Source organism: Vanellus vanellus, assembly GCF_965231255.1.
Source record: "Vanellus vanellus genome assembly, chromosome: 19".
NCBI lineage: Eukaryota > Metazoa > Chordata > Aves > Charadriiformes > Charadriidae > Vanellus > Vanellus vanellus.
In genome coordinates, this window is record NC_138924.1 from 12,176,926 (window position 1) to 12,289,364 (window position 112,439).

Consider the following 112,439-nt stretch of genomic DNA (forward strand, 5'->3'; position numbering starts at 1 on the left):
AGATGCGCCAGCTGGCTCGTGCTCAAGACGAAATACACTGCTCTGAACAGTAGGAGAGACGGCAGTAAAGCAACTGCCCCAGCGACAGCGCAGTACGGTGCGGAGCCACTCTCAGGTGGTACCGACCTGCTTCGGAACACAGTTCTCCACAGAGAGACACATTTCAAGTCAACGTATGCTGTTGTGGGTGATGCTGAGGGACGCTACATTGTGGAGCATAAAGCTCTAAAGACTCGTTCTTACAGTTTAAGCTCAAGGACTCTCATAACGAATGAATATTATGATACCGAATGTCTGAGACTCGCAGCGCTGTGCTGCCTGTTCCTTTGCACCTCATCGCAGCTTGACGTGAAGGCGCAGTTTGTATCACTAGGCTAAAAGGTATTTACAAATAAGAAACCGTTTCCCTTAAGAAAAGATCACAGTGAATGTTATTTATATCTCTCGAAATAGTGTGCATACTTGTTCTTTATAGCATCGCACTAAAGATCACTTCCTTATGGCATTTGAAAATGAGCCAAACACCATAGAAGAGATGTTTCTGTTCAGCATCAAATTTTTAAGCTCACGTGTCTCTAAACAAAAAGCAACGCCTGTGACATAATGAACCGAGTGAAAAAGAGTTTACAAAGTGCTAAAGCTAAAGAATGATTTAAAGAATATTCAGTTATTGACAGATGGTGCTGAGCAAAGCCTGGCTTGGCATGGAAGCGTTCTATTCAGTACCCACAGGGCTCAAATGACTTTCAGTGGAAAGACTGAATTGAAATCAGTAACACCTCTGACATAAGAATGTGATCAGAAATATATACATCTCTCTAACCATGCGAAGTGCAGAATACTATCCTATATTTTAGATAAACTACAAATTAACAATCGTTTCCATACCAAAACCTGATATCAACAAATTTTTTAAAAAAAGGAAAGCTTGTCATTACACACAAAGCTTCTACACGAGGCTCCGAGGCTGGTCGGAGCAGAAGCACACCCTTTAGCATTTGTCTGTGGGCTTAAGAGCAAGAACCTGTACACTGAGCCAACCACAGCAACTAACCCACCAGTAAATTGCCATTGTTCCAGTCCTGCCATTGTTCCCTCCTTCTATGTCACTTCCATACTTGTAATATACAGATTGTTTCCACACCATTTCAGCTTCCTAATGTCAGACGTATAGAAAAGAAGGCATAGCACCAAATTGGGTTCTGTCCTCAGACTGAACGTTGACAAGTCCGTAACCTGGAGCTAATGACTAAGAACTCTTCTCATTTTCCTTAGCTAAAAGGTGATCTAAATAAGCTGTTTCTCCATACTGGAAGAATGAAAAGCATGACACCAACCTATTAAACAGAAGTCTCCCAACTGTCTTTTCCTTGTTCTAATGCTCGCTTTGCATAACAAGCCTCCTGTGAAAACCTCTCTCTAGCTTAACTGGAAGTTGACTGTACGCAACCTTTGAACAGTTAATTCCACTCGACTCCTCTAACTGTAGAGGAGCACTTATGAGAAGACATTGACCCACGGTTTTACAGTAAACAGCTGCAAAACTGTCGTTTCCAGAACGTAGTTATTACATTTGCGTGATCACAATGAAAACCCTTGGGCTGACGAATGCCCAGGTAACACTATCCCACATTGAAAGTGATGCTGCTGAGTGCTTCCTATAGGAGTGCCTATCAGTGGGCTGACAAAAACCGGGGCTTTGACGTGACCTTCTGATGGGCCCTTAATCATTCAGTTATTGCATGTACCTATCAACAGTCCATTCCTTACCAGAACTGGCATGATATACGAGTACAGAAAGGGGTTCCTCATTTCAGTAAAAAGAAACTAAACCCTATGAGTAGAATGACTTGTCCCTTTTTACAGACGTTATCCCTTGTTGTGTCAACAGTTTAATGACCTCTGTGAGCTTTTTCCTTTTAAACTTTGCAATAGCAACTACAGTATAAAACACAGCCTCTTTTATCCCCTCCCCATTACTTAATTTGCACCCAACATCTTTATTTTCAGAGATTCTGGATGACCGGATATGGAAACACAGACGCACCAGTCTATTTGATGTTGCTGTTTTCTTTGCAGCTGCCATCAGAGCGCTGTGGGGGAGACTGACCAATGAAGTGCTCCTCTGTGAGCAGCAGCATTAAAGTTATGCCTGCAACTGTGTAGGTCTTGCCCACAGTGGGCCCTGTTAGGGCCACTGGCAGCTAATCATTACCACAGGGGCATTACCACCACATGGAGACAGTGGCAGAACAGAGAACAGTTCTTCAGTCTCAGGAGGCGATTGGTAGCAGCCAACATGGCTTCACCAAAGGCAAGTCATGCCTGACAAATCTGGTGGCCTTCTACAAGGGGCTTACGGCGGTAGTGGACAAGGTAAGAGCAACTGATGTCATCTACCTAGACTTGTGCAAAGCGTTTGACACTGTCCCGCACGAGATATCATGAGAGATACGGATTCGACACATGGACCACTCAGTGGATAAAGAACTGGCTGGATGGTCACACTCAAAGAGTTGCCGTCACCAGCTCGATGTCCAAGTGGAGATCAGTTACAAATGGTGTTCCTCAGTGGTCAGTACTGGGACTGGTGCTATTCAACATCTTTGTTGGTGACATGGACAGTGGGATGGAGCGCACCCTCAGCAAGTTTGCCAATGACACCAAGCTGTTTGGCGAGGTAGACACGCTGGAGGGGAGGGATGCCATCCAGAGGGACTGTGACAGGCTGGAGCAGTGGGCCCAGGCCAAGCTCATGAAGTTCAACAAGGCCAAGTGCAAGGTCCTACATCTGGGTCGGGGCAATCCCAAGCACAAATACAGGCTCGGCAGGGTATGGATCGACAACAGCCCTGAGGAGAAGGTCCTGGGGGTGCTGACTGATGAGAAGCTCAACATGAGCCGGCAATATGCGATTGCAGCCCAGAAGGCCAACCGTATCCTGGGCTGCATCAGAAGAAGTGGGGCCAGCAGGGTGAGGGAGGGGATTCTCCCCCTCTAGTCTGCTCTGGTGAGACCCCACCTGGAGTACTGCATCCAGCTCTGGAGCCCCCAACATAGAAAAGACATGACCCTGTTGGAGGGGGTCCAGAGGAGGGTCATGAAGACAATCAGAGGGCTGGAGCACCTCTCCTATGAGGACAGGCTGAGAGAGTTGGGATTGTTCAGCCTGGAGAAGGAAAGGCTCTGGGGAGACCTTATAGCAGTCTTCCAGAACTTAAAGGGGGCCTACAGGAAAGCTGGGGAGGAACTTTTTACAAGGGCATGTAGTTATAGGCCAACGGGGAATGGCTTCAAATTGGAAGAGGGGAGATTTACATTAGATATTAGGAAGAAAATGTTCACTCTGAGGGTGGTGAGGCACTGGCCCAGGTTGCTCAGAGAAGTTGTGGAACACCTCCATGGTGGTTCAAGGCCAGGTTGGACGGGGCTTGGAGCAACCTGGTTTAGTGGGAGATGTACCTGCCCAGGGCAGGGGGTTGGAACGAGATGATCTTCAAGGTCCATTCCAACCTAAACCATTCTATGATTCTCAGCAAGGCTGGGCGGCAGCAAGGCAGAGGGTTGCTCAAACAAAAGGTGACCCTGGATACTAATGAAGAGAACTCAATTTACGGTATACACTGCCAGATCAAACAGGGTAACGAGTGGTAAATTAGGGCAACTCCAGGATTAAATGAATTCTGAGTAGAAGTTTTCTGGATAATAATTTTTGTCAAAAGTATTGAAGCTCTGCCTAAATCCCTTTTCAGAGTTCAGGTTCTCATCTACATCTAGGCTAATACAACATCTTTGGTCTCAAATGATGCTGCTGAAGAGCAGAATTTGTGTAATATCTTGGAAACATAAAAGCCTTAGCTATGCAGTTGAATGACTCTTCAGCCCAGTCATTACAGAAACATGCCTGTCAGACACTGGGGATACTTTCACTATTACAAGGAAGTAAATAGTTGTTTGCATTGTGTCTCCCTACAACCAAGAAAACTATTTGTTCCATAAAAGAGTAAATAAATAAAGTTATCTTCACATTATATTTCCATTCTATTAAAAGGTTTGTTATTTTGAAAATCAGATTATATTTGCATGAAAAAAAAATATGATTCTGACACCTCATCATGCCCTACTATTGCCAAAATATTTAGTCATGATGTCTCGTGCCTCAGCAACCATGTTCCCCCTCTGCACTCTACTAAGACCTGCGTGCTCTACCAGTTTCCAAAGACTAAAATTGACATATCCTAGTCCTACCACACCAGTTACATCTACCATACCTTTGGTCTGACGTTCCCATATGTCAGCTGGCACCTCAGACATTTGGAGCTGCAGACGTGCCACGGTTGCACCTTCCAGCTCCTTGGTGCTTCTCCTCTTGAACTATCCATAAATTAAATAACAGGCATGTAAATGATTTAGACACATGCAAGTCTCCTATTTAGTAATTGCACAAAACATAATGTCTCACACTACATCAAGCGAGACAATTAAAGCAATAAAGGGTTGTTGAGCACACTACACTTAAAGTTCAGGAAACTAGTATGTTTCCATACGCTATTAATCCTACTGAGTCTTATAGTTTTCACTATTGCACTGATACAAAGCTCAGCACATCTCCATACTACAGACCAAATATATATAAAAAAGAATTGGAGTACAGCATGGGTCATCTGTTTGCTGTTCTTGATTAAAAATAGCACATTCAGATATCTTCTATCAAATCCACTTGAGCTTTTTTATTAGTGTGTTCAGTTTCATACTGAATATTCTTTGTCAACTACCAAGGTTGAAGTTTTCTGTGTGCTGCCTTGCATCAAATTATTCTGAAAGTTTAAACCAGAATGGCTGCACTTTCAAAACAATGTATTTAAGTAGAAAGACAAGTGGTTTTCCTCACACAAAGAAGAAAAACTTACACCTACATTGTAGAGAAACTATTACCTTCATGCTTTATTAGCTGAAATTAAGCAGAAGGATGGCGCCAGTGTAATACCCGAGTATCTCTCTGAGGCACCTGTCAGAAAAGGATTTGAGGAAGAGCAAGAAGCGGAGTAGAGAGATATGATGAGAGAGAACAGAATTAAGGAATATGTAGAACAGGAACAAAAGCTGAGGGTGTATAAGGTGATGTGAACGATGTAGGACTAGAGAGAGGAATAATAGTGGCAGTGGCAGAGGGCAGGAGTTCTTGAAGAGGAGGGCTTAGGGTTAGCAGAGACAACAGATTTTTTTTCATGCAGTATTTTATCGTATAAACAGAGCCCTTTTATAGCACTTGTCAAATTCTTCTCGACTACTTTGAGCTAGGATTTTCCCTTTGTTTCTTTCATGGCTGAAATAAAAAAGGAAAATCTGGAGCCTAAAATAGATCTGCTTTAGCACTTGACGTCTATTTTGGCAGGCGAGGAAGCTCAACAGTTTGGAAACAGAAAAAACAAACCCAACCCCGAATACTGAGCACTTCGGCTCCCATCGCAGCATGCGCTGCCACCTGGGGGCAGAAAGCTCCAACTACAGCTAAAACCAAAGGTCACGTTTCAACAGGAAACTCTTTTACCCCTAAATTAACTTTATATAATATAACTAGTATTTCTATTGAGTTTTTCCTGATGAGAATCTATTAGCGCAGTGAAAAGACGGTCTTTTTACAAAGGACATGGACTCCCATTTTTACAGGACGTTTATTACATGTTGCAAAAATTTGTGAAGGCCTTTATATCTGTACAACATTGTGCGTTTCAGTGACTATACCACTCAGGAAGTTTTCCTGAGAAGAAATCTGTGTTATTCAAATCTTAGACAAGTTTGGGCTTTAAGCTAAAGTTTGCGATTATACAAGCCAGTACTTTGAACCTAGACTGTGCCTTTTAATCTACTGACTCAAATAGCTTCAGAAATATTAATTTAGCTTCATGACATCCCAATGAGATATAAATTACTGTATTTGTATTATTTAAGAGAAAACTCTAGGCAATAACTATAATATACTACTGGATTGAGTGCAAGTCCTCTAAGGATGTTTACCAATGACATTCTTGTCTTCATCATTCCTCTTCTACTTCTGTTTTTTATACTAAAAAAAAAAAAAAGAAAGGAACAGTTATTTATGGGAAAGAGGACATAACTAAAATAGTTCATGCTGACTAGGATTTACAACTTTCTTCATGATCTACATGAAATTATCCTTTTCCTTTAAGTTAGATTGAAATTTGATAGGCTTTCCCTCTACGATATAAAATAATGCTTCTTGGCAGGCACAATCCTCCTCACACAGTTCAATTACCAGTTTTCCAAAGAAGCAGACTACAATCTCTGTAGCAGAATCAGAATGAGGCTTTTCGTAATTGTAGGGAGAATAAAATCAGATTCAGGCACAGACAGTTATTTACTAGGCTGTAACTGCTGGGATTTGGCTACTGCTATAAATTTATAATCTATGACTAATCTGTGCTTGCTCCTGTAACAATTCTCATTTGGATTTCATGAGCTGCCAGAGAGAAGGACTTAACAGTCATTTAGTAAATTAAATCACAGATATTTAGAGCAAGCTGAACTTTTGACTTGTTTCGCTATACTCTGAGAAATCCATGTTAAGGTATGATGCTCCCCAACCAGATTCAAACCCAAGGAAGTCCAGGTGACTCTCAGCCGTCTAACAGTAAACAATCTTCAGTCTTTTATCTAAGACACCAGTTGGAGTGGTGTCTTTCAGTGCTGCGATAGTAAAGAGGCACAGCCACTGGGTGACAGCTATGGCACAAGTTAAGCAATGACCACAATTTTGCCACTGTGTTGTCTAACCCTGATCAGCACAGCCACAGGCAAGAGCTGAGAAAAAAAGTAAATTGTTCTGGGAGTTTATGTAAACTATGAGAGGACAGATTCCTGTTAGGGAAGCAGCTGATGCATATCAACAAACCGTGGCTTGCAAAATTTGGTAGGTTTTTTCTCTACAATAGAGTTATCCTAGCCACCACTGCTGAAATTTAATATAATTTTTCACGGAAACAAAGATTTATCCAGAGACCAATTTGAAGCATCATTGGTTCTAAAAAATATGCTTAAGTATATATCAACAAAGAAGACTTTTTAAACACGAACTATCACAATCCTAAATCCCTGGCAGCTAAGCATTTCCTTTCACCCAGGCGTCCCGGGCAATGGAACGAGTTGCTGTTCCTAAATAGCTTTCTGACGTTTATCCTTGATCCGAATTGAGAGAGAGCAAAACTTAAACAATCTGATGCACTTACTTTATTCATGACCCAGTCAGCATCTTCAATGGCTCTCTTAATAATCTGCTGGATTCTCTCAGGATCGTCTTCATCTGCATGAACTTTGAAACTCTGCAACGTTCAACCAAAGCGTTACACTGACTGCCCGACTTAACGCAACGGTTGTCACAACAAGGATCACTCTAAACCTCAAAGAAAATATTTGATGCAAACAAACTGTTGATCTGAAAAGGTAAAAATATACATTGTAGCACCTGGCTGTGCTATTTCCATAACAAGTCTTGTCAAATGTGATTTCATATTAAATACTTTACTCCTTTCATGCATCATCAGCCAAAAAAAACCCAGAGAACTTCGATTCAGGACAACAATAGAAATTGTCTGGTACGTTAAAACCGGCAAGACGCACAACAAGTATGATCAAAGGCACGAAATTGGTTCCATATGAACAATTAGATAAAATTTACCCACCTGGGGGAGCTGGGGGTGTTGGGGGTGTGTGCGTGCGGGTGTATATATGTAAAAATGACCAACAAGGAACCAGTAAGCGTCACCGTAAAAGATGTGTTTAGGCAAGTAAGGAATCATTGTCCACTCTTGACTAACACAAGAATTAGAGATGAAAGCCAGGGAAAGCAGAAGGATTCAGATTCAAAGCAAACAAAAAGAAATGCTCCTTCACATACTCCCACTATAACCCTTCAAACCCATTAACGTTTCAAGATCAGAGAGGAACAATTTTTTAAGTGCCAGGAGTCACAAAAAGTTGTTCCAAACTGTAGGAGAAAAACAAAACCAAAAAAACCCACAACACTGGATTTCACCAACAGAACAGGAATCTGTTTCTCACCTGCCTGACTGCATGTCTGTAGTGCTGACGAATACTCTCTTCAGGAAGTTGCTTACAGCATCGAAGCAGGTAACGATATAACTGCAAAGAGTTCCGAACCAACTCGGCATTCGGTAGTGGGGCCATTATCAACCGTTATAGCTGTTGAAAATAAAAACCCAGTCAAAATACCTAACAATTTTATTAAAAACACAGAAATAAAAGTGCAAAGTAATTTCACAACAGTGAAACCAGGGCCAGCAAATTAAGGTTTAGCAGCATAATTTGAAGAAACTTTAGAAGAAAACACAATACAAAATGAATCAGAACTCGCTTAGTTTATGGATAGATGGGGGTGAGTTGTCATTGATCAAGGTATTAAAATACAACAGTGTGCAGTTCATGCAAGATCACTTTACCATGGTAACATTAAGGTATATTGCAATATCAAATATTAAATTTGTCTAGTTTAAAAAAAGACCCACAGTGTAAGCTGCTGCTAGCAGTATACCAAGCAGTATCGCAGCCCCCAGGGAGTTTTCTACTTGATAAACCATAATTCTTAGATTCGTTCCAGCTTCCAGTGCTCTCCTTGAGCATCCATAAGAGTCCTTCCACATGGTGACACCGTGGAATGAGGACGCTCGTAACTGCTACAAGTGGTGGTGGAATTTAACAGTATTTGTCAGTATTGCCATTCTCTCAAGAACACCTTGTGAGCTGGCCCACGAATGTCAGGCTTTAACCTGAAATAACACGTATAACTGTAGAAGATGACAGGCAAAAATCTTGATAGGTTTGAAATTTTCCATTTTTTTTGGTAACAGCAACAGAAAAAGAACAAATCTAACAAGTTTCACCTCCATAACTCTACTTACACATTGTAACAGTAAGTCCATCCAAGCTATATAAAGTGCTAATCGAATACTGTAAATGACTTGTCACTTAACAGATGGATACCATCTGCAGAGAACTAAATTAACATTTGGGAAAAAGCACTTTTACATCATTACTCTTAAGAATAAAGATAATAAATAAGTAACTGAATAATGAAGTAGGTGTATGGCATTATTTTAGCACCCGTTATGATACTTACTCATCATTTGGAATATTTTTTTCATTTTCTTAAGTAATTTAAGTCCTTCAGGCTGCATATTTGTACAGACTAGCTCTTCTCAAAGTGGGGAAAATCTCCTCACTATGTACCCATAAAATGCCCATCACAATGGGATATGTACTATTGTAACCTGTATTTTCAGTAAAACAAAATCCCATCTCAGTCTGCAACTAAGAAGACATAAATTAGCATACCTCTGTAGCAGTAACAAAAGCCGTGCTGATTTAAGTAGGAGAGGTCACTGAAAATCTTTAATATTTTAGGCACAAAAAGTATGACTCTTCTATGTGAAGAAAATTAACGAATTTTATGACAGAAACGCAGAATGTGCTGTATTCTTGAGGAATGAGCCTCTACAACATTGCTTTACTCATGGCACAAAACCACAGTACAAAATCACATCTGAGCACCTCATGGTATTGTTTTTTTCCTGTTCATTACCGAAAGATTGGGTGAAATCTATGCTACACTGATTTTTTGAATCTATCTTTTTTCAAAAGTAACATCTTGTAAAACGAGAGGGAACTGTTCCTGTGGCAGAGCCGCTTGTCTACAGGAAACGCGTGAGAAAGAGCCTTGCAATATTAGCGTTATTATCCGTACTGGAATTGTGCCCATACTCGTCAGCCAAGGATGAGGCTCTACCAGGGTACGCACTATATATACGTACAGACCGCACGAAAAAGTTTCTGCCACCCAGAATTTACAAGGCAGACTAATGACAAGTCATAAGATGAGGCAGAACGAGGCAGATGAGCCAAACAGGTGGGATGGGAATGGGGAGGAGGTGACAGTAATATGAGCCTGTTTTTGTGTAGACTAATAGAGCACACAATATAGCTCACCACCTGCTTAGCTGCTATCAACAGGCGAGTTTTATAACAGTATTTTTTTTAAGGACCTGCAGAAACATAGTGAGTCACGGCTGATGGGTGCTATGGAGGCCCCTCAGAAAGGCTCTGATGACACTTCAGAAAAAGGTTTTCCAGCCTCCAAGGGAAAAAGGTGACGGTCTTAAGGAAGTACCTAACAGGGTTACTACCTCATAAGCTGATGATGTAAATCATTAAAACTAACTCTAAGATATACAATAGGCTTAAACCTTTGAAGAACACGTCAGGATCGCTTTCCTGCCTATTTACACTGACATCTTTCCTTGCATCTGAAGTGGGTTCTGTGTAGGTCATTTGTGACTCTACTTAAAATCACTGCAGCAACCCTTTCAACAAGCAAAGCCCTTTCCCAGAAGCATTAGAGCATACAGACTTACGACAAATGGTACACCGAAACAAATGCTGATCACAGTGACTAACTCCCGAGTGAAAAATACCCATAAAAATTACAAAAATCCCAATTTGATGTTCATTGCCAATATGCCACACTTTGTGTGACTGCAATGAGCTGCAGGATCCACGTATGGTGCTGTTTACCCCCACTCTGTTATTAATGGTATAAAAAACCCAACCAACCAAGAGAAGGCTGTTGTGCCCCGAGGTCGGTAAAGACCACTGTAATGGCTGTGATGAGTTTCCTTTGGAGCTAATACAACACAGCTTTGCCAACTACCTGCACAAGATTCAGCTTGGTCACGTCCTTCCTTAATCACAGGGTAATAACTACCTATTCAGGGGATCTTGGAAAGAAAAGTAGATAAGGGCCATTCCCAGGGTGGATAAATGGGTGATGCCAAAGTCAAGAATGGCGATCGCAAATCCTGTTGGTTTGCGCTGTGCTGGTAGTGCCCCACCCAGTGCAAGGAGGACTATTTACACATCACGGGAAGACAAAAGGTGGATCAAATTTAACATTTAAGATAATAATTTTAATTTGGTTGTTATTACTAAAGCCTGGAATAAAGCTCTTAAGGACTGAACTGGTATAACATTTAGGAAGGATTCCACAGACAAAATGCAAAAAGTGGCATTTCCAATTTTTAGTTACCGGTAACTCAGAAGTAGGTGATGTTGACTAGAGCGTCCTCAAACACCCCCTTCCCTCAGCACACTTGAGTGTGACATCACGATATCTTGTGGGCAACAAAATCTTAATTAGTTGGCTCCCGGATTCTGTCATCATAACCTTTACTGCTCCTCCCACAACTGACATACCGTAACGAAGGTAAATCTGGACCAGCCTCTGACAGGTCAGTGATGCGCCAGGAAAGCTCACTCTCCCCTGAAGAGTCCCATCTTCCTCCAGTATCTAAAACCGACCAGTGGTTTCCTGCACTTCGAGCTTCACAGGGTGTGTCTGGTTTTGAATACTTGATATGCTCTATCAGTAAAGTCCGAGAGATGAGGTAAGGCTTCACAATGATCCCTCCTGAGAATTATTCACAGCCAAAGTATGGTTTCCATTAGCTTTCACAAACAATTAGAAAACCATTCTTCCATCCTGAGGGCAATACGTTGGCTCTATACTGCTGCTGCAATCTTTTCATTCTGCTTGTTTGATTCCAGTTCTGTTTTTTCTTATTTGTTTAAAAAAAGCCATCTCCAACTCTGAAATTCAAGCTTTAATACAGCTAGATTTTGGCCTAGAACCCAAGTGGCCACACATTGAGCTGGGCCATTTACATCCAAGACTATCCGAAGCCATCTGACTTCTTTGCTGTGCCCCACAGCCCGTGGCCGGAGACCGGGAGCAATGCTAACACGGTCAGCAGCGGAGGAAGGCTTTCCCCGCGTGACAGAAAGAGTCCTCAGGGAAACGACTGTGCCTTGAAGGTGAACGCTTGAGACATGGTGCCGCCCCGGCCTCACGCGAAGGCCGGGCACGCATCATTACTATACACTTACACTAAATGCTACAGCGAATACATGGCACTTTTGTTCTTAAAATAGTCTAGTTTCCTCCGAGTACAATGTCTGAAAATACTAAAGCAGTCAAATAACCACAGGAAAAGTGGATATTTGAAAATAAAGGATGAACTCTATAAAAACCCCAGCTTAAATTGCTCTTGCCATTATCATTTTTGCATTCTCTCTGCAGAAGAGAGGGTCTTTTTATCTTTCACGTAACATGCACAAATGTAGGTTAGTAACAATAAGACAAAAATGGACCCATTCCATTACCCTGAGCGTACACAAAGTTGGGATCTGGATAATATATCCTAAATCAAGCTTTCCTTAAAAAAAAAAAAAAAAAAAAAAAAAGTATCTGTGAAACATCAAAATTCCCTTATTTAATGAAAAGCATTTATGAAAGGAAAAGATTGCTACAGTAATAAGTCCTACTTCTTGAAACTATAAGCCCACATACATGTTAAAGACATGAGATGAAGAGCTTCATTTATGCAAGCGACAGGGCACTGCAGTCACTGCCTGACTTACCAACACATAGGTGGTGCTACAAGTGAGCAGAATACCCAGACCGTCTGTGCACCCAGGGGTAAGCTAACCCCTCGCCCCACTACGTGGCACATTAAAATATGTCCGGGGTCCGTACTCAACTCTGAACTCGCTGCAAATTAGAACTGGGCACAGGAGTCAACTTGTTACTTACACAGAACCTACGCGAGGTGTCCCTGCCCGTGGCAGCGGACTGGAAGTACATGATCTTTAAGGTCCCTTCCAACCTGAACCATTCTATGAATATGTTTTTTATGATCCAGTACAGAAATCTGGAATACGCAGTTGGATTCAAATTGATCTGAACCTAAATTAAACTTTACACACAGTTTTTCTGGGCTAGATCGTTAGCTGGTAGGAATTGGTATAGTGCCACCGACACTGACCCTGTATTTCACATATTCCCACTAAATACAGTGAAACATCCCAATTCAATACAGATCCCAAAATATACTTTGGGACTACAGCCAATTTGTGGAGTCGTTTCTAGGCTTTGATGTGTAAACTCACCGTATGCCATTGCGCTCTAATTAAACCTAAGTGATGCAATAGATTTCCTGACACAAAAGCAACGATCCCTCATGTGTTGGGAGTGTATAGGACAGCTCGTTTCAGCATAGAGAAAATAAGCTATGGGAGAGAGAGCAAGAAACCAAAGTCACACAAACACATGAGTATGGAAGGATTAAACTGATCAATGGAATTGAAAATGTTGTTTCACTATAGATAATTAGGAATTTTCCACTGCGGTAATTTTTCATAGGAAAATGATGAGCTGCTGAATCCAAATCGTGTGACAAATACACCGATAAATTCGGGAAAAAAAAATTCCTTCACCTTCCCACATATACCAGACTGTCTGATAGATTTGAAGATTGAAGTTTTGGTCGGGTCTCGTTATCAAACATATACTGTCCAAGGCTCCCATGCTGAAAGAACGAAAAAAAATATGCGGAGTTCTGACAGATTCAGAGCTGCGAAACCGTTTCAAGTTTTGTGACATGGATAAGCTTCACAGGGACATTTATCACCAAAGTTCTGTGGTTTTCTGAGCATGTAACTTCAGCGTTTGCAATACCATTCCCAGTGACGTTTCTACTGGAAATCTACCACAGCATGTGGTTATTTTAGTAAAATGGCTGTTTAATGAGAAATAATCTTAGGACCTGACCCACTATTAAGTTCGAAGACAATGGGGCACTGGGCGAATACAGCTCAACGCAGAGTAGATCCTGAAAACCGGTAAGGCTAAACGCCGCACTCCTACGCCGCACACCACTGGGGAATTTGCACAGTTACTACTGCAATTTGCCCCTTACTTGGCACAAAAAGGACAATGAAGCATAGTAAGAATCTGCACTAGTGCCTTTTGTTCTAAAAACATCCCCCCTCAAATCCCACAAATGTTACCATTTTTATCTGCCAAGAAGAAAACCTCGACCTCACAAAATCTGGCTATAATCCTGACTAATAATGTAAATCTTCTGATAACTTAAATATCACGCATAGCACAACAAACAAACTATCTCAACCAAGAACTGTTGAGTCAGAAATAAAATAATCCGCTAATTGTGCTTTTCTGGAATGGATGACTGTATAATGTCCTAATCAGAAGGCTGAAATCACATTTGCATTTAGATAAAGCCCTGTTTAAAAAGAGACAAGTATAAAACGGAGACACTGAGACTATTGTGGCATTTCTCTGCATTGCATAATCATTTACATTCCTGATAATGACATTCAGATAGCGAAGCAAAGGCTGACCGAAGCCAATTAATCTTGCGCTCTGCTTTAGCGAGCTCGTCAATTGACCCAGTGCACGGCCGAACCCACGGTGCCGCCGATACGCACTGTGCCCCTGCGCTCGGAGGGGGCTTTCGGCTGTTGTGACTGTTTTTCGAGCAAATCCCTACGGTTCAACAGCTGGGATCTCAGTCCCTCCGGACTAGTTAAAGGGCCACCAAAGCTGGGCTTCAGAGACTGGAAGTGTTAATTAGCGGACTGGAAGAGTTACCCGAGCTGTTGCTGTTTACAGGTGGGCTCCCCCTTCCCTCTCTTCCCCCCAGTGCACAGGACGGAGACGTCTTCTCTTATTACTCAAAGTATTACAATTCTAGAAGTCTAACTCCGGGATTTACGATTCCCTGTCCTAGTCAAACCTCACGATCTTTAAAGCACCGATTTGACAGTATCCCAGTAAAGTAGCACAGTGGTATTACGTCCATTTTTAACACCGAGGAGCCGAGACAGGCCTGGATTTCACTCGCTTAATTTGGCCACTCAGCTGATCCAGAGCCAGCCTGCAGTCGGGCGAGACACACGCTCACTTCCACGGGGCAACGAGGATCCTCGGGCGTTGAACACCACCCGAAGCAGCATTCGGCAGAATGGAGCCGGGCTGTCCCCGACGGCCCCGGCATCCCGACCACCGAACCACCACCTTTACAAGCAGGTTCTCTGCTGGGGAAGGCACTGCCATCGACTACTGCCATCCACACGGAACAGGAGTTGGAGGGGAAAAGAAACTAGAAATGGAGAGATAGAACTGTTCAATACTGTTTTTTACTGTTCGCTCTGCGACACTGAAGGTACCAGTGGGACCCCAAGGCTGGTACCGGCGTTTGCAGCTGGCTCCAGGCTCCTGCTCCAGATTGTCTGAGGTGTGAGTTGATCACACTGCATGTGCAAGAATAAATTCCTCAAAAAAAAAAAACCAACCCAAAAAAAACACCAAACCAAAACCCATACTATCTCCCTGGATGTTACCAGGCTGTGTTTGGACTCAGTCATAAAAATCACTGGGAAGTACAGAGTGAGCTTTGCAAATTAGGATTAAGCAAGCAAACTCTGTAAGAAAAAAAATTAATCAAACAAAAACAAATGCAAAGAATCTATTAAGTAGTATTAGTTTAACTTTAATTAGGAAGATGCTTCAGAATATTCCCAGCAGTATTAGTACTCATAAAACAGCAGAGAGATGGACTATTTTTTCAAACCTATGTTAGATTTTAGGTATCTTGGCAATTCGGCGTTGAACTTGGAACATCTTACACAGTTATCTTATCTAAGGTGCCAAAATTATTTGTCCTCCTCGAAGTGTCCAATAACAGACTCCGCAAGAAAAAAAATCACTAGCGAACTTACTATTAAAAATTCATAGCCAGGTTCTGTAACCTGACTCATGCCTTCACTGGACCTGCTTTTATTAGTATGAGTACAGACTCCAAAAGTGGTATTTGTGCAAGATGAGATGGTAACATTTTCTGCAGAGGAAAGTAATAATCAAACTGCCAAATTAAGAACGAAATTGGAAGCCTCTTGAAACCTCTCAAACCACAAAACATCTAGGTTCATGTTTTGACATCAGTCCAGGAAGACACCCAAGTGGACTGCTGCTACTCGGAAGGATTTCTTACTCTTTCGTCTTAGTATTCAGCTACATCAGTGCTCCCTTCCCGGTTTCCCGGGGCCCAGCTGGTAAATACAGGAAAGGCCGATGACTCTGGGCTCTAACTTCTTAAACACACTTACAACTTATAGCAGCAGACCGGCAGACCTTACCAGCGCCTGGGAACTATCTGCCTTCTCTGGTTATTACCCTGTAATGTGTTTTATTCCCTAGTAGGTCACAGGAGAGGGACTCGTGCGCTGTGTTCGAGGCCAGCTCGCTGGGTTCCGCTGCCCCAGGCCAACCAGCAAATGTCCCTCCCTCCCCAGTCACATTCACTCACGGAGCCAGGGAACACTCTGCAGCCCTGGGCAATGGCCTGCCCTGCAGCCATACCCCTCTGCGTACGGCTGAGCACGTACAATGCTGAAGCCACTTTCTAATAAACACATCTCTCCGGCATGCTGGGCTTTTATTAAGATCTGCTGTTTTGATGTGATCGCTTCTGACGAGCTGCGGCCTGTCATTGTTGTGGATTCTGTCCTTTCTAAATATGATCTGTATATCTGCATGAATGACGATAGCCAGTCTTGTTCTGTTCCCTTCCATTTCTGTTCTTCTCTGCTTTGCGCTTTGCTTGACGCACGAGGCAGAGAAGCAGCGTCAAATGACGGTGCAACAGCAGCACATTTTGGGGCACAGCCCCGCAGTGTAAAATTCGCTTTACGCTATATTAGTCGAGCATACGGGGGATTAAGAACTGGCTAAACGACAGATCTCAAAGATCTGTCTGTCGACAAGGACTCACCATGGGTTGGACATCCTTCAGGCAGTTCTACAGCAGCAGTGTCAGGCCTAACGCTATTCAACACTGTCAGCAGTTGCCTCCCTGCAAATACGAAATTATAACTGGTAAAACTTGAGGATGACAGATTGCTAGAGCGGTACATAATGACAACAGGGCAATCAGAGGGAACGTGGTAGATTTCTGGATAAGCTAGGTCCGAAATTGTGCTTTAACACACCTGAGCACCATACGAACAACTTGGAGTGCAGGTTATAGCCACACAATAGGTGCAGGTATAACCTACCCTAGAAGCAATAGTTCTGAAAAAAGAACTAGATAATCAAACTGAACATCAGCTCGCAGGGAGCTGCTGTGCAAAAAAAGATTTTGAGAGAGTGATCCCTAAATGCATAAACAAGGAAACCATGAATTAAAGGAAAATAGTAACTTTACTTCTGAAAGTGGAATAGAGCTTCATTTTATTTTGTACATCCACCTTAAAAAAAAAAAGATACAGGCTGCCACTATCATAGCAATTCATCCAGCGCTCAACCTGCTACTGGAAGTCCATTGTAAAGGACAAGAAGGAAGAGCTTCAGAGAGTGGCAGTGTCCCGGCCAGCAGCACGCAGCCCGGCGCTTGGGAGGCACCGGTGTGCTGGTGCAACACGAGATGTCTGACTCAATGCACAGTTTCCTGGGTCAAGTTTTAACACCACGTTACACAGAGTCAAACTGTATAATCTATGTGTCCTTCTGGGCTCAAACCCTGAAGGCAGAGGAAGGTGCTGGACGGAGACCCGCGCACACGCGGCAGCCCAGCACGCCCAGCGCACAGGCAGTCCCTGCTGCCAGCCTCTGAGAAGAACCGTTTCCTTACAGATCAAGTGTAGATTATATTTCGTATCCGCACTCACTCTCTGACCCCTTTACTGCTGATATGGTGTAAAGCAACTTTGGGGCAACTGGAAGTCAGACCTATAATGCGTTTTTCTTCGGGTCTGAGCAAAAACTTAAAAGACCTGTATGGTAAAGGAAAACTGCATATAAACGTAAATCAACAGGATTAGGAAAAATAAAAACAGCACAAAAGCCCTGGAGTTTGGCCGTAAAAAGACATTAAAATCTTGTCAAGCTGAAGACCACTTATATAAATTAACTAAAGCCACAGGGCAAATGTTTTACCTTACACTCTTGTTTGGTATCATGAAGCAGAGACACGCAATACATCAAACAGCAATTAAAACATTAAGACTTTTGCAATCTAACACCAGTGAGGAAAGATGCTGCCTAAACTGAGGCCAAATTTCCCTGCTCTGGATAATTAATAAGCATGCTCAGACTAATTAGAGTAATACTCTCTGGAGCATGCTCACTAAATGTCAAGTTCAGGCAGCAACAGGAGGATAGGAATCTCCCTGGTTTAGGTGAATTTCAAACTACTTACTCTCTTCTCCTGACAACGACTTCTCCTGTCTTAAAGAAAATTCTGAAAGGCACAGTCTCAGAAGAACTTTGTCTTCCCAACTGTAAACTCCTCAGTTCAACTGCCGTCAACATGAATTTTGTTCTCAGTGGCTAAATCTGCAAGTATTTTCCTTTGAGATTCACGCCTGAATATGAACTGAGTTATATCTTGGTGCCATCCGCTTTAAAACATTACTGCCTTTTCATTCCTTCATTTCTTGTAAATATTGTATTTTGAAGTGTTACAGTGCTTAGTTCCAGTTTAGCAATCGTGGGTCTCCCTACTACTCTGTGACAGTATAACAACTTTCTGGCTGGGCTTACATCACCTTCTAATACTTTTGGAATCTTCAGATTTTTTAAAAACTTCCAATTGGGCACAACACAAGCGACCACAAATTTTGTTACAGGATGGATGCACAGTTGGCAGCATAAGGTAGGAAAATTATTTTGAAGGGTGCAAACATGCTGTCTTTGACTAATGAAAACATTAATTCTATGATCTATGGATCATATAAGCATGGGAATAATAGTCTTATGTAAGGTTTTGTCATGGTTCTTAATTCAGGAAGGACTGACTGTGGTTAAAGTTTATTTTACTTTTATGATTTAAGATAGGCTCATTTTGCTCATCCAATCCAACTTGATTTTTATTTTTTTTTTTAAGGCAAGAGGGTAGAAGCACATAATGCAAACAAGCAGCCGGCACTTAGTGCAGAAAGGGCTCTACTTAGGAAAGTAAAAGTACAAAAGTTCAATAGGAGGACAAAGACACAGGAAGGTAAAGAGTCAGAATTTAAAAAAGCGAGAGAAGTCACTGTGACCCACACTGTTGACTAAGGATTAATAAAAAACTGTTGGGTTTTGGTTTGTTTGGTTTTGTTTGTTTGTTTTCAAACCAAGAACGCCTAACATGTACCTCTTGACATTCCTTTAGCGCAAACATCATACCCAGCCTCCAAGGAAATAAAACCTGCAGTACAGCAGGGCTTTCCATTACGACCCCTCATTTTACCAATCTACCACAGCACCTCCTTTCCAGTCCTAACTGTACACACGTAATCCCTTGACTAATGACGACGGTACTTGTACAGTGCCCCGGTATCTACAGCTCACCCTGTAATCGTCCTCCCCGATTCACATTATCCTTTACAGCAGCATCAAGAGCAACTCGCTGTCTCAGTATTTCAAATCCACACCTGCTGAAATTTGGCATCTTCCAATCCTTTGCTCTCAATCCAAGTAACAATCCGAGCCAAAACCTTCCCTGGCACTAACCCTGTCTGTGGTGGAATTATACCATGGATGAATTTGGCCCACCGCATCTTTAGCGAAATACAAGTCTGTTCATGGGAGAAATGTTTATAAGGAGGAGTATTACAGAACGTTTAAGTCTGGGAGTCTTTAGCCTCTTAAGGGGGATTTTAACTTGTACCGTTCACTAATCAGGGATTGTTACCATACCGACAGCTAATCATGTGGGCAGACACCCGCCATATCTTAGGAACACTTCTGAGGTCTTAAAGCCGTATCTCAAGCTTTCCCAAAAACTTCACTGTCACTCTCCACGGCCTAGCCGAGCCCAAAGGGAATCCGTTTCATAAGAAAAACAAAGGGAGCTTCTGGCTAGCAGAAGCTTATTGCAGAAAGAGTTCCGGTCCAGCAACCGGGTTTTGAGAAAGGACCCTCATCCCTGAAAAACCTCTGCTGGCTGCAGTGGGATGCCGCAAGAGAGAGCTCCTCACAAGCCAGCTGCGGTAGGAGACTTGCGCGTTCGCCATGCTTTGGGTGGTGAAAGAGCGATACGCCTTCGGGAAGGCCTATCTCCCCGTGTCTTACGAGATACTACTATTTTAGAGAGTCAGAAGAGATTAAAAGAAAATGTCGAAGGAACTCCATCATCCAGGAAATCGGTACCTGGCTCCAGAAAGGGCTACTTAACAATTGATTCCAGCGCTTCATGATGTGATCCCATTAAAAGAGGGAAATAATTAAAACTCCAGCTGACATAGTGATGGCAGATGTTACCTTGTGTAACGTATTTAAATTGCAGGCCCACACGTTGCTTGAGCACAGGACTAACTGTGTTGTCACACATTTTAGCTCAGTCCTTGTTGTTTCTCTCCTATTCCAATTTAATACGGACTTCCAAAGGGAAAACTGAAGCTGTATGCAGGAAGAGGACAGTTTTGTAAATCCCAAACAGTCTTCTGCAGTCTGTCCCAGAAAAGTCATCCACTGTTAAACAATTCTTACCAAATACAGAACTCACAGAACTCAAATCAAGTATAAATGCAAACCAAGTATCTTTAGCCCTACTTTCCCAAAAAGACACAAGGAAAGAAATTAAATAATTTTCCACGTAACACATCAAGAGCAGAACCAAAAATAGATCCTGGACATCCTATTGGCCAGGTAAAAAAAAAAATAAATAGAAATCTTACAACTGGGATATGATTTCTTCGAATTTTCATTCCCGCACTGCCTTTTGGATATTTTTGTCATTGAGCCAGAATGATATACAAGAAAAACACTCTCTAGAACTCTGCAGGACATTTGTTTTCTGAGGTACAGAGCTGCCTTTTAATCAATTACACACAACGCACCAACTATACTGAGTAACTAATTTATAGCTCTGGCTGAGATGAAAGTAGGGGGGAAAAGTATACGTTTTATTGTCTATAGAGTTAAGTTCAAGCCAAAACTCTTGATCTGTGTGTCCAGCTCAGAGCTCTTGCTACAATAGATCAAAACAAACATGCTGCACTTTGCAGAAAGCGGGAGTTGGATCTCAGTTTTAGCCCTTGGCACTAAAGATAAAAGCTCGCTTTTAGCCTTGGCAGAGGCAGCGTTCTTGGTGTCCCAGCGCAGAGATTCATTGCGACACACCGAGACACCAGTGATTCAAATATCCCATTGCCCTATGCCCAGACCACGGGTGCCCAAGCAGAAAGAGACAACTCTAGCTTCTCCGGTCTCTAAGATGGAAAATATCTGAGAAAAGAAACTGTGCTCCAGAAAATTAAGTGGCTTGTGCAAAGTCACACAATGAGTCAATAGCAGCGCTGGGAACAGAAACCAGATCTTCCGATTCTCAAACTACCACCCTGTACAAGGAATCATGCGATTGATTATACCTCACACAGCAATTCACAACAGCATCCCTAATTCAAAAAGCTATCCTCCAAATCTTTGGAACCTATGCCTAAATTCTTTTTTTATGTATGTCAGCTCTATACATCTGAGGTTTCATTAACGATTATTCTAGCTTTCGGGTTTTGACTGAATGGCTCTGGGGTGATTAAAATATTTCCTTTTTTCTAAAGCACTTGAATGTTGACACAGAATGCCACATTATTCTTTTCCCTTTGCAGCAGACAGCACATTTATCAACACCAGTCTGAGCGAATGAACGTGGCAGGAGAGTTCTTCTGACTGGCAAAAGCACTTGATGGAAATGGAGCTGCCTCAGGTTTCAACCGTGATTCAGATTTGTTTACATTTTGTGAAACCTCAGGAAAAGGGGGATAAAAGCTTTGGTTCAATTGAAGACATGTTGTTAACCTCCAGTGCTAATAATTAACTCAATTATGCTGAATTAATTTGATGTAATTATTGGTGATGGTGCAAAGACAGTGGCCCAGAGAAAGTTTGAGAGACAGGAGGAACAGAAGTCTTAACAATACAAAATACCCCATACACAGCATCTCTTTTTTTTTGCCAGAATGAGTCAAAGACACAAAATGAGTTCATTACAGTCATCTGGCTTCACTCAACCCTCCAAATTACCCCAATACCCAGACAAATAGCTGCGAAATCCAGCAAGTGAGCTAGAATTAAAACACGCTCTGACGAATTTGACACAGCACTCAGCACAAGTGTCTTCCCCCGTCCTATTATCTAAACAATACAGATTTAATAATATATTTAAGGGATCCACAATGCTTTTCCTTTAACTGAAGACATTAATTAAGAAAATTTTCTTGTTGTAGTGTTGTCAGTTGGGTGGTTTTTTGATGAAGAATCTGGAGAATGCTTACGGAGTCTTTTCATTTGATCTGCAGTTTTTATCTAGTATTTTCAGACTTATTCAGTTCAAAACAAACCAACCCCAACTATAAAACCAAAGTCTATCTTTCTCCTTCCCCATTTAATATTTCCGTGATTTGCTTTGAAAAAGTACAACAGAAATGCATTCTAAACTATGAAAACACACACGTTTTACTGACGCACTTTAATTCTCCTGTACTAAAAAAAGTCCTTGGAGGAAAAGATCAGATGTGATTGTCTTAAGTCTTGGGAAGTGGATTACGCTGAAAATGAAAAATAAGAAATTCGGTGCAAATTAATGCTTTAAGTATCACCAGAATCTCTACGGGACCCTCCCACCTCCTCCCTCCGCTCCTGGAGGGAGCGCACCCGGACTGCTACGCTTCCATTTACGGTCTAGTCGGATGCCACAGACAGGGGATGCATTTACCAAACAGAAGTCACGGAAGACGGACTATCAAATACTGCAGCCAAGCCAGACACAAGCCCCGCACTCCTCGGGTTGGAAGCTGCCAGTAGGATGCCTCTTCCCATCCGTGGGCTGCGCCTCGAGTGCCGCTCGCTGCAGCCTGGTGTATAAAGCCTGCGGTAAATCTTTCATTGCGTATATGGATTTAGCACCAGGGGTTGTTATTTTCGTGATGTAAAGAATTTAAGAGTTGAGATTACAGCATCACTATATTTAATATTTCACAGTCCTGAAGGACTGTTCATATCTAAGCGTGATGAGCTGGGTGCCTTCGCCTGTCTAGCTTCCGTCTGGAATACTACTTGACTTACACCTGTCATAATGCTGTAAATATACCGGCTTCTACTGCATTTTTATTAGCCTTGGCGACAAGAATAAAAAAATATTACTTCTATCATCACCAATTACTTCTGAGGAGAGCATCCAAGTGCTTAGCGGTAAGAAATGAATAGTATTTTTCTAATTTGATAAGCAGGTGCTGCTAGCACGCCTACAGATCACATCCGCACGGAGAGTTGTGATGATTCTCAAACACAGCTGATCTTTCAGAACTCAGTTTAATTGCCATCAGGCTCTGATCAGACTCATCTTTTCAAAGCGAGCTGTATTACATGCATAATTTATGCATTTGATTTCAATAGATCATTTTCTGCCCAGTTCTGGGCAAAAAGTGCTTTCCATGGGGAAGCTGCTAACGTTTTCCAAAGAACCAAACTGACTTTCCTGAAGAACAATTTTATTAAATATTATTTGGGAGGAGACTCTACATTTTAAAGTAAATTCAGCGTGATGGATTATTTGAAGTCTCCTACATTTCTTTGGACATCTACTACAAATTTTCTCTATGCCTATTTGCCACAATCTATCTAGTTCAGTTTAGTGAGCTGAGAGTTATTGCTGCAAGTAGTTAAAAGAAGTAAACTGAAAGAGTGTATGTTGCCATAAATGAATTTAACGTAAGAATCTGGAACACTGCTATTGCATCTGTCCTGGAACTCGATTTGGAGGACTTCATTTTTTACCACAGTTCCTCTGGGCAAATGCCACTGAAGGCGACATTAAAGTCACCAGTCCAAATTCTTGGCTGGTGTAAATCTGCACATTTCTACTGAACCACAAAAACTTATGTTTGCTGGCAACCTGAAGGACTGCGCTTCCGTTTTATGACTGTAGCAGAGTTTCTCCAAAGTTGCGCAGGAGCAACTGTTCAAGGCAACTCTTTTGTTATAGAGGAACCCCACCACTCCCGCAAGGCAAGAGCCCTTTAAGGGTTAATTCATGTTTAAAGATATTTTGAGTATGGAAGTACTGTATGTTAGCACTCTGAAGACCTGCTAAGCTACGAGAATTTATTACACTACACAAAGTATAATATATTTTTTTATATATGTATTTCCACTGTGGTTTAAGTAAACTCACAAATTTCATATGCCTCCTACCGTTTTTTTCCCTTCAATTTCTTCCTGGTAAATTTGTTTGGTTACCTCACTAGAAAAAAAAAAAAAACAACAACAAACCAAACAAACCCAAAATCTCATCTAGTAAGGTACAACCCTACAAAACACATGCAAAACCAACAGAGAGCAAACCAGCTGATTTCTGCTTACGGAACTTACTCAGAAAACACTTAGAATTGCGCAGGTTGACGCAGGAGCCAGAAGAAACGCTTCCAACATTAGCAAATTCAACCATCATGTAAACAGGCACAAAGAATGGAATAAAGCTGAGCCATTTTGCACCATACTGATTTGCGGCTTAGGAATTTGATAATGTTTTGAGAAGAAAAAACAAAATGATCAATCCTTCTATCAAGGCAGCACACGGTAACAGAGAGGTCAATGAGAATAAAGCAGTATGGTATTTAGGACAGCTCCTGCAAGCGACTGGGTTAAGCTGAGGCATCCAAGTTAGCAAAGATCAGTCATTAAAATTTTTTTCAATCAAAATAAGTCCAGTTGGGAAGCAAAGAGGTCAGCTTTGAGACCTGAGGGGGAGATGATCACAAAGGAAAGGGCAGGCGGCGTGCCCTGCAACAAGCTGGAGGGATGGGTGGCTAGTAACTTGTTTGGCCAGCACAGAAGGAGCAGGAGGAGACGTATGTGGTCTAACGTATTCTAAACCACTTCGCACCAATCTGACAATGCAAAGGGCGTCTGCGTAAATGAGAAGTTCATCAGCTTTTCCCTGGCACCAGCCCACGCCTCCACCTAGAACTCCCTCCTCGCACACCCCCAGCCCTGCTTTTCATTTTTGTCGTCACAGACTTGATTTTCCCTTTCATGGAATTTTGCTTGAAAAAGCATCACTGCCTCAATTGTCTATTTTCAGCCTATATTTAAGAAAACCCTTTGGTTCCATTTGTAGCCACATCCTGTCTCCGCCTCCCCCTCTTTTTGTTCCTAAATATAAGGCTGATGCAATTTGATGTGACATGACAAAATAGCACATTTGCATCGGCAGAAACTTTCTCTCAACAGCAGTAATTAAAGGGAGTAGATGAGACATTGCTGAAATTGGTGTTTATTTAGCCTGGAAATAAAAGGCTTAAAAAGGACTTGAGAGGGATGTTCGAGTGTGTCACGAACATGAAATTCATCGATGAGTGCCTTCTCTTCCATGCTTCCTTACTGCAAAAGCAAATGGTCATTCAAACAATGTAATAGATTTAAAGAGATTAAAAAAATAATCAGAGATTTCTGTAGACCATATTCCTAACCAGTGAAAATTATTTAATGTGTTTCTTTGAATTATAAATAGTACCAAGACACTTGTGGTTACACATAAGATGAGGTTGTTGAATCTCTAACTTCAGAGCACAGGCTCTCTCAAATTGAGTGGAAGAAAATTGAGATCTCATTGACTACGGTGAAAATTAGGTGCTTAAACATCTTAATTTTTGAGCCGAGATGCACCAGCAGCACATAGGTACTCACCTTCACCTCCAACATCGATTTTTGTTAATTGTCAAAGACAGGAATTCAGAAATGGCAGCCCAGGGCTCTAAACGCTATGACTTCAATAGGATTCATACGGCAGATTAAAAACACATATGTACAAAATGTAGCAAATATTTTACTGTGGTTGGTTTTGCTGAATGGATGCACTGCGAATACTTGACAGGCTCAGATACTGTTGGCTTCCTGCACTGTATTCCATTATGGATGGCAGCAATAGAAGGCAGTGGTTGGAGGGAGAACAGCGTTTGGAAGTTGAGGGTTTTTTCTTGATTTTTAGAAAGTAAGTTTCGTTTGCTTAATCCGTGTGAAGAATTCACAGAAAGGTCTGCTGGATGTTCCACAGGCTACAGGATTTAACAGACATAATATGCTTTCCAGCGAAACTTCCTGCTCTCAGGAGAAGCTTCCTTCCCTTCTTGTTCACATGAGGCTATTCTTTTAAATCCATCTGCAATTGGCACTACCACTCTGCTTAAAACTGGCAGACCACATTTTGAGCAGGCTCATTTCCATCCTAACACAGATGGCATCGAGAACAGGGCAGGCCAGAAAAAAAAAAATCAGTTTGCATATTATGCTTCAGTTTTTATGGGTCAGATTACCATTCAAAGCCATCAAAATGGCAACCCATATGTGATGTGTCTGCCGTTGGAACTAAAGTGATACACCATCATAATCTTAACATGGTTGGTTAGAAAAGGTTTGATTAACCATTAATTAACCTCTGGTATTTAAAAGTAAAAGGATGCTTTCCTTCCCAACTAAATTTGACTTCGACAAATCAAGAAAATAGCTCTGGTGAACCAAAAAGGAAAAGACGTTATCACATCTTCATCCCTGAACAACTGTATCAGCAAGGCTCTCTTGGCAGAAGGTGGTTTAGCATCTACGCCAAATATTCGCTTAATAAGTGAGCCAGGTGCAGATGTTGGCTATGTAATCTGTTCTAACTTCTTTGTTCTACAAGCCACAAAATTGTTCCCAAAGCTTAGGGGAAAAATTGGGGGTATGAAGAGCTCTTCGCATGTTTTCATTGGTGCAAGAATATAAACTGTTTTAAAGACACTCTCGTAGAAATAAGAAATGTGTCATTAGCAACACACATAACTATTAATTATAGACTCAGAGAGCTGTGTCCTAAGGATACTAAAGGGATGCTGAAACAAGGGGAAAACCATGGCATCCTGTTTCCAGCCTCCTACCCACATTCTGCCTCCCTGCAGCAGCCTACCAGGTACAACCGCTGGATTCCACATGCCATGGGGGGAATTACCCCAGATGCTCCAGAAGCCACGCTTCTACATTCACAGGGTTTAAAGCAGGTAAGTCTGCTCCTGTGAGAAGTTTATTAAACAGCAAAGATGTGTTTTAAGTCTCCTGCTATGCTGTCATGGCACCTGAAATTCAAACAACTGTTATGCTAAACAACATCCAGGGCCACCACTCTGTGTCATTGCCAATGGGAAAAATCTTTCATTCACAAGTTTCATCACTCCTCTGACTTCTCTACATGATATTCTGGTTAAGATACTATACTGATACTTCAGGTGTTTATTCTCAACCAAATCCAATACACACAGCAACAGCAGATTCCCTCCACCATGCTGAGGTTACTGATCTACCTTTAAGTCCTGAGAGAAGTATGAAAATATTCTTTCCTTTGGTATCTTTACTGGCAATTTGCAATTAGGGTTCTGCTACCGCATTTATCAGCACGGCTGAAATGGAGCCGGGGTGTTCCTGTTTAAATGCTGTTTAGAAATATCTCCTACAAACATGTATGGTCATATAACAAACCTGCACTGACTTCATTTTGACCATTTGTTTGTGATTTGGCATTTTCACCTTTTTCCCCTACATGAGGCAAATAGGCTCCTAACGATTTCCATAAAACAAACAAACAAAAAAATCACTTACCGCATTCAGAGCAAAGGAACTTTAATTATCTTCACAGATTAGGTCTGTCGAAGTCCAACAGTAAGCAAGAGAGACCTGCAGAGAAGAATCAATTTTCATTATCTGTTTCTCCTTAAACTTGCTACTTAAAGTACCATCAATAAAGAATGCAGAGAAGGCCATGTATAGCACAATTTATCAGCATGTAAGCTTTCACTTTTGTCTAACTAGTTACATTAAACATGAATTCGTGGCCTTGATATGAATAGGTTATTGCTTTCAGTGATCTACTCAAAAAACACTTTTTAATAAATATAGACTACAAAAGGATAGAAGTAGAGAGAAATTCCAAAGCACTCGCTGATTCCGAAACTTCAATCTTTCCTGCTAAGAGTTTCTGAAGGTAAGAAAGCATTTAACCAAAAAGCTGCAGTTTCTAGTATTCAGACCTCTGTACAATGACATAATAATTTCAGAGATGTATATATTTGCCAGAGAGCAGAACGTTGCTTTGGAAAAAGCATTTATCAACATTAGGACCGCCCAGCAGCTCCTCAGTAAAATTTAAGAAGTATTAGGCCTGGATGGTTATTTGGCTTTCCATTCCCACTGCCACAGTGGTGCAATCTCATCTCCAAATGCTCAAGTACACTTCTGCGGGAAGAAGGAAAGGGAGTAACTCCTTGAACAATACCCTACTTGCAGTACCGACCTTCACTGTCAAAGGTCATCTCCAAGAAGGCTGCAGAAAATGAGGAATTACTTCCCTGAGAGTAACTATTTTAACTGAAAACAAACAATGCACAACCGAAGTAGAATATTTTGGCAGCTCTAGCAGCCAAACAACATCTGAGAATCTTCCCTTTTACAGTATTCTTGTTAACACATTTTAACAGCGTGTCACATGTTGCTTCAGAGTTACACAGAATCACAGAATTATCAGAGTTGGAAGGGACCTCTAGAGATCATCTAGTCCAACTCCCCTGCTAAAGCAGCATTGCCCAGAGCACATTACTCAGGACTGCATCCAGGCGGGTCTTGAAAATCTCCAGAGAAGGGGACTTCACAACCTCCCTGGGCAGCCTGTACCAGTGCTCTGTCACCCTCACCGTAAAGAAGTGTTTCCGTGTATTTGAACAGAACTTCCTGTGTTCTAACTTGTGCCCATTGCCCCTCATCCGGTTACTTGGAACCATTGAAAAGAGCCTGGCTCCATCCTCCTTCAACCCACCCTTTAGATACTTGTACGCCATAATAAGGTCTCCCCTCAGCCTTCTCCTCTCCAGGCTAAAGAGTCCCAGCGCTCTCAGCCTTTCCTCATAAGGCAGATGCTCCAAGCCCTTAATCATCTTAGTTGCCCTACAACACCTTGGTGTAGTTTCCAGATGACTCGCGTTTGGCCCCTAACAGGAGAATGAATCCAGGCTTCTGTTTTCCACCCGTCTGTCTAATCTTTTGCTGATCTGCGTGAGCTTACTCCCCTTCCATTGTGTTTTGCCCCGACAAAAAACTGCTTTTGACTCGTGAGAGAATTGACTGCATACAAGAAACTCCTGCTGTATCAAATACCTGATGCTACAGTGAGTAAAGAAATCAACTAATTCTCTAAAGTCAACACTTTAAATAAACTTTTTCTAAATAAAAGTTCCTTTATTTAGAACTTGATCGTGTTTGTTGAGTCAAGAGAACGGATTGCTCTGACTATCCGAAGACATCTGCATCAGGTCTTAGATCATCTGGTACTTCACAGAGACTTTCAAAACCCACTTGAAACAAAAGTCCTGGAAGATGACAATGACAGAAGGATCTGAACTGATCTATTATGCCTCCCTTTGAAAGACACAAGGCTTTGAAAAAATCTAAGGCGAAATTCTGAACTACATTTACAAACACACAGATCAAAGATAACTGTTGTCATGGGTGAATTTTTTTTTCAAGTATTAATAGTATCATCACTTGGTGACACACGATGGTTGAAAACAGCTTGGGATGTTCAATTTTTTTGTATCTAATTTAGGCACTCATAATTGCCCTCTGAAGGCACATAATTACATTGGGAACACGGGTTCCAAGAATTAAGCATTCAAAAATAACATAGGAGATGCTTTGGCTGCAGCTACGGCCTATGCAGCCTTTCTTGCAAGACATGTGAGGCAAAGCCTTTGCCATCCATTCACACAATTAACACTGCCATCCAGACTCTCATCAGTCTGCATCTTGAGCATCCAGCGCCCTTGCCTTTGGATTCGGTGTTCTACCATCGTTCACCTGTGCTATAAAATGTTTTCCTAATCCACTGCTTCACCTATGTTAGTCTTCTCCTTCCACTCCCTTCCTGCTTCTCCCTTTTATCACATTAACAGAAGTTACTTTCATTTCCAAGTTCCTGATAGTGTATTCTCTCCTTACTCATCTCCAACACCGAGATGTGGAATTTTGCCTCCAATCAGCCTATAATACTGACTTCCACCATTTACTTGTAAAGTTTTTAATGCTCTCTTCCGTGCTGTTCCCGTGCTAGGGAGGAATACTCTGCAAACATCCACTAACCCACTTCCACGTTCCACTTCGAACACTTCCTTGAGCTTATTCCTTGTCCTGATGCCTCAAGAATTTTCAGAGTTGAAAAGACTAAATGTTTCCCTTTTGCTGGAATAATCATCTGAAACACAGATTATGCTACGCTAAAAAGCACCCGGTAAGATGGCATGAAGCTTGGTCTTCTCACACCGAGATGCACACAGGTAAACATCCCACAGGAGGTGATGGAAAACAAGGACCTGGAAGAACAGATTCCACTTTAACTAAAAGCCAATCCTGAGTCCACTGAAGCTTTCTAGCTTTGGTACAAGAACTGAACACTGAAAGCTGCCTTGTAACATTACTTTCATCCATCACCTGAATTTTCTTTTCTGAATAGCAGATAGGACCTCCGATATCTCCCTTGGACCAGTCCTGAAGAAAACACCTATCATTTAGCATTGTTAATTAACATTTTGTAGATATACCTGCAGTTAGTTATCCCACTAGGACATTTATGATGCCCTTTCAGAAGCAGATTGTCCTTTGCTGTTAGCATGTAGCCAATATAATAGCCAAAGAGCAATGCAATTAACTTCTCCGTAGGCTGAAATTTAAACCAGCAATTACTTCTGTAATTCACTTAGCAGAGCATCCGGCACCTCTGCTCAGAAAGCTTTCCAAACCTACTCCAAGTACACCCAGCTGAGCTTTGAGAACACAATAAAAGAGCATCAGTCGCTATATTTCACTGTTTAGTGACAAACATTGCTTAAGGTCTAACTCAAATTTCTACTTTGGAAACAGAAGAGTCTTTGAAAGCCAAGTTAGTTCATATCAAACTTGAGGTTCCTTTACACCGCCAGACGCGTATAAAGGCGCACTGATGTAAGTGTGAACTACATTCCTAACATGATTACTAGCTGGTATAAGTTAGTTAAAGCCAATAATCTCCAACTTGCTGCGCTATTTATACCAACTAAAAGCCCAGTGTCTTCTCTTGCTCTTAGAATACAAAGCTCATCTGCATTCAATCGCTTTTGTGCACCGTATTGATGATAGTGTTTCTAGATGTCTAAACACCACCAGAAACAGCCGCAACCTGGAACAATGCTTGTGTGGTACTGGTTATCTTTGAACATATCCCTTTGAAAAAAATAAAATAAAAAGAAAAATCAAGTTCTAGTGTGCCCCTAAAACATGTTTGAAAGAATATGGGATTGCTTTCCATTTGTAAGTGCAGACATACTTCCAAGCAAAACTTGGAGCCCATGTTCACTCCTGTCTGAGATTGAACAAAAGTATGGCTGTTCAATTTCGTATTTATTGTGTATCAGACACGCTTGCCATATCCAAAGGGAACAGAAAAACGCTATATGTAAAGTCTTTACCCTTTAATAACCAGTAATTAAGGACAATTTACTAAGTGTAAACAGATATAAATATGCTATTTCTAACACACCAAAAATTATTTATCAGCAAGTTTAAAATAGGAAGTGGTGGGTAGGAGGTAGGAGCAGGATTATCCATGCATCTCTACTGCAGTATAAAAATACGAAGTTCTGATCCAAAGGCCAATGAAAATTGGCAGAGGCAGGAACAGAGTTCAGAAATCTGAAACAAAATGGGATTTCAGTACCTTCATCTTTATACCTTGGGTTTCCTTGAAAATTCCAACATTACAGACCCAGAACAAAACTACTCTCTATATTTTGTTCTTCAATTTTTGTGTTTGTCTTTATGTAAATTCGCTTCAGTGTGCAGACAAAAATCGAAGGCGTATACCCATTACCTGTAACAGGGTTGCCAATGTCTGCTAGCCAAGTGATGAATCCCACTTACGTGCAACGTCCCTCTGTCTCTGTACATCGCAGCTCTACTTCCCACCGTTGTTAGAACAGGATCGGAAGCAGAATCTACTGACATTTCTCTCTTCCACAGTGCGTATTGGTCAGCTTTTCTTGAGAAACATTTCCACAATAATCCAACAAGACTTCTCCCTCATTTGTTTGCAATGAAAGAGTTAATATCTGTGACCCAAATATGGAGACCCATTTTAAACTTGCTGAAAATTGCTTTTTAATCCTAGCTCTCGAGGATTTCCTTTGGAACCATCTGCCATGCACGCTGGGTACTCTTTTCCTGTATCTATGCAGGATTACTATAATATGGATTCTTTTGTGTAACTTAATACATTTCAGCATATTAAAAAATTAGTTGAAATTTCCATTCTTTTCTCATTTTAACTGTATACCATAAAAATTACTGTACAAGTCAAAATCAGTGATAAATTCATAGCAAACCCGACACCCGTATATCTTATTTACTGCAGTATTTACATTGCAATTCTAATATACTTAGTCGGTCTAACACTGGATAGGATTTAAGCAAATATGAGTCATTTAACTAATATAACTTACGCACATGCTTAAAATTAAGCTTAAGCATTTTCTTGGATAGGAATGGATTTAAGCATGTGTTTTCCCAACTAGAGCATAGTTTGAAGACTGGAAGACACAATTAACATCATGATAATTTGAGATCAGAAAAGATTTCTAACTGTTATTTCAAATCTATCGTTCAGGCTTTGTTATGTGTTCTTGCTATGAACCTTTATGCAGTTGCATTTTTATAGTACAAATACTGAGGAGAAGCAATAAAGTCACATTCATAAATAACTTAATCTTAAAATTGGCACATGCAACCATATATATTTTAGCAATCATCCAAAACAGAAAACAAAGAAAATATATTGCTTCCTATCAGAATAATCACAGCCAGAGCTATTGAAATAGGAAACATTCAGCAAGATAGATTTATAATCAACGTACTAGATCAACCTATAAAGTTAAAAAAACCAAAACAGAATCCCAACACAATTATCGATCACTTTCAATGTGGGATACTTGTAAAAACATGGTGATTTGCCTGCAAACATTCTGAGAACAGGAAATAAGGAAAATTATTGGTGTAGTTTTAATCCCATAAGGTGACAGTAACATTTCAGAAGGCAGCCAGGCCACAGCCTGTGAATCTTTGTTTCACATGAACACACTTGAGAGCAACATAGCTGTGCGTGGGCTTCGTGCTAGCAGCCCTCGGAGTCCTCATTCCCGTCATTCTAGTTCACAGCCAGTCCCTTCCTATCTAATACAAGCGAAGGGCAATACAAAATCCCACACCAAAACATTCCCCTCCTGACTGAAGGAAGAATCCCATACCCTTTGATGCATTCTCCCTGGAAAGGAGCAGCGTTAGATATGATTAACGTACAGGACAGATCTACACATGCAGATGTTGGAAGAACGCGGAGAGAAGAAAGAACCAAGCAAATAATTTTGTTTCAGCAATAACAGATGTTGAAGCATCATCCTGCAGACATGTTACTTTTAATTCAAAACTGCTCATAAAGTGAGTGAGGGGGTGAGGACAGATCAATGCCCAATTACCCGGTTATTTCAGTGTTTCCATTTTAATGAGCTTCCTGTATGATTTTGTCCTTTTAATTTGCCTTCTGTAATAATCATATCAAATTAGTTTTGTCTGAAAAACCAGTAAAAAGAAATTCAGCTATTTAAAAAAAAAAAATAAATCCTAAGGTGGCTGGTATCAGGTTCTTAAAAATGACATGTTTTAGTGTCATTTACCTCTGTATAGATCTAGAGCAAATCACAAGATCCTATGGCACTACTTGGGATTAGACCTGAGTGACTGAAAACAGCTTCACGTCCTGGTACATCTGCTGATACGGCAAATGGATCGTAAAAGACTAACAATGCTATGGTATTTGCAGATATATCAGTGCAGAAAAAAAACAACCAAATGCATAATAAATAGATTAAAACCACCTTTCTCTGGCTGAGGGAGGGATTAACTGAAGCCTGGTCTGCATTCCAGCTGTGGAGTAACCTGCTTTCCTGCTAGATTGCATTTGCCGCTCACATTATCAATATAGCACCATAGTTTCTTTCCGCTTTCTCGGTCAGTGATGTTGAGGAGCTGGAGAGACACCAGGGATGTGAGCGGTGCCAGCGCTGTGGCTACAGAGTATAATGCACAACTGATTCATACTTAGCACTCACCAAGTCTGTCTCTTCACATACAGCAAAAAACAACTCCCCCCAAAACCCAGAAATAAATACACGCCCAAAGCTACGCAATGAAACGCGCTGGCAAGGCTTCCAGGCGCAGGCAGTAGGAGCACAGTATGGGAAGGTGAAGCACTTCATCGGCAATGTTCAAGTCCTCTCCTGAACAACAGGAACCTAAGTAATGTCCAACTAATTACGAGAAGCAATTCAGAAAAGCTTACGTGGGATAGACGTGAAACTTTTGATGCTATATAGATCCTCTGGGATCCGCTGAGCAGCGTAGCATCACACTGCAGAAATAAGGCTTAGTGCATATTGGAACAAGAGAGCCATCTCTTCTTCATCATATGCATTGGTATATATAAGGCTGCAACAGTGGCTTCTGAATCGCAACTGTCAGCTCAGATACAGTTTCCCTTCAGACTACACCCCTTCTTTTTAATGCCAGACTGCTGCTATGCCATCCCGGAGCCTCAGACTATTTACATCCCACTTTCCTCTACAGTGCATTAAGTTGAGTATCATGAAGACCATGGGGCAAAAGCAAAGTTACCAGCAGCCCGCAGGATGGCCAGAATTCAGGCTGGCACGCGTGCGCGAGAGTGCCGTCCCAGACACGTGCCCCGACAGACAGACACAAGGGATTTATGCAACGGCTACAACACCGACTGCTGTACTTTGAGAGCCCTGCATCTCTTGGATGACATCCTCCATCAGAAGTATTTTCAGAATAAATTTGCTTAGCTGTGTGTAACACAGCCCCTCATTAGTACTATGTGAAATCTGTAGGCAATTAACACCCCGAAAGGAGCGGTCTAAAGCCACCCCATATCTCTTCATGCACATGTGCAAACCTGCAGGCTTTCAACAGCTGCCATGGAAAAGACATATTTCAAAACACAAATCCTCACCAAAAAAGACAAACCCTGAACAGCCATAACTGTTTACAAATCAGCTTTCTTACAACTGACGGGTCCACCAGTACCACAGAAATTAGTGATGCGTAACTAATTGATACACATCTCCTGAGGGGAGTATTGCTGCTGGTTATCTTGATATGAGGAATTCAGTCCAGACGGATAAATTGGATGGACAGCTGAAAAGCTTTAGCTCTCCTAGTAGGAAAGGAATTGATCTGGTAAAGAAAACCCTTAAAGGGATATTATCATGTCAAAGAGCAGTATTAGAAAAAACATTAATGGTCTTAAAACAACCAAGAGAACTTAGAAAACTTTGTGTTTCTATCAGTAATGCTAATTAGTTCCACCAATTATTTCTACCTTACCACAAAAGGTGAAAAAGTGAAGATGTCAAACGTTTAATACTTCTCCTACTTAAACCTGTGATATGAATTACGAAACTCTTTGCTGGTAAAAGTCCATGTTCTTCAATTAGTGACTTCAGTTTTGCATCTAGTACTTTCACTTCTCAATTCCCCTTCCACCGAGTCCAAGAAAAATAAAAGTATTCAGATATTCACAAACCTGTAGAAGATTCTCTTCATGTTTCTGGCAAAATGTTGTATCAGACTTTTCAACGATTAATTTTACTGCACACTTCTATACAAATTACTCAATTCCATAAGCAAGACAGGTACTCCTTTTTACATTTACATAATAATGTAATGCATAAAAGCAGTTAACAGGTATGCTACATGTAAGGCAAGCATTTTTTGCTCCTAAGTGCACGTAACACAAGATTCATATTCTTCAAAAACATCTGATTACAAATAAAGGATCACGCGAAGCAACAGCATAACTAGCGAATTCTCAAAACGTACCTCACATGGACTATTGTTTAATCTGCACAATTTGTCTAAAACAAGTTAAAGTTTCCTGGACTTCAGAAAGAGCACACGGCAATATATTGAGAGAAAAGACAGCGGATGTTATGGCCAAGAGAACTCAGGCTATACCTGCTGCTGTGCTCCGCTGCTAAGACTGAACCTCGACAGGGGTCTCCAGAGGCTATCAGTAAATCAAACACCCGAAGCCACCTGATCATTTGGGTGGAAGAATATCAGCAAGAGCTGTTCAACTAACAAAATTCTCCATGTACAACATGATTGTTGTCTGTCTAACCAAAGAAACAGACCTTCCCGTTACCTGCACCGGTAATTCCCAGGTTACATGTAAATGAAGATTATTTCCTAAACCCTTGTCTTTCTTAGCTAGTAGGTTTGAATCAAGACAACTGAATTGCATGGCATGCAAACTCAATGCTGAATTAGGCAAATGTGCTTGCCCAACACAAAACTGAGGGGTAAATTACATGATTAGTGTCAGAGATTTGTCCTGACTGATAAACCTCCTGATCTTTACCTCTGCGCCTGACGTTACTCACCATATTTAAGAACATCATAAACAAATAATTGTGCTCATGGTCACACTGCGCAAATTAAATAATCCACTAATATCAGAGGTATGCTGGAGAACACAAGTGAATCAAAAGCACCTAGCAGCAACAGCGGTCCAAAGGATGTACCCAACCCGTGACAGAGTGCCCAGGGCAGAACCACGCAGGTTTCACCATCACACATTAATCGTTTTCCTACACAAAGGATTTTACATTACAGTAGCTGAGAACCTCTGCTACCCATAGGGGCCATGGTTGTCCAGATCCTCAGCTAGCAGCATTTAGAGCAACTCTACTGAACTTCTGGTGTGGTATTATTTTTAGCTAGTTCTTACTCCAGAAACAGTGGATCACATAGAAGAACAAGGTCACTAAAGGTGTGACGTGTTTGAACAAGCAGCAAATGGTGATGCAACTCTTGGAAAAATATATAAATGTACTGTCACACAGAGATTAAAAATCACACAGTGTTTTTTGCCTGGAGAAATCGGTTCGTTATTAACAACACTGTGGAAAAACACACAGTAAAGGTAAAAAGGTTTTGGCTCTGTATTTATTGTCGATTAACTGAGATTAGTTGAAATTCCACTGAACAGATCCTTTAATAACACCATAATGTTTAATGTAATGTCTCTACATATGAAATACTTTCCTGCAACAGATATGAGCTCAAAGCATCAAAAGGTATGTAAACCTATGGCAAAAATAACTACTGTAAGTGAATAACCCGGGCAGGTGGTTTACCAGCTCCGACGCAAAGGCAACCGGCTCGGGCAGGTAGCACTAGTACAAACGCCCATTGAACAACCTGACAGAAGTTAAATAAAGCACATGGTTTAAAGATCAGCTTTCCATTTCCATCATAACACAGTTCAAGAACCTTGCTTCTAAAAAAGACCCAAACCAAAAACCATGACGGAGGTCAGTTTGAAAGAAGCCACACTGGCTTACCTGAGCTAACTGAGGATTTGGCTTCACACAGCCCATTTCGAATAAACATTACCAAAGTCTACTATCAGATAGATGGATATAATTCTTGAGTCAATATGAAATTTGTTTTTCACATCTGCGATGGCCCAATAAAGCACAGGCTTCGAGTTGCACTAATTATAACAAACCTGCTATATAAACTTAAGTTTATTTAGCGTTACATTACCCCAGTTCACCAGGATCACAGGATTGTCACTCAAGACAATGCCGGAGTGAAATATTGTCATGAACCAAGCTGCAAGTTTGTTGTTTCCAATTAGTTTCCAAATATTTTGGTCCTGTGGGTATTCCTACCTTGACTATCTGTGTACGACAAAAAAATACAGTAATATTGGCAAGACCTCAGGAATAATCACTACTCTGCACCTCAGAGAAAAACTGTTTAAGTTGCATTCTCAAAATTGCCCTGCTGTAACGGATAGGTGTGCTGCTGCAAAGACCGTAATTTAAAAATTAGTTTGTTTAAGGGCTTCCATAAGGCATTGTTCCTTTTTTGATACTGAATGCATATGGTCTATTGCAAGACTCGGGGAACTCTGAGAGGGGGAAGGATTTATGAGCTATTATGCTAGACAAAATTAGTCATTACATGAAAAAGCACTAAGAAACCATCCAAACTGGAAATAAAGCAGGGGGAAAGAGGAACCAGAGTCAGGTTGGACTTTGTACTATCATTATAAAGCTAGAGCAAACAAAACTAACTGGTATTTACAGATACATCATCACCTGCAAGAACTCAACAACCTGAACATTTAATCTCCTACCCAGGACTTCACTGAATCATGCCTATAGAATATTGGGTCAAAATACAGCTGATCTGACGGAGCAAGTTGTTGCAAGCACTTTGTTTCAGTGTAACTGAATGCAGGACAAGAAAAAATCATGACCATTAGCCATGATGTTGCAAACAAACTCTTAGAAGAGGCATACAATCAGAGCAGCATACAATCAATTCAGATCAACTCAATTGCTTTGTTCAATTTGTTGTCACTGGCACCAATGACAGAACAAAAAGCTAACGGCAGGACAAGCAGAGCAGGAATTCAGGTCTCTGAAAGACGGTGTTTCAAAAAATACCACCACAGCAAACAGCATTTTCTATTCTGATTAAATCTACAATCCAGAAAATTCAACATATCATAAGTGCTGGTGTTTCAGTCTCCTTCCTCCCTCCCCCATCACTGAATAAAAGATACAGCAGAAACACTAAGTGCTCAGATATTATTGTACCTATGTTAATTTGGAGGAAAAGGAAGTAACCTGCTTCTCTGCCCACTCCAAAAAACATTAGGGATTCTGCTCACACAAAAACAAGTGGCTTCTGGTGGTGTTTTCAATTCTCCACCTTCTAGGGAAGATAACATGCTGTGGAGCTATTTTAAGAACATCTCATTCACAAAGGTCTTCAATTCAGTCTTCAGAGACAGAGATGATTTTCTTGCTGCTTCAACGTCTTTACTGGCATGACATTTGCTTCAGAGGGAGTTCATTTGCTGTTCCAACATCAAAATGGAGCAAGAGCAGCTGCCAGGAGAGGGATAAAAGGAAACACTGGTGACAAAGAGCAGCAGGGTCATTTCTGGTGCAAAGAAATGTAGAACAGAGAGAACTGCAGAACTGTCACTTTCTCCAAAAAGCCGCAGGGGATAAAGACCTCCCCTATGCCTCCTGCAACTAGTGTTTAGCAGCAAGAAGGAAAATGAGACAGAAAGAACTAAACAACCAGGCCAAAGTCTTTAAATGGCAAATTAGTATAAACCAACCTTAAGCACCTGAGCACTCCCAGTTAAAGCCAAGCTCATGCTTAGGCGCTGTAGTGGGTGAAGAATTCAGTAACTATTTCACAAAATTCAAAAGAAAACACTTCTGGCTAGAAAGCACTGCAGGGTATGGAGTTCAGTGTTTTGGAGGTGGTAGGTTTTGGGATGAATTCAAGCCCCCGTGCTAATCACGATCATCATATCTGTATATACAGTATCCTGAACAAACTCAGGGCAAAGCTGTCAACTGCAAAACATGACCACCACAAGAACTACATTGCACGAGCCACAAACAGGGCTGACAGGCCCGTGAAGCAACGTAAGTGCCTGTAGAGTCCTATCTCCAACATCGGAGACATGCACCATCTTAGATGACACCACCTGTCCCCTACCCCGTATCTCAGCCATGTCAGTGCAGCTCTATTGAAGTAAGCACCATTCCATCATCTCAATCAAAGCAGCAGCCAGGTCCCCACACTGCTGCTTTAAAGAAAAAGACGAGGCTCGTTTTGGCCAACATGCCTTTTTGATAGACTCACAAGCTTATTCTAGGCCATCCACTTGGTTTGACTACTTGATCCCTGCCCCCCCCCCCCCCATCTTCTTATTAATACATTGCCCAGAGCAGGACAGGGATTTCTACCTCATTCAACAAGACAAGCAGAACCTTGCCTTCCTCTTAGATGAAGGCATATTGCCATCCTTGCAAACTTTAAGATACAAACCTTTATACATAATCAAGAAAATATTCTTTTCCCCGGCTCCTCACTGGAGTTTATTAATAGATTAATTTCTTCTTTTCCATTTTTGTAGAGAACAGGTTTTAAAGATGAAAACGCTGAAATATTATTCTTTGCAAAGAAGAGGACCAACATACACCAACAGGAATTTTAATTCTATTATACTTGGTGTTTATTCTGTTGCATATTAGGACCATAGTTTATTTACAGCATGATATCTATGTGACTAACCGAATCCCCTCAAATTCACAGGCATTAGCACAGTGTTTATGACGGGCTTCAGCATTAGGATTTATAAATAAGATATTACTAGTTACAGAATACCGAGGACTGTATCTGCGGAGTTGTATATCAAGGCATGCGTGGGCTTGTCAAACACCCGCATGATAAATTATCAATAGTACAGCTCGGAGTACCCCTTTTGTGGGGAGACAAATCCATGCAAGCATTTTATTATGCTTTGTTCCACTTAATGTTACTTTTTCGGCATTAAAAGGTTACAAAAAAAAGCTACATGCGTAAGTGCTGAAGGACATTTATACACTATACTCAGCCATGAAATCAAAAGACTTATTCTAATATTCAGAGTCCTGTTTTCACAGTTAGTTCCTGTGGTACAAGAAAAAACCCACAAAGCCTATGGCTGGAACTAGACCATAACATTTTGTACTGTGCAAAATGATACAGCCTTTTGTGGAGAATTAAGGTTAAAACACTGTTCAGGAGCATCAAAGAAATAGAACTGGCTGATTACAAATTGTCTTCCGCCCCTTGCCCTTATGCAGAGTGCTGTAAAGAAGATTATAGCCCTGCAAAGCAAGTGGCAAGTCCAAGGGGAAAATAAATCTCTCAAGAGTAAGAAAAGACTAAACTTGACACCATAGATTTTCAGAAAGGGACAAGTCTGTGCCCTGTGTTTCTAACGCACAGTATTTACTTTTATATGTAGTTTTAAAATGAGTTTAGCTAAAAGCACCTGACAAATCTAGCTATACTGGCATTCCGTGTTTGATACTCAAACAGCGGACTTGCTACTGCGTTACAGCACTCTTACTGTGAATAAAATAGTAAGAGACAGATGCACGTCCCCATGAATAACTGTCTTCACCAGTAAGAGATTAGAATTGATCTGTCGTGTTTCATCAGCAGTAGTCACCAATCACATATCTCCATGCATCACTGGGGATGACAAATTAGCTGCCATCAAACTGGGCTTTGGCAGGACCTAGAGCAGCGTCTCTACCTGCCCAGTTTAAATTGCTATGGTTAGATTTTGCCAACTCACTCATCAAGCAGCTCACGCTCACTGAACTACTCACAAAACACTCTTGCTCAAAGTTCCATGAGCCAGCTCTGTAACGAGCTCCCCCTCAGCAGCCTTACGCTTCTTATAGAGGCATTAAAAAACAAGGAAGCACTGACTTATAATAGGACACAATTAATTCATTCTGCAGCCCTGTTCTAAGTAGGAGCGATTCATACAATAGGTAACACTTTCAAGTAAAAGACCTGTACTGAGAAAAAAAAGGGTCAATTAGAAGTTGAGCACTTTGTCTGCAAGTTTTGTGTTTCCTTAATATTCTTTTAAAAGTTTTTTCCTTAAACATACCTCTGTATGAATCAACTGGATCTTATCCCCCTTAACTTTCACAGCATGAAGTGCCTAAAAAGCAGCTGAACTGACAGTCTTGAGCCTCACAGCATGACAGAGGCCAGGGACACCAGCTAAAAGCATTTATAAACCTAATGTGGAAGGAAGATATACTTGTTAGGGTGGGTTGTTCAACACTGGCATCTGACATAACTCCATATGGACGCGTAAGATAAGTTTCCCTTCATCTGCCATGAACTGGCTGGACAGGCACACTCAAAAAGCTGCAGTCAACGGCTCGATGTCCAAGTGGAGACCAGTGACAAGTGGTATTCCTCAGGGGTCGGTACTGGGACCAGCACTGTTTAATACCTTTGTCAGCGACACGGACAGTGGGATTGAGAGCACCCTCAGCAAGTTTGCCGATGACACCAAGCTGTGTGGAGCAGTCAACAGGCTGGAGGGAAGGGATGCCACCCAGAAGGACCTTGACAAGCTTGAGAAGTGGGCCTGTGCAAGCTTCATGAAGTTCAACAAAGCCAAGTGCAAGGTCCTGAATGTGGGTTGGGGCAATCCCAAGCACAAATCCAGGCTCGGCAGAGAATGGACTGAGAGCAGCCCTGAGGAGAAGGTCCTGGAGGTGTTGGTGCATGAGAAGCTCAACATGAGCCAGCAATGTGCACTGGCAACCCAGAAAGTCCCTGGCACCTCAGGCTGAGTCCCCAGCAGCGCCCATGGCTAACAGGGTGAGGGAGGTGATTCTGCCCCTCTACTCCACCCTGGCGAGACCCCACCTAGACTACTGCCTCCAGCTCTGGGACCTCAGCACAAGAGAGACATGGACCTATTGGAACAAGTCCAGAGGAGGCCACGGAGATGCTCCAAAGGCTGGAGCCCCTCTGCTGGGAAGACAAGCGGAGAGTTGGGGGGGTTCAGCCTGGAAAAGAGAAGGCTCCAGGAGAACTTATAGCCCCTTCCAGTACTTAAAGGGGCCTATAGGAGAGCTGGGGAGGGACTCGTGATCAAGGAGAAAAGCGATTTTAAACTGAAATGGTTTTAAGCTGAAAGAGGGGTGATTTAGATGAGATATCAGGAAGAAATTCTTTACTCTGAAGGTGGTGAGACCCTGGTGCAGGGTGCCCAGAGAAGCTGTGGCTGCCCCATCCCTGGAGGTGTTCAAGGCCGGGTTGGACAGGGCTGGGAGCAACCTGGGCTGGTGGGAGGTGTCCCTGCCCAGGGCAGGGGGGTTGGGACTCGATGATCTTTAAGGTCCCTTCCAACCTAAACCGTTCTATGACTGATTCACTAAAGCTAATAGAAAGAGGTTGTATGACAAATCAATAGGAAGTCAGTAACTTTAGACTAAGGTGTGGGGGAAGAAACTCTTTATGCTGGATATAGTGTACTGGTTCAGGCGCCTAACTCTGCTCACCAAATCGTGACCCCAAATCACTTAGTGGCAGACTGAAGGCTGGCCAAACTGATGGAACCTGTTACTTTTTTCTTTAAGACTTACTAAAGATAACCTCTATCCAAAAATTTGAGGCTGTTGGTGTTTGATGATAACCGTAAAAAGGGTATCAATAAACAATATAAAACCTTTTCAAAAGTTTGCCTGTGGTATTATTTTCAAACAAGTCTGATTTTCATAAAAATACAGGCAACATTCATGATATTGTAATGCATCATGTGATACTCGCAATGGAAAACTGCACATATGTCACATCCTTAACAACGGCAAAGATGCTGAGTACAATCCCCATTGTGTTGATCCTTCCTTAAAGTAATAAGGATAAAGCAACAGCATGAGCTTCAGCTGGAACTTCCCTCAGGTTAATTGGCAACTGGTTTGCTCATGAGAAAGTGTAAACAGATGCTTTAAATACTAATGAGAAATGGATCCAATTCCTATCTTTTCATGAGCACAATACTTGAAAGAAAGGGTTTCGGGGACACAAGCTGCTCCAGGGAAGATGGCTACACAAAGCTTTAAAATATGCTACCAGAGATCTAGGCCTGAATTATTCCCTATCCACTGCAAAAATGAGTAGGTAAAAACACCCTGCTTAATATTAAACATTGGTCTTCAGAAGCTTCTCTCTAAACACTCCATATAGTCAATGGGGAAAGCAATGTTAAAGTGAAGTAGACTCCTCCAGACAGCAATGCAGTATACCTCTTTACCCTTTAACTCTAAGGAGCCTACAGAGATTTGGCTCGTAAATTAGTCACCAAAATGGCACGTCTATGAACGCTTCTCAATAAGCAGTCATCACAAAACTTTCAGTTTATGTCAGAAAAAGGTTCCATTTTTCCCATATCACTTTATTTACGAACATAAATTCAGCTATAGTCCAGTTGCAAGAACAAGACAGATAATGTCTTCCTTCCCTTTGCTTCCCAACATGCAGTTGAAGATGACTGACTTTCAGCAAATACACCAGTAAAACTTAAACTCTACTGAAAATCAATTGTTTAAAGACATGTGATCCAATTAACTCAGTAATGTACCTAACGGAAAAAAAATATTAAGATGACACTCTATATTTGGACTTGAATAATCGCACTGAGACATTAATCTGCAAATACATTTAGAACCTAAGTTTCCATGCCATGATTTTTAGGCAATTGCTCAATTTTACTACTTGGAAAGATTCTGTAATAACAGAGAAAGAAAAAAGTCCATAATGAAAGTGTGTGGGAGAATTTTAAAAGCCTTCCAGTCCTCACAGCACTTTCCTATGTCCAGACCCATCCAACCAACTTTGTATCCTCTTCCTTCCATTGTCCCACACACCACACCACACCTCTCCAGAGCTTGAGGGGAAGCAGAGACCAAAAGAATCCTTGGTGCATGCCATATTCATATTAGCAATTTGTTATCAACTTCAATAAAAACTTCAAACAGACAGCTAGACATACAAGTTCTGAGTAAGTATTCTGTCTCTTCTTCCAATACATAATATTATAAAATGGCTGTAAACCACAAATCTACTCTTGCTTACTTTTTTTTTTTTTTTAAGGGAAGTCTCTGTTTTTAAAACTGTGACGATTGCAAAACTCTACTTAAATTCCAGACTGGAGTATTAACTAACAACATTTCAAAATGCAACAGAAACAGTTTTAACAAGGAATCCGATCTTAATTCCTGCAAGACTTTTATTGTTTACATTCTCAAAGGGCAGACAACAAGCATCCAAAACTCATTCTTAAAATGACTTTGCACTCAAGTTTTTGGAATTGCAACAGGCTTTCACTTTTATAGCCTCCTCTCCCACACGCTGTATTGAAGCCCAATGAAGTTTTTAGAGAGAATTACAGGAAAGACAGATCACAGTGCTTGATACTGTACCATCAGGTATTTGTTGGTAAAACTTCAGCAATGCAGCAGTACTACTACAGCTCTGTTAGTCTTTTTTCCCCTGTTCAGACAGGAACCAGATGCAGAGAAGGAAAGGCCGTCAGCTCACCCATAACAGGGGCACACACAAATCTACTGTCGGTCATTTATTGCCTTTGGAACTGCTCACCCAATTTAATCATATGAAGGAACCTCTGATCACCATCACAGTTAATTTAACCCTACTACCACCATAGGTAAGGCTCTGATAACTAGGACTTTTTGTGAGTTAAAACTATTAATCAGATATGATTAATATTCACACAAGAAGGTGGAACTGGCAAATTTTTATTAATCTCTATGTTTCAGGGAACACCTTAAAGAATCACACTGCATTCCCAAAGCACGCAGATTAATGGTGTAAGTAAACTAAAACAACGAACCACAGCAAATAATTTTGGTCCTCGGTTAACACGTACTTCACACTTGAAACGTAACCTTGGAGTGTGTTAACGAGCATGCTGCAGCAAGCCTCAGAGAAACAGACTTCGAGGAGAACTGGCGGTAGCGGCTGCCCCTAGCTAGCTGCGGAAGAGATCGAAAACCTCCAATTACTTTTTTCTCCTGAGCTAAGGGCCGGGGGGTCACCCCGCAGCGTGACACTGCGCTCCCCACCGGCTCCGCGCCTCGGGCCCCCCGCACGCTGCCCGGCCTGACCCGCCTCAGGCCTCTACGGTAAAGCCTTCAAACCGAAGGAAAAAAAAAAAAAAAAACCAAAACAAACCAAAGCCCAAACACCCCCCCACCCCCATTTTGAGGCCAACCCCCGTCTTTAAAGCACGTTCGCCTTTGCGTTAGGTGAGCTCGGCAAGCTCCTTTTGTGAGAGACAGCTTTAGTAATCACCTTCCTCTGGAGAGCGGGGCTGAGGCAAAAACATCTACCTCAGGACACCGAGCTCCTCTTCCCTCGCTCGGCCCCGGGCGGGGAGGAGCGCGGGCTCGCCCCGGAGCCAGCACAGCCCTGAGGGACCCACCGCCGCCCCCGGGGCGGACGGCCAGAGGGCCCCGGCAGCGCCGAGCCAGCCGACGGGCACAGGGACCCGCTCCCCCCAGCCCTCCCTGGCGCCCTCTCCACTTCCCGCCGCCGCCCCTCAGCGCCCACAGTGACCTCCGCGCCCCGCCGCGTCCTTATCTCACCCCGCCCCGACAGCGCCATTGGCCCCTCCCGCCGCTCATCAGCCGGCTCCCCGCCTCCCATTGGCCGGCTGCCCACCTGCGGACGGGCGCACCGGCCGCTTCCTCGTCCGTCACCCGGCGCCTCGCGCTGCGATTTGAAGAACGACGGCTACTTTGACGCCCCTCGCCGCTAATCACTCGTGAGGAGAGCTGTCAATCACGGCGCCGCCTCGCCTCCGAGTTCTATTGGCCCAGTAACCCCTTTTCGGGCTTGCGTTTCTCCTCATTGGGTAATTGGATCGGATAGGGGGCTGCGATTGGGCAAAAAGCAGGTCTTGAGGGCGGGATTCGGCTCAGAGGGAGAGACCATTGGCCAGTAGGCTGGAGCGGCACAGCGTGATTGGCAGGAAAGGTGAAGAAGGCGGGGCCACCCGAGGTGAGGGTTGTATGAGGTGAGGGAATCTCGCGGGGTCTCGCTGGCTCTGGGCGCGGAGGCGCGCGGTGATTGGGCGGCGGGGGTCAAGGGGGCGGGACTGAGTCAGGGAGTCTCTGCAGCGGCCGAGTCCTATGGGCCGGCCGAGCTGGGTCCCGCTCGGTGATTGGGTGGGGGCGGCTCTCGCGGAGCCTGGTGGGCCGGGTCCGATTGGCTGCGGGCGGGTGTCGGGCGCGCGCCCCGCATGGGGGCGGGGGGGGCCGGCGGGGGGAGGGCAGGCCGGGTGCGCGTGCCCGCTGTGCGCTCCGCGCTGGGGCTCCGTGAGGAGGTGAGTGGCGGCGGCGGCGGCGGCGGCGGCGGCGGCGGGTCGGGCGGCCGAGGCGGCGGCGGCGGCCGGGGGGCGGAGCGGCGCTGCGCGGCGGGGGCCTGAGAGCCCGCCGCCCCCACCTCTGCCCGCCGCACGCAGGCGGCGGAGACCCCCCCCCCCCCTCCCCCCACCCGGCCCGCTCCCGCCCGCCCGCCCCGCCGGGGGAGCAGCCGCCGGCGCCCCCCGAGAGGCGCTGCCCGCCGCCCGGCCGGCCGGGTCGGGCTGTCAGGGCGCCGCCGCCGCCCCCATCGCCTCCTCCCCGCGCCCCTCTTTATCCCCCGGCCCGCGCTCGCCCCTGTCAGTCATTTGTCACTTTCCCCGCTCCCATCTCTCGTCCCGCGCCCCTTCTCCCCCCCCCGGTCCGCCGCTGTTTTCTTCCCTGCCCCGTCCCTTTCTCTTCCTCCATCTATTTTTATCTCCTCTTCATCCCCTTTTGCCCTCCCCCTCCTGATCCTCGCCCTCCTCCCCTCGCTCCTCCCGTCCTCCTCACTTTTTCTGGGTGCTTGTGTGTGTTTCAGGCCTTCGAGGAAAAGTTGCAAACTCCCGAGTTGTTTTTTTTTTTCGCCGTATTTGAGGGAGCAGGTGCCTGAAAGGAGGGAGCTATGTAGGAGGTGCCTGGGCGCTCAGGGAGGTTTCGAGGGGATAAATGGAGAGGATGTGGGAATGGAAGGGGTAGACTCGTCAGTCCTCTCAGGGTATTCCAGGGGAGAGACTCCAAACCCTCCTTCTGGAGGGAAGGGGGATTGATCGCTGTATTCCTTTTTTATTAAAAAAGAAAAAAGAAAAAAAAAAAAAAGAAGTGAAGAAAAAAACCAAACAAAACCCAACCCCGTTGCCCAAGGATGGAGTTTCAGTAGCCAACCACAGCTGGACTCTTGGGGGAAGAGGGTTCGTGCACTCTGGCTCACGCACACATGAAGAGATTCTCCAAATTGTTTGGCTTCGTGAAGAGATAAGGCCAGTTGAGCTCAATGTTTTTAAAGGTGGGCCGTGTATGATGAAACCCAACTTCTTTTAAAGTGTAGCAGATTTCATTTTTATGGCCAAATGACAGCTTGACCCAGTTGTTATCCAATCAAAGGGCATTTTTTTGAATGTCTCTTTGTGGCACAACAGCCAACGCAAAAATGATGGCGGCTTACAATGGCGGTACGTCTGCAGCAGCAGCAGGTCACCACCACCACCATCACCACCACCTTCCTCACCTCCCTCCTCCTCACCTCCATCACCACCACCACCCTCAACATCACTTGCATCCAGGCTCTGCCGCTGCGGTACATCCCGTACAGCAGCATGCCTCTTCGGCAGCTGCGGCCGCAGCAGCTGCGGCCGCGGCGGCAGCAATGTTAAACCCAGGGCAGCAGCAGCCATATTTCCCATCACCGGCACCGGGTCAGGCCCCTGGACCAGCTGCAGCAGCCCCAGCTCAGGTACAAGCTGCAGCAGCTGCTGCAGTTAAAGCGCACCATCATCAGCACTCACAACATCCACAACAGCAACTGGATATTGAGCCGGACAGACCTATTGGATATGGAGCCTTTGGTGTTGTCTGGTGAGTAAAGCAAAAAAAAATGAACCGAATTTTCCTTTTCATTTTTTTACCAGATCATAATTCATTCTTGGTTTTGTCATTTGAATCAGAATACAAGTAAGCTGCTTACTACAATTTTTTTTTTTAACTGGTTCTTCTCTGTTCTTAGAAAGTTGGCTTCACTTGTTTTTGTTGGCAGAACGAGGTTTAGAGTGGTGAAGAGCAACCTCTGACTGACAGGCCGCACCATCAGTCTCTCTTGAGACAAATGCAACACGTTTATATACCTTACATATATTTTATTAGAATATGTATTCTGTGTAGCTAAGCTGTGCTCCCTAAAATTTCAGGTTAACGAATGAGCATTAGAATATACGTTTTAACCTGACTTAAGAGTTAGAAATCAAAAGCGTATGAAAACGTCTTCCTTCTCCAGTCACCTGTCGAGATCTTTGTCTAGGAGAGTTTGACCTGCGGTAGTACGCTGTGTGCTACCTGAAACAGAATGGCTGAACTTTGCTCTCCTCTCATAAATGTAAATGGGATTTTCTATCTTGCTGTAGTACCGCCTACAGTCCTTTTATTCCCTCAGACGCTATTTCAGAGGATTCTGTCGATGGAGCATAATCTCTTCCCATATATTTTTGTGACCCCTAAATACAATGTGTGTAATTATTGCCCTTCAGGATCGTTGAAGCAAAACCGGCACAAATTTTGATACTGTTTTTGTTTGATAAACGGTTGTCAGTTTACCGTACTCTGAACTGTTCAGTAGAAACATGAAAGATGTCTGGGTGATGATTTGAGAGCGAGCGTGTTGCAGCACACTTCCTGTATCACAAACACGCAGTTTGAAGTGTGCAACTGTCTCGTCTCCCTACAGAACTTTCCACAGTGTTCAGTCGAGAAGACTTCTCTGTGGTGCTTTAGGAGTTTTGCTTTAGGTACTGTCCATATTTCGGTTTTACCAAGAGAAGTATTCCGTGCCCGGGGCTGCGGTCCGTACCAGCGTACGGTGGCACAGCGCTTTGCAGGACGGGCCTCGGAAGAGCAGGACACATTATTCCTTCGTCCCGGTCTGTAAAGTCGGTCACTCATAACCAGACCGGCGTTTGCCATACAATCATGTTTTCTAAGAAGGCTGAACAAGCTGCACGACCTAGGCGTAGGTTAGTGTCACAGCTGATCTTGTGCCCCTTGATTCAGGAGGCCTAGGGAGATAATTTAAATGCTGAGTTTTCAAAGTCGGAGGAGTGCTGTTGTACAGTCAGGACTGTTGTGTTCTCGCTATGGAACAGTATAAAAAAGTTGATACGAAAGAATGAAAACTGACGAGGAATCTGTGGTAAAAAATTATCTAAAGATTATTTCCATCTGTTCATGTATTTTTTTTCATAAAGTGTGGAGTTTTTTAACTTACAGGCTTGCTTAAATTTAGATTGTTATGTAAGATTAGACCTTGTTACCATTTCTATACGCATTTTGTTTACCTGTACATATTTCCTAGATCTTTATTTCCTCGGTTCTTTTTGCCAAAAAATAAGGTGCAGAGAGAGATCTGCTTTCATAATATTCAGGAGAATAAAAGGTCACGCTTGAATATTTAAATATAATAACATAAAAAGTGCTGAGGGGGGAAAAAAGAAGTGTATAGAGCAGAAGGGTCTGCTCCTGACGGCCGTCAGGTACAGAGCGGTGCCGAAAGCGGCCGCCCGTCCCGAGGCCCCTGACCCCCCGGCTGCCTGACACAAGCGGGAATCGCCACTGCTGGGGCTGCGCTTGCAAAGTTGTAACCACAGCTCTTACTGCGAGATAACAGCATCTTAAAAAAAAAAAAAGAAAAAAAAAAGAAGAGGGAGGGTGTTAAATAAAATAAAAGCAGAAGCCTGGGGCGCAGATCTCCTTCGGTAAAGCTGTGAGGCTACACGGACCGAGAATGTCATTGGTCGACATTAGTTCCTCTTTGCTCACATTTGTTTGAATTCTGTGGTCAATGTTAGGCTTTTGGCATTTCATATTAACTTCTGCAAGTGATGCAGACCGAATTTAGGAGTCTGCAAGCAATAATTAAACTGAATTTTGGGTTTCATCAGATCGTGAAAGAATGCCTGTGTGATTTAATTTTAGCCATGTGAGATAATGCAACTGAACATAAACATTGATTTGGATATTTATAGTTTAAGTTGACTTAGCCATGAGAAATGTATATACTTTGGTACAAGTGTAACACAGAATTTTCAGTAACATAAGGCCTAAGCTAATTTTGAATAAGGATTCTGTTGCTTATCTGTGTCTCTTTCTGAGCACGTATTGGCACGAACAGATAACTGGAAGTTCATATCTGTACTTCTGAGGGAAATGGATGCTGTTCTACAGACGGTTTGAGTATTTGAAGAAGTAGTCTTTCATCTTGCTACTCAGATGTGTCATTGCATTGTCTAGAAAGATACAACTTACCCTGCAGTTAACTTCAGCTCGTCAAATAAGTAATCAGCAGAGTGTGGTATTGAGTTTCCCGTTAGCTTGCTGAGAGAGATTTTGACTTGGCAGTTGAATTAGCATTTGTCATTAGTTCATTTGTCTGGTACTTCATGACGTTTTGGTGTAGCTAATGTGCTGCTGGAGTTTTTCACTCATGAAGAGCCAAAGCATCGTGCTTCAGCATTTTCATTATTAACCCGTGCAGGGTTGCGTTGCTGCCGCTGGTGTTTGTACACACAAACCGTATCCTTGCTCATCTATCACCATTACGTTTTAAATCACCTATCCATGGCACGTCGTCTCCTTTGACTACAAGTTGATTTTAAAGTGAACTTAACCCAAACTGGCAAAGTAGAAAAGAACATGATGTACAATCAGCAATTAATTGCTAAATTCATCTGTTTTCATTGTGCTTTAACGTAAAGATGTGCATATTAATGCAATACCAAAGCTCGGTGTTTCTGAAACGTGACAAAAGAGGGGGGAACGGGAAGTTGCTGAAGCAGGAAAAGATGCGTAGGGACCTTCCCCAGGTTCTGCAGATTTGCGTAACTGTGCTCGAGTTTGGCACATTGCCATGAACCAAGTTGTGGACCTAATTTGCTGAAAACAGAGCAATTTGCTTGTAAGTATTCGCTCTTAACACAGTCTTTAAGTGTTGGAAAAAATCCGGATTTTAGTTTCAGCGATAAACTCTGTTTGTGCCGCATGCTTCAAATTGTCTGTCTGATTTTTGGAAGTCTTGTGTGTATTCTGAGAATAAGGAGCTGTCCTCTGCAGAAGTGCTCCCTGGTTTGCTGGGGAGACATGCTACTGCCATCTGGTGGGATTCTGAAAATTATTATTATTAATAATAATAAAATATCCTTTGAACCTGCCGGGGCTCATAGGTTTAGGAGTGAAGGGTAAAGCCTTAATACCTTTGCAAGAGGTGCTCGTGCTGTTTTCATGCAGGGTTCCAAGACCAGTGAGGAGGAACTGCAACTTCTGTAGAGGTAGACAGGGAATAATTACTTTTGTTGCTGGTTCAAGCTGTTAACACTGCTGCTGAAATTTTACGAAAATGTCTTGTTGGTTGGGATATATCCACTCCTGTGGGATAAGAAACTGTGACTCTGTCAGGTGTGTGGGGATTGTGTTTGTCTTATGTGTGTGTCTGATTTTGAAAAGTTACTGTGATTTGCCAAAGATTGTGAAATCAAGCGATTTGTTTTATTATTATCAAAACTATGTTAAATGGCATCTTTGTGGGAAATCTGTTACAAATGACAACAGAAAAAAGTATATATTTTTTTTTAAAGTCCCGATTTACACAATTTTAAATTGCAGTGTGGTTTTTAATGCATTTGTTCTGTTGATTCAGAAACTCAGAGCAGCATAACATTCCAAATAGGTTGGCTGTTGATGTTGAGATAGGACGTTATGTACAGGCTACCATAACTCTTAAAGGTAGAAATCATTTGGCCCGAATCTACGGTTCATTCCTGGCCTTCAAAGGCCTGAAATGACCAAAGTCATTGCTAAATAAAAATCACAAGAATATTGCATACAATCGATTGTTGCCTGGACCCTAGTACTATTTTAAGAGGGTTTTATCACTATACTGATACTAAGCACAGCAGTAGGAAAGACATTTCCAAGATAAACCGATAATCTCCTAACCGTTACTTTAAAGGAACATGTCATGCTGAGCAAGTATGCAATATAGATAATTTGTTTTGGACAAAATTGCTAGAATTTATATTAGGGGGAAAAAAAAAGGTGTAACGCCTTCAAAAAAGTATGAATAACTGCAGGATACGTTCTTCTTCTGATGTCTGATATTGCTGTGAACCACGATGGTGTTTTGCATAGTTAATGCAAATAATAATGCAAAAGTTCAGTCTGGTAAGCACGCAAAGTTTAGAAAAAAGTGAATTATGAAAATTTGTTTTATGAAACCTTTCTTTCAGTGTGAGAGACATTTTTTTTTCCTAAGCTAAAGCTGTTTATATCATGATCTTTTTCCAGTCCCTCAAAACTCAGCTTTTAGCGGAAGACAGTACTTGAGCATTAGGAAAATGTCCTATGCTAATTAGCGTTTAAATGGACAATTGTTTGCTTTGCTTTAAACTATTTCATCTGACATTTTGTATTAGTCTAAAATGACTTTTTTGTGATTGATAAAAAATATACAAAAGGGCTCTAAAGTTCATCCTGCAGCTCTCCCTGTGAATGAGACTGAGCACAAACGGTGAACTGTAAGCAGGGAGCGATATCTCCGGTAGATGGAACAGAATATCCACCAGAATTGGATAAAGAGGCTCTGGAAGGAGTAATCCACGCCAATAATGTTATCCGGAGAGAAGATCCCTACAAAACATTCAAACTAAGCAAATCCAAGACAAATCCAAAGAGCCTTTTAAAGTACTGATATTACAGCCGGCTAAGATGCAACAACAGTACTAATCAGGACTATAACTCACAAAAACCTTCTTAAGGGTGGAAAACATCTCTGTGTGATATGTTAATTTTTGGTGTACTGAAATTTGCTTTTAGTAATGGGCAACAAAAGCATTTAAAATTCATAAATAAAATGGTCAGAAATAGTTTTTAAAAAAATCCTTCCAGGTTATTTGGAGGACTTGCCTGTCTGTATTGACTGTTGTGTTTTGCACTGCTGATGGTGTTCACTCATTTAGGTAAATATGAGGCTTTTCCGTGCAAAGATGCATCTGCTTTGTCTACATAGACTGTAACAGGAAAATGTGAACAGAAATTTCCAGTTAGAAAAGATTAGCGCTGTTTAGTTCTTTCTAGTTCCAGTATGCAAACGCTTCCCCTTAGAAGCTGAGATAGAAAAGTCATTATAATTGCCTGACTTCTCATGGATGACGTTTTTTAAATGATGTCGCCTCTCGTCGTGCCGCTGGGTAGAGTCTCTTTCCTACCAGTAGCCTGTCCCGAATGGGCTGGGGGTACCCGCCAGAACCGTTCCAGGTAGCAGCACTGCCTCGGACACGGGCTTTTTTGGTTTTGCACTTTATGTGTCACACTTCAGTGAGTTCCTCTCGTCCAGCGTGTGATGCAGACAGGCAGTGATTTCCTAAGAAAGAGACTAAGTGGGTTTTATCCAGCTATTTCTTGGAGGAAACCATGAGGATGCCTGAGGCAAGAGAGACAATACTGGCAATGGGCACATTACGGAGCAGAGTGTGTATTGTGTTTCACACTTACCATCACAATTTAAGGATCTGCAGGTGATTACCTGTAATCGCTATGTCAGTATTTTTTAAAGGGTTGCTTTGTCTAAATCGGATTCTGACCCTATTTGTGAAGAAATGTAGTAGAACAATGACCTTATTCAGTTTTTTTATATGGGAAATTTTGCAAAGCTTATATGTTTAATTTGGGGTGGACTTTTTTCAAATTTCATGAGAAGAAAAATTGTGTTAACTTTTAAATGACTATTCCCCAAATGTGCTGAATTAAATGAAACGGATATAATAACTGCTTGCATTCTAGCTAGACGTTGGGAATTAGGTGAAATTCTATCTAAGTAATATACTAGATTGTTCATTATTGCCTTGTAAGATGATGCAAGAAGGAAGGAATGTGGATAACTTCCCCCCCCTCCCCAAAGTTGGGCGAGGACCGTTTTGGATAAATTAGCTCGCTGTAATTTATGCCAGGGTCAGCTTTTCACAGGTCACTTGAAATGCGTGTTGTTCTGCAGCACCTGCAAATCTGGGTCTTGTTTGTATCCACGTACAACTGTAGGCTGGTAATGCAGTTAGGTCATGGTAGCGTTCAGTATTTTCTCTTTCCTCGGAATTCTGCAAATGGTACAGTGGAACAGCTTGTGGCTGGATCTACAATCTAATATTGATTTTTCAGAAGACCTATTTCTGACGTTCTTTTCCCCTCTCCCTCCCCCTCCCCCCCCGCCTTTCACCTCTTTTTTTAAGAGAGCGTTTAAGTTGTCAATTTCAGTAATCTGAAAACACAAATGCCTTTAGTGTTTATAAACGGGTGAAGGCGTAAAATTCATACCGAGTGTATGTGATCAGGGGGAGTAGTAAATAAAGGCACGTAACAAGTGTGTGTGCCGCATGAGGCTGCCTGATGTCGCTAGGCTGCGTGATTTCTTGGGGGAACAGCGGGATTGAGAGTGAAAATAGCTCTGGGCAGGTAAAGTAGAAGGAAGCCTTTGGGATATGTTTGAAGTGTTTTTTGATGGCTTGTAATGGTTGTATCTGGGCCTCATGTATCTTTAATCCTCTGGAAAGTTCTGCCTTCTAGTCTGGAACACGTAACGTTCAGCTTTTCATATGAAAAAGTTAGCTCAAAGTTGTAGAGATCTTACTAAAATGGAATTTGTGTTTATTTAAATGGACAATAATTTGTTAATATAATTGGTAATGTTTTTTTAAAATGGCATATTAAAAAAATCCACAAAGATCTGTAATTTAAGTGCTAGAAAATAAGAGAATTGAGAAGCTGGCTTAGTCTGCAAGACTGAGCATAGGTGAATGAGCTTTATGGTGGAGGGAGATGTTTGGGGGAATAGTACTGTATTTAGGTTAAACTATTTCTGTAGGCTCTTGTATGTAAGTAGACCCATCTGTTCTATATTTGAGGGTTAGCTCTTGAAGTCCTGTTTGTCTGAGTTGTTTGGAAGCAAATACCGAACAGCAGCTTTACTACTAGATTTTGTGTACCAAGATCTAGCTCCCAGGTCTTTTATATGGAAGTTTTGGTTGCTTGAGCACAGCACGCCTTTGGTTTCTTAATAAGAAAAGTTGCAGTGGAGCAGTTGAGTCTTCTTTTTACACAGAATGTGAAAAATTTTCCCCTCTCTATTTCTAAAAGATTGAAAAGGCACATAAGGAATGGTACCATCTTCTTGCATGATCCCGGGATAATTTAGTTGGGTGCAGTGTGCAGCTGGGTTGCACCATCTAATCAGTTTACATCTGTATTCTGCTTGGTCTAACAAAGGTTCTCCGCGCTGACTACGTGGTGGCCACCCCTATAACTGGACCGGTGTTCACAATTGCCTGGTAACAACCTGTGTTCTCCTGCAGTACGTGGTATAAGGTGTGCTGAAGCAATGTTAGTTACTTGTTGGTAGCAAGGATATGTTATAGGGCTGTTCTAACTGGTCCAAACAGAATTAATTTTTTTTTTTTCTGGCTTCGTTGCTTATACCTTTGCTGTGTTTAGATTTCTGTGAGTCTCATTTCTGTGCTTATTTCCTAACTCTGGAGCTTTCCTGAGAAGAGAACTGGCAACTTTGCTGAATTCATTAAAAAACGAAGTCCTTGGAGCTGACAATAAGATGATACAGGGGCGATTGAGATTCTAAAACCCTTCTGGAATATGAGAAGTAAAGTAAAAAGCAGGATCTGTACTCAGAACAGGTTCTGGGGTTTACTGAAAACCCATTTATTTCTGGTCAAAAGAATTCAATAAAAAGAAGCTTGGCTCAGTTACTGCAATTTCCTCTGTAACCTTTAGAATCTAAGAGTAAGCACTCGATTTAAGATTAAGTTATAAATATTATTACAAGAGTAATCTATCTGAAAATGTTTGGATTTTGTTTCTGAAATTCAAGTATGTAGTATGATTGCTACTTAATAGCTGATGTCCATTCTAAATTTCTGTAATAGATTATTTAATGGCTGTGATCAATGACTATGTTCACGGTTGCTTAGTACCAGGTATTTACAATGATAATATCACTTTCTATAAACAAAATATAGTCTCAGTTTCCAAGCTGTAGCTTGGATTTATGACAGTTTGAGTCTGTCCTAACTTACCTGTAAAGTTGGGAAATTCTTAAAGTAATAAATAATGGGTTTAGGTAGTGCAGCCTTAGTGTTGATTACACTAATAAACAGGCTCATTAGCACTGGTATAAAGAGTTGAGTTTGGAGTTGTACAGATCTCCTCCTGTGTTACCACTGATGGAAATACCAGTATAGGGTGATGTGTGTGCTGGAGATGGCTGGGAGTGGAAACCAGTGGAGCTGAAGACTGGGAGCTTCTAGAAGGAGAGACTTGGACGAAGGTGGGTTAACTGGAGATGCAGGGTGGAGGATATAGGAGAATCCCTGCTGCATGTGAAATACCCCACTGGCCTGGGCTAGAACTGGGTCTTGTGTCTGCAACTGGTGGCATCCCTCGAAGATGACCGTTATCTTGTCTGGGTTGGAATAGCACAGATTGGTTTCCAAACACAGGAAGAATCTTTATAGCTCTCAAAGTTGTCTAATGTGGATGTGTTCAGCTGTTCTACAAACAGTTAACTGCAGCCGGAATGGTCAAAGCCCCAGTGTTACAATTTGAAAATACATCACGTAGTAGATGCTCTTAAGTTTTGCTTTATTGTGAGTCAAACTAACTATTACATGCAATTTTGTAAAAGTAGACCCCTGAGTGAGGTAGTAGATGCTTAAATGAAAGTGGCTTGTGACAGGCAGTACAAATATGTATGTAAAGGATAGAGGCTTATGTGGTTAATGCAGTTATTTATTGATAATAGTATTTGACCATAATAAGCAGTAACAAGGAAGGAGTGAGTGCGAGTGGTAGTGGATGGGATGGGGAGTGAATGGGGTGGTAGCTGAAGGTAGTACAAACCATAGCAATTATCTGCTCTCTAAATACAGAGATGTTATAAAAAATAACGCTGCTGTTGTAGCAGTAAGCTGTGCCTTTTAAAAAAATAACATAGGTAACATATTTTCTTTACTTTTTTTTCTCCCCACTGTGTTCTGACTGTCCTTTTCATCACTTCCACGCGTTTTTCTTATTTTCCAGTATTGTCTGTGGTACTTTGTACGAAGTGCAGCTTACCAACAGCATGCTTAAATGAAGACAACAGTGTTTAGATATGAGGGCTAAATTGTAGAAAATAAATACTGCTGCTCTGTGGAAATCACTAGAGCCCCATCCATAGAGCATCGTAGGAGTAACTTGGGAAGGAGCAAAGTCATCTGCTCGACGGAAACATTTGGCATTCCTTTGTATGTCATATGTTCCATATAGATGGGCTAGAGACTGGCCTGTGGGTGTAAAACCTGTGCAAATACTTGTGATCCAAGCGTGTAGGTCACGGAACCCAGTATCTTACAGGGAAATCCCCAGCTGCCCTGTGGGCAGTGTCGTGGCTTTGGCTGGACTGGCCACTGAGACCTCAAACCAGCACAGTCCGAAATGCCCTAACTTGGTCAAAGTGTAATATCTTAAAATTGTGAAGGTGCTGATATTTAAAATATTTGATTACATATTGTAGAGTACACTGAGAGCCTTGATCAATGAAAATGTCAGCACATTTTTTCTAGGTTTCAGAGCCCTGTAATTTTGCTACGAATTGCCTACTAGGGGTTCCAGTAGTCATGGAAAAAATGACAGTTGAGTTCAGCTGAGCTGAGTGCGTGATGCGTGAGCGCGTGCAACGTGGTACAAGTACAGCCTCGGAGCACACGGGTGCGTACAGCTTCCCAGCAGAGGGAAGAGGAGACTGGACACACCGCGTTAGGGGAATACAGCCTTCTACCCAAACGCATTGCTGTTCATAGGCCAAAACACCAGAAGCGTCCGGACTTTGTTTTAATATTTAAAGATGTATCTTCTTTTGTTGTGTGAGTGATGCAGAAATAAAGGTAGACTTATGTCAGCCTTGATATTAAATAACTTCCATGGCTATGGCTGATTTTGGAACACAGCCACGTACAGTGTTTGAAAGTGCTTAGTAAGAATTTGAGCTTTAATCATGAGGGCTGTAGCAGAATCAGTGTGTCCTGGTAGTATCGTTCTTTAATTTCCTGATGTGGTATTTTTCTATAAAGGCTTGGAAGCATATGTGTGTGAGTGGAATTTTTATGCTGTTTATGATGTTGGATATAACATCAGAATGGGTATAGCAGAATCATTTTGTAGAATTTGTACTTCGATAAATTATCTTCTGTCATTTCTTTAATTTTCTTAGAACGTGGTATGATGGTATTTATGTGTAATATGAAAAAAATAAGTTCAGAGCTTTCTGTTCAAGAACTCTTGCAGGAAATTTTGTGGAAAAATAAAATATACTGGGAAATGTAGGAGTCCTTGGACTCTGGAGAAGGATTTTCTTTCCCCCATTCTCTTTCATATGCAAATACATTTTAGTAGGGGCAAAAAAAATTGCTCACCAGAGAAACTGGTGTTTTAGTTGCCTTGTCATATTGGAGTGGTGCTATTGCAAATTTTAATCCTAAATCTAATCCTGTTTTCACGGCAATATTTTTCATCATTATTCTGGCACCACCAGGCGGTGCTCTTATAGTTTTCTTCATTTTGTAAACCAAATGTAGTGTCAGAGTAGAGCCTTTGCTTAATGGGAGCAATAAAGCTGAGGATGGTATTGAACTGATGGTCGAGTAGTTATTCTGGCTTTGATCCACATTATTAGCTCTTTCTGAATAGCTACTGACTTTCCCTTCTCTCTTGAAAGTGCGCATAGGGGTTTTAATTTCAGATAATGCATTTTAATATTTTATTTAATATAAATCCTTGCAACTATTGAAGAATATTTGTCTATCAACAGCAAAACTTATTCCATAAAGGTCGTAGCAATTTTCAGAAAAGAGCGATCTTCTTCCTGGGAAGTAATTGCTAAGAGCTGTGCTGGCACTTGTTGAGCTCTGCAAATGAGACTTGAAAGCCAACCTGGTTGTAGGTTAGGAAGGAGAGAGTCTAGCTTGTGGTCTGGGTCAGTGGACTTTGTTTCACTGAAAACCATTTTATTTTTCTTCTAACTGTTTTGATTCCTAATTAATAGGTTAAGGTTTATTACAGGAAACATGGGGAAAGTTAGATCACAGTCCGTTTTGAACCCTTTTCATTTATGTATGGCACGTCTGTCTGGAGCTCACGGTGCGCTGACTTCTGAATGGAAGTGGATGCCTTTCTGTTTTTAACAGAGTACCTAGCTGGCTTGCTCCTGCCTTTGTTTTTAAAGGCCCTTGACAACCGATATGAAACTATTTGAAAGCCCTAAATAAGAGCTTTTTTCCCCCCAGAGATTACATAGTAATCGGAACAAAAGCATTGTTAAAAAGGCTCTTCTCGTGTAGCAATATAACTTTTCTTCGGACGTTTCTGTAAATTCTTGTTGGCTCATTTACTTCGGATCTCTTATTTGGAGGGAGGATATCTAGCAGGTAAGCTTTACAGAAGAAGGAAGAGAATATATCAGTTATTCCCAGATGGCTTGCAGTCAATCTTTCTTAATTTTACCAATTCCTAGGCTAGCATTTTTAGGTAAAATGAAGAAGAGAATTTTCTGAATCTCTCAGTGCTTTCTGACTCTCCGGTGTTCTCCCTGAGGGCTTTTTAAATCCTGTAGACCAGACCTCCTTGATGTTGATTTGTAGCTTGTGGGTGTGTTGATGAAGCAAAATTATTCTTTTCATTATCGTTCTGACTGACTGAAGGGACACGGATCAAATAGGTCATGGAAAGACATGATATTCATGGAATTAATATGCATAGCGTAAGACTGCACAAGGTTACAGATGGAGAGCGTGTAGAGCACAGCGTCCAAGCGCGCCTCAACTTCAGCAGTTACTGCCTCTGGCTCGGCTGTGGCTGCAGTTCGGAGAGGTGCATCTGCGAGCTAGCTCTGGGCTCTTCCTGTGCGCTAAAACAAAGACAGTCAAAACAATACAAGAAAAATTGAGATGAAAGAAATTACAAGACAGTCAAAACAATACAAGAAAAGTCTTTTAATGAAAGTGAGGAGTCTTCCATTCAATTAGCATTTTTCAAGTCATGATTCCTCTTTCAGTCCCAAGGACGCTTCCGGAACAAACAAGAATAGACACAGGCGGAAAGTGACGTCTGGCAAAATGACGATCTGCCAATAGTTTTGTTAAGGGCACATGTCCTCTCAGTGTCGTTCTGGAAACTGATCTTGTTAACGTGATGTGCAGTTAAAGGACAATGCAGTTTAATAGTTTGTGTTTTCTTGTAGTTCAGCATATGTAAATAAATAAAAAAAACCCAAACACAAGAGCAACTGAGAGTTGTATTAAGAAAAATACCCAGCTCTCAAACTGAAACAAACAAAATGAGCAATAACTAGCACCTACCTTATTTTTATGTCTAAATTCAAATTGTTGGGCAGAGAAGCTCCCACATAAGAATTGCTGTTAATTTAAATAAGGAAAACTCTTCTTTTCCTCATCCCTTGTTTCTTTCGCTGCTTTGAGTTGACCGAAAGAATTCACTCTTACTGTCCATGACGTTTTCATATTTTTTTATATGCCTCATCCTTGCTGACAAGCATATCTGATTTGAAAGACTCAGCTTTAATTTAGGAGCTGTGTTTGGCTAAGGGTGCACTTCCACAGCCGCGTTGGTGGCAGCCCATCCGCTGTGCCTGAGTTCATGTGACAGTGTCCCGAATTGTTAAGTCGGCTGTTGAGTGCTGCTTCACGAGTGAATATTCAGTTCACGAGCTGGAACAAAAGAATATGAAATGAAGACCTGCTCAAATTCTTTCCAGGTTTAAATCTTAAAGCCATTAAAAGTTGTCATTTATGATCTGGCAGAGCAAGAAGATGTTTATCTTCTCCGTTTAGATCCAGACAGCTTCTTGAGAGGGACAGTCTCAGTGCGTGTTCTGGGGAACACTTCTGTGTCGATGGCTAAAGAACAACCAGCGCAGATCCTGCATGCCCTCAGCCTTTATGCATAAGTATTCTAACAGAGAGTATCATAAAGCAATACTGATAGGCAAAAATATTTAAAAAAAATAAATCTGTTTTACCATAGGTCACCTGATTTAATTCAAGCAAATAATAGTTCTACCTAACAGCTTAACTAAAAGCAGTTTTTAATTATGAAGTGGAAAGTAACTTTTATTTGTTATTTAAGTTGTTATGGATAGCTCAAGGTATCAAAGTGCTTCTCTGAGCATATTTGCTCATTGATTGTATTTGAAAAGTCAGGATTAAGGTCTTCCACTGTGCTTTCGACGGCAAAGCACTGACACACTTACCCAAGCCTGTAATCTGAATTGCAGCTCTCCCTTTGCCCCTGCAGAAGGAGAAAAGTATTTGTGTGCTTTAGGTTTGGATTATTTATTGTTTTCTGAGGCAGTTGAAGAAAAGTAGGTGAATGTTGACAGAATCGGGACCAGCCTTGACCTACTTGTGGCTTTTTCTCTGATCTCTGTCTGGGGCACGTCACCTTATCATTTTTATGCTTCTGTTTACTCATCTGAAGCCTCATCTAAAACATTAAGTACTGACAGGTGCTTGGTAATTTGAATATTAAATGTCTACATCATCACTCCCACAGTTGCTCCCAAGAAGATTTTGTTACCTATCATATGACCCAGTAAAGGGAATCCTTTTGTAATAATTTTTATTTTGTACTGAACTATTGTTTAAACTTTGGGCTTAAAGGGTTATAGAGCCATTAATTTCATTCCCCTTTGAAATTATGCATTTTCCAAGAGTCTGTATTTTAAGTTAGAATGTCCCAAGACTGGAATTACACCCATGGTAGTGATTTATGTTATCACAAGGTTTCTGGCTGACTCAGAATAGAGAAACATATGTTAGGATTTTCACGTCAGTTCATGGAGATCATTTAAAACTAAATATAGCTTTGAAACTAATAGGTTAGACAAGAGCCCTGCAGGTCTGACTTTGGCGTTTCTTCGGATAAAGCTGTGAAACCAAAACAGCTGCTGTGTAGGATGTAAGTTAGTTTGGTTTATAACAATTCAGGTTGGTTTTTCAGGGCGGGGGGAGGAGGACACACACTTTCCTTGAAGATCCCTTAATATTTTAAAATTATCTAAGATTACATATTGTGGGTAAGTTTTAAAATGGGGAAAAAAGGCCAAGCATCACTGAAGTGTGCGGTCTCCTCCAACGCCTGCTTCTTGTACCTGTTTACTTGGGCGCTGGCGCCGTGAGATTAACAGGGTTGGTCGGGTTTTTGTGTTCTGCTGACAAGTCATGTAGACATTTACTGATATAAAAAAAATAAAACTTTTCAGCAGTGTGTAGGGGTACCGTCCTGCCGCCATCAGCACTTGGAGAGGAACAGAGGATGAGGCCTTTCAGTAAACCTTTGAACGTTGCTACTCTGTCTTAAGGCACCTTTTGTAACTTTAGCCAGTGACTTTAATTGCTGGCCGGTGAGCATATCGCACCTTCAGGCCCTGATCGAATGTATTCAGTGAAGACACAAAGCTAATGCAGTAAATATTATGGCAGGATGAGATTAAAGGAACAAGACTGTTGGAGTGCTCTCTCCTTATTTGTGAATGCCCGTAAAAGAAATGTGTGACGTGTTCTGTTGAGCAACAGAAGATACACTGCCCATCAGCCAGCAGAGCTGCAGTAGCGTATCTTTCGGTTTATACCTGAAGTACAGTTGTATTTTAATCTCTGAGGGTTTGGTGTGGTTGATGATCTCACTGATTAATGTTTCAGTTATTGATCATTATAATGAATTTATTACTCAATTCTATTTCAACCTGAAAATATTATCCTGGAAAAGGAAAGAAAAATAAAGTCAGCAATGGAGACCAGCAAAAATCAGTCATCAGTATTTTTACATTGATCATTTATTTTCTTCTTGTATTATTATGCAGTTATTAAACGTTCAGATAGACTTGCAGTGGAAACATTTCTCAGTTCTGAAGCTAGAGTTCGTTTCACTGGCTTTAACAAATCATCTGAAAAGGTATGCTTTTCTTCAGGTAAGCATTAGATACAATACTGGCATAGTGATGCTGTCCTGTCTCACAAAAAACCCTAATTATTTGTTTGAGCAATGGTCATACACTTTATCACAGTTCCAAAGGGTCACGTTAAGTCTTGGGACGTGTTACAAAGGCAGAAGGTTGAGGTTACAGGACTTGATCTTTGACAGGAACAGTACTGACTGCCAAATGCTCAATACCAATCAGTTACTTAAAAAAAAAGTATAGACAAGGACTTGCTTTTGCCTGAAAAGTTAGATTTTGCAAATTTTACAGTATTTCAGTCATGGAGTAGTAAGCCAAATGATCTCTCGTGGAATTATCAGCAAGCTGAGAAATTGCATTGGTTACACGTTCTGCCTGTTGCAGACATGAAAGAGTTTTAAAACGTCGCTCTCAGCAGGCTGTTAATTCAAAGGTACTATTTACCTGTCTATTTTAGTCTGTCACTCTAATATCTTAATATTTCTGAAATTGCCTTTTGAATCTAACGAAAAGGAGTGGTTATGGCTCCAACGTAATTGCGACTGTCAAGGAAATAGGTGGAATTTTTACAGCGCTATGAGACTTGATGGTATGTGACAGAGGATCATTCACTTCACTGGTCCGTGGTAATGGGAGACTGATGTCTCTCTAAACTCCCGCTTAATAAATACAAGCCGGTGTTTTTTTTTTCCTTATTCTTCTTTGCAAGGTTGTGGGTCTTTCTTAAATCTTCATTAACGTATCCTAAAATAAAAAGCACTTCTTCTGTGTTCCAAAAATATCCCATAACCTTAAAGCATCTTTTAGACTTCTGGGTTGTACAGGTTATGACTTTATTTCACACTTGTGCTTTGACATGTCCCTTCTGTTCCTACAATAATTCAAAGAAGGAATGACTGTGCAGTGTTGATCGCATAGAAATCTTTACACAGGAAAAAAAAATTAGTAGCAGTTTACAATAATTTCTGTGAGTAAAATGTACAGAGGAAGGATCAAAAGAACTGATGTGCAGTTGCCTTATACACAACGAGGAAGGTGCCATTAATGTAGTTGGGCTCTTTACCACTATTGTCAAAATATATAAAGGACTATCTTCAGTTTGAGTTGCCATTATGAGAAAAAGCAGTATTGTCTCTGACAGAGGTAGCACTAAAAGAACTTTTGCCAAATGCGCTATTTATTTTGTTTCTCAGCTCTTAGTTCTGGTTTCTTCAGTAGAGGAGGAATTGAGACGTCTCTGGTTAGTGTTTATTTTGGCCATTGTTAAATGTTGGTGTTGGGAATTGCAGTACCTTATAAGCTTAATGTATATTTTAAGTAATATTTTAAAGTTCTGTGATTCTAATATCCATTCCCATGCAAGACAGATAAATAAAAATACTGTTGTTTAAAATGATTTCTGGTAAAGGGAATGGAAGAGAGAGTGGCAACTAAGAAGTATTCTGAGTTGCAATACTGCATTCTATATTATTGTTGTTAATATTTGTGTTATAATAAGGAATGGGCAGGATACAAGTCGAAACTTTAAAGGTCAGTAAATAAGATTTGCCTCTTCCAGGTAAAAACTTGGATGAATGTTCATAGATTTATCATTACTGCAGAATTTGGGGAGATGAATGTAAATAGCAGTATTTCATAAAATTAAAAAGTACTGGGAGCCTCATACAACAAACGGATCAAAGTCCTGAGGCGTAGTACTTAACCAACTCATACAACTATTTCCCTTGGTGGTAGCAGAGAGCGCTGGAGTGTAATTACTTTGGAGTGAAGTACTGTGTTTCAAATATTTGTTGCAGACTTTGGTTTGAGTACTCTTCTGATTTTTTTCATATGCTGGCAAACAGCCAAACATGATAGGGTGGAAAAAAAGGAATGGCTGAAATACGATAGTTTTAACCGGGAAGATGAAGTATTGAGATTGATTCTCTGATATTGAGATGAGGTGCGGTGCTGGGTCGCAGTGATTATTGTGTAGCTTCATGGGAGTAATGAGGCAAAAAGGAGTTTAGTCACTGTTTATTGTTTTGTTTTGTTTTGTGGCTGTCCCCCACCCCAGGAGAGGTGGGAGGGAGGACAAGGGGTGCAAGGCAAAGCCGATAGTGAAACTGAAGGTGTTGGGGATGATTATTATGGGAAGCTGGGTGTCTGTTTAGAGGATATGACCAGAGACTTTATTAACCTACTTTGCTACAGAGGCGCAGAAATATTCTAGGAATTGTGCCAGAGCCTGGAGGCTTGTTGGACACAGAGAAGAAGGTTTCTCATTTGGGTTTCCCTTGGTTGGCTAGTGGGAATGGGAATAGAGGTCAGTGAATTGGGCCAGGAATGTAGTAGTTCGTGTAACTGTGGCACGCTTTAAAAATAAAAAGAAAGAAGTACAAAAATACAACAATACATGGAGATTTATGTGTTTGTTGGGCATGTTATTCTTTTGTGAACAACTCAACCCTTACGGAGCCATGCCATTGACTGAAAAAAAAAAAAAGAATTGCTGTTATGGAATTAAAAAATATATCTGAATAAATGTCCTATATAGTGTAATAACTTATTCTAGCTGTGGTTCGTATAGGCGGTTGAGAAGTAAATAAAAAGGTCTCAAGCATAGCCAGAAAATTTTGTGTAAATGGGGAAATAAATTTGATTTGGAAAGCAGTTTCAATTTTAAGCTTCCATGAAGGAAGACAAATTAAACATTTTTAAAGATATTAACCATAACAGTATCCCTTTAATTTTCTATCCTTTCTTTTAAGTAAGATACTCTGAATCAATTTTTGTTCAAGGAGACAGATTTCTTGCAGTAATCAGTTTTGCTTTTAGCTCTGATTTTTAAAGAATAAGTGATAATGGCGCACATGCTTGAGGGTGTGATTAGAACGCAACATTAAAAGGCTTTTTAGGACATCTAGGGTTGAAAAAGGAGCTCTGGAGAGGTCTGCATTTGGCAGCTGAGCAAGATGTGAATAAAGCATACCTTTGAAGTGTGGTATGAAGAAAAAGTCGCTTAACCCTTTCACATAAAATGCCTTTTAGTGAAAGTTAAATCTAGGTGTTTTCTTCAGGCTCATCTGAAAGTTATGCATTAAATCTGTTAGCTTGTATTCAGTCTTTTCTTTCCCCGAATGAATCCTGTACCTCTCAAAAGACCACCTGTCACAAATATGTGTTAGAAAGACTTGGCTATTTGCAGTAACTCACAGTACAGGGTTTCTGGAGTGCCTTTGAGTATTTTTTGATTACCTTACAGTATTCTGTCGAGTATGTTGAGAAAACTTAATGAAATGCTGAGAATGCGCATTGGTAGTAAGTTAATTCAATTGTCTTTTTTGATAATCTTCTTAAGGAACTTACTTTCTCTTCAGTGTCTTTAAAACACACACAAACTGTTGTTCAAAGGCAAATTCCTGGGTGTAAAACCTACTTTACTTGCCTAAATTTTAGGAAATTATTTAGCTGGTAGAGTACATTTTTGCAGGTTCCAGATGTCTAAAAGTGTAAGAAGTTTTTACTTTTGTCTATGAACACCTTCACCCAACTTTTACCAATCCGTATCAGTCTGCAAATGACTTCTTGGCTGTTTAATATCGAGCGATCTGTTGTGTGAACGAGCGCTGAAACTGATGCAGAACTGCAGCTGACCTGTGTGGCAATGAATTGTCACCTCTGGGTGGTGTACTGCTCTTCAGTCATAACGCAAGCTGATGGGACACTTTGCACTTCAGATGAGTGACAAAACTTGAAACAAAGTGGATATCTGGATGAAAAAATTTGAGTACCTCCTGCTCCGCCCCCAGCGGTGCTGACAGAGTTACGGGAGTTCCCAACCAGCCCTACGGATTTAGTGTGCAGACCTGTATTACTGTGTAACGAGGCCAAAAATACCCCCAAAACAGGTAAACGACCTCTTCTGTCTCTCTACCGTTTATATAAAACAGCAAATGCTAACTGTTAGTGAAGGCTTCTTAACAAAACCTAGTTGAATCGCGGACTCTGAGCGGCCGGTGTAATACTGCGTCCTAGAGCGCGGTCTGCGACCGAACTGTAGCGTCTCACCTTTGGTTGCCAGTTGCAATGGTTTCGGGAGGGAAACCCAGCAGTTCCACGGTATACAGACCCTACTAGATTATGTCCGCAGCGAGATGCTTTAACTCTGGTGATGTTCTCAGTGTGATTTTGATTTTTCTGGAGCTCTGGGTAGCTTTTGTTTTATTTGATCCGTACTGAGACACAGGTCATTCTTCCTATATTAGCTCGAATGTGTCACTTCAGTTTTAAATGAGGTATTTTCCCCTAGCGTGGGCCAGGATTAACTGTAGGTAAGGAGCAGTAAAGAGGTGGGCTGAGGAAGAGGAGGAATACAACAATTGGCACTATCTGATTTACTGGAAAAGGGAATTGGATATAGATTTTTGAAAAGTGTTTGCTATCACCATTCATAAATCAATCACACCGGGTTTTGTTTTCCTTGAGTAGCTTGAGTAAATAACAGCTTCCAAAATATTTTTCCTCTTTCCTGTACTTTTTTTTTATACTTACCTGTAAGAATGCTGCACGTCTTGCCCTTTACTTCTTTAAACTTCTGTCTTCATTTTGTTAGCTAAAAGTTAACTCTGAGACATTCTCAGTACCTCCAATAACATATTGTACTAAAAAATGGTATAACTAGCCAGACGTGCTCTCAAATTTTAATTAATACAGTGAGCATTAACCTGTTAATGAATAACTAATAGTAAATACCTCTCTATAGAGTAAACATATCCTTTTGCTCCTTCCTCTGCTTTTTACCCTCACTTGTTTAAAATTACACCAGTCCCTTCAAGATATATACTATTACTTATTTTATTTGTAACTGTGTAGCACAGTCTGGGCTCAATTTTGAGTGGGTCTTTACGGTACCACTTAAGATGAGCCAAGAAAAAAACAAAACAAAAAAGCAAGAAAACAAAACAAAACAAAAAAACCCCAAAAAAGTAAGAAAACAAACAAAACAAAACAACAGCCTCCCCCCAAAGAGTGGCTGTGAGATATGCCGCTTCCCTACATCCATGGTTTGGAGAAAAAAGTTTTTGTATCATGCAGTTAACTTTTAAATTCCTTTTACTTCAGGGACAGAGTATGCCATTGCCAAAAGGCAGTAAAGCAATCTGCTTCCTCGTGTTGCAAAGGTTATTTTGTAAGAGTAAAATCTACATCGGAGAGAGCGCAGTGGGTTTGTGTCTTCCAGTGGCAGTGATGGTGTTCCATCCTCCTGTCGGTCTGTTGAGCTCTTACCTCCGACTGTCAGCGCACTGTCTGCGTGGTTCCTTCTTGCTTTTACACTGACTGGTTTTGGATGTCTGTCTCCCAAAGTTAAATCTAAGTGAAATCAAAGTTTTGCTCAGTAGTATCTCCTCAGCCATCTTTTTCAGTTTGCTTTCATATCGTATCTCTCAAAATAAAGATTTTCTTTTTACCCACTGTTAATATTTCATTTTAGCATCTTTGAAGTATTGCCAGCTGGAGACTGCTGCAGAGCAATAGTGACCTGAAAATCATTAACAGCACATCCATTTCTTAAATATCTCAAAAAATAACAGCTGTTCTTTTTGATAATGTTTTTCAACAATGAAACCTTTTTCTTATTTTTCTATGCTTGTGTGCTAAAAATTCTGCTATCAATACCAACTTTTACTCGGTGTATTCTCTCAAACTCCGTTAGAAACGGGTTAATCTTCTGTGCGGAGGCTGCTGGGGCTCTTTGTAGCCAATGGTTTGCAGCAGGATCGTAAACAGATTTTGTGGAAACTATTTAAGTCCATGAACGGCTGGTGAAAATACATGTTGCCCTTCGTAACTGTCAGCGTTTGTAGTACGTGTGTCTGTCTTGTGGGCCCTGATTAGCTGCTTAGGGTGAGCAGATAGGTAATACAGCTCGCAGGTAGGATAATAAGAAATGATGTAAGTTCTCCCTAGACTGGTGTTTCTGGCCCCTGCATGAGTACAGGACCCACCTTTTGTCAGCGCCTCTCCTCACTCCGGTGGGTAGTCTTCCTCAGCTTTGGTGTACTTCTCTGACTTTGGGTTCCTCTTCAGCGCTGAGCTGTTGATTCCCATTTGCTTATTCTTCCTGAGTGGTGCCGGGCCTCGTGCTGTGGGTTTAAACCAACCCTCCCGAGAGCTCTGGGCATTGCAATGAAGTGAAGAAGATTGGACACTGCACTGCTGTAATATTTTCCTCCTTCTTGTAACTTATCTCTGTGTGGCTTTTCCTTTAAAAATTATAGCTAAAATGATTATATCTCCTTTAAACGAGATTGTATCAGCTTTTGCATCTCTTAAACAATGCGTGTACCGCCAGAGGGTAAAACACAGCATAATACCATGCTAATTGCGTGAGTGTGTATGCTAAAATTCTCTTGTTGTGAAAAATCCAACAAAAACAAAACCTAACTCCCTTCTAATGATACCCCTCAATTAGCCGCCTCTCCCGTTTCTTGCTGCACGGGAAGCCGGAGTCACGCCACGAACAGGGCAGGATTTAGTGGGGTTTGTAACATACAGCACTGACTCTCAATCCAGACTTGGCAGATGGAGAGAAAACGCTCGTGTATAATTAAAAAATTAGGGTCCTCAAATCAGCGAGCTTTGGTGATCTACGAGCGAGGCTTCGTTTTAAGCTGGATCTCTGCAGTTAAGTGGTAGGGTGAGGTATTTCTGGAGAAACAGTTCATGTGTGATCTAAGACCCCGCTAAAAGAGATTAATCCCACCTATCCCTCTCCTTATTGACCAGGCAGAGCCAGTGTGACTGACTTAGATCATATTTGACATATGCTTAAGCTGTCATTGTTACTGAAAAAGCAGTCTGTCTGTCTTCCCCATTGTCTCAGCTACTTATTTTCCTGCTTTCTGCTTCGTTGTGCCAGCACAGCTGTTTGCGGGCCACACGGTGCGCCAGCCCGGGGAGCCCAGCAGCAGCCGTCAGCCAGGGTAAGCGTACCACACCGAGAGCCCCGGGCTGGAAAATTGACTTGCGGGCTACTAAAGTTAGGCATTTGAATAATTTAACTTCGATTGAGAGTTGTCACAAAGCTGTAAAATGTATTTTATATGCGTTGGTGAACACCACCGCCGGTGGTCAGGAACCGTTTTGGAAGACAAACTCTTCAGTCTGCGACTGGAGAAAACACTTCTGTTTGTTAGGCGAGGTCACCGGAGAAGCTGGAACATCACCTCTGTCTCACTTGTATTTGAGTTTTATAATAGTAGAATTGTTAAAGCAGCTACTTTGCTAAAAAGCTCAGTATACGTGCATAAATTCCCTTTCTATTCTTCAGTAAGAAATCTGTTGTGAAACGTGCATACATATATTGTTTTATTTTCTTAATGATTTCACACATTATGTGTGTGCTTTCCTCACCTCTCCCCTCTGCTACCTAGTAGTCCATTAAACGTTGTTGATCGGTTTTGTTGTGTTTTGGTAGGGCTCGTTGCCTGTTAATGATTCCACAGAGAACAGATGTACTGGATCTGGCGGCCGGTTCCTGTCTGTAAGCTTTATGTACCCCGCCAAACATTTCCCAGATAAGTGATTTGATAACTGCACACCCTCTCCCTGCCCCTTCAAAAGGATTTTTTATTTCGTCCCATGCTCAAATATATTTTGAGGTATGCCAAAAGGTGACTGACTGCAATACCGTGTACTGCAAAAGCGGTGCATTGGGTAGCACATGCCCTTGAATATGAACTGCGTTATTTGTTTAACAGTGGTGTATCAAATACGTTTGGGTGAGCAACTGCAGTGCTTGTGCGACCAGGTTTTTATATATCTTCGAGTAAGGCTTTCTGGGAAAAGTCTGCATGATTAAGAGGCAAGCAAGTGAGGAAAAAAGTTCATTGACTAATAAGAAAAACTTGGAAAGTAATCCTATTAAGTCCCCCCCGCTGATAAGTCTGGATGCAAATTTATAGGTATTCTCCGTAAACATACGGGAAGGGACACTTCCGTCGTACAACAAACTCCATCAGCAGCTTCCCACACCGCCCCTGAGAACATTCCTTCGTTATCTCGCTTCTGTGTAATAATTGCCACGGAGTAATCACAAACTCGTTTTTCTGCCAGTTGAAACTATAGAACAATGTGTATACATCGACCTGGATTCGGAGAGAGAAAAGTTACTGTTGGCATAGTCTCCACCTTGAAAATTTGCCATCAACATGGTAGAGAGTTGCTAAAGACCTATAATGCGTAATTGAAAAGGCTAAATGCCTGCCAGGATTCTCTGAGATAAGAATTGTCTTTGAAAACATTTTAACTAGAGGTCTGGATTGTATCATTAATCCTTTCTGTAGTTCTGTTACTCTTTAAAATTTTATTATTTCTGGAGCGATTAGCCTGCAACGTACATAGAAGCTACGGTTTTTGTAAAGTATCTTTTTTTCTTGATATGTTTTATGTCAGACTCTTTTTTTAAATCTTTTAATGTATAATTTTCAATATAATAAGACATATATATTTATATTATGTATAATCAGGAAAAAGAAAAGTTTTCTGATGGATAGAGGAGTGGCCCTTGGCAGCAGAGATGCAATCCCCATTTCTGGCTCTGTCCCCAAGCTCCCAGCGTGACCGAGGGCCTGGTTTCCCGCGGTGCTTAATCTGGTGTAATTGCAAACTCCTACCAAAAAATCGCGCTGTCCTGCCCTTTGCCCCAGCCGTGCCCCAGCTCGCCTTCCCTCTGGCACATCTAGGGATCGAGTGGCTTTGGGATGGCTTCATTCCACTTGCTGCATGTCCGACACCGGCCCTGCCTGTGCGGGATGGCAGTGCTGAACCCACTCGCCGTGCAGGCGGCCGGTGACCAGCGCGGCCAGTGACCAGCGCCAGTGCCGGCCCAAGGGCCAGGACCCACAGCTGCTGGAGCAGGACCCCCTCTTCCCGCAGCAGCTTGCAGTTCCAGCAGCTAGCGTGCATCAAAAAGAGTGTGGCCAGCAGGTCGAGGGAGGTCATCCTCCCCCTCTGCTCTGCCCTGGTGAGGCCGCATCTGGAGTACTGCGTCCAGTTCTGGGCTCCCCGGGTCAAGAAAGACAGGGATCTGCTGGAGAGGGTCCAGCAAAGGGCTACGAAGATGATTAGGGGATTAGAATATCTTTCATATGAGGAAAGGCTGAGGAACTTGGGTCTCTTTAGTCTAGAGAAAAGAAGACTGAGGGGGGATCTTATTAATGCTTTCAAATACTTAAAGGGAGGATGCCAGAGGGATGGGAGGAGTCTTTTTTCAGTGGTGCCCATTGATAGGACGAGGGGTAATGGGCACAAGCTTGAACACAGGAAGTTCCATCTTAACATGAGGAGGAACTTCTTCACTTTGAGGGTAGTGGAGCACTGGAACAGGCTGCCCAGAGAGGTTGTGGAGTCTCCCACTCTGGAGACGTTCAAAACCCGCCTGGACGCTGTCCTGTGCAACCTGTTGTAGGTGACCCTGCTCTGGCAGGGGGTTGGACTAGATGATCTCCAGAGGTCCCTTCCAACCCTGACCATTCTGTGATTCTGTGGTGTGAAACCATGTCAGTAAATCACTTGGGCAAGTACGTCCTTATCTAACTTGCCCGTTGAAAGGATAAAAATCTGTCACTTGTTCTATCTGTGATGGTTTGGAGATGCAGCCAGAGCAAGGGCTCGTGTACCTGGAAGCTTGTCTACTACTGGTTTCTTTGGGTGAAACAAGTGTCCTGCTTTTCTAGTGAAGAATATTGTCTGCAAAGTCAGCTTGGACATTAGCGACACAGTACTGAACTACTGCTGTAGAGAAAGGTGTGAGTGTTCTGGTAGATTTGACTATTTTTTAAAGAAAAGATAACACAAACTAGAAACTAGTTGTTCTGGTTGTATAATAGGCAGGTTTAGATTTGTTAGTGAATGCAGGACTAGACGTGGAAGAATTAACCAAGGCGGGCTGTAAGGGCCTTGCAGCCTTCGGCCCAGAACGTGCATAGTACACTGGTTCGCTGTAGAAAGTTCAACTTTCAACCTGATTGTGGATTCAGTGAAGGATTTTATACGATTTTGGTGTCTGAAAAACATGGGCAATATTTCAAGAGGAACATTACAGTCTTGTGTTAAGCATTCAAATAGATGTGTATTTTTTTTTATTTTTTAACAAGAGCCGAAGCCTGAAATAAGACAAATTGTCTTGTTTACCTGTATTTTAATCTCTTTACTTGCGTGCTTGTATTTCTCTTGCCTCTTTTGGACTAGAGGGATCATTTTCGTCTTGTTTATAAAAAGGGAGAACTGACCAAACTGGTGTTACGGAGGAAACGAACTGTCCGATCTACCAGCATGCTATCAGATACACGGAGAAATCAAGAATAGAGAAATAACCATTTGTAATGTTTTGGCTGCAGGAGCCTCGCTGTTACCTGGACCAGTAGGTGATGCAGCTACAACAAATAGTTGTTGCAGTTGGTCACCACATTTTTTAAGTGGCTGAATCACGAAACCAATTCATTTAAGTGGAAATCAATATAAATATTTTCTTTACTTTCTTGCATTCCTCTTAACTACTAAAAACCTGGTAAGGTAACAGGGGGAGCATCTTCCACTGAACTTTTCTGAATTTTACAAATGTATCGTTTGATAAGTTTTCCAACTTAATATTCTGCCGTTACCGCGCAGGCTGCGCGGGTGGGAGGGGAGCCGGCCGGGCGCTGGCGCAGCGGGAGCGGGAGCGGGTGGCTGTGCCCCGCGTGCGCCGATGGACACGCAGGGGGCAGCCCGCTCCCCCCGCGGTACCCAAACTGCTGCTCTGGGCGCTGGTTAAGTGCACTGAAAGTCATGTAATTGCTGTGAAAGCAAACCGTGTGACTTGTTTAAGGATATTAAAAGTAGCTTTTTGCAGTGGTTTGTGCAGTGTAATAAAGAAACCTGAATGATTGGGTGTTCTCTCAGAAACATCTGGAATCATGTAGTTCTTAGAGGCATGATTAAAGCCAAACTGGGTATTCCTTGACATTTTCCCCCCCCCCTCCAAATTTTATTAACATTTTTTTTGGCCCATACCTACATATAATTTTTGCTAGGTTCTTTTCGGTTTCCGCCTCGGTCTCTTCTCTCTGTGCCCCCGGCTACAGCTGATGCTCAGTAAGTGCAGCCTTCGCAGGGGTCAGCGGTAGCTGAGAGCGCCCATCGGCTGCGCTGAGTGATGGGCAGAGTCCCGCGGCCGCTCGCTTCGCTGCTCGAGGCCGCGGGGTGAGAGCGGGACGGAGCAGAGGAGGGAGCTGAAAGGGGTTCTTCTCACAACGGCTGTAAGTGAAGCTGCCTTTCTAGCTGTGCTCTCAGTTAGCTCCTAGGAGATTTTCGTGCTTTTCTCGTTTCTCTTGGGGATATGTGACCTGATAGCTTATTGCTATAAATAATTATTTTACTGGTGCAAAAGCAGGTACTGTACACAAACACAAAGCAACATTTTCAGCATCTTCACTGTAAATACCAGTTTTTCAGACAGGCTTTTTTCTTTCTTTCTTTCTTTCTTTCATTTTTCTGTTCTTTGGAATGCAGTCCTGACATTTCTGATCTTTATAATTTTGATTGTTAGTTTTGTGCTGCGCCTTGAAGTGAAATTGCTGGTGAGTGGTATAAAGCTCCCAAGCTAAGGCAAGGGGGTGAGGAGCAGAGGGAAACTGTTGCAGCTAGGAGGGAAAGAGGAGAGGTGGGTATTGCAGGTGATCGGTACTTGTTTGTAAAAGTCAGGTATTTAAAAGAAAAAGGAAACTGGCCTTAAATGCCTATGCCGGAGCAACGCCCTGTAACTCATGCCTTTATGGGAGCCTACCACAGGAGCACCAGGAAAAGACTATTCGCTAAAACCCATTCCTGCTGTGTGGAAGCACTGGGGAAATAGAGGAGAGCGGACACAGCAGGCCCTGCTTACACAGCTGCGATGAACTTTAGCAGGTCTGCAACATGTTTAGCTTTTTTTGTTTTTTTAAAATGGGTCCTGCAACTAGTAAAACCAAGCATCAGTAAGTCTGTGGTAGCTATCGATATAAATCAGAATTTTGCATTACTTGATTAAAGACCAACCGTTTTATCAGCCCTCTCCCTAGCGAGGCTGCGTGACAGCTACAGCCACGGGAGGAGTGTAAGAATTAACGGGACACTGATGTTCACTGGTACCAGTTGCCTGATTACCTTCTGACTTCGCAGAGTGTAGTAATCCTAGATGAGTGTCATTGTGGATACTGAACTGAAGAGCTGTGGTACTTCCAAGTACAAAGTGCCGTCAGTTTTCTCAAGTGAGGCTCAGCAGCAGCAGAGGAGTCCGTGCTCAGAAGTTTTAAGTGTATACCTTCAGTCGGAGAGGAGAATATGGATATCCATTTCGTATTTTTGGGGGTAGTGGCTGGAAGGATTTTTAGGCATTCAGCAATTACTTTCATATCTATGTAATCTTTCTAAGATAATTTTTATTTTAATTTTTTTATAAAGGTATTTTATTTGTTTTTAATAAAGGGATAAGGAATGAGGTTAGACAAAGCACAGATAAGAAAAAGCTACAGATAAGAAAAAAAAGTTTTGCAGTTTGTATTACTGTTCACGTGTAATTAACGTTGATTTATGAGAACTTTAACTTAGGCAACTCTAAACTGCCTTATGACATTCTGCGGAGCAGATATAAACTTGCTCAACTGTAGATGGTGAATGTTCATGTCCTAATTCGTTTTCCACCTGAACTAGTTTTTGTAAAAGCTGACTGTTGGATTCTTGTGTTTGTATGCAACTAGTGTAATTTTGTAGCAGTACAGCTGAAGAAAACGAGTGTTTCAAATCCATCAAAAATCCTATTTTAGGTATCTTCTCACAATGACCTCCACATCAGACTTTCTGTTTTTCGTTTGCCTAGTGGAACCCCAGGGATTACTTTCTCTGAATTTGTGCCTGGGATTCAGATTTTTAACTGTGAATGCCTTACTTTCCCAGGCTTGGCCCGTGTCGCCGCCGTGGCCGCTGGCAGCGCAGCTCATGGGCAACTGGAGGAAGTAGGTGGTGTGCGCTTGGCTGCGGCTCCGGCCGGTAGATGCTGTGAGGTTTAGGTGAGGAGGTCAGACTGCTCACTTCAAACGGCTGTTACGGCTAAGGAAAATCATCACAGGCACTGCTGCAGAGGCAGCGTCACTGAAAATCAGCGCATGCAAGTAACTATATTGCATACTGTTCTGTGTTTTAACATTTCTATAATTTCAGACGGTGTGAGAGGAGTACTTCTGCTCTTTTAAAATAGTGTATTGAATTTCAGACTTTGCCTGAAAATGTTTCGGGTTACTATTCTAAATCTGAATTCTGCTATTCTATTTTAATATTGTATTAGAATCAGGAGTGACTATTTTAATCTATAATTCAATTAAAAGGACACCTTTTGAGGTCTTTTGGTAATTTTGTGTGGAGGTATGGCACTATCTGAAGAGTATATGTGGGTGTAGGTTCTAGTCTTTAAGTTTGATTTTTAGACTAATAAAAATGTTAGCAGAAAAATTTCATTTTATTAGATAGGACTATGTGAATATATATGTTACTGTAAAAACCCGTTGTTTGCTTAGTACATGCATTAAAAGCGCCCTGTACATAATATTTAAATAACTTATGTTAGGCTTAGTTTGACAAGTAGCTGGTCATTAGGACAAAGAGAGGTTTTGGACGGGGTCATTTTCACTGGAGATGGCGGAAGCTGCCTTCAGAGTGGTTCGTTATCTTCATTCGTTCGCCTCGTTATGGCTATAGCTTGTTTCCAACAAGCTGGCCTTTGCATGAATACTTACAAGAAATGCTACTTTGTAAGTTTTGCCATAAAACGTTGATAAAAGACAGTGTAAACTTTGAAACCATGTGTGTTACGATCCATCTAATAATATATTATTTCATTTTTCTTGTCAGTTGCTGGGATAATATTTATACTTGTAAGATTTGGGAAAAGGCAGATAGGAAGTTTCTAAATGGAAATACGGTTAAAAGGTGGCTGTTAAAAATAACTCCCAACAGGTCCTGAGTGTAGGGTCCCGAAGCTGCGTTGCTGCTGCTGAAACACGCGTCCTCCGAGACGTTTGCCACAGGGGAGGAGAACCGGGATCCACATCCTCAAGTACCACAGATGATTCCCCCTTGCTCAATTAGAGAAGAACCAGCAGCAAGTGGAAACTTGTTTTGGTATTTATTCCTCTCCCAGCAGATCGGTTTCATCCCGGCTGCTGTAGGTTGAATTTCAGGAAAAACTCTGTCGCCCCGTTGGTGCTGCTGCCACGGTGAGAGCTGAAGGTGGCGAAAAACCCGCGGTGTGTGGCGGCGCCGTGGGCCCCCCTTTTGTCTGGGGCTCCCCAATCCCTGGGGCGGTTTGTCTAAAAAGCCTTTGGGGCGTTAATGATAAGGAAACATGTGAAGAGCAGAGAGGACTCTCAAACATGCTTTGTCCGTCCAGCAGTGTAGCATTTGCCTCAGCAGGTTTTGTTACGGTCTTTTGGTTCTTATTAGTCTTTAAGCCCAGAACCAAAGCCAGACTATTCTTGCTTTTTTTTTTTTTTTTTTGAATAATGCTGGTTTTATTGATCAATCGCTTGCTGTTCAAGCACTTTTTCAATTTCTTGTATCTGTTTCATGTAGATATGTGCCTTGTGTTGCACGTCTGACCTGTTTATGAAATTTTAATATGTCAAAAATACTTAAAATTTCAAAGCTGATTCTGATAAGCTATTTGCTTGTCAACATTTACAAAATGGGTTATTCTTCTGTGACTAGTTGGAACGGTGTCTTTCTGTTGCGATAGTGCTCAAATTCAGAAGCCGATTGCTATAGATACAGCCTAAACATACAACTAGGCGACTAAAAGGCTGGTAGGCTCGTGAAGCTCGCAGTCTGCGGCCCCAGAGGAAGAGCGTTTGACAAACCCACCAGCTATCTGCGCCGCCTGTTACGGACATCGACTTCCGCGTGCTGTGAACAGTCGAGGTGATGCCCCAGTTTCAGCTGACAGATTTTTATCAACCCTGGAAGGCAGTGGTGCTTGGTTACATGCCGGTCTGCACAAACGTTGTTGGTTGTGACTTCTGATTGTTTTCGGTCTGTCCCTTACAGGCTCCATGAAGCTTAGGGAATTTGAGGTAAAAAGCAAACAAAAAACCCTATCAAATCTGTGAAGCTGCAGCTAATTTCTTCAACCAAGTAAAGCTACAGACAAATTGCCATTGTTTATTACTTTGTGCTTTCTGTGTTGTACTGCCCCTGGACATGATCAATGAATGCTTTTTAGTCTTTCTTGAGAATAAGTTATATATGTTTACCGCACTAATTTATTACAGACAGTAGAAATGGTAGAAGTAGATATGAACTCTCTGAAATAAGCTGTCTGGATCTTAAGCATTGTTTTATTCCCTCTTCAAACAAATTGAAACTATTTTAGAGGGTTAATTTGTTTACAATGTAAAATAGCAATTGTTTCTGTTTAAAGAAAATTCTTTTGTTGTAGTTATGTTTTTTAGATACATTTCTAAGGAAAAATAATGAAACAAACCCACGTATTCAATTTTCTTCACCTTACTCAAGAAGAATTGTAGAGCATGCTCTAAATATGCTAGAATGTAGCATAAAATAAATTTTGAAGGTTTAAAATCGAGTCTCTTTCATAGCCAAGAAAGCTATTTAACTCTTGTTTTAACTGTGCTGCTGAATATAACATAGCTGAGGAAGGTGCTTGTGGTCTGCGTAGGCATTAACAGTCATTTGTGAGGAAATTTCATGTTGGCAAAGGTCTCCCAGGTCTTGTGTCTGTACGGTAATTTCTTGTATCACCACTGCGACCCAATAGTGGAATTTCTTCCATAGCTGTGAATATCCTCTTGATAGCAGTTGTGTGTGTGCAGTGGTCAGCGACAGTGTCAAAACCCCGAAGGGAAGAAGCTGTAATTCGGTAGCATCTGCAGTGTAACCAGGGTAGATTTTTATGAAGAAAATTTTACAACTTTGGTTTTGTAGCAAGAATACATATATTTAATTCCCAGGAATCAGCAGCTTGCTTTTACAGGTCAGAGGTTTGGTTGGTGGCACAAGGGCCAGAAATGCTGTCTCGTAAAGAGAGAAGAATACCACTAATTAGCTGATTGGTGGTGCTTGACCTTGTGAGCAATGGGAGCTCTCAGCTCATGCTGGGATCAAATTTATATGAATTTGCGAGCCACCGCCTGGTGCTGGCCCTGCTGCGTGTCACTCGGAATCTGCCTCTGCTGTAGTCCTGAAGCTATGAGATGTGGCCTACTCGTGATGAACGGTACCTTGTTTTGCAAATAGACTCATTGAGGTTAACCATCATCTGTGAATGAAGTTAGTATCCAGGGTGAGGGAGGACATGTCAGTCTGGCCAATGGTGAGTGCTGAGTTGCATTAACAGGAGATTTGCTGTAACTCTTCCAGTTTTCATTCCCTTTCTTTCCAGTCTAGGCTAGAGGCAAGAGGCAAAGGTCCTGGAGAAAACAGGAAACATATTGTGAATTGGAAGACCTTTTCAGATTCTTTTCGGCTCTGTGTTTCCCACCATAGAAATAGTCTGGTATCAACTTTCCCAAGTCCCCCTCTGCCCCTTATGTAGAATATAAATATGCAGTGGCAATTAACGAGTGTTCTAGCTGAGTGTGTTGGGATAGTTCTCCTTTGACTCCCAACCACTAGTATCAGTGGCCACTTCTGATTTTGGATGCATTGAATTGTTTTGTATTTTGAAGTCAGATATGGTACTTGGAGATAAGGCAGATATTTGATTACCCCATTCTAATTTTTTATCTAGATACTTAAACCAACGTGGACCTGAGACAAAAGAAGCAGCCTTCTATGTCATCTGTAGGAGAGTGACGTGGCAGAAAAGCCAGCAACTTTTTAAGGCCAAATGTAGTCATCGGGGTACATAGCTGGATGTAGATCATTATGTGGTTATGGCATTGCACCAAGAAGAAAGTTATTTTGGTCACCCCAATAAAAATATGCAGAAAAAAAGGAAGGTTTCCTAACAACTGAAGATCTAGAAACCCTGTTTTGTAGTGAGGTTTGAGAAGCCTCACCTTAAAAACTGTGTCTGGGAATTGAGGCACCACAATCTCCTTGCTCCAGTTTTATGGCTCTCATTATAAAATTCTATTTTCAGAATCTAATTACTTTAAACTAAAATACTTGCCATGTGCACAGCACCTTATAATTTCTGAACTACTATACTTGCCTCCCATAAGCTCTACGGGAGAGAGACAGCTACCATGCCCATTTTACACGTGTGGAAACTTAGATACCATGTGCTGTTGCTTCTCCAGGTGTGAAGTGATGCAGCGATAGATCAAGTAATAGTCTTACACTTGCCAGTGTTCTGTCATAATGGGATTGTCAAAATTTTTGCCCTCTTAGGAGAGGAAGAAGAAAGCGAAAGCAGCAGACCTGACAAAATCAAATCTGTGTATCTGAGAAAACGTTTTACTCTTAATAAGGTCTTTTTTGAGAGGTGAAGGAGATATTTATCGTCACGCCTGCTCCTGAGCTCAAGGTGTCGATCTAACTTTGAGCTGCAGTGTATGCCAGTGGCAGGCAGCGTATGCACTGCTGTACGTGTGTCCGGCCGCTTAGCAGCCACCAAGCCTGACTGGGTATGTGCGTATGTACTCTAATCAAAGAATGATGACGCTACATTTCATACGGCTTCTGTAGCACAGTGCATAATGCCCTTCGCTTAATACTTTTTTCCCCAGAAGTGTCTTCACATTGTTTTGACTCACCGTCTAAGTTGAGAATGATAAGAACTCTAAAATATTTTTTCTGATTTAGAAAAATTGTCTAACAGTAGTATGTGATGCTCTAAATCTTTTATTCTGTAGGTCAGTAACAGATCCACGAGATGGAAAGAGAGTTGCACTCAAAAAGATGCCCAACGTCTTCCAAAATTTGGTCTCTTGTAAAAGGGTCTTCCGGGAGTTGAAGATGTTGTGTTTTTTTAAGCATGACAATGTAAGTAAATTCAAAGTAATTTTGAAGTCTTTGATAAAGCCTAATTGTAAAATGGAGCTATCTGTAACAGAAGTATTTATTTCTTTTATTTCTTTGAAGTTATAGAATATCTAAAATGCTTTAAAAGCTCTATAATTTTACGGTTATCAGATTTCCTGGAAACTCAGATATTACTGTTGCAAACACTGTAAAAAATGAAATTATCAAGTATCTAAGGATATTCACCATTTCCCTTCCAAAACGTTTGCAAATAGACAGGCAATACACTTCCACCTAATCTTACGTTAGGTTTTAGATAAATGTCAATCTGCACAAAGCTATGCCAGCTAGAGATGCTTCCGCTTCCAGGCTATTTCTTGTTCTCTCTTCCTCTCCCCTTTGCTGGAGTTTATCGCTCTCAGTTCTTCTGGCAGAGTGGTTGTACAAGCACTCCCAAGTCTGCTTTAGGAAAAATCAGCTAGGATAAGTTAAAACATTTAAAAAATTATTTGAATCAACCCATATGGTTGTGTCTGAAGTGAATCAAAAAGTACTTAGAGAAGCTGTTCCCCGAGTGCAGCTGTGGATGTGGCAGCCTCTCCCATTGATGAGCAGTAAGCAGCATGTTGGGAGGACTATCTTCTCCTCGTGGAATGGGATCAGGAAGTGGGTATCTTTTTCAGAACTGTATTTCGTTGCTTTTCCTCCTGTTTTAAAGTTTACCTTTTTTTATCTGAGGGTATCATATTCCAAGATTTTATTTGTGGTTAAGCCCTGGATTCAGATAAGCATTGTAGTTAGTGGGGCGCAGAAGAGGTGGACTGCCTTGCAAGCTTGTACCAGGTTGCAATGTCCCACCAACACCACTATCACCAGTCCTTGGGAGATGGATTCCAGGACAAGATTTCTTTAGAACTGGAACCTTAAACTGCTCCTCGCCAGGGTCTTCATTATGGAGAAGATTTCACTGAGGACTATGAAATTAAATAAAAGCATCTCTGTAAGCGGTCAGAAGTTGAGCCTGATAACCGCTGAAGTTTGTGTGCTTCACCTAAATGTCATAGACACTCCTAGGACAGGCTATAAAAGATTACACCAAGGTTGTATTTTTTCCTGTGGGAGGATGTAAATTCTGTGCTGCTGCTTTTCTACCTTTTTGCTTTGCACAGAGAGCTGAGCTTCTGATTCAGAATGGGAACAACTTTGGGTTTTGTAATTCCATGTGGAAGCAGTGTGTCACAAAACTCTTAAAGATGAAAGGCACAACAAAGTGTAATACCTTTTGCTTTTGCATTTCTTTTTTAGAATTACTCCTTTCAAATATTTTATGGTTATATACATTTTTGAAATAAACCAATTTTTATTGGGCAGATAAATTTGTGCTTTTAAGCTTGTACTTGCACAGCTGTAAAAAGTTTCTTGAATTAAAAAAAAAAAAAGAGAGACCCTGAATGTGCAGAATATCTATCTTGGTGGGCTATTAAACTCTCATATCTAGTGAGACAGACTACTGGTCTGTCTGCGTGGGGTAGAACAAAGCTGATCTCTATGAGAAAGGTGTAGTCTGACTGTCTTTTTGAAAGGGATTTGGGTTGGTTTGACTGGGATAGGTCTTGATCTTGTGTGGTGTTTCCTAGGTACTCTCTGCCCTCGACATACTCCAGCCTCCACACATTGACTATTTTGAAGAAATGTATCCTAAATATAAAATAGCGCATCTTAATTGAGGTAGGTGTAACTTTCATTAGCTTAGCAACTGCAAGTAGTTGGTGGAATCTATGAAACAGAACTGCAAAAACCTCGAGGCTGTATCCGAACAGTTTTATTTAAAGAAGTGAATCTCTACTATCAAGAATCCTTAGTTAATGTTAAAATTGGAGGTGAAATGGTGCAGGATTGAAGATGAAGCTTTAAATGTGTAAGAGCCTGTAAATGCAGGGCATTGTGGTATTTACCAACAGATACTGCTGTACTAATGGTGATTCCCCCAAAATATTTTTTTTTTAAAACTATATCCAGTAATTAACTTCCTCTCACTGATTAGTACCTTAAAATACTTTCTGGTGTTTTCAGAGAGTGCTACTGTCGCATCCTTTGAAACCATGAGTTTTCAGAGATGTTTCAGCAGCCTGTTGGGTTGTGGCTTTCCTTGTTCAGCCTCTGCGTTGATCAAGAAAACAGATCTCACACAGATATACGTGCTGTTTCACGTGTCACTGATGCAAAGGTACATGCTGTCTATGAGTAACTGGGTTATAACATTGAATTTTAGTGCATAACTTAACATAAGAATGTCATGCTTTGGGTTTTTTTCCTTTTTCAAACTTTGAGTTATCTTCTATTTTTGGAGTTGGGAGTTTCTGCATTCTTAAATAGTGAGAAGCAAGTCATTGAGCTGGGTAGGCGCTTACTGACTCTAGTTGGAAGAGAAGTTCTGTGACTCAAAGCTCTTTGGTTTGGTATTTCAGATTTTTTGCTAGAAATTACTGCAATGAGTTAAGTACAGGTTTTCATGGTACAGAAAGTAACTAGAAATACTGTGAGATTTAGAACAAAAAAATATTTTAAATAGGGGTAATTTGGTTCTCTGCAGAGACTTTACTAGCTACAGACCAGGAATCATAATAAAGATTGTCTGCCTCGATTAATCCCACTGTCTGTTCTCTTCTTGTTGCTATTTTAAAAATTTAACATGCTAAGATCCAATTTTTGAGAATTTTGTAGCTAATAAAAAATGAACCTGATAATTAGCACTGAGTGACATTATTTGTTTGTGTTGTATCTGTGTAGGAAAAAAGCTCTTCACCAGACTCCTGCCCATAACAGTTTTAAGATTATTTGCAGAGTTTTATGAACTGTTCAGGTATTTTTACAACATGCTGTTAGTAACAAAATATCCTTTTAGACTTCAGTAAAAGTGATATTTTAGAGAGCAGATGATCAAACATCCTAACTCATTGACGTTTCCATTATCAGATTAGCATTTCAGTAGAGGGATCTGCCATACAGCTGAGGTCAGCTCATAGACTTCTGTGTTTTCTATGGGAAACCCCAAAAGCAAACACTGAAAATTAAACTCAGTGCTGAATTGTTGAAAGCGAACACTTGAATCATGGTATATATTCAATTATGTGTCATCTCATTAAACTGCTGCTCCTTTTACAGCTTTGGTTGCAGTCTTTCAAGTTTATAATTCACAGCCAAGTCGTGCAAATAAAAACTTCCTCCCCAAACCAAAATTGCTACCAAAATCTGCTTGTAAATCAGGCAGGGTATAATGAAATGCCTGGTAAAAGCTTAAGTAAGCTGCCAGTCAATTTTAATCTAAAAATATATGCATATACATTCAGGAACATAAAGAAAGTGTTCCAATTGAGGATTTGGGTTTGTTTTCTGAAATCACATAGTTTTCATGCAATTGTAATTGGGACCTGAGAGCTTTTTCTGTTACCAGGATGCGTACTAATAGTTAGGTTTAAAAAAAAACAAACACAAAACCCCTGTCCTGCGGATGTCCCCATCGCGTGCTCTGCTTATCCTACAAGTAGCTTTATTATGTCGGTGTCAGTCTTCAGTGGAGCTGCTTGAGGTCTGAGTGCACCAACTTACTCTTATGGTTAGACTTTCGAAGGTTATTTTTTAATTACTGATAGGTTTTAGCTACTCTGGTATGACCCACTTTACAAGACAATTAATGGGTAGAAAATTGTCATTCTTTATTTTTAGATAAACTGAACTTTGTGAAAAATGGTTTGATCTATTTATAATACCTTGAATTGATTGGTGAAGAAAGTAGGTGTATTTTAAACTCGGTGGTTTTAAGCAAAGTACTGATTGGTTGAAAATATTGCTTTACTATACTAGCGCTTTTTCAAATGGATGTTAGATAAAGCTCTTACATTTTGCTTTGATACTTCTTTCATGTGAGCAGCATATGAGTAGTCTTCAAAACCTGGAGTTTGGTTATTTGTACTAGTTCAGTGCCCTCATTTTATAACAAGTCAAATGAGTTATAAATCAGATCTAGGTTAAGGATTACTTCTTCCGTGTAATTGTACAATCAAGAATATTTAAATGGGATAAGCTTATTTTTATGAGCTTAGCTACTGCCAAGTTTTGTATATAAAACCAGAAATGTTAGTTTCCTTCAGGGTTAACTCATTTTAAGTTTAACTCATTTTAAGTCTGACTAGTATTTTATAGGGCTGTCTTTTTATTTTTTAAATTTGTTTGAATTTCTTGACTCTAATATTGGTAATAGAAGACTATTTGCTGTGTAGTCCTTTCTCCTTTCTGTTTAAATAATTGCAGTAAGTGCACTTATGACCCTTAAATTCATTAGAAGAATGAATGAATAGGTGTTTTAATTTATATGCACATTTTTAATTGCATGTGCTTCTGCTTACTGTAGTGTAAGAAGAACTTATTTCAGATTGATTTTAAGAAGATTGGGTAACTATATTCCATCTTTGGGGAACATAGTTGTAAAAACTTCTGTTGCTGCACTCGTATAGTTCCTAAAGATACCATAGTGACATTCCATTTTTACAATAAGGTATATTGATCAGCGCTAAAAGTGTGAAGGGATTGAGCCGGTACCACTTGATTTCCTTTATTCTTTCTAAGGAGTTGTAGGGCCCTTTGGGGGGAAAGAAAACAGAAATAGTAAAAGAATGACTAAAAATGATATGAAAGACGTCTTGCAAATGAACTGGTAGAGTTAGGTTCAGTTTTTCAATGTCTCATAGGTGCTAGCAAGAATTGCAAAGTGTGTTTTCTAAAGAAAACTCATTGTAACACTGACTTTAAATTTTGATGATAAATTAAAAGATTTCTTAGGAAACTGGTGATGAATAAAAGAATTTTAGACTAACGAGATTTTTGTTTTAGAATGCAAATTCTTTGCAAACTGTTAGATTGAGATATAATTTGCATGTTTAATGAGGTTTTAGATTGAAAAATCTTTGTGAACATTTAACATCTTATACGGGCATTGATATTTTTGCCAATATCACTTAGTGCAAAAATGAATAGATAATGGAGCATATATTATTCTGTGTGTTTGTCTTGAGAAAATAAGTGAAAAAGAGGTTGTTAGTGAATTTTAGGTTTTATATGTTCACCATGAAGTTGATCGTTAAGCTGAAGTTCAAGGCTTATCCCTGCAATCATCAACTTACCTCGGCGGAACAGAACTATAATCCCTGCTACACGAGCTTGGGTGATGTTTTGGTTCCGCTGTATGCCTGTGTGCCTGGGTGGGCTGACCGAGCTCTAAAGCATAATGGTTATAAAGGTAGACAGTGACTCAGACTTTGCTAGAGCATCTAAAAAGCATTTAATTGCAATTAACATATCTGATAGTTCTTGATTGAACTGATTTGGCAGTGTTAGGTTTACGGTTGGACTTGGTGATATTAAAGGTCTTTTCCAACCTAAATGATTCTATAATTCTATGCTCTCTTTTTTTCCAATTACAAAATCTTCTGTGATTGATAGTAATGCTGAATTCTGCAACTGGAGATACACAGGCGTTCTCTTTTAAGAACTATCCTAAGTTTTTCTAGTAACTTTTTGAAAACTTTTTCCATTAAAGTGAATATTAGAAGCAGCTGAAAAGACATCACAGCATCCCAGACTGGTGGGGGCTGGAAGGGCCCTCTGGAGCTTCCCCCGTCCCACCCCCCGCCAGAGCAGGGGCACCTCCAGCAGTGGCACAGGACGCGTCCAGGCGGGTCTGGAATGGCTCCAGAGGGGGAGACTCCCCCCCTCTCTGGGCAGCTGTGCCAGTGCTCTGCCGCCCGCACGGGAGAGAAGTCCCTCCTCAGGTTGAGATGGAATTTCCCCTGTTCCAGTGTGTGCCCGTTGCCCCTCGTCCTGTCGCTGGGCACCACTGAGGAGAGTCTGGCCCCGTCCTCTTGCCACCCGCCCCGGAGGTATTGATCAGCACTGATGAGGTCCCCTCTCAGCCTTCTCCTCCCCGGGCTGAACAGCCCCGGGGCTCTCAGCCGTTCCTCAGCAGAGAGGTGCTCCAGTCCCTGAGCATCTTCACGGCCTCCGCTGGACCCTCTCCAGCAGTTCCCTGTCCTTCTTGACCCGGGGAGCCCCGAACTGGACACAGCGCTGCAGATGTGGCCTCCCTGGGGCAGAGCAGAGGGGGAGGTTGGAATATACAAGAGTTTTGTTTTGTTTTAAAAAAAACATATTTCTTGCAGTGTCATGCAGATAGACACCTCCACTCCACTGTTAGCATCCAGTGCATCCGCCTGCCCCAGAACTTGTTCACAGGATTCTGGCCTCTTCCCAGAAAAACGGTTTATAGAACTGAGTTTTGAGGTATGCAGAGACCTAATGAAGAAGGATCCAAGTCATTATGAGAATACCACATCACAGTGTGTACTTTATTCCTTTTTAAAATTTGCCTGTCACCCTGTAAAATGTACCAGCTCAGCAGGTCTCCCCGTCAGCAGAGTAAGTGAGGTTCTTTTGTGCCGTGCATTTACCATGATAATTATTCTGAAGCAAATTGGTACATTTGTAGTTCTAATTTTATACAGCTACTTAACTAATTACTGCTGTCAGTAGCAATTTTTATCTGGTAGTGATGTTCAGCTTAGCCACATATTACAGCTCCAGTGACCACCTCGTAGCCAGCATATTTTATGGTTCGACTTGAAAAAGAAAACTGCAGGTACCTGTTTGAACAGTTGATTGAAATCCGGGGGGGGTTTGCAGTTTGTTTTTGCTAAACATCGGTAGTCCTGCCCGGAGTGCAGTCGTTGACCCACTCGGTACCAGCTGTTTAAGAAGCCGCCACGTTTGCAAAAGGCAGGAACATCAAGCAAGTGCTGCGTTCGCTCTTGTTTGGAGACCCTCATTAAATTATCTAGAGACAATAATCAGATAGCTGCTGTTCAAGTTAATGGCACCTTTGAGCTCCTGTCAAGAGAGCTTTATTTAATGCGCAACAGACCTGGAGTGGTGCAGGTGCCATTTCAGGCCCTCATTTAATTTAAGCTGCTTTAGTTGGCATGGCAACTAGTTGAGACATCTGGGAGACATTATGCTTGGGATTGAGATTTAGGAGGATTTGTGGCGTAGCAAAACAGAAATCTTAGCATAACAAAGTGCAGAGTAATGCTTTTGGATTTTTTTTAATATTTTACGTTAAAAATGAAATGTAAAGATTTGTTGCAGCCATAAGGTAACTCCCAAATTTTAAAAGGCTGGTATAAATATTTAAGAGGGCCTTTGCAAAAGGAACAGAAAAATTAGAGGACTAGAATTGATGGTGCTGCGGGGTTGGGGTTTTTTTTCTTTATTAATTCTTTGTGAATGCAATTCTAATTTGGGGTTTTTTTGGTCAAAAAGATGGCAATAATTAAATTATAAAATTTATTTTTGTGTGGCGTGCTGGTGGCAGATAAACAGTTTGTTTGATAGGGGTTTGGCCGGGTAGGGTTTGCAGGGCAACAGATGGAAGGAGTACGTCAATTAGGTAGAGATGAAAGAAAATACAAGTTTTCTCTAGATCGTTGTACGTGCAGCTTGACCTGTGCCAATTAGTTGGTGATAATGGTAAGAACGAGTAAAAGTTGCTGCTGAAGCTGACTTGTTTCCTGTGTTACCGAGAGAGAATTTTCTTACCTGAAGTCAGGGTTTGCCTGTTATATTTCAGACTTGGTAAGCAGCAAAGCTGGTTATAAAGAGCATTGAACCAACTGATGCTGAGGTTCAAAAGCAAACCCAACCCCTCAACGCTGACCTCGTTAGCGATGCTTTCAGAGGAAAGGTCAGGACGGAACACTTATGAAAACAGCACCACGAGGTCAATGGGTTCCTGAAGTTACCGGAGCTCGTGCATGGCAGATACGGAGGAGAAGCCGAAGCGAAGCACAGCAAATCCCTGCTCCTTCCCGCAGAGCGGGAGGCAGGGCCGTCCCCGCGCCCGTGCTGGTGCTGACAGCTCGTGGGTTTGTGGCGTTGGGCGGCTGAGAGGCGGCTACTGCTTCACCTCCAACTGGGAATGAGCCTGGGGCACCAAGGGAGGCACTAGACTGGGGCCCAGGAGATGCTGTTTTATTCTAACTCTCTCCTTGATCTTTTGCGTGACCTTGGCAGCATGCACCACCTCTCTGCCGCATTTTTGTCTGGTTTGAACGTTGTGGGGCTCGGTGTGACTCGTAATGCTTAATGCCATACGCGAGGCTCAGCGGGACATTCGATACCTTGCTGTAAAGTAGAAGTTCGGTTAACATATGGCTAGCGTGTTTTCTTCAGCCGCCAATGTAATAATAGCAGTGATTTTTGTTTCAAATACGACTGCTAAAGGTAGCTTTTAAAGCAGTAATGTTTCTTAATTATCTTATCAAGCTTTGTTGATGTCAAAGTTGAAAATTCTCGGCATTGCAAGTTCAGTCCTTGAAAGTTGAGGTGCTGTGGTTTTGCTTTAAACTCTGTTCTGAACCACAGCTCCGAAATCAAAACTTATTTGCTGGTGGTGCTCGTGAGCGACGCAGCGTACGGCAGAGGCAGCGTCTCTGCGGCTGGATGGGCTCCGCAGCGCCGGCCGCGGGGGACGCTGTCGCCAACTGCCCTGTGCAGCCCCAGGCAGCCTCTGGCTGGCGTGCCCCGAGAATTTGGCGTAATGGTTTTTGCATGTGTTTTGTTACTGTAACGTGTTCAGGAGGTCGACACTGTGACATTGATTTTGTGGGCCGAGATGTGCTGCTTCTGTCTTCTGTGTTTCTCCAGTTTTTGAAACATTATAGTTTTAGTATTTTTAGTGCTTCCTGAGTAAACACAATACCCTTCTTAATCCGCACCTCACCTTAGTACAAGCCAGAGCGTGTACAGCTCTTTGCATCTTCAGCTATTTGTGCAAATTGTCAGTGAGTGTGACTATCGCTGTGTTGTGCACGTCTGTGAGTGTGTGAAATAGTGGTTTCTGTTTGGTTTTTTAGTTTTTCCTCCAGAGAGAAGGTTGGTTGTTTTTTTCTTTTTCTTCTCCTGTCATAGCTCAGGAGCAGTTTTGTGCCTGGGGTTTGTATGGGGGGGTGTGATGCTTGAGAAGGTAACGCGGTGGGTACTGGGTGGGTTTAGGGAAGCGCGTGTATTTCTAAACGTCTGCATTGCTGATCCTGCAGCAACGCGCAAGGTACGCTGGTAACCGACTGCCCCAGGCTTGCGCTTGCAGCTCGTCTGGTTAAACCATGGTGATGTATGTCCACTACGAAGATGCTGCTTTAGTTTCTTGTGATTTGCGGCTTACCGATCTTAATGAAAAATTTAAAGGTTTCGAGATGTCATTAATTATATTAAAATTTTGTTCTGTTTTCTGAGTCATAACTTGACATTGTAATAATTTTGTAACAACGATCTTAATGCAAACGCTGCTTTATTGAGTAATCTGTTTTCTTTCACAACCCGTTTTTTACTTTCATTCTTGTAAGTCTGGAGACTTGACCTCTGTGAAGAAGCTTTATTCGTTTATACTCGATAGCTCTGACCTGTAAGAGCTCAAATTCCTAGGAGTTAGAGTAAATGTTTCAAGAGATTATGTGCTGAACTTTCTGCTTTTGCCTTAACTAATAAATTGAAGATACGTTGTCACTGAACTGATGCAGAGTGACCTCCATAAGATTATCGTCTCTCCTCAGCCACTCAGCTCGGATCATGTCAAAGTTTTTCTTTACCAGATTTTAAGAGGTAATTTTTCTTCTTTTAAAATTAATGAAAATTATGTAGTAGTAGTATTTTTTTTTCCTCTGTTTCTGAATGTTTATTCTCAAGACATCCTCATTTTGAGTAAGTTTCCTGTGGAAACTTGTTCTTTTTATTTCCTATTATGAATAAATAGCAAACATGAATTATTCTAGTTATAAGAATATGGCAGCCCTGCTGCCTTCCGTCCTTGTCATGGGTAAAGATGACAAGACTTAACGCTTCAGCTGCAAAGGCTTTTCCAATGGCCTGGGAGAGTCTTAAGGTGGGGGGGGGGGTTAACAGTTCTCCAGTGCTTTTTGGATCAAGGTGCAGAAAGGACACCTAGACTGAGCCAAACTGATAAATATATGTAACTATACCCACTTAAGGTATTCTGGAGAACAGTCTAGTTTAAAGTGTTATGGAACACTCCACTAATGTTTGATTTTAGCTAAAACAATTTACCATAATAGTAATTTTAAACTTGAATTATTTTTTTTAGTCCATTTAGAAACTTTTATCCAAGAGATGAGGTTATTGTGCTTGTCTTTTGAACATCTGATCAGCGTTAGTCCAGTTGCTTTTCCATTGGCTTTATTTGGGTGTTTCCACGGGAATAAGCTGAAAGTAAACAGTCGGTTTTATGTGGTAGCCAATAAATAGTAGGTCATATTCATAAAAAGCAGAGCAAAGAAATCTCAGTCGTAGCCAGAATGAGTATGGGCTGTTCCAGGTAGCTGTCGTGTCAGAGAAGAGACGTTTCCTTTGTGATGTCCTACAGGACAAGGGGCGCTCTGTGAGTGCTGAGTGGGATGGCGCGGGGAACAGCAACGCAAAACTCTCCGTTAAAGTTTGTTCAGGAGTTATGGGGACTCTTTTTGCCCAGGCCTGTGACCTGAGGGCTCGCTGTTCCCCAGTTTAATGCTATTATTTATTTTCGCTCTGTCTGAGCCTGTTGAACGATGGCCGTTTTTCCATTTTCCACGCTGTGCCTACTGCTGCCGTTCCCCCGCACAGACAGCGCCACGTTGGTGTGCTCCTGCGCTGGGCGCTTTCTGCAGTGCTTTCATCTTCTTAAAAAGGTCAGAATTATCGCCTCAGGGGCTGTGAAAGCACGCAGGAAGCGCAGGTTATCTTCCTGCCCTAACCACCTAGATGTTAGACACATCCCAATGGCTGCAGTCAGATGCCCTACGTTCATTAGCTCTAGCTTTGAATTCTTGCGCTAACGAGGTTAAGGGAAGGGCCTGGGCTCTACTGCAGTTCGGGCCCGTGAGCCCTGAGCCCCGCTCCGCGCGGCCTGCTGACGGCTTGCGAGGCTTTAGTTCGAAAAAAGTGACTGGAACAAAAAAAAAATCCCAATTAGCTCGGGTTTAATCTGAGTTTATTTCTGAAGTGCAGCTGTTACCTAGGAAATGGTTAAGTCAAATTTTAGTGCTGCAGAAGTTAAAATTGTTACGGGGAAGCAGAGCGGGAAGAGCTGTATGTCAGTATTCCACAACTGGGATTAGCAGAGTATCCACAGCAGACCCAGGGAGATGATGTTTTGGGTTGGTTTGTTGTTTGTTTTGTTTTGTTTTTAAACTGCTTAAACTATTGCTCTGTCTTAAATTATTGCTCTGTCTATACTCCAAAAGTTTTATCCTTTCATTGAGTGACTGAGTGTGTACGAAAGAGTAGAAGTTAGAACCGTATAAAAAATGAGCCAATGGCAAAGTCTTTGCTGATCGGGAGTCGCAAGACCTTCCAGGAAAATGTTGTCAGCCTTAGAATTATTTTAAAAGGAAAAAAGGTATTTATTTTAATTTCGTTTAATATTTCAGGTCTGAAATATCTACATTCTGCTGGCATTTTACATCGAGACATTAAACCAGGGAACCTACTTGTGAACAGCAACTGTGTTCTTAAGGTGCTACTTAAATTTATTGAAAACGTACATATCTATATGCTGTTCATTATGAATCACTTGTTACTTTTTTAAACAAAGCCTTTAATGTGAACACTTTTCCTGAAAGTCATTTTAAAAGAAAAAAAATCCCACAGTTTCTTTAAAAATTATAAATGAAACGAACACGTTCCGTTCCCCTTCTCTCCCGGCCTCTCCCCGAATCTGTGCGAGCAGACAGAGGTGATTCTTCTGTCTGACTTGGGGGGGTCTCTGTGCCCCCAGCAGCTGAGGCAGTGCCTGCAGCTATCGCGCTGCCCGCGCTCAGGCCCGAGACTCTTCCGTTACCCTCTGAGGCATATGACATTTTGGGAGGCTTAGGCGAGTTGTATAGCTATGCCAAATATTGAAAAAATGAGTTTTGTTCGCACTGCTTTGCTAAGCATTCTAACTGTGAAAATTTTGGTCTGTTTTTTTAACTCTTCTGGTTCAAGAAACTGTAAAAAAATTCTCAAAGCCAAAGGGAGTAGAAGGCTGAATCTTTCTGTAACATTGAGGCATGTAATGAACAACTGAAATCTGGTTTGGGGTGAAATATGCTGTGCTCAGAGGTTGGCAATATGTATTATTTTTTTTTAGTGCAAAGTTTTTAATCTTTTAGATTATGAATATTGTCATGCCAACTAAAAATGTACTGTTGTTTCAAATAAAATTGCAGAAAGTTTAAATGGATGCGGAATAAAGTAGCATATTTTCTTCCTATTCCCCTTTCCCTTTGCTTATGCAGTTACAGCAGATTGTCTGATTTATTTAAATGCTGGTTTGGAATTTCCTGCTTCGTTACCAGAAGGTTACCTATTTGAAATGCATCAAGTGTTTTGGTTATTTTAATTTTTTTATTTACCTTCTCAATTTAGATTTGTGATTTTGGATTGGCCAGGGTGGAAGAATTAGATGAATCTCGTCACATGACTCAGGAAGTTGTCACTCAGTATTATCGAGCTCCAGAAATCCTGATGGGCAGCCGTCACTACAGCAATGCTATTGACATCTGGTCTGTAGGCTGTATCTTTGCAGAATTACTTGGGCGAAGAATATTGTTTCAGGCACAGAGTCCCATACAGCAGGTATAATTAAATTTCCCTTTAAAAAATTTTCTACTGCGTAATTTCATGGAATCAGTTACACTGATGCATTTTGAACCTGAAACTTGCTTTTGTTTTGCTTGGTTTACACACAGGCAAGAAACCGAGCTGCTTTGGAACCCCGCAATGAAACACTAGCTTCCAGACAGTATTAAAAGTAGTGGTTATTAACGTTAGCTTTTGAAATGTGTCTTTTTTGTAGTCCCCTGTAATCTGCTGCAGTACTGAAGCCTGCTGCAGCATTTTATTGCGATAAGGTAAAGGTGATATAACTGGCATTGAGCTTTTTGTAACAGCTGATATGAGAAAGTAGTAAGTTTTCTGTCAATATATAACTGGCGCTACAGTATTGGCACTTGAACTAGTTCAACTGCCAATTAGTAGTATTGCTCAGACTGCTTCTTTTTAGTAAAGGTCAAGTGTGTAAGAAGGTACTGAGTATTTTTTGGTGTTGCATCGCTGTGGCTAGGTATACAAACATGAGATGCACCTGAATACTTTATCACCATTCCAACAGTAACAAACTAATATAAGACACGCATCTCTAATAATCTTGAAATGCTGTTTTTACAGTAGATAGAATATAGTGTCTGCAGCAAGATATTAGAGATGGATGTATTTATACTTCTATCTAAGAGAAGGAACAAGATGTGCTGTCATAAAAATGTTTATCTTCAATGTTGCTAGTATTCATCTATGGATTAGAAACTGCATACATTAAAATTGTGATATTACGTATATTGATTGACAAGAAGTAAAAACACATTCCAAACTTTTGTGAAAGGTGACATTCCAAACTCTGTACTTCTCTTGTTTGTTTATGCATATAGTGTTTTCACGGGTTTGAGAGACATTCACATCAGCATGCTGTTTTCAACGTTCGTATATTTAAAATGTTGTTGTGTTGTGTATAGATTTTTTCAATGCTGTGTCCTGTCTGGTGGTTCCTATCATGTCCCCACGGTGGTGTTCCCAAGGAGGGACGTGCTAGTCACTCTAGACAGCACTGATACCTTGTATGATCACAAAACGTAGTCCTCCTCCCAGAACACACCTCTCACCCTTGGGAAGGGACCGCAGAGGAGAAAAGCAGTAATGTAATCACAACGACTGGTTAAATTGACAACTATTCTGTTGCAGTCTCAAAAATATTTAAGCTCTTCTGTTTTTCTAACCTTTGATCTTTTGCTACACTGAAGCTAAACACTTGTGGGATTTTAATAGCCTTGGCTATCCTTCAAATTTAAAGTGCAAAGACATTCATCAGATAAATCTGGAATAGTGTGGGGCTGGGTTTTTTGGGTGGTGGTCATTTTATTTGTATAGAGTCGTGTAAAAGTTCCTAGATCTTTTATAATTCCTGTGCAGTACAGTGGTTTAAGAAGTAATCACCACATCATGTTCTGAGAAATCCAGTGCTCTGCAAAGGTGGGAAGACTCTCTAGAAGCGCTTTGGGCTCGCCTGTGTTACGGTTTTTCCTTATCGCTGTGCCGTGCCGCGCAGAATAGACAGAGCACCCAACCCCGGCGGGTTAGCCAGGCCGGGACAGCCCCCGTGCCAGGATAGCCAGCGTCAGGCTGAAGTTCTCCCCGTAGAAAAAACAGGGAAGAGACCGTTTTAAAACTGACTGTACTGGAATTTTTAACTCAAATCTGTGACCAAGAAAGTGAACAAAGCTTTAAGTTATAAACCAGACTGGAGCTGGTGGTTTTGGTATTTTAAGCTTTGGCTATATCACGTTGAAAGTGATGACTATATCTAAGTTGCTTACTTAAGTTACAATAGAACTTTTGATAAGGATTTTATGGGATTTCTTACAAACATAAGAAATGAGATAGTCTATACTGAGACTTAGATAATCAGAAACACTTTCAAATATGGTATTTCCTAACACCTCCTATTTTTGCTTTTTACTGATACTATTTAGAATAGTTAGCATTTTTGTATGATAGATCTTTCTATTTTTGTTTAAAAATGCATTTTTAAAGGTGCAAGTACAAGTTATTTTTAGCTATATGTCCAGAAACTTTTAATCCATCTAATTTTATCTTTTAGCACGTCTGTAGTGCAGGAAAGGTGAACTCTGACTCTCTGACTGCCTGTGGGAGCAGATGCCTCCCTGCTTGCTTTGAGGACTAAGTCTGCACACCGCTTTGCGGAAGGCAGGTTGCAGAGTGCGAAGTTTTAACCACCTTCCTCGGTTAGCCAGTTCCCGCCAGTCTGATTTTGCTGATTATTACTTAATCCTCCTTAAAGATAACCGGTCACGTGCCCGAGGCAGTGGGCAGAATCCACGTGGAGCGCGAGGAAGGGAGGAGAGCGGGGCAGCCCAGCGCAGCCGTTCCCGGCAGCTGCGGCGCGTACGAGCAGCGTACGAGCTGCGTTTGTGGGGAGCGGTGCAGCTGCCTCGGCGGCGTGGGCACGCGCGGAGGCTCGCCGGGTCCCACATCACTACACCGAGGCTGTGCCAGTTGCTGGACACCGCTTCTGGATTTCTGGCTCCGGCCGTGCTCACTGGAGCCGCTGGCGCAGGGCAGCGGGAGGGGAGCTGCAGAGCGGGGTGGGGGGTGCTGAGCCCCCGTTCTCCGCGGTTCAGAGGGAGCTGTGCCTTGGAGGGGCCGGCGCTGGTTCCCACTGGCAGATGAAGTACCCTTAGATGTTCTCATGAAATGCATCCCCCGGTTAGTTGTGGCTAAAAGCAGCCCCGTGCCCGCGCTCCGCTCAGCGCAAAGCTGGGCGCGGGCGGTGGCAGCAGCTGGGAGTTGGCGTGGAAAGGGCACTTCTCCTTCGGACCTGGAACGATAATAATATAAGAATTGAGATTCACTGTATATACCCAAAAGACTTGAAATGCACGCAACTGAGATCAGTTGAATTCGAGATTATTGTTTTGTAACATTTTTTCTATTTTTACACTAGAATTTCAAAATATATTTTGTAATACTTTAGAAAAATACGTTTAAAGACTGATAACGTGCATCTAGATAAATGAAATCAAACCTTTTAACAAAACTCTTCTATGAGTATTGGAAATGTATGGGCTAAGGCAAGAGAATTTATATCTTGAGAGACGTTAAACGTGAACTTTCAGGAGATCATTACAAAAATTCTTTTCAGTGTTTTTTCTTGTAGCCATTAGAATAAAGCGTGTGTATTTATATCCATATCTATATAGATAGATATAAACCTATATTAACGTATCATTGCTGTGTGCTTCAGGGGTAGTTGGCTGAAAAATACATTCCCTGATACGCTGGTACAATTTATTACATTACCTTTTATATTTTGTAAATACGACCATCTTTTTTGTATCAGGTCCATGTGTCTGTTTCCCAATTACGTATTTTCCACATCTGAAAACCACAAGGTTTAGGATTTTTTTTCCTCTCTAGTTTTCCATCTCCTTACAAAGGTAAGGTCCTTTGCTGGCACTGCTCGATGAAGTTACGCTGGCCCTGGCCACGCGGTGCCAGGGCACACGGGAGGACACGTGTTCAGTACCACGTGACGACGGGGCATGTGCCTCCAGGCTCTGGACAGAGCAGTGCTTCTGCTGGAGAGTGGGAGAAGGTGGAGAGGACACAGCAGTGAAGAGTGGCACGGCGTGGTGTGCAACCGGCAGTCGCAGTTGGCGGGGCTGTACCCCCCGCAGCGGGTGGTTTGCGTGCAGACAAAGCCTGTGCAACGACGGGAACGGGTTTATTCGCAGAGGAGAGCTCTGCGGTTGCTCGTTAGCGCCGGTGGATGGGGGTCATGAGGGAACGCTTGGAGCCAGGGCGCTGGTCTCACCGCTGACAAGCTTTTTGGGGGGACTTTTTTGGTGGGGTTTTTTTGCTTGACTTACACAGGGAGGATTTTTTTTATTTTATTTGTTTTTATTCACTAAAGGAGTATATGCACACGGTTTTGTAAAAGAAGGTGAAGGCTTGCCTCTTGCTTTCCAAAATGAAAAAGGTGACCAGTTCTAAACACAGCATCATCTTTGCTCTTTTTTAGGTAGCTTTTGTTTTCCATATAACCAGCACCACTCCTTTTCCTTCCTCTGGTGCTGGACAGATTTTTTTTTTTAACTTATTTTTATCATATATTGGAATTTTTTATCTACTATGTTTGTACTGGAGTTCTGAGGTTTTCTTTCCCATTTTCTATAGTTTTATTCCTGTTATTGGCAAAATATTTTGTGTAAAGTAGTAGCTGACCTGGTTTTGGGGGGTAATTTTGTGTGGTATGCTGGTATGCAATGCTGACATTCAGTTGAGAATATTTGGGTTTTAGAATGAGTAACACACCATTAACAGTACTAAACAACGTTCTTAATGATGTAAAAATGACTTTTAAATTGCAATAGAATATTTTAATAAACCTGTAGAGAAAGAAAGTTCCCAAACTTGAAAATCAGTGTCTGTTAGGGCTTTCTGAGTGAAATTGCAAATGTTTGTATTTGCTATCTGCTAAATGTATACAAGTTACTATTTGTAATTTACTATCCATAAAATAGCATTTTTAAACTGATTCACACCTTAAATGTAATTCATGTTATCTTAAGAATCTGCCATCACCCTGAAATATATTAATATATGTCTCAGATCTCAAATGTGTATGTTCTGCCCCCACAGTTGGATTTGATCACAGACCTGTTGGGAACCCCGTCGCTGGAAGCAATGAGGACGGCTTGTGAAGGCGCCAAGGCACACATACTCAGGGGTCCTCATAAACAGGTACGGCTCCACGTGACTGCCCTTCTCGTACGCTGGGTCCAGGCAATCCTTGGCTCAGCCCCCGTCAGTCAGGATTTCCTCTGTGCAGGATACTACTGCTGCATCGTCGCAGTGGCTCACATCTGGATGAAATGCTCATGGCGTGTTTGTTCATCAGTGCTTTGTTGGATGTTTAATCTCAGAGCTGTCTCTGCCTGTAAACCGGGTTAGGTTTGCCAGAGGCGGCTGTGGTGTTGCAGTGGCATGGGCTAATGGTGTCATCATTCACAAACTATGGCGGCGAGGTGGTTTCTCACTAGTAAAGTGCATTTCTGGCTCCTGTCTTCTATGTATTGTTTGACTTGATGGTACAGGTGAAAGTCCCTTTTTTTGACGCGACAGTGTTTTGATAGCTGTTTTGAATGAAGATGTTAAATTTAAGTGATGATATTGGCAAGAGACATAAATTAAAATTGACAGTATAGTTCAGAAAGCCCCGGAGGGACTCCGGTACTGACAGGATCAAGAGTGTTCGAAGTGGAAATCACCCGTTACCAGATCCGTAAACAGAACAGTGCAGCAACTCATCACCAAAGGGTCCCTCGCACATCTGCGCAGTGACCTGAGCCGATCGTGAAAGGCTGAGAAAAACTGAGATGCAACATTCAACATAACAGAAGTAAAAGTTCGTTTAAAAAAAGAAAAACAAAAACAACCCAGAGAAGAAAGGCAGGGTGATGTCATTGTGCTGACTGGACGGGAAAAAGGGCAAATGAAACGTAGTGTTAATAGATACAAAGAAGTGCTTATGCAGGAATCTGTAGTGCAGTAATAAAGCAGTATGCCCATCCAATATGGTCATTTTTATGATTGTTAAATAGTAAAAATTAACAAAATTAATAACCTGCATATGTTAATACATCAGATCTTTCCAATAGTTAAGTTTGCATCTTAATTTTCTGCATGTTGAAGTAATTTCTCAAATGTCTACTCACCACAATAGTAGTTACCATAGAAATGAGCATTGCATATATATTCTGCTGTATTATTAACATGTGGGAGTTCTGCCTCCTTGGCACTTTTGATTCACTACATCGAGTTGTCTCTATTCCGTTTCAAGACAGGGTTTTTTTCGTTTAACATTAATAATAGGAGGATTTCCTTAAGACTTTCTCTACCGGTCTTAAAACAAATCAAGTCTATTTTTTTGCTATCACATGCTACAAGAGTTGTAACTTTTAAGCACACAGTCCTGCACTTTCAAGGTTTGAGATGTTTAAAAAAAAGTTTTGTAGTGATTGAAGCTGGGAGAAATACTTCCACTCTACTTTATACATATAAATACATAACAGTATACGAATACATCCAGATACTTTCTAGAATACATTGGGTTTAAATTCTAATAATTTGATAATCGCTTGACATTTCCAAAGCGCAGTAGTTGGGCTCCTGGTAGTAGTAGTAAGCCGGGACTCTGGAATTTATTTGTTAGCCTTGTTCGGTTTGTTAAACGAGGGTGTTTTACCAGGGATGGAAACGGGCCCAAGAACATCTTCTGATTCTCTAATCCCGGTGCTAAGGCTGTTCTCGTACAAGCCACTGAGACTGTCTCTGGACCCGTTCAGTGACGGGAGTACCAAAAAGCAAGTGGGGTGAAATGGTATAAAATGTTTCCAATATGGATTTAATGTCCTATAGCCATTAAGTCACAGGAAATACTCTCTAAGCAGTTAGTTCTGTCTCTGGTGAGGAAAACAACGTTGATTTTTCATGGAGTTCCACGGAAGTTCAACAGTCTCTGGAGTTGGAGTGCTCATTCGCAACTTGGAAAGAGGGGGTTACGCTGCATCGAGTTGACTTCTTTAATGATATTTCTGTTTTCAACTTCAAGCACGCTTCATGTTTGAATGCGAATTTGTGGCTTTTCATCTTTTAAAATGGAGATTTGCTGGTTATAAATAGCTAAATGTTACCAGTTTCTTAATTAGATTAATAGGGAGAGAAAACCAAGTTAGAAACTGGTGATTACTCTGTCGCACAAACTATTTTTAATCGATGTAGGTGAGCATAGTAGGAGTTAAGGGGTAAAGCATTTTGCTGCTCTGCGTAAAAATAGATCAATGCATGAAGTTTCTGATGTAAAAAACCCCATCCCACTGCGTGTTGGCATAATGAAAATTTACATACTATGTAGACTTCTTTGTCAGTTTTGTATTTAAAAATTGTACTTCAAACTAAAGTTGAGCGAATTGATCGAGTTGCTTAACTGGCAGCCCTCGGAAGCGCGTCTCCTCCCGCGTTCCCAGTGCGCTCTGAGCAGTGGTTTGCGCTTCACCGCGGCCACGTGCCGACCCACTTCTAGAAGTAAAATGCGTTGGATGGAGTTCATTCCCTGCCTGCTGCGGCCCTTGCGGCCTCCGTGGGGGGAGAGGGAGGTCCGGTGTGATGCACATCACTCGCTGAAGGACCTGACTGTTGATTCCATGACAATCAAATCTTACAGGAATTCAGTTTTTACGTTTCTGTTGCCCTTGCTGCTACTCTTGTCAGGACTCTTTCTGATCTCTGGCTCTGGGCTTGATTGCAGTGCGCTGAGAACGTGCTGCCTCCAACAGCTGTGCGTAACCAGACGCTCTTAGAGTGGCAGACGAGCTGCAGACGAGGGGCGTAAGCGTAGCAAAAAAGTGCATCCTTCATTTGTATTGGATGCAACAGTTTGCATAAGGAAGGGTTGTAATCATATTTTCCTGCCCCAGTATATGGATGAAACCTACTTAATCACAGTGCTTGGGTGACGGTGCTTTTTTGTGTAGATGGTACTTATTAATCAGAAAAAACATATGAAGTTACCAAACGTTATAGCTTTATATTCTATAGACTGCATTTAGAAACTAAGGCTGAGAAGTGCTTAGTCGTTCAGAGAAGTGTTTGGTCGTTCAGGGTTAATTTAGAATGATGTCACCGTGGAGGTGTAATTTTTACATATGCTAACAAATTTACAGCAACTAAATAACTTTGTTTACTTTGCTAAACAGGTAGGAGCAGCAGCTGCCTGCCAACTATTAACATTGCATCCCAGTTAAAAGTTAGTGTAGAGTTAATGCACTTCTGGAAATCCTGTGGATCCGTGCAAATGTAATGTAAGGTCTGAGTTTGCCAGTGAATATTGTCCCATAAATACGCTCGCTGGCTTGCAAGTGATCTGTTATATTTTAGGCAGAATGTTTTAGTCGTTTCTGTGAGCCGGCATACGCTTCCCGCGCCTCACTAGCAGTCAGTGCCAGGCGCCAGTGCAGCCGCTGGGATTCCCCCTGCCCTCCCGGCTCTGCCCAACGCGATAGCAACGCTGTTTGCATTTGCATGGGAAGAACACAAAGGGGGGGGGGGGGGGTGTCTGCATGTGTATGTGATAGTTCATTTTCTTAAAAAAAAAAAAAAAAAATTAGGAGTATTGGACTTGGAGGTAACACTCCATAGTAGGAATTTTCTTTGCAGCAGTGCCTGTCCTAATATCTATGGGGCTCTTTCGTCCTTTGGTTGGGGGTTTTGGCTTCCTTTTTCAATAGGTTTGTCGTTTTGCTTCTAGGTGTGAAAATCCAGACTTCTTTTCCCCCATCTTACTCCTTTTTTTTCTCCCCTTCACTTTAGACGAATAACTTCACTTGGGTTGTAACACTTCATTTACTTTGCAGACTAACCGTGGTGCGCTCTGCTGCCATTCTTGAACCTAAATAGGAATAGGAATAATGTCAATTAAGCAGGAAAATACTTTACCTGATTTTGGAAACTGACATTGTTGTGGCTTTAAAAAAAATCTTTGAAGTTCATTCCATGGCGTCTAGGATATGGCTAATGCTTTCAAATGAATGGCATGTAACATTAACGTTATTGTTGTTTTTTTTTCATTTTGGGCAACCTCAGGCAGTGCTTCCTCCCACGTGTTAGGAGTGTGGGGACAGGGGCTGTCTTCACATTTTGCTACCTTAGTGTTAACATTTAACTCCGGAGTCAAAGGAGACTTTCAGGGTAGAGAGTACGTGCAGTGAAGAGTTGTCAAATGGCAACTTTATACATTGAGTAAAATCTTGTTCAATTATGATCTACCCGATCTACCCAATTATGATCTACCCCTACCCAGGCAGGGTCCGGCAGCGCTGCTGCGAGGGAGACGCGGTTGTCCTTACACCCACAGCCGCATAATCCCTGTTCTCGGCAGCGCGGCGCGCGGGGCATCCATGCCTGCCCCCGGGGCTGCGCGGCAGGTCGCGTGTTCCCGTTCCCAGTCTGCCAAATCTGTCTTTACTTGGGTATTTACACCGCGGGTTTTTTTGCTCTCAACTAAAAGTGGGAACGGGCGGAGCGAGCAGGCTGTGCCGCTGCCGAGCGTGAGCACGACGAGGCCATGCGGGAGGAAAAGGAGGTGCGGGGCTGTTTTTGCGGGGCTGACCAGAGCGAGAATCGCGCTGCGGCCGCCAGCGTGGGGCCGGGGCCGGCCCCGTGGACGCCGCGGCTCCTGCCCGAGAGCGCCCGCTCCCCGCCCCCAGCCCCTCCAGCCCGCCGCCTCGGCCTCTGCCTCTCCGTGTGAAATGCCCTTCGCCTGAAGGTCATTTTAATTGTACTAGATGTCACTGTCGGTTAGATATGGATCGCCTGGGTAAGGGAACGCAAAATAATCCATGATTTGGCAGTGACTGAGATCAGAAAAATGAAATACTGGAAGTGATGTGGTTAATCAACCCCCTGAGCAGCCACAGCTTCAAGTGGTGTCTAGATAGAAGAATAAATAAATAAAATATCGGTTTGTCCAGGGATTACAGCTGAACGAAGGAAAAAAACACAATTATATCTCTATTACAATTGCTGAGTTTGGTAATAGTGATTATAGCCTCGTTCGAAGGCTTAGGTAGTGCGTGTCCTTTTTAACACGACGTTTGTCCTTGGTGACTCTAAAGTAAGGCGTGCTGTGACAGCGTCCCCTCGCTGATGGGCCTGACAGGACAACCACCCCTACTCTCCTCTCTCCTCTTTCCCCTGCAGCCATCCCTTCCTGTCCTGTACACGCTCTCCAGTCAGGCCACACACGAAGCAGTTCATCTCCTTTGCAGAATGTTGGTCTTTGATCCAGTAAGTATCATTTCAAATTATTTCTGACACTTTTTGTTTTAACGGGTTTTGTTGTCTGCTCCTTAAGTGAATATTTTAAGTAAAGGGGTGCTTTAACCAATTTTCTTCTACATTGCATTTCAGGACTGTCGGGTCTATAAAAGATGTAAAAGTATCATCTTATAATCGGTGAATTGATTTCACCCTGGAATGGGGGTTTCGTGTTTAAATCTGGTGGTCTTTTGAAGGGAGCTACGGCAGAGTGAGAAAGATGAGGGTGTTGGTGAATCATGCTGTCTTTTCCGAGCTAGGTGTAGGTAGCAGAACATCAGATACTTTGATGCAGTTCTAATTAGAGATGCGTGGGTGTTCGTGGTCTTGCAACACGCAAAAAATTCCTTCTACATCCACACAGTCACATAACAGCATCTTTTTTTCCACTGAGCATCTGTTTTTCTAATAAAAATTTGCTGCTGTGGATTTTGGATTCCATCTCTTGGGCTTACCATTCAAAGTTGTCACTAGCCAGTCTGATACCTGGGTGGACGGTCTCAGTTATTTCATCTTTACAGGAAAATCCCTAACATTTCAAATGAAAAAAAGACAAATTGACTGAACGGCAAAGGAGGAAGCCTGTAATTGACCAAGCATTGGGAAGGCAGTACCTTTTGATTTTATTTTTTTTAAACCTTAAGATGGCTTTACTGAACAAAACCACAGAAGTGTTAAGTCATAACTTCCATGTAAACAAACTTAATTTTTTTCCTTTCTAACTCCCGCAACACTCAGAACACTGTTATTCCCAAAGCGCATTTGAACAAATGTGGGTTTGTTTTTTTAAAGAATCAGGACAATCCTCTAGAACAGGCGATTTTATTTTCGTCTGAAAAATATCCTGGGAATTGGGGCGGTGGGGTTGTACTGCAGGCTTTGCCACTGCTTTTGCTCTGTAACTTTGAGCAAGTAACTTGTGTTCTGTTTGTTTGTGGTTTGTTTTGGCTTTTTTTAAAATTTGCCGGTAACAACGGATTTCATTACACCTTGGATTTGCAGTAGCACTTTTGTCTGCAGTTCTTTAGAAACAGTATTCTCCTTTTTTGACGGGGTGGTGTTGCACACCGAGAGAGCGAGCGCCGCACTTGGGTTATGCGCAGAAACAGCCTCAGTAACGTGGAAGCGGGGGTCGTAATTTGAAATGTTTTGCAGAGTATGGACCTACAAAATCCCATGTTTGCTAACATTAAATTCTTTGGGCTTCTCGGGATTAATTGTAGGAGTCGTAATTTTAAGGTTATCTGGAGAAAGTAACTATTTGAAAATGTGTTTCTAAAAATCGTATTGGCGGCATTTTCTGCCGTTAGCTATAGTACAGAGAGGTCAATGTCATCTTAGCAACGCTGCTTGTTTTTAAGTAAAATCTTCCCCCTAGCGGCAGTGTTTGCAGATCTAAGACATTTCCTGACCTGAACTAATCCTTTAACGTGGTTAGGTGTTTATAAAACAATTTAGAATTAATTGATGAGTAAGTATTCTTTAGGCTGTTTCAATACTGCTGAAGATATCCTAACTATTTTTCTTTCTTTTCTTTTCTTTTCTTTAAATGCACTATTCAGTCCAAAAGAATATCTGCTAAGGACGCCTTAGCTCACCCATATCTTGATGAAGGGCGGTTGCGATACCACACTTGTATGTGTAAATGTTGTTTTTCCACATCTACTGGAAGAGTTTATACTAGTGATTTTGAACCCATCACTAATCCCAAATTTGATGACACTTTTGAAAAGAACCTCAGTTCTGTTCGGCAGGTTAAAGGTGAGTAGTAATTAACCTTTGCATCTGCATTTATCTTCCCGCTCCTTCCTTCAGTGTCGCGTGGTTCGGGTGTGCGATCTGGATGCGTGTGCTAACCCGCGTGGTTTTTTCTTTTGGGTGTTTTTCCATAGTAGATACCGGAAAGAATTTCTTTCCACTCAAAGAAGAGAATTGCTTGTAGGTGTTCTGGCATATATTATCACACACGTTAGTGGACATGCAGCAGTCTGTTGGTTTCAAACCTTGATAGCGTTCTCTGCTGCCGCTGCTCCCCGCGCCGCTCGCTCTGTTGAGGGGTTGCACCGGGGGGAACGGGAGGTCCCCGTTGTTGGGGTTCGGGGCGTGAGGTGTTGTCTTGAGAGCTGTCCTGCAGAAAGGGTCACCGTCATCAGGGGACTGACGCTGAGGAGTCTCGTACTCCTCCCGCTTCGTTTCCTCTAACCTGCCGCAGCCCGCTCATGCTGACGTGGCCGTGCCGAGTGCCGCGACAGCCGCGGCCGTCACACGCTCCCCGTCCGGTGCCACGCTGCGGTTCGGCAGAGGGTGCGCTCGGGGTCGTGACATGCCCTCTCCAGGCAAATCAATCCCAATGGCTGGGAGAGGGAGCCCCTGCTGCAGAGGGTTACTAAATGCCGGCAGTCGCTTTGTGGCGGTAGAGATTTGAAGTCTGATTCCATCGTAGCAAACAAACCATAAAATAGATGATGTTTCTTTTGCAGTCAGCTCCGGTGGGGACAGCAGTCCCGCTCTGAGCCCAGTCCAACGGCAGAAGCAGCAGCAGGGACTTAGGTTCTGTTTGGTGGCAGCTCAAATAGCTCAAGAGGGAGAGAGGGAGCAGAAATGTGTCAGCTCAGCAGTTTGTAACAAACTCAGTCATTTGGGGCAAAAATACTCCATGATGTTGCCATGATAACGTGACTTATTTCAGACATACCCTGAATTGTAACACTGAAATTTACAATTATTGTTCCTACAAGTTCGGGCAACATTGTTTTACTTTTGTCCTGTTACCCTTTCCGTGTCCCTCCTCTTTGGCCATCACTTTCCAGAGCTGTACACAGACCTGCTGTCTTCTCGGGAACCTGTTGTTTCGGAAGCTGCCGTTAAAGTTTGCTGGCAGCGGTGCAGATTGCGGCACGCCGCCCCGACCGCGCCGCCCGGGCGTACGGAGCTCCGTCCTGGAGCCGTCGCTGCTGCTTGCGGAGGAGCAGCCCAGTGCCAGACCTCCCCGGCTCTGGGTTTCGGGGGGAGCGGTGCGCGCCTGTGTATGAGAAGAGGCTTTGTCCGGCAGCTCTACACGGCGTTGCTCTTTCCTTACCAAAATCTGCTTTTTTGCTTCAATCAGCTCGAGCGGCTGTTTTGCGCGTGGGGTAGAGACTGAGTTCGTGAACCAAACCGGACTGAGCAATAGCACTGCGTTCTCGGCGTTTGCAGATGAAGTTCAAGTTGAGAACTCTTTGCTTTTCAAAAAGTTGTACCCTAAAACTGGGATTTAATCTATAACTGGTTATCATCAGTTTAGTATTATAGTGGCGATCAGGGTTTTGTTTTATACACATTTATTTGAGTGCATGTGTAAGAGTTCTGTGTGGATTTATGCTATGAGGTATGGCACCGGGTTAGATTTAGGGAAGCCGGAGTGCTTTTGTCCTTACTAAACTGTACTTTGGGTAAAGGAAGCTGCGTTTTCCTCCAGCCTACATTGCATTTTACTGCAGCAAAAAGTGTTAATGCTGTGGTGGCTTTTATTTTTCTCCTATGTGCAGAAATAATTCATCAGTTCATTTTGGAACAGCAGAAAGGAAACAGAGTGCCTCTCTGCATCAACCCTCAGTCTGCTGCTTTTAAGAGCTTTATTAGGTAACTGTATGTAATCACATCTGATACTAATTCACATTTCTTAGTAGTACAGAATTCACACATCCAAAATGTTCTTATGTTTTAAGTTTCTGAGAGTAGGAAAGGCCCGTAGATAACTGCTGCAGAAAAATACCTCAAGGACAGATATGGTTACATTTTAAAAACACTTTTATGAATTCTTGTAGAGTTTAAGTAAAATGCACAAAAGTTTCAAGTAATATTTTTGCATAAAAGTGCAGAAGTCAGACTAAAAATTAGAGCTGAAAGATTGACAAGTAGAATTCTGACGGTAGAACTGCACTGTAAAAACATTAAAATTAATGGCAGATGAAGAATTGTTAAGAAAATAAGCAGATGAAGTATAGCGAAATAGGTGTTGTCAGTGGTGTTACCTGTTGGTGTTGGGGTGTTTTGGTCGGGCTTTGGTGGGGTTTTTTGTTTTCCTTGGAGTGTTTGCTTACTGGTGGAGCATTACCTTTCTCGTCTATTAGCTATTGCAAATGAACACTGATTTTCTGTCTCGCCCGCATTCTAGTTCCACGGTTGCTCAACCATCTGAGATGCCGCCATCTCCACTGGTTTGGGAATGAAGTGGAAGATAATATACTACTGAAGATGTAATGTAGCTTTCCACTGGAGTCTGGGATTTGCAATTCTGGAGGTTAATCATGCTTGTACTGTAATTTTACTAATGAAGTTTTAAATTAACAACCACTACTTGTACAATATGAATAATATTTAGAAACGTACTAGACTTTTAATCTTGTAAAGTGGTTGTGCTTTTAGAAGAAAATATTTTACCCAGAGTTGCACGTGTTTTATGAATTCTAGTGCAGCTGTGATGGCTCAGCTCAGAACAAACAGAATTGAACCAAATTTGGGGAGGTTTTTTCTTTTTTCTTTCTTTTTTTTTTTTTTTATTGAAGTGAGATTGTACAAAAAGATAGACATACATTTTGATATTGAGCCATTCCTGAAGATTTGGGGTTTTCTAAAACTAAGGAATACAGAAAACTTGACTGCGACCAATCCTGAAGTCACGTCAGGTGGCAGCGGCCACAGTAAGTGGACGTGTCCCTGATGATCAAATCCTATAAATAGCTTCTCACTAGAGCTGTGATGGTGATGTGTGCTGTTCTAAAATCAAATGTTGTGAGTAGAGAGAATGAGTTTGTGACTAGGAGAGACTAAACTTCTGTTTCCTTACCCAGTATAAATATATATATATATTTAATCTATTTTTATTAGAAGTTTTTCTGCTCTTTCTTACATAAAACCCCCCAGCATGCATCTTCTATGTGTGTAAATAATTCCATTTATGGGCTAATTTCAGAGATCCCTGACATCATTGCTGTATAGAGAGAAACTAGCTTGCACATTTTAGGTCTGTGAAATTTTGTGAGAACTTTTTCCTGCACTGGACAGTTGAGAGAAAAAAAAAAAAAAAAAGAAAAGAAAAAAAAAGCACATAGGGAATTATGTTAATTGTGTTCGTGTCTTTAGGCGAAGCTGTGGAAGTCTTGAAATGTCACAGTAGTAAATAACTTTTATTACTTTTTGGCTAATTCTTTTTCTGTTGGAACACTGAATTCTGTGCATATGTATATATGAACACAAATTGAAGGCCTCTACCTCCTGGAGTATACAACTTGGTTTGTTTACCTCCACATGATTTTTTTTTTTTTTTAAGTTCAGTGTGGAGACTTGAAACTTGAATGTCCCTTCCAACTTTTATATTTAAAACAAGACTAGAAAATTGAAGACTGTTTTTCACCTGTACAAAGAAATACTAAAGGGTGGTCTTAAAATTTGAGCATTGGTCTGGAGAAAAACCGTGGTGTTTGTTATGGACAATTAACTGTTAAAGTTATTGTAAGTTATCTGTATTTAGCAGAGTATTTTCAACAAGAGTGATCTGAGCTGAAATTGGAGACTATTAGTAAGTTATGTTTGGAAGTTTTAACTTCAATGAAGTAATTATTTGCTGTGAAAGAGACAAACATTGAATAACTGAACAAAGATGGTGCAATATCTTTGTTTTTTATGAGGCTCCTGAGAATAAAACCAACTGAAGCATTTCAATTCACTTGAATGAGAAACGTGTTTAATTAAAAGAGCCCAAGAAGACACTGGTATGAAAGGTAAAATCTCAGAGGTTGGTCAGTTAATGTGGCACACTTGCTGGTCACTTTGTAAAATGTAGATTTGAAGTACAGTGGTGAAAACATTAAATGTGACATTTGAAAAAGCAGTGGCGTCATCTTTATTTCCTGTCTGATCTCCCACCTTTAGTAGAGAACGAGTGGTTACAATCTTGATCAAGTACTGTCTAAAAGAAAAGAAGTAAAAAGAGTTTATAACATCTTCTTTTGGGCATGGTTTTGATTTTTACACTCACATGCATACACACACACACACACACACATATGCACATCTATGTGCATATATATGAATTCTTAAACAAAATATTCATTTACGCTTTAAGCTTGATCCTGGATAAAGGCAAAACTTGCTGATTAAATCAAACCGAGCAATTGAGTTGCACTTTATTGGGAGGTCAAAAGGCATCCAGGCAAGGATGGGTTTTACTTAATTTGCAAAGTTCGTGACATTTTTTTCAGCACAAACGTTTTCATCGTTTTCTGTAGCCCTAACGCAGAGAATCCAGTGTGCAGCGGTGCTGCAGAATATGGCTGAAAATGTTCGTGTTTTATGAGTAAGACCTTTTTAAAGATCAAACAAATTGAACGATATAATCCAGGCCTCAGGACCTGGCAAGAACTGAACCGATGAGCCGCCTGAGCACGTGCTCTCTTCCCAGGGCCGGCACAGATGGTGTTGGGGAGTCGTGTGTCTGTCCCTCACACCTCTTCTGAAACCTCTCCGTACGGTTACGGGCTAAACCTTAACGTGGTTTGGGACTGGTGATGGTGGTGTCATTACTGCTGCGTGGCCGGCTGTTGCTGCAGTAGTCGCCATTAATTCACTGCCGGTTTGTCTTACTCTGCTCGTTAGATTCTCCTTCGGCATAAGACTGCAGCAAAATGGGCAGTTGGGTCTTCTCATCCTGACGCGCAGTTCTGTCAGGGCAGGAGCGCGGTGACACGGCTGGCAAACACACCCTGTGCGTCAGCGTGTTTTGGGGAGCAAAATGCTACAGGTCCGTGGGTTAATCGCATTCATAAACATAAAAAGAATAAAATGTCTTTTGAACATTTACCTTTCAGGGTGTCTTCGTACGAGTGTGGGCCCGGCACTGTGCAGAATGAGTAGTTAAAATTGGCACAAATGCAGAACTAAAAGTGTGTGTGCAAATGTATATAAAACCCAATTATGGTAATGTTTTCTGTAGCCTCAACTGCATTTTACATGTTTAATGTAAATCAATTAGAATGAAAGTGAGACCTCTTAAGAGCCGTCTTTGACAAAGGCAGTTCCGTTTCTGAAGTGAACTCACACGCGTGTACGCTTGGAGTCGTCTACCGTGGGGTCGTCGAGGGAGCTTCCTTCTTCCCAACGAGGTTAAAATCTGGCTTGCAGTTTTCAGAGTTGCGTTTTAATCAGTTTTAAGCTGTGTTGTTATCGTTGTCAAATGAATTACAGATTGTAATCATAAGTTTTAAGCTCTCTAAATATAGCTTCTGCATCTCCTTTTATTAATTGTGCCTTGAGAAGAGTACAGAAGTAGTGAGTGCAAAGAATAACTTCACGTTTATTCACAAATTGTCAAAGGAACATGCAAGTATTCGCAGGTCTGATCTCTGCTACGTCTGGAAGGTGACACATAGGAGCGAAATACGATGTGGAAAAGTAAGTTGCCAAAATCCGTTTCCTGATGTGTGGTGGAATATCATTGACTGATTCAAATCAACTAATTGACGAAGGTTACGAAGTGCTTTTCTCCTTCAGCCAGTTTACTAGTGGCGGATTTGGGACTTTACTGTTTGAGCTACTGGAGTCTGAGAGTGTCACCGGACTGAACAGATGGGTTTTGTATTTACTGGGTAGCAATTTTTCTAATCATCTTTTTTACCCTTTATTTGTTTTAGTAACAGAGTATCCTGAGATCCTTGAACTGTTTGTTCTTTGTAACTTTTAAAAGTTCTTCTGTCAAGCATGACTTGATAGACAATTCTGTTCGCTGTACTTCTGTAATCCTGCTCAGGTATGGTTACTTTAGAACTCTTTGTGACATTGATAAGGGGGAACTGGAATCCAAGCGGGTGATCGATACCTAATCTGCGTGTACACTTTGGACAGCTTCTGTGCTCAATAAAGGATGGAATCGGACCCGATGGATTATCTGGTTTGGCTCTCCCTTGCCGTGGTGACCGTCTAAGCTCCGTGGGTCAGGATGGACTTCTCAGCGGAAGGTGTGTTAGTACGAGTCAAGAAGTTGTTTTTTCCCAGCTCGATCCTGGACGCAAAATGGAGAGCCGCAGGTACCGGTACAGGCGGTGGCTGTGCGGGAAGCGCCGCGGGGCCGCAGCGGCCGCACCAGAGGAGGTCGATTGGCGGCGCCTCTCCTGCGCGGCGGCGGCCCTGGGCCGAGACGTGGGTGGAATTGGTAAAATCGGGCGAACCACAGCGCCGGGGGGGAGGG

At 41.9% G+C, this 112,439-nt stretch overlaps 2 protein-coding genes across 8 annotated transcripts; one reads left to right on the top strand and one right to left on the bottom strand.

Annotated features, from left to right (window-relative positions):
* Positions 1 to 5,667: 5,667 nt before the first annotated feature.
* On the bottom strand, positions 5,668 to 46,242 carry LYRM9 (LYR motif containing 9). 7 transcript variants are annotated; one of them, XM_082493219.1, is made up of 6 exons: positions 46,199 to 46,221; positions 45,405 to 45,510; positions 27,560 to 27,634; positions 8,080 to 8,220; positions 7,248 to 7,340; positions 5,668 to 6,067 (listed from the first exon to the last, which is right to left on the bottom strand). In XM_082493219.1, exons 4-6 carry the CDS (start codon positions 8,203 to 8,205, stop codon positions 6,050 to 6,052), a joined length of 237 nt encoding a protein of 78 aa, XP_082349345.1. In that variant the 5' UTR covers positions 8,206 to 8,220; positions 27,560 to 27,634; positions 45,405 to 45,510; positions 46,199 to 46,221; the 3' UTR covers positions 5,668 to 6,049. The 7 variants fall into 7 exon arrangements, with proteins under 7 accessions (XP_082349345.1, XP_082349346.1, XP_082349344.1 ...); XM_082493220.1 differs by lacking the exon at positions 46,199 to 46,221 and adding an exon at positions 45,830 to 46,047 and having other exon boundaries at positions 45,405 to 45,506; XM_082493218.1 differs by lacking the exon at positions 46,199 to 46,221 and adding an exon at positions 45,830 to 46,047.
* Positions 46,243 to 47,218: 976 nt separating this feature from the next.
* Positions 47,219 to 110,068, top strand: NLK (nemo like kinase). The gene is made up of 11 exons (XM_082493306.1): positions 47,219 to 48,453; positions 81,520 to 81,649; positions 83,266 to 83,321; positions 91,230 to 91,336; positions 93,157 to 93,242; positions 94,136 to 94,345; positions 98,981 to 99,082; positions 104,099 to 104,185; positions 105,778 to 105,976; positions 107,743 to 107,836; positions 108,372 to 110,068. Exons 1-11 carry the CDS (start codon positions 47,996 to 47,998, stop codon positions 108,424 to 108,426), a joined length of 1,584 nt encoding a protein of 527 aa, XP_082349432.1. The 5' UTR covers positions 47,219 to 47,995; the 3' UTR covers positions 108,427 to 110,068.
* Positions 110,069 to 112,439: the final 2,371 nt, after the last annotated feature.

What these genes read in the sequence shown, in the direction of transcription:
- NLK (XM_082493306.1), top strand. Translation starts at nt 47,996, where the DNA reads ATGTCTCTTTGTGGCACAACAGCCAACGCAAAAATGATGGCGGCTTAC. An exon ending in TCTTTACCAGATTTTAAGAG is followed by an intron (nt 91,337 to 93,156) that starts GTAATTTTTCTT and finishes TTAATATTTCAG; the next exon opens with GTCTGAAATATCTACATTCT. An exon ending in ACAGCAACTGTGTTCTTAAG is followed by an intron (nt 93,243 to 94,135) that starts GTGCTACTTAAA and finishes TTCTCAATTTAG; the next exon opens with ATTTGTGATTTTGGATTGGC.
- LYRM9 (XM_082493221.1), bottom strand. Translation starts at nt 8,205, where the DNA reads ATGGCCCCACTACCGAATGCCGAGTTGGTTCGGAACTCTTTGCAGTTA. An exon ending in ACAGACATGCAGTCAGGCAG is followed by an intron (nt 7,341 to 8,079) that starts GTGAGAAACAGA and finishes TGAACGTTGCAG; the next exon opens with AGTTTCAAAGTTCATGCAGA.